This window comes from Engystomops pustulosus, chromosome 2 (genome assembly GCF_040894005.1).
Source record: "Engystomops pustulosus chromosome 2, aEngPut4.maternal, whole genome shotgun sequence".
Taxonomy (NCBI): Eukaryota; Metazoa; Chordata; class Amphibia; order Anura; family Leptodactylidae; genus Engystomops; species Engystomops pustulosus.
Window position 1 is genome coordinate 176667631 of NC_092412.1, and position 121896 is coordinate 176789526.

General features: G+C 43.1%; 1 protein-coding gene across 6 annotated transcripts; it reads left to right on the plus strand.

Annotated features, from left to right (window-relative positions):
* The first annotated feature begins 4139 nt into the window (after positions 1 to 4139).
* AMPD2 (adenosine monophosphate deaminase 2) lies at positions 4140 to 119390 on the plus strand. Of its 6 annotated transcripts, none has more exons than XM_072137387.1 (18): positions 4140 to 4279; positions 41745 to 41872; positions 51542 to 51672; positions 52692 to 52760; positions 52936 to 53041; positions 62111 to 62297; positions 65485 to 65626; positions 72834 to 72923; positions 76352 to 76481; positions 76565 to 76759; positions 77273 to 77404; positions 98277 to 98440; positions 104084 to 104210; positions 107568 to 107731; positions 110682 to 110802; positions 113271 to 113444; positions 113546 to 113656; positions 114797 to 119390. In XM_072137387.1, exons 1-18 carry the CDS (start codon positions 4252 to 4254, stop codon positions 115052 to 115054), a joined length of 2457 nt encoding a protein of 818 aa, XP_071993488.1. In that variant the 5' UTR covers positions 4140 to 4251; the 3' UTR covers positions 115055 to 119390. The 6 variants fall into 6 exon arrangements, with proteins under 6 accessions (XP_071993488.1, XP_071993487.1, XP_071993490.1 ...); XM_072137386.1 differs by lacking the exon at positions 4140 to 4279 and adding an exon at positions 20016 to 20228; XM_072137389.1 differs by lacking the exon at positions 4140 to 4279 and adding an exon at positions 38924 to 39027.
* The last annotated feature ends 2506 nt before the right edge of the window (positions 119391 to 121896 follow it).

Sequence of the window (121896 nt, forward strand, 5' to 3'; positions counted from 1 at the left end):
CGTTGGGACTCTGGCGCATATGGCAGATTTCATGCTAGGCTGCCTATCCCGTGACCCTCGCGTTCAAAGAATTTATTCTAGCACCGATTACTGGGTATTCACTCTCCTGGACCCACGGTACAAGCAAAATCTTTCCACTCTCATCCCTGGAGAGGAAAGGAGTGTGAGAATGCATGAATACCAGCAGGCCCTGGTGCACAAGCTGAAACAGTATTTCCCTTCTGACATCGCTAGCGGCAGAGTGCGTAGTTCTGCGGGACAAGTAGCGAGGGAGAGTAGGCGAGCAGGCAGCTTGTCCAGCACTGGCAAGGGTACGCTTTACAAGGCTTTTGCCAGCTTTATGTCACCCCAGCAAGACACTGTCACCTGTCCCCAGTCTCGGCAGAGTAGGGCTCATCTTTACAGAAAGATGGTGAGGGAGTACGTAGCTGACCATACCATCGTCCTAAATGATCACACAGCTCCCTACAACTACTGGGTTTCAAAGCTGGACATGTGGCACGAACTGGCGCTGTACGCCTTTGAGGTTCTTGCCTGCCCTGCCGCTAGCGTGTTGTCCGAGCGGGTTTTCAGTGCAGCTGGTGGCATCATCACCGATAAGCGTACACGCCTGTCGACTGACAGCGCTGACAGGCTGACGCTTATTAAGATGAATAAAGCCTGGATTTCTCATAATTTCCAATCTCCACCAGGTGAAGGAAGCTCAACCTGAATAACTTATGCACTCCTCCTCCTCATTTTCCTCCTTCTCCTCCTCTTTGTACACTAAAGCAGAGGAAACTGGCTATTTTTTGACAGGGCCCACTGGCTCTAACTATAGTACTTTATGCATTTAATTTTTCTGGAGGGCCACCTACCCGGTCCTCTGTTTTAAACAATTTTGGGAGTGCCACATACAGGCACTCAATCTATTCAATTTTTCTGGAGGGCCACCTACCTGCTCCTCTGGTTTGAAAACTTTTTTGGACTGCCACATACAGGCACTCAATCTATTTCATTTTTCTGGAGGGCCACCTACCTGCTCCTCTGGTTTGAAAACTTTTTTGGACTGCCACATACAGGCACTATCCAAATTAAATTGTCTCCATAGCAGCCTCCACACGTTGTCTCCATTGCTACCTCCAAAAGTCGTCCATATAGCTGCCTCCATACATCGTCCCCTTATCAAACGAGGTGTGTCAGGCAGAAATTTGGGTTGTTTTCATGGATTCCACATCAAAGTTGTTAACTTTGTCGCCACCCTGCTGTGTTATCCACAAAATATACTGGCAAACTTTTACCATTTACGGATATTATTTCAGCGCTTCTTGCGCATCTGTTTACATTCCCCTCACCCGCCATATCCCAAACTTATAAGAACGCTACTACACTTAACTTGGTGGAGGCTGGGACCGAGTCTGACCCTGGGGCTGGTCATATACTGCCGACGCCGAGGATTGCGGGGCCTACCTCGGTCCAGGTCTCAAAGGCCTACTATACCTCCTCCTCCTCCCACCCCTCCTCCACCTCCTCCTCCTCCGAATTACCATCCGTGGGCATGGCGCCATCAGTCGGTAGCTCTAGGCACAGCAGCAGTGCCGTCGCTAAGCGACAGCAGGCGGTGCTCAAACTGCTGAGCCTAGGCGATAAAAGGCACACCGCCCAAGAGCTATTACAGGGCATTCCACATCAAACTTGTTAACTTTGTCGCCACCCTGCTGTGTAATCCACAAAATATACTGGCAAACTTTTATCATTTACCTATATTATTTCAGCGCTTCTTGCGCATCTGTTTACATTCCCCTCACCCGCCATATCCTAAACTTATAAGAACGCTACTACACTTGATCTTATACAAAAGGTTCTTAGAAGTGCTGTTTGGGGAGTAGCCTAGAGACAGGGGCTTGGATTGGCGAAAGCTCGCCTGGCAGCAGAGCGCCAGCTCCATCCCAAGATCCAACTAACATAGTTTTAACTGCAGCACCTTTAATCTACTACTAGTTCACTGCCTCCATACATGGTCCCCTTATCAAACGAGCTGTGTCAGGCAGAATTTTGGGTTGTTTTCATGGCTTCCACATCAAACTTATTAACTTTGTCGCCACCCTGCTGTGTAATCCACAAAATATACTGGCAAACTTTTATCATTTACCGATATTATTTCAGCGCTTCTTGCTCACCTCCTTTGGTTCCTCTCTGCCACCCATTGGTTTTAAGCCTGAGTCCATTTGGGGTATGTTGCCAAGACACTCTCTAGCCTGCCGCTGCTGCCGCTGCCTCTGCATGCCGTCCCCTATAGTGTCAGGGTCAATTATTGGATGTTTTAGATGCTATCTAGCTTCATTCTGTCACTCTGTCATGGCCATGCTGTTGCCCATAATTTTGGCATAATGGTGCGATTAAGCAGCCTCAGAGGCATCCATGCATGCTGCCCCTGCTGTTTCCTGTCCATTTCTGTGATGTTTTTATCCTTTTCTGAGGTTTCCAGGTGTTTGGCCAAGCTTCCCTGTGCAGAGCCTTGGTCCCCTTGAAAAATGCTCGAGTCTCCCATTGACTTCAATGGGGCTCGTTATTCGAGACGAGCACTCGAGCATCGGGAAAAGTTTGTCTCGAATAACGAGTACCCGAGCATTTTAGTGCTCGCTCATCTCTAGTTATAACTTATATTTCACCCTGACAGTATCATCTGCTAAGTCCCAGGGGATGACTTAGGTTTGGTTTGCATTTTGATATTACTACTGTTACTTGTGTTACTACTGTTACTTGTGTGTGCTGCAAACTCCTGAACTCTTAGCGCCCACCTTTGTGCTCCTCCCTTAGCTATTAACCCCACACCTCTGAGCTCCTACAGGAGCTGTACAGGAGCACAAAAGGTGGGGGTTGAGAGCTGAGGAGTGAGCAGCACATACAAATAATGTGTTGTTTTTTTAAATGCATCCAAACCAGAGCCTACCCCGGACTAAACAGAGGATTCTGTCAGGGTGCAATTAAGTAAAAACACACAATCATATTGTATTGCAAATGCTAAGAGAAAGCAGAAAGCCTTTAATAGATTGAGAGAAACACAACAAAAATATTGTTCTCAAAAAGGGTACCATTTTTGTCACCACATGCGGTAGATAGTTCAATAAAATAAGCAAGATAGTTTATATGACCTTTCAACAACCCTGAACATCCTTTAACCCCTTAACAACATTTAATGGAATAGTAGATCACAGTGTTGTTAAGGTTATTTGGAGAAGGCGCATGGGCTGAGCCCTCCCCATATGTGGTGTATGTCTGCTGTATATACATGGAACAGCATACACCGCATGTCAGTTCAATTGCAGTTACTGAGCGTTCGGGCTGGACATTCCAGCAAGAACTCAATGCTAGTTTAATGCAAGTTGTACGCATCAAACTAGTCCTCTGGAAATAGGCTAAGACTGTAATTTGTTGCTATGACAACCAAGAGCCTTACTGAAACTACCATGGCTGTCATAATAGGATACATAATAGACTCTGCAGGAGACCAGAGATCCACTGAATTGCCAATATACTGCAATGGGCAAGGTAAGGCCTCTCAGAAAATCAGGATCCTCCCCCAGCCATCATGAGGTGACGACCTCACCTATGGAGTTCGGAATTACCAATGTGGGTGAGGGTTGGTATCTGTCCTTGGCCAATTTAGCCAGCAATCTTCCCAACTGCCATTTATCCAACAATCAGTCAAAGCTTCTGAAATGCAATAGGTCAGATTCAAAGGTGTGATGATGAAAATCCTCCCTCCCAGCCCACCCATCCCTATATCTCAGAGCCTGATACAGCGCGGGAAATAGGGGCCACCTCTGCCAGTCAGAAGTCAAACTCAGCAGAGTTTGTTTACAGGGGCACGGACTGGAGAGACAGCAGCACGGGATGCAGGGAAGGACTGCAAAGGTAAGTAAATGTTTACTTTTTTATGCAGCCCCCTCCCGGCCACAAATAATGTTTTTAACGTCTCAGACAATAATTGCTTTTGTATCATGCATATGACATACTTAGCAATATGACTGCAGAACTATAATGAACGATGATACAGGTATGTGGGCGGAATCTTATTGCTTCGTACTTGTCCTTGGAACACTATTGGAAGATGATTAACAGACTCCATTTGCTCTTTGGCCAGGTGTGCCGCTACCTGCTCTGCTTAATCATATAGGAACAAAGGCTTTATGTGTACAACACTACAAGTACAGACACACAATCTGTTTAAAGAATTCTGTTTCTGGGAGTAATCCTTTTTAAGAAGTGATGGATTCATCTGTAACGGTACAGAGAGGTAGGTAGTGACAATTATACAATATTTACTTTGAAGGGTTTTCCCATGAACTAAAGTTAGGCCCAATCCACGGGATAGGGCCTAACTTGCGGTTCAGTGGGGGTCTCAGTGCTAAGAGCCTAACTTTAGTTGGAGGGAAAACCCCTTTAAGGCAAAGGTGTAACCAGAAAATAACCTATTTTAACCAGTTTTTTTTTATGTCAAACATACTTGTAAGAGATATTTATGGGTTTTTTTTCCATGTCACCATCTATTTTTTTTTTTTAAGTAATATATTCTACAATTTTCACTCCGACAACTATGCTTAATAAAAGACGGCACTTGCTATTTCTGTAGGTTTTTCTATGCAGCAGTTGCATCATTTACAGCTCATCACACACAGGGGTGTACATAGAAATAATGTGGCCCCCTCCACCATATATTGTAACTCTTCTTTGTAAGATGAGATGCATTTTTTGGTATGCAAGGTTAATGTTCTCTATGTTCAGGATGTATTCACACGTGGCGTTGACGCATGTGTTTTCAAAAGCAACACAATACCTGAGAAGAACATGCATTTACAAAACACATGCATTAACGCGATGTTAACGCATATGTTAACATAACGCTGAAAACACACATGTTAACAGAATGTGTGTTAACATTGCATTAACATGCATGTGTTTTGTAAATGCAATGTTGACGGCAATGTAACTAGCCAAATCTCCTTTTCTCCTGGCTGTGATGCGTTTGAAAACACATGCATTAATGCCACGGGTGAACGCACCCTCAGTCTTATATTCTAGCAACATACAGTATCACTATCAGTATATATTTACAAACTGATACTGATCCATATTAAGACCATTACCAATAATATCACAGGACCGCATATTAGCAGCTTACAGTGATTTATATTACTGCCCCACTGTTACTATTACTACTAGTATTATTACCACTACACCATAACCACTATCATTACCAACATATGACTGAACAATTCTACCACATTATGACCACTACCATTACCTCTACATAGTGATAGATTGAATAATTCCAACAAATCATAACAATACCATCACCTCTACACAGTGACTGAATAATACCACCACCCTATGACCACTAGCAATACCCCTATATAATATTGAAATTTAAAAAAAAAATCTATACAAATTTTTAAAGATTAATTCTGGACTCACTCTGCAGACCATACAAATGATCACTGTATAATTATATGTGATGATTTACTATTTACTGTATTTTTAATTTGTGCCCACACAATAATGTAGTCTGTATAGTGTCCCCTGTAGTATGGTATCTCTTGAAGTGTTGTGATGATTCTTCTCCATCAGCAGAGAACTTCATACAACTCCTACGCTGCAGAATATGCCCCCAGAAGTCTTCTATTTTTACAGCGATTCTCCGCACTGTGCCTCTAGAGACACCATAGTTACTTATAGCATAATGATATAATTAACTTCCGGATGTATTCGTTTATTTTTGCGTTTATTAAAATACTGACAGATGGTATCATGCAGTGGTATATAATGTGCAATGTATGTTTCATAATGCAAACTGCATACATTAAAATATATGTTTGATGATTTTAAATACACATGACCAAACAGTTAAAAGTATTGTGTTCTTACGGCGCCCGTTTAAGTGTTTAACCCCTTAGACATTGTGGTAAAAAATGGATCCATTGGCACCAAGTGCGGGGTGCCAATGACATCACAGACAACCCAGAGTTCCCTGAGGGACCCCCTGGGCTGCCTGTAGTAGTTTTCTGTTACGCCATGCCTGACGCCTAAAACTCACAATATAATGCAGATTTTGGTAGTGCAGTGTATAATAAAAGAGATCTACTATGAGTGCCACCTTGTGGGGAAAAGTAGTTTTTTAAAAAAACTGACGGAATGAAAAATAGCCTGGGCATTGATGTGGAAAACAGGTGCAGAGCCAAGGGGGTAAATATGATCAGTCCAATCTTCTCCTAATCCAGAGGAGAGTTCAAATAGTTCAAAAATTGTTCTTTGTTGCCACAGGCATCACCAATGCAGTACTGTTCATTCCAACTAACCTAAATCTAATAAATATATCATCAGAGGGTCATCAGAGGATAACAGAAGTACAAGTATTTTCAGCTTACCGTATATACTCGTGTATAAGCCGAGTTTTTCAGCACCAAAAATGTGCTGAAAAACGTGCCTTCGGCTTATACACGAGTCTATTACAGAAAAAAATTACCCACTTAAAAAAAATTAACTTAAATACTCACCCTCCGATGTCAGCGCGGCTTACCGATGTCCCTGATGTCGGCGTGTTCCATCTTCTTTCTTCTCCGCGGCTCTTCTTCTTTCTTCCGGCATGGACGCGGCCATTTTTTCATCGTGGCCGCGCATACTATGACGTCAGCAGCGGCCGCGTCATAGTATGCGCATGCTAGAAGAAAACATGGCCGCGTCCATGCCAGAAGAAAGAAGAGAGAAGAGGAGCCGCGGAGAAGAAAGAAGACGGAACACGCTGACATCGGGGACATCGGTAAACCGCGCTGACATCGGGGAGCCGCGCTGACATCGGAGGGTGAGTATTTAAGTTTATTTTTTTAAGGGCTGTGGGGGCAGGCTTCTGTATACTACTAGGGGCTGCTGTATACTACTAGGTGCTTGCTGTATACTACTAGGGGCTTGCTGTATACTACTAGGGGCTTGCTGTATTCCCACCCTCGGCTTATACTCGAGTCAGTAGTTTTTCCCAGTTTTTGCTGGTAAAATTAGGGGTCTCGGCTTATACTCGGGTCGGCTTATACTCGAGTATATACGGTAATTCATAAATTGTATATACAAGTGGTCCCCTACACCTGACTTACAGACGACCCCTAGTTACAAACGGACCTCTGGATGGTGGTAATTTACTGTACTTTAGCCTTAGGCTACAATAATCAGCTATAACAGTTATCTAAGGTGTCTGTAATTAAGCTTTATTGTTATTATTGGTTCTTATGACAACCAAACATTTTTAAAATACAATTGTGACAGAGACCCAAAAAATTTTGTCTGGGTTTACAATTATAAAGTATACAGTTACGAAATTCCAAATTCAACTTAAGAACAAACCTTCTTCCTTAAGTTGAATTTAAGGAATTTGGATGTAAGTCAGAACTGTATATTTTATAATTGTAACCCCAAACTAAAATTTTTTTGTCTTTGTGACAATTGGATTTTTAAAAATGTTGTTCATTCATTTAAGCAGCATCACTGTCTTTTCATATGCATAACTTTTTTATTTTTCGGCTGATCAATCTGATTAAATAAGGGCTTATTTTTTGCGAGAAATGTTTTTTCTGAGCGTTTTTTAAAGGGTTCAGTTTACGGGTCCAGTAACGATTCTGTTTTATTATGTAGATTGTCACTGATGCAGTGATGCAGATATGTGGGGGGTTTTGTGTAATTTATTTATGCAGAAGAGATCTGGCACTCAGCAGACCTCGGGGCTGCCAGAAGAGGATCGAATCCCCCAGTAAGCAAACACTCAGAAGACCTTGGGCTGCCCAGAAGAGGATCGGATCCATAGGGGAAAGACCCTCACATGCCACAGCCATGCTTGACTGCGGCGTGTAAAGTGTTAACACTCCCGCTAAAAGCCGGCTCCGGTGTTGGAGCGCAATGTCAGCTGTAATTGTGACTTTTTATTGCACCAAATGAACATAGTGCAAATACATACTAAATTCAAAATTTGCAATTTGATGCAAATTTTCCCCAGTCCTCACTGTGGTCTGCAACGTTGCAATTTTTCATGTGACTCTCGCAAAGAACCCACACAGCAAAAAACACTGCCAGCAGATTTATCAAGGGCCAAAGCCACTTTAATTAATCTGACTGCAGCGGAACTGTCGGTAGGTGCCGCTCTAATAATAAATTACCCCCATTGACTTTCTGAATTTGGCTATTGTATACATGGAGTTGTTTATATACAATGGGGGTATTAACACCTTGCCGACCGCAAGGGGTGTATAGAAAGAGCACACCGGGTAATGGCTGTATAAAAAAACAGCCAACACCCGCCTGTCACTGCCGCGGCACCTAACTTACTGTTAAACGCCGGCCGCCATCTTGGATGGCCGATCACCGCCCCCTGGAACGTCATCGGAGGGCGACGATCGGTTGCTATGGCAGCCTCATTGAGACTCGTAGGCTTGCCAGGTGCAATGATTTCCAATGGCCAGCAGAGGACAGGCTATTAAAAATCATAGTAAGGCTACATTCACACAAATGTATGGAGGATGTATATACGGCCGACGTATATACGGCCGATATACGTCGCTCACCTCCTCCTCCTCTCCCCGTGCACTGCCGTTGCCCGCTACGGTACGGTACGGGCAGGCAACGGCAGTGTGAATGTAGCCTAAAATAGGTATATACTGCAATACAGTAGTATTGCAGTATATAGTAATAGCAATCGGACCCTGCAGGCTTAAATTACCCTGGAGGATCTAAAATAATGGTAAAAATTAAAAAAAAAATTAAAAAAAATGAAAAAATAGTAAAAAAAAGTAAAAGTTTAAATCACCCCCCTTTCCCTAGAACTGATATAAATATAAATAAACAATAAAAATCATAAACACATTAGGTATCATCGCGTCCCAAAATGTCCGATCTATCAAAATATATTAGCGATTTTTCCCAGCGTTTAACCCCGTAACGGAAATTGGCGCCCAAAGCGAAAATGCCACTTTTTTGCCATTTTGAAAAATATAAAAAATTCGATAAAAAGTGATCAAAAGCCCATACAGTCCTCAAAATGAAAGCATTAAAAACGTCATCAAAAGTCACAAAAAATGACACCACCCACAGCTCCATGCACGGAAGTATGAAAAAGTTATTAGTGCCAGAACATGGAAAAATGAAGAATTTTTTTTTGTACAGAAGGTTATAATAATAATATAATAATCTTTATTTATATAGCGCCATCAAATTACGTAGCGCTTTACAAATCATAGGGGACATATACAACTATATTACATTACAAAGAACAAACAGTCATATAGAACAATAGGAGTGATGGCCCTGCTCACAAGAGCTTACAGACTATGAGGATGAGGGGGTGACACAAGAGGTTGTATAATGGTCCAGCCATTCTTTATAAGGGAACAATATAAAATAATTTAATAAATAATTTACTAAACAACGATGTTGCTGCTTGAACCAGCCATCAGCCGCCATCTTATTTACAGGGTCCTAGGTGAAAAAGACTGCAGAGAAGCCTGGAGCTTGGTATATATCAGCTGTTTGCCAGATAACAGATAGGATAGTACATAGGATGGATTAGTAAAGGGAGAGTTGACATTTCATGCGGTTAGCGAGTGTGATAGGCTTGCCTAAAGAGATGGGTTTTAAGAGCACGTTTGAAGCTTTGGAGAGTGGGTATTAGTCTGAGAGTCTGGGGAAGGGCATTCCAGAGAATTGGTGCAACTCGGGAGAAGTCCTGGAGATGTGCATGAGAGGTTCGAATTAAGGTAGAGATTAATCTAATGTCACTGGCAGATCGAAGAGCACGGGAAGGGCAATAGACTGAGATGAGAGAAGAGAGATAGGGAGGTGCAGCATTATTCAGAGCTTTGTGGATGAGGGTTATTATTTTAAAGTGAATACGGAAGGAGACAGGTAGCCAGTGCAGTGATTGGCACAAACTGGAGGCATCCGTGTAGCGTTTGGCCTGAAAGACGAGCCTCGCTGCTGCATTAAGAATAGATTGTAGAGGAGAGAGTTTAGAGAGTGGAAGACCAATTAGTAGGGAGTTACAGTAGTCTAGTCGAGAGTGAATAAGTGCAACAATTAGCATTTTAGACGTTTCAAATGTCAGAAACGGCCGGATTCTGGAGATGTTTCTGAGATGCATCCGGCAAGAGCGAGCAATAGATTGAATATATGGTGAAAAAGAGAGGTCAGAGTCCAGCACAAGCCCAAGACAGCGGGCCTGCTGCCTCGGTGCTATAGTGATCCCACAGACCGAGATGGAGAGGTCAGGGGTGGTTTGGTTAGTAGATGGTGGAAAGACAAGAAGTTCAGTCTTAGAAAGATTAAGTTTCAAGAAGAGAGAGGACATGATGTTAGAGACAGCAGAGAGACAGTCTCTGTTCTGGATTAAGGCAGGGGTGATCAGCATAAAGATGATACTGGAAACCAAATCTGCTGATGGTTTGTCCAATGGGGGCAGTATAGAGAGAGAAGAGAAGAGGACCTAGGACTGAGCCCTGAGGAACCCCGACACTGAGAGGAAGATGAGAAGAGAAAGATCCAGAAAAGGAGACACTGAAAGTGCGGTCAGAGAGATAGGAAGAAAACCAAGAGAGTGCAGAGTCCTTTAGGCCAATGGAGTGAAGCATCCCGAGGAGGAGCTGGTGGTCCACAGTATCGAACGCTGCCGATAGATCCAGGAGAATGAGGAGAGAATAGTCACCTTTGGATTTTGCAGTGAGGAGATCATTGGAGACTTTAGAAAGAGCAGTTTCAGTGGAATACATAGAGCAGAAACCAGATTGTAGGGGGTCAAGGAGGGAGTTAGCTGAGAGATAGCGGGTTAGTCGAGAATAGACCAAGCGTTCCAGGAGTTTGGAGATGAAAGGGAGGTTAGAAACTGGTCGGTAGTTGGTAGCATTGGATGGGTCCAGGGAAGGTTTCTTTAGTAAAGGGGTAACAATAGCATGCTTGAAAGAAGAGGGGACGAACCCAGAAGAGAGAGAGAGAGATTGAAAATTTTAGTTAGGTGAGAAGTGACTGCTGGGGAGAGAGACTGTACCAGATGTGAGGGGATGGGGTCACTGATGCAGGTAGTGGGGCGAGCAGAGGAAAGGAGCCTAGACACTTCTTCCTCTGTGACTGGCTCAAAGGAAGAGAGTGAACAAGATAAGGTATGGGAGGGAAGGGAAGGGGATTGGAGGGGTGAGTAGATTGAGCAATTATTTCCTGGCGGATACAATCAATTTTATCCTTAAAATAGGCGGCCAGATCTTCAGCCCCAAGGTCTGTGACAGGTGGCTGCACCTTTGGTGTTAGTAAGGAGTGAAGGGTATCAAAGAGCCTTTTGGAGTTGTTAGAGAGAGAGGATATGAGATTAGTAAAATAGACCTGTTTAGCAAGGTGAAGGGCAGAGTTATAAGTTTTTAGCATAAATTTGAAGTGTAGAAAGTCTGCAGATGTGCGCAATTTTCTCCACAGACGTTCAGCAATCCTGAAGCACTGCCGAAGGAAACGAGTTTGTTCAGTGTGCCAAGGTTGCCTGCGTGCGTGTTGAAAATTTCGGATAGTGAGTGGTGCCATCTCATCTAGGGCGCTTCTGACAGTGTGATTATAGTGGTTAGTAGCCAGGTTTGGACAGGTGAAAGAGGAGATGGGGGACAGTGCAGACTGTAAGTTTTCTGTGAGTTTATGAGCATCTATTGCACGTGGGTTCCGGTATGAGTGATGGGTGGAAGGATTCTGAGAATGTGAAGGATTATTGAAAGTAAAAGAAAGGAGGTTATGGTCTGAAAGTGGAAAGGAGGAATTGGTAAAATCAGATATTGAAGATGGTCGAGAGAAGACCAAATCGAGGATGTTTCCCTCACTATGAGTGGGGGAAACGCAGAGTTGTGAAAGACCTAGAGAAGAAGTTAGTGCTAAGAGCTGAGAGGCAGGAGGGGAAACGGGAGTGTTAACAGGGATGTTGAAGTCTCCCATGATGATGGTTGGAATGTCACAGGATAAAAAGTGAGAGAGCCAAGAGGCAAAGTGGTCAAGAAACTGATAGGGTGAGCCAGGAGGACGGTATACTACAGCCACACGAAGAGAGAATGGGCGGAAAAGTCTAAGGGTGTGGACCTCAAAAGATGGGAAAGTAAGAGAAGATACAGGAGGAATGACCTGGAAAGTGCATTGTGGAGATAGGTGTATGCCTACCCCACCTCCCTGCCTATTCTCAGGTCTGGAACAGTGCGAAAAATGTAAACCGCCATAAGACAATGCTGCAACAGAGGCAGAGTCATCCTGCTGGATCCATGTTTCCGTAATGGCAAGCATGTCAAAAGACTTAGAAAGAAAGAGGTCATGAACTGATTCTAGTTTATTACACACAGAGCGGGCGTTCCATAGGGCACATTTAAAAGGGGTTACGGGTGGAGAAAGAGAATAGGGGATACACTGAATCTTTATAGGGTTAGCAGGGTTTCTGTGTGAAGTGTTAAAATAAGCAGAAGGTGGGCCTGGGTTAGGAGAGACGTCACCTGCAGCAAGCAGAAGGAGAAAGAAAAGAGACAAAAGATGCTGCAGATATTTATAAGAAGTTATTTCTTGTTTCACAGCAGAAGACTGTGATAAGTTAGTCTGGTTAAATAACGTATAGAGCAGGGGTCCCCAAACTTTTTACATAGGGGGCCGCTCACTGTCCCCCTCAGACCGTTGGAGGGCCGGACTAAAGTCTAAAAATAAATAGCGGTACATGTGACCGCATCCATAATACACTGGCACCCCCCTCAATTAATTATTTAATATACCGGTACTGCACCCCCTTGTGAACTATTTTATATATTGGCCCAATTAATTAATTAATATACTGGGACCTCTCTCCATTAATTATTGAATATGCCTCCCCCCCCCATTAATTACTAAACTGCCCCTCATAATTAATTATTTCCTATACCCGGACCATTAATTATTTCCTATGCTGCTCCTCATAATTAATTATTTACTAATCTGCCCCTTATAATTAATTATTTCCTATGCTGCCCCTTATAATTAATTATTTCCTATACTGCCCCTCATAATTAATTATTTCCTATGCTGCCCCTCATAATTAATTATTTCCTATACTGCCCCTCATAATTAATTATTTCCTATGCTGCCCCTTATAATTAATTATTTCCTATGCTGCCCCTCATAATTAATTATTTCCTATGCTGCCCCTTATAATTAATTATTTCCTATGCTGCCCCTTATAGTTAATTATTTCCTATGCTACCCCTCCTAATTAATTATTTACTAATCTGCCCCTCATAATTAATTATTTCCTATGCTGCCCCTTATAATTAATTATTTCCTATGCTACCCCTCATAATTAATTATTTACTAATCTGCCCCTTATGATTATTTCCTATACTGCCCCTCATAAATTATTTACTAATCTGCCCCTTATAATTAATTATTTCCTAAACTGCCCCTCATAATTAATTATTTCTTATTCTGCCCCTCATAACTAACTATACTAGCCCCCAGTCGCCACAATCTTTTTACTGCCCTGTAATAAAAAAATAAAAACCCTGTACTCACCTAAGTCTTCTATCTTCTTGCCGCGTCCAGGCAGGAAGGGGTGCGCGGCCGCGTGATGACGTCATCGCGCGGCCACGCAGCCTAGTTCATGGAGCGATGTGCGCCGGGGTTGTATTCCGGCCACATCGCTCCAGTTATAGTGCTCGAGCGGCCGTTTCCGGCCGCACCAAGCACTATACAGTGACGGGCAGGAGCTTCCTGTCCGGACGGACGGAGGCTCCTGCCCGACTGTTGCAGGCCGCGAGGGCCCGGCGCTGGCGCGCAAAGTGTCGGGGGCCGGATCGAAACGGTCCACGGGCCGCATGTGGCCCGCGGGCCGTAGTTTGGGGAACCCTGGTATAGAGTGTGTGAGTGGTAAAGAAAGGTGAGTGAAGAAGGGAGGCATTGATATGGATAGTTGGTACTGGTGGAATAGATGGACGGTGGGCAAGTAAAACAACCATAGCAAACAGAGAGAAAATGGAAAACATTTTGAGACAAACATAATTGTTAATTTTTCTCTGCCATCTTACCTGTCTCCTGCCCTGTCTAACTGCAATGTCAAACTGCAGTTTCATACTTCTCAGAATATAATGTGGTTTTAATAAAAACATTATAAAACCTGTACAAATTTGGTATCCTCGTGATCGTACTGAACCAAGCCCACAAGAAAACGGCGCAAATGCCTTTTTTCATCAATTTTTATTGCATTCACAGCATGGAATAATAAATACCAAAGTTCAATTTGTTACGCAGAAAACAAGCCCAAACAGAGCTCTTTACATGACAAAATAAAAAAGTTACAGATTATTGAAGGTGGGGGAGTGAAAAATGAAAATGCAAAAATGAAAAAGGCCCACGTCCCTAAGGGGTTAAACGAGCTCAGTGATCACATGCTGTAATATGTTGTTGGCTTATATTGTTATATGATTCACAGAGTTCATGTTTCTTCCGCTAAAAATCAGCTCAACTCTGCTGCATATCAGGGAAGCAGGAACTCTGTGTATCAATAGAGTGCTCAGAGTCCGATTCCCTATAGCAGTGATGGCAAACCTTTTAGAGACCGTGTGCCCAAACTACAACCAAAACCCACTTATTTACCCTGATGTGCCAATGTGCCATATTAAGCATCTTTTAATTGTATCGCCCCCCTGAGGCCACCAATACAGTTGAAAGAATGTGGGCAAATTCAGACTATCATTGTAGCTTCTCTCCAGGTTCTCTCTGTTTAGGAAGAATGGTGGGTCCAGCAGGAGGCCCACAAAGATAATGCAGTTCTTTTAACACCTTCTCACTTTTCAAGCAGTTCCAAACAGTCAATGAAGTGTCGTTGTAAAATAGTGCCGAGCGCAGCATCTCATAAGTTGCCTGGGACTGCAGGAAGATTTAATGGATCTGGTCCTGTTTGGTGAACTCTGTCCTAGGTTGATGGCCTGAGTGCCCACAGAAAGGGCTCTGAGTGCCACCTCTGGCACCAGTGCCATAGGTTCGCCATCACTGCATAGTGTCTTTGGTACGTGAAGCAGGGCACTGCACAGGCGGAACTTGGCAAGTGTGAAGCCGCACTAACTACAATCAATCAATTGCCGTCACAACTACATAGATCAGAGGCTGGCACTAACACATGATAAGAGAGCTTGCGATTCCAGAGAGGGAGAAAGTGTTGCCCATTACCTGATGCACCAGGTACATAAAAAATTGGAGGTTGAAAATCTCTAAAGCCATTTCACATTAGGAAACAACAATTATACAAATTGAGCAGTGGGTAGTGGATCCAATGGGCCGCTTTACCGGTTTGGCTTAGTGGCTGCTCCCAAGTGACCTGTTGGTTTTCACTCTTTAATCTCTTTTCTGAGAACTGTACTGCCACAAGAAACAGCAGCAACAATATATATATATATATATATATATATATATATATATATACACTCACCGGCCACTTTATTAGGTACACCTGTCCAACTGCTCGTTAACACTTAATTTCTAATCAGCCAATCACATGGCAGCAACTCAGTGCATTTAGGCATGTGGACATGGTCAAGACAATCTCCTGCAGTTCAAACCGAGCATCAGTATGGGGAAGAAAGGTGATTTGAGTGCCTTTGAACGTGGCATGGTTGTTGGTGCCAGAAGGGCTGGTCTGAGTATTTCAGAAACTGCTGATCTACTGGGATTTTCACGCACAACCATCTCTAGGGTTTACAGAGAATGGTCCGAAAAAGAAAAAACATCCAGTGAGCGGCAGTTCTGTGGGCAGAAATGCCTTGTTGATGCTCAGAGGAGAATGGGCAGACTGGTTCGAGCTGATAGAAAGGCAACAGTGACTCAAATCGCCACCCGTTACAACCAAGGTAGGCAGAAGAGCATCTCTGAACGCACAGTACGTCGAACTTTGAGGCAGATGGGCTACAGCAGCAGAAGACCACACCGGGTGCCACTCCTTTCAGCTAAGAACAGGAAACTGAGGCTACAATTTGCACAAGCTCATCGAAATTGGACAGTAGAAGATTGGAAAAACGTTGCCTGGTCTGATGAGTCTCGATTTCTGCTGCGACATTCGGATGGTAGGGTCAGAATTTGGCGTCAACAACATGAAAGCATGGATCCATCCTGCCTTGTATCAACGGTTCAGGCTGGTGGTGTCATGGTGTGGGGAATATTTTCTTGGCACTCTTTGGGCCCCTTGGTACCAATTGAGCATCGTTGCAACGCCACAACCTACCTGAGTATCGTTGTTGACCATGTCCATCTCTTTATGACCACAATTTACCCAACATCTGATGGCTACTTTCAGCAGGATAATGCGCCTTGTCAGAAAGCTGGAATCATCTCAGACTGGTTTCTTGAACATGACAATGAGTTCACTGTACTCAAATGGCCTCCACAGTCACCATATGTCAATCCAATAGAGCATCTTTGGGATGTGGTGGAACGGGAGATTCGCATCATGGATGTGCAGCCGACAAATCTGCGGCAACTGTGTGATGCCACCATGTCAATATGGACCAAAATCTCTGAGGAATGCTTCCAGCACCTTGTTGAATCTATGCCACAAAGAATTAAGGCAAAAGGGGGTCCAACCCGTTACTAGCATGGTGTACCTACTAAAGTGGCCAGTGAGTGTATGTATGTAAATATATATATATATATATATATATATATATAACATTTGACTGATATAAGGTGAAAAAACGAGTTATTTTGTAATGGAAAACATACAAAATGTTATGTCCTGTAGTGAGTTTCAAGGTTAAGAAATAATCTTGTAAGAGACACCATGAAATAAGATAAGGATTTTCATAGTTGTAATCAGAACATGACATGCAAGAAAATGAGCAAGGGACTTCACTGATAGGGAATTCCCACTTCAGAGACACAACAGTCATCACTGTAAAAATAAAGTTTTGTCACATGTAATGCAAATAAGTTCATGTTAAGGGAACCTCTCACCAGCATGTTCACCAGTAAAACAACAGCAAACGCAGGCAGGTAGGATTTTCACAATACCTTGCAATGCCCCTGATGTTCACTAATATGGATCAGCTCTGAGAAGTGTACAGCCTTCAAATAGATCTGTAAAAAACAAAGTTTTTTGCATGATTCTATTGAAATGAATGTGTCAGTGTACCATCCACAAAAAAACCCTGATACACAGACGAAAACAATGTTCATGTGCTGGTAGCCTAAGGCTGCATTCATTTTTGGCTTTACCTTGTATGGATAAGTAGGAAGACCCAACATCCCCTTATAACGGAAGACCAAGATGTCACCCTGAAGCAGCGAACAGGGATGTTCAGGTGTTACTCCCAGTGATGTCACTATCCTTACATGGACTGTCACATCATTCCCTCCTGATGGGAATACTTGCATCTGTGTTCCATAGGCTCCAATTGCTTCCGCTGAGTGTATACGTTGCTCAACACGCAGGTGCAGAATGGAATAATGTAACTTGCTGTGTCTTTGCATCTTGTATTTTTCCACAGTATGCAATGTATACTGTGCAGACGGAGGCAAAAAGAATGAAAAAGAATTTTCTCAGCTTTTACTGGAGTATGTAAAAAAAAACTTAGTACTTTTCTCGGGTACTCCCTGCAGCTTCTCTTCTCCCATTGCTCTGGCAACTTCTTCTCGTGGTTCTCTCTGCAATGTCTATGCGCTCTGTCCGCACATACACTATGAGGTGCACTGCCAGGAAGGCGCAGGAAGAAGAGGTGAGAACAGAGTTTAATATTTTTTTAAGAGGGCTCTGCTGGGAATTTCATCATTAAAGGGGTTGTCCGAGAGTTCTAAAAAATTAGGAGCCAGGCTAGGGTGGGCTTTATAAAAAAAATAAACCTGTACTCACCTCCTCTGTCACTCTTGATGTCCCGCACCACGGTCTGTGTGATCCATGCCCCTGTTTTTTACAGGGGCACAGAAGCTGTGCTTGTGGAGCTTCCGCCCTCCCGTCACCATATCCCGGCGCCTGATACAGTGCAGAGAGATAGGGAATGGTGGGAGTGGCCAGCCACCTTGGCCTGAGCACAACTTCCGTGCCCCTGTAAACAAACTTGGGCACGGATCAAACGGTGGAGCAGGTGAGTACATGTTTATTTTTTTTAAAAAGCCCGCCCCAGCCTGGCTCCTAAGTTTTACGAACTCTTGGTCAAACCCTTGAGAGGGGCTTCTGCTGGATATTGTATTAATAAGGGAGCCTGCTGGCAGGTCCGATTCTAGCCTTTTTGCCGCCAGAGGCGAAAATTGAAATGCGGCCCACCCCCGCATAATAGGTATAAAAAAGTGCTCATTTGTCATTAACAATTAAATTAACCGGTGACTTTGCTAAACAATGAACATATACGTTTGGACAGTCTACCTACCATCAGTAAATCTGGTAGATGTCCCTTATAGTAAAAATGCCGCTAGGTCATGTAAATAGAAAAGCAGCCAAGAGAGCAGAGACTCCATTATAACTTTCCATGCAGGAAGGTAGCACTGTAAGTATTGGAGGACAAATAGGTACTATAGTAGATGGTCTGTTCCTGTGGGTACCCGGCTCTTCCCCCTGCCCCTGGTGGGTGCCGGGGTAATTGTTTGGGACTTAGTAATGGTCGCCGTCTATAAGATAGCGAATATTACTGAGTCTTCAATGTTGTAAAATTAAATAAAACTCACACACAAATTAATTTTTTTAAAATTGAAATAAAAACTCCCCCAGACCCCTGATTGACCATTTTATTAGATGTTATAAAATCCTCTTCTTGAAAAATAATCCAGAGGGTCCTGAAACCTGTGAAAAAAAATAGAAAACATTAATGTGTGACCTGCCACTGAAACGCATGCAATCGGTAAGGCACCTGGTGCAGTCGTGCACCCGGGAAACATAGGACATGTCCTATCTTTTCCCTGTGTACGGAGCGGTACGCCCCCCCCCCATACATTTATGTAAATGCAGTCTTAGAGCATGCCAGTCATGCATGCTTAACCCTTAGAGCACCAGTGATGCTCTTAGGCTTAAGAAGGGCAGGCTGCTCCTCTTCCTTCTCTGCAGCAAGTGTGTATTGGCGCAGCCCGAGGTCAGGGGGATGTTACCCTGATGAGGAGAGCTGGAGCACCAGACGCATCCATTTAACTGCCAGCGCTGCAGGGTGACCGCGGCGTGAAGCACCGCTTGGGCCACGGACTCGCAGAATTAAGTATAGTAGAGGATGCTGATTTGCCTGTGTGGCGCCCCTTTAAGGGACCCGGCATCTTCCACCTGAGGCGAGAATCTCATCTCGCCTTATTGCAGATTCGGCCCTGGCTGCTGGACATTTTATTAATGAGGAGAGGCTACTACCCTAGCTTTAGGGTGCATTCAAGTTTGAGTTTTCAAACGCATTAAAGCTGAGATGAAGAGATTCGCCTGTCATCATTGCATGTGTTAATGCAAAGTAAACGCATGTGTTAGCATCACATTTGTAAACACAATGTTAATGTGTGTTAAAATGTCGTTAACATGTGCGTTTTGTAAATGCAATGTTGCAATGTAAATATCCAAATCTCCTCTTCTGTTGTGATGCCGTGAATGCACCCTTGTACAACATATACAGTTAAATTAGGGGTTTCAGCTTACGCTTGGGTTGACTTATACTTGAGTATGACAGGAAGCAGGAGAACTGCATTTTGCATTGATACTGTAAGCAATACATTAAAGTAATACACATTGCATATGTTATATTCAGTTAGAAAAGCTGATAAAATGCAATCATGGTTACAGAAGGTAGGACTGGGCATCATTTACTTTTGTTAACATGTTTGTTAAAGGAAAAGATTTGTACAGTGAAGCAGCCATTTTGTAAAGCCTGTGTTAGGAGCATGATGTGCTAATGTGTTATGACATTGTGCTGGGCTCCTGTCCCTCTGCTCAGAGCATTCCACACGACGTGCTGAGCTCCAGGACTCCATGTCTGGCTGCATCCCCTCACACTGTTGCTTGCAGAGGGGGAGGAGTCTACACTCCCAACAGTAGCAATACTTCCCAATCCACATCCATCACTGTATACAGCATGCTCTGCATGGGCACACAGTCATAGTTACTATCATACCACACACAGACCCTCAAACTGTCCATTCACTGCTGCAGACACAGCACCGATTTTCTGTCACGATGTCCGCAAGCAAATCACCTTTCAAAAAGAGATGCAGCTTACAAGCGCCCAGCGCAGCAGGTGAGTTGTGAGGAGGTGTCGGGGCATGGGCTCAGCGCAACAGGAGAAGAGACTATGGGCGAGTGGGGGCTCGGAAATCATTGCACACACTCATATTACTTGTCTGAGGTGAAAATAGAAGAAAGCAAAATATGGCGCAGCCGCCAAGTAATCGTGTGGTGAGGAGGAATTCCTGTCACACGGGGCTTCGTGTCATCCTCTATCACCTCAGGGCATAACCTGAGAAAAGGGAAGACAGAGAAAGGGAAGACGTGTCGTGGGGCGCTGGGATGAGGGCTGCGATGATGTGACAGACTGGCAGATGACATAGCTGTGCACACGGGCATCTTCCATCGCCGTGGCATGCTGCAGGGCACTGCTCAGATTGAGCTCATTCTGTACCATGATATATAATTGATACAGCTATATTACCAGGATTAACCCCTTAATGACGAGGCCTCTAAAGACTTAAATGGCTGTGACTTTTTAACAAATACTTCTATGCAGTGGTTTAACCCCTTAAAGGGAAACTGTCAGCGTGATTGGGACACTAAACCACCCACTGGACCATATTAACCAGTGGTTTAGTATCCCAAATCGCCCCCTACATGGTCAGGGGTAAAAAACATTTACACTTACCTTCCTCCTGAACCCCTTAGGCGCTTGTGAGTTGTGGCTAGTGAAGTCAGCGTAGTGCACTCCGGATTCACTGCACAAGTGCCATAGGTACGGCGCATGCGCAGTGATGTCAGGGTGCTGCGGGATCTGCTGATGTGAGTCTCATGTGCCTCACTGAACTCACATCCAGGTAAGTATAAATGTTTAATGTGTATAAATGTGTAGGGTGTTTGCAATCAGAAAATGTTAGGGGATTTAGTATAATTCTTTATGTTGTCATTTTGTTCGAAAATCCATAAAGTGTTACAGGGTATTCATCAATCCGTCACATCCGCTTCATGCCCATATTTGCATCTTCTCCATCTTGGTAAGGACACAAAGGCTTCAGAAGGTGAGAGAAGCAGAAGTGAAAAAAAAAAGTCAAAAAATTGTGCTGACAGTAGTAAGACTACTTACTATATGCTAGGCCAGTGATGGCCAACCTATGACACGCGTGTCAGTGCTGACACGCATAGCCATTTTCAGTGACACGTGGCCGCCGGAGAGTTGAGTTTCATCTTTGGCTCCTACACGGCCAGGTGCAGTAGCCGGGAGGCTGAGAGATTGTCCAGCACATTGTAATAAATAGATGATGTGGAAAATCCCCATATACTGCCATACTGTAGTACATGGTAGGATCAATCACACAACCTAGGATTAAAGTACCCTAGAAGTTAAATAATTATACATATTTGTTATTTAAACTTTAAATATCACAAAATTATGTTTTTTTTGTCAAGGTGACACACCACCCGAGTTATGCTCGTTTTTTTGGCGAATTTTGACACACCAAGCTCAAAAGGTTGCCCATCACTGTGCTAGGCCCTGAAGAGAGCATATTCTGTCTATCACAGGGGGGAAGGTAGCTGTAATGTTTTCCTGCCTGCCTTATCTCCTTTTGCTTTAGATGTCTTCTTGTACTGTGTTTATTTCTTCCAGTCTTCTCCTTGCATCATACATCTGATAATATTAAAGCAGGACACCCACTCTTCATCTGTTAATAGTGTGTGCATCAAGAACAGCATTTGTCTTAGACTCTGTTCTATCTCAGGTTGTAAAGTACTGTATATACTCGTGTATAAGCCGGGTTTTTCAGCACAAAAAAATGTGCTGAAAAACGTCCCCTCGGCTTATACACCAGTCAATACTACCAAAAATTCAGCGTGCTGGGCGCTGCCATGTTCTTCTCGCGGGCGGCGACTAGTATGACGTCAGCCGCGGCGCGTCATACTAGGCGCCGCCCGGGAGAGAACAATGGCGGCGCCCAGCACGCTGAAGCAAGAAGAGGAGCCGGGAAGCCACAAGAGGAGCCGCAATGACATCGGGGGAGCACCGCTGCGCAACGGGGCCACCGGAGGGTGAGTATATAAGTTTATTTTTTTATTCTGGGCTGTGCTGTATACTACTGGGGGCACGGCTGTATACTACTGGGGGCACGGCTGTATACTACTGGGGGCAGGCTGTATACTACTGGGGCAGTGCTGTATACTTCTGGGGGCAGTGCTGTATACTTCTGGGGGCAGTTCTGTATACTACTGGGGGCAGTGCTGTATACTTCTGGGGGCAGTGCTGTATACTTCTGGGGGCAGTGCTGTATATTACTGGGGGCAGTGCTGTATACTACTGGGGGCAGTGCTGGCTATATACTGGGGGGGGGGGTCTGTGACCAATGCATTTCCCACCCTCGGCTTATACAGGCAGTCCCCGGGTTACGTACAAGATAGGGTCTGGAGGTTTGTTCTTAAGTTGAATTTGTATGTAAGTCGGAACTGTATATTTTATCATTGTAGATCCAGACAAAAGATTTTTTTAGTCCCAGTGACAATTGGAGTTTGAACATTTTTTGCTGTAATGGGACCAAGGATTATCAATAAAGCTTCATTACAGACACCTTACAGCTGATTATTGCAGTCTGGGACTTTAGTAAAGCATTCAGAGAGCTTCACCAGAGGTCAGAGGGGTTTGTCTGTAACTATGGGTTGTCTGTAAGTCGGATGTCCTTAAGTAGGGGACCGCCTGTACTCGAGTCAATAGGTTTTCCCAGTTTTTGGTGGTAAAATTAGGGGTCTCGGCTTATACTCGGGTCGGCTTATACTCAAGTATATACGGTATCTGTAAAGTGCATCTAATGTTGCAAATAATCAGCCCTTATTTGTCCAAATTTCCAAAAAAATAAAGATTGTATAGCCAGTAAAATGGAACAATGCATTATCTGAATGGCGCAGCTTCCTTTAACCCCTTAAGGACCCATGGTGATTGCACCTTGCAAGATTTTGAAAATCTGGAGTATGTGGATACTTTATGGAATAACTCTGCAACAGTTTAACATATCCAAGTCATTCTGGTGGGGTCATTTTTGGAACATGTTGATTTATCATTTGGTGATAAAATTAAATACATATGATTTATTCTTACTTTTTAAAACTTGCCAAAATTGGCAATTTTTGGTTAAAAATGCAATTTTCTCCTATAATCAATCACAATATGTCACATGGAGTAAAGGAAACTGAGAAAATGGTCTTCAAATTGTATTTCACTGTTCCTTCTGTGACAAAATGCCCCCAACATGGCCATTATCTGCTTTTTGGACAATTGGCAGGGCCTACAATGGAAGGAGCGCATTTTAGCTTTTCTGGCTACAATTCAGGCTGCAACCAATTCTAGACCCTATCCACCATTAGAAGAGAAATTTGGCAATGAAGATCACAGAAATCCCCCAGAAGTGATCCCATTTTGGATACTGCACCCTTTTTGGTCCATATATATGGGATTATATGTATTTAGAGCTTACCACTTTTTTTCAGAATTAATGCAAAGCAAATATGAAAATTAAAAATTTTCATTATTTTCAGCGATATCTCACATTTGTGACAGTTTTTTTTGGCACAAAATAAAGAGAATGACCAAAATGGATCCCAGATTTAATATTTTAGTGTTTTCCATGATGAAATATGCAGCCAACATGGCCATTATCTGCTTTTTGAACAATTGGCAGGGCCTCCAATGGAGGGAGCGCATTTTAGCTTTTCTGGCCACAATTCAGGCTGCAATGAATTACAGGTCTCATCTTCCTGGCAGAGGAAGTGAGCAAGTGAATTATAGAATCCCTTCAGAAGTCACATCAGTGTGGAAACCTTATATTCCCAACCTAGTTACTTTTGTGAGTTTTGAGTAAGGAAATGGAACCCAATTTTTACAATCCGCATAATATTCATCTAGAGGTATAATGAGAATTTTAATTTTGAAGTGGCCAATAAATGTGAAGTGGGGGCCACGGCATAAATATGTGGACATTTCTGAATGACTAATTTAAAAAAATTAATATTGTAGTGAGGTATAGTATTTGCGGAAACATTCATGAATGCATAGCCCTGGTTGGTCATGGCATGTCATGCACTGATAACCAGTGTCCTTCCTAATCCCATTTTTATAGCAGACACAGCATCTTTTTTGAGGATGGGCCTTTTTTGCAGTTGGTGGGACTTGGGATGGGAAGTGCTGTCCTGCAACTATCCTGCTGGCATCACTTGATGTTGTAGCCCTTGCTTCGCTACCCTGGTCTCCAAAAATTTTATTTTTTATTACTTTTTCCTGATAGTCCAGGTAAGATCCCTGGTGACTGGTCTTTTTGTAAATGACGAATGACCAGTGCCTTTGGAAGGCCTTATTGCGTTCTTCTGATGGTGCCACAAGCCACAGGTTTTTTTTTGGAAAAGGGCTCTAAACAGGGGCACACTTCTATAAAAATTAGCAACAAACAAGTGATACCCCATGTCCAACAGTGGGTGAATTAGGTCCCAAACTATTCGGCCGCTAACATTAAGGTTGGGGGGGACATTCAGGAGGGTTAATTTTTGAAACTTTTCCCTCGTATACCCGAAAATGGTGGGTAAAGCCACTGTTGCTTTCGCAGACTTTATAAACTTTCATGCCATATTTGGCTCTCTTGCTTGGGATATATTGTCTGAATTTTAATCTCCCCTTGAACAACACCAGGGATTCGTCAATTGGCAAATTTTTTTCAGGCATGTAAACCTTTGCAAATTTTAAATTGCAATGCTTCACGAGAGGCCTAATTTTAAATAGCCAATCATAGCTGGGGTCACTTGCTGGGGGACATAATGAGTTGTCACTGTAATGAATGAAGCGCATTATAGCCTTGATACATAGGGGTGTCGTACAATACATCGGTTGACCAGTATGATCTGATTGTTGGCTTTTTTACAAGGCCCATATTCAAAAGAAATATCAGTATTTCTGCCTGGTCAACTGGCTTCCACATGTTATCACGAACATAAAGTGATTCAGGGTGTGTTGTCAAAAATTGAGCGGCGTACACATTTGTTTGTTGGAGTATTAGATTTATTAAATCTTCTGAAAAGAAGAACTTAAAAAAATCTGCCTCACAATAACCTGTGGAGTCTATCTTAACGCCGGGCACAGAAACAAAATCTGGAATTTGTGGGTCATATGATTCTGCGGACAGCCAGTCTGGGTCATTACTGCTAGTACTTGGCTGACTTTCGCTCAGCCTGGAGCGCCATGCTACAGGCTCATCGCTGTCACTAGATGATGATGAAGGAACGAAAAGTTCATCATCGATTTCACTTGCGGTATCTGTGCGGTATCTGTGTACTGTGTCCTCTGCAGTAAACATCCGCTGAGCCATTGTCTGAGACATATTCACAAAGTGTATCATCTATACCTAGAACTACAACTGTATAGCTGTAAAAAAAAATATTATATTTTATTCTTTTTTTTTTTTTTAGATTTTTTTTCTTATTTTTTTGAAACCCCAAATCCCAACTAAGACTACCTAAGTTCTAATGCTAAATCCTTTTTTTTTGTAAAAATTTTTTTTTTTGGTAGCTTTTTTTTCTTTTAGGTAACAAACAACAACTAGTAACTAATATTCACTGACAAAAGCAATCACGGTATTACAGGATGTTATTTGGTGACACCAATCACTATTACTGGATGTTATTCAGTGACAGAAGCAATCACGGTATCACTGGATACTATATGGACGCTGATCAGTGACAGGAGCAATCATGGTATTACTGGACACTATATGGACGCTGGTCAGTGACAGGAAAATCACGGTATCACTGGACACTATATGGACGCTGGTCACTGACAGGAGCAATCACGGTATCACTGTATGTTATTCAGTGACAGGAGCAATCACGGTATTACTGGACAGTATATGGACACTGGTCAGTGACAGGAGCAATCACAGTATTACTGGACAGTATATGGACACTGGTCAGTGACAGGAGCAATCACAGTATTACTGGACACTATATGGACGCAGGTCACTGACAGGAGCAATCACAGTATCACTGGACAGTAATGTAATCACTGACAGGAGAAATCAAAATGATAGTCAGTGACAGGATCAGTCTGATAATGTAACTGGAAGAGTCTGATCTCATCCACAACTCTGACTGAAATGACGAGATCGGAGCTGTATTCCAGCCTCCTCTCCAGGATACAGCTATGATTAGTCGGTGTGATGTCTCCGACCAATCATAGCGATCGCCGGACAGGGAGCGCTGTGATTGGTCCCTGCACCGATGCCTGTAACACTCGGCTGTCTATGATTTAAATGGATGACGTGCACCCGACTTGGACGTGCATTTTCGTCATAGGTCCTGAAACGGTTAAGTGCCCTGGCGTGTGCCTATACAGCAGTTTACCAACACATATGGGGGATTGTTATACTCAGGAGGGATTGGGTATCGAGCTTTGTGGAGGGTTTTGGTATTTTATCCACTGAGAATTTGTACATTTTTTGAAAAATACATTCATTTAGCCAAAATTTCAAAATTGCATCCGATTTAATTTAATTCCCTGTAAAACAATTAAAGGGTTAACAAACTTCATGAAAGTTGTTTTACATACATTAAGGGTTGTAGTTTCTATATTGGGGTAATTTATGGGGTTTTACTTTTATTTAAGTCTCTCGATTGACTTTGAAACCATAGTAGGTCCAGCAAAAGCCTGATTTTGTGTTTTTTTATGAAAATTTTAGACATCGCACCTAAAGTTCAAAGCCCCAGAACATCTTACAAAAATGAGAGAATGCATAAAATAATCATGGAGAAATAAAGTAGACATTCGGTTAATGTTAATGTTTTTGCTGTTATGACTACGTATGGAAAAAGTAGAACATTTTCGATTTCAAAAATCGAGGCTTTTTCCAAATTTTCACCAAATATCATTTTTTTTAAATAAATAAATAAGCGCAACACATACCAACAAAAGTTTTCAATTAACATGAAGTACTAGAAAAAAAATTCAAAATCACTTGGATATGTTAAAGTGTTCCGAAGTTATAACCACTTACAGTGACATATGTCAGATTTGAAAAAATGGGCCGTGTCAGGAAGGTGAAAAGTGTCTTTGGCGTTAAGGGGTTCAAATAAGTTGGTGTTCCCAGAAAAGGATCATACAAATTCTTTTTGGCAACCTTTACATCAACATACTTCTTTGAAGAGGAAAAGACAAGGGCTTAGCCGCAGGAATTTTTTACACATCCAAAGCCTCCAGGAAGTGTGTAGGGTGTATAGGGCTAGACGTCAGCAGGCCACACAGGAGAAGGACTGGTTGCTAACATTGATGAATAGGCATCCATTACATAAATAATTCTTGTCGGCCTGTTATGACCGAAAAATCTCATTATATATCTCAATGGGAAAAGGACCTCCAGACTGATTTCACCGAAGGGGAAGCAGAGGCACTCTTACACAAAGGCAATGGCTTCTCGAGATGCACCCGGGATAAAGAAAGTCACTACAAAATAGTGACAAGATGGTATAAAGCCCCTTCTTGTTAAATAAGATCAACAGGGATATTCCCAAAGCTTGTTGGAGATGTGGGGAAGACACTGGGGACATGATCCATATTTGGTGGTCATGCCGGTCTTTCAGGATTTCTGGGATGCAGTGCTGGAAGCGACGGTGAAAATGTGCTCTATGGTAATCCTGAGCTCTCCTAAGGCCATACTATTAGGTATCACAGAGTCAAGTTTCTCTAGAAATCAGAATAGCTTGCACACATTCTTGATAACAGCAGACACACTGATTATCCCTATGCAATGGCAGTCCTCATCCCCACCATCTTTAGTACAGTGGAAAGAGAAAGTTCAGGAAATATATAGGTTCAAAGAAATGGCACACTGGGCAACAGGCCCTCGCACTAAGAATCTATATTTGATTACCATGGATAGATCAGAAATAGATGATTTCATTGTGGCTCGTCCCTAAGACCCACCCTTCTCTCCTTCCCCCTTCCTTTCTTTTTATATGTAAGCGAATTGCAATATTCAGCATATTTTTGTATCTATTTTACTTTATGTACTGTGATTTAACCCCTTTAGCACCCAAATGAATTCATAACTTACATTTCCCAAATGTCTGCTTTATGTTGGCATGTTTTTTTAAGATTCCATGTATTTTAATAGAATGTTATGAGGCTTAGAATTTGGGCCTATATTTACAGGGACCTGCTCATCTTTCAATTGACTGTGAGAGACCTAAATAATAGCAAGATTAGTAAATTACCCCATTATGGAAACTACACCCCTCACTGTATAAAATAACACTTTTAAAAAATGTGTTAACCCTTTAGGTGTTTTATAGGGGTTAAAACAAAATGGAGTTGCGGTCTACAAATAGTAATATTTTTGGACAATACATTTATTTTGTGTGAAAAATTAAACATTTGCAATTAAATGAATAAAGGCTCCACAAAATTTTATACCCAATTCCTCCTGAGTGAATTGTGTTCAGCAAATTTCCTTCAGCTCCATTGAGATGTATGGAGCAGAATGGTAATTCGCAGCCTTCAGCTCCATTATTCTCAGGGAGCGACGACGGGTCCGACTGAGATACCTGGGACCCCTTGTGATCTGTGGGGGTCTCATCACTGAGACCCCACGATCAGCAAGTTAGGCCCTGTCCTACCTTGGTTCGTGGGACAACCCCTTTAAGTGTTTGTGTCGGAAAGTGACATTTTAAGGGGCCTATATTTTATTTATTTTTTATTTAAACTTTTAAATAGAGATGAGCGAACATGCTCGTCCGAGCTTGATGCTCGGTCGAGCATTAGGGTACTCGAAACTGCTCGTTGCTCGGACGAATACTTCGCCCGCTCGAGAAAATGGCAGCTCCCGCCGTTTTGCTTTTTGGCGGCCAGAAACAGAGCCAATCACAAGCCAGGAGACTCTGCACTCCACCCAGCATGACGTGGTACCCTTACACGTCGATAGCAGTGGTTGGCTGGCCAGATCAGGTGACCCTGGGATAGACTAGCCGCTGCCCGCGCTGCTCGGATCATTCTGTGTCTGGATGCCGCTAGGGAGAGAGCTGCTGCTGGTCAGGGAAAGCGTTAGGGTGTTCTATTAGCTTACTGTTAGGCAGGAGTGATTCTCAAAGAACCCAACAGCCCTTCTTAGGGCTACAATAACGTTCTACTTTTTTTATTTTAATTTGCATCTAGTACCATTTTGTGAGGAATTAGCAGGGGGACTTGCTACCGTTGTGTTTAGCTCTTAGTGGCACACATATCCATAGCAAAGACCGAAGTGGGAAAATTTAGTAGGGGTTGGATTTCAATTAGGCACTAACTCAGTGTCATCTCATCTGGCATAGTAGTGTGCTTTGATACTTGGCTAGAAAATAGCCATAGGAGAATACAAAGAGCTTACTTACGCATACAGTAGCGTTCTATATATTTGATTTCTGGTTGATCTGCTGGTGGCTGTACTTTCTGCAGTGCATGTACTAGCCAATTCTGAGCAATTTGTAGTGAGACTTGCGACCGCTGTGTTCTGCGCTTAGTGACGCACATATCCATAGCAAAGACCGAAGTGGGAAAATTTAGTAGGGGTTGGATTTCAATTAGGCACTAACTCAGTGTCATCTCATCTGGCATAGTAGTGTGCTTTGATACTTGGCTAGAAAATAGCCATAGGAGAATACAAAGAGCTTACTTACGCATACAGTAGCGTTCTATATATTTGATTTCTGGTTGATCTGCTGGTGGCTGTACTTTCTGCAGTGCATGTACTAGCCAATTCTGAGCAATTTGTAGTGAGACTTGCGACCGCTGTGTTCTGCGCTTAGTGACGCACATATCCATAGCAAAGACCGAAGTGGGAAAATTTAGTAGGGGTTGGATTTCAATTAGGCACTAACTCAGTGTCATCTCATCTGGCATAGTAGTGTGCTTTGATACTTGGCTAGAAAATAGCCATAGCAATAGGATAGCATTGTTTGGTTTTAAAAAAAAAAAAAAAAACACAAAAAAAAACAAAAAAAAGTAAAAAAAAAAATAAAGTTATAACTCTCATTTTAAAAATGTTTAACCCGAGGGCTAGGGGTAGAGGACGAGGGCGGGGACGTGGGCGTCCAACTACTGCAGGGGTCAGAGGCCGTGGTCCTGGGCGGGGTGAGACACCACCTGCTGATGAGGGAGCAGGGGAACGCCGCAGAGCTACACTCCCTAGGTTCATGTCTGAAGTTACTGGGACTCGTGGTAGAGCACTGTTGAGGCCAGAACAGTGCGAACAGGTGATGTCGTGGATTGCTGACAATGCTTCGAGCAATTTGTCCACCACCAGTCAGTCTTCCACGCAGTCCACCCATGTCACCGAAATCGCCACTCCTCCAGCTCCTGCACCTCAGCCTCCTCCCCCCCAGTCTGCCCCCTCCCAGGAAAATTTGGCATTTGAACCGGCATACTCTGAGGAACTGTTTTCTGGACCCTTCCCACAGTCACAAACCACTTGTCCGGTTGCTGCTGAGCAATTTTCCGATGCCCAGGTTTTCCAACAGTCACAGTCTGTGGGTGATGATGACCTTCTTGACGTAGTGGAAGTGTGTAAAGAGGTGTCCGACGATGAGGAGACACGGTTGTCAGACAGTGGGGAAGTTGTTGTCAGGGCAGGAAGTCCGAGGGGGGAGCAGACTGAGGGATCGGAGGATGATGAGGTGACAGACCCAAGCTGGGTTGAGAGGCCGGGTGAACACAGTGCTTCTGAGACGGAGGAGAGTCCTCGACCAGAACAGGTTGGAAGAGGCAGTGGTGGGGCCAGACGGAGAGGCAGGGCCAGAGCTGGTGCATCAGCGCCAAATGTGTCAACTAGTGAAGCTCCCGTGGCGAGGGCTCCTGCGGCGAGGGCTAGATCTTCAGAAGTCTGGAGGTTCTTTAAGGAAACACCGGATGACCGACGGACTGTGGTGTGCAACATTTGCCAAACCAGGCTCAGCAGGGGTTCCACCACTACTAGCTTAACTACCACCAGTATGCGCAGGCATATGAATGCTAAACACCCCACTCAGTGGCAACAAGCCCGTTCACCTCCGGCCGTGCACACCACTGCTCCTTCCCCTGTGTCAGCTGCTAGTCAGCCCCCTGCCCAGGACCCTGCCACAAAAACCCCATCGTCGCCTCCACGATCCTCCACAGCATCCACCAGCGTTCAGCTCTCCATACCCCAGACGCTGGAGCGGAAACGCAAATATAGTGCAACCCACCCGCACGCCCAAGCCCTTAATGTGCACATCTCCAGATTGCTTAGCCTGGAGATGCTGCCCTATAGGCTAGTAGAGACCGAGGCCTTTCGCAACCTCATGGCGGCGGCCGCCCCTCGGTATTCGGTCCCCAGCCGCCACTACTTTTCCCGATGTGCCGTCCCAGCCCTGCACCAGCACGTGTCAGACAACATCATCCGTGCCCTGACCAACGCCGTTTCTGACAAGGTCCACCTGACCACGGACACGTGGACGAGTGCTGCCGGGCAGGGCCACTATATATCGCTGACGGCACATTGGGTTAACTTGGTGGAGGCTGGGACCGAGTCTGACACTGGGGCTGCTCATATACTGCCGACGCCGAGGATTGCGGGGCCTACCTCGGTCCAGGTGTTTCAGGCCTACTATGCCTCCTCCTCCTCCCACCCCTCCTCCACCTCCTCCTCCGAACTACCATCCGTGGGCACGGCGCCATCAGTCGGTAGCTCTAGGCACAGCAGCAGTGCCGTCGCTAAGCGACAGCAGGCGGTGCTCAAACTGCTGAGCCTAGGCGACAAAAGGCACACCGCCCAAGAGCTATTACAGGGCATCACGGCGCAGACTGATCTGTGGCTGGCACCGCTGAACCTCAAGCCGGGAATGGTTGTGTGTGACAACGGCCGTAACCTGGTGGCGGCTCTGCAACTCGGCAGACTGACACATGTGCCATGCCTGGCCCATGTGTTAAATCTGATAGTTCAGCGTTTCCTCAAGACATACCCCAATCTGTCTGATTTGCTCACGAAGGTGCGCCGCATCTGTGCGCATTTCAGGAAGTCCAGCCCAGATGCTGCCACTCTCAGGGCAGCGCAGCGCCGCCTCCAACTGCCCGCTCACCGACTGTTGTGCGACGTGCCCACGAGGTGGAATTCAACACTGACCATGTTATCCAGAGTTTACCAGCAGCGCAGAGCGATTGTAGACTGCCAGATGTCAACTTCCACCAGAACTGGTAGTCAGGTCAGTCAGCTTCCTCAAGTCTACAATGAGGAGTGGACGTGGATGTCTGATATCTGTCAGGTGCTGAGTAACTTTGAGGAGTCAACACAGATGGTCAGTGGCGATGCCGCCATCATCAGCCTCACCATCCCGCTGCTTGGCCTGTTGAAAAACTCTCTGGTCAGCATGAAGTCGGAAGCTTTGCGCTCGTCACAAGAGACAGGGGAAGAATATTCCCTTGTTGATAGCCAAAGCACCCTCAGGTCTGTTTCTCAGCGCATATCGGAGGAGGTGGAGGTGGAGGAGGATGAGGAGGAAGAGGAGGAGAATGTTGGTGAGACACAAGAGGGGACCATTGTTGAGTCCTTTACTGTTCAGCGTGTATGGGCAGAAGAAGAGGAGTTGGAGGAGGAGGAAATGGACAGTCAGGCCAGTGAGGGGAGTGAATTCTTACGCGTTGGTACTCTGGCGCATATGGCAGATTTCATGCTAGGCTGCCTATCCCGTGACCCTCGCGTTCAAAGAATTTATTCCAGCACCGATTACTGGGTGTTCACTCTCCTGGACCCACGGTACAAGCAAAATCTTTCCACTCTCATCCCTGCAGAGGAAAGGAGTGTGAGAATGCATGAATACCAGCAGGCCCTGGTGCACAAGCTGAAACAGTATTTCCCTTCTGACAGCGCTAGCGGCAGAGTGCGTAGTTCTGCGGGACAAGTAGCGAGGGAGAGTAGGCGAGCAGGCAGCTTGTCCAGCACTGGCAAGGGTACGCTTTACAAGGCTTTTGCCAGCTTTATGTCACCCCAGCAAGACACTGTCACCTGTCCCCAGTCTCGGCAGAGTAGGGCTGATCTTTACAGAAAGATGGTGAGGGAGTACGTAGCTGACCATACCATCGTCCTAAATGATCACACAGCTCCCTACAACTACTGGGTTTCAAAGCTGGACATGTGGCACGAACTGGCGCTGTACGCCTTGGAGGTTCTTGCCTGCCCTGCCGCTAGCGTCTTGTCCGAGCGGGTTTTCAGTGCAGCTGGTGGCATCATCACCGATAAGCGTACACGCCTGTCAACTGACAGCGCTGACAGGCTGACGCTTATTAAAATGAATAAAGGCTGGATTTCTCAGAATTTCCAATCTCCACCAGGTGAAGGAAGCTCAACCTGAATAATTGATCCACTCCTCCTCCTCCTCATTTTCCTCCTTCTCCTCCTCTTTGTACAGTAAAGCAGAGGAAAATGGCTATTTTTTGACAGGGCCCACTGGCTCTTGCTATAGTACTTCATGCATTTAATTTTTCTGGAGGGCCACCTACCCGGTCCTCTGTTTGAAACAATTTTTGTGAGTGCCACATACAGGCACTCAATCTATTCCATTTTACTGCAGGGCCACCTACCTGCTCCTCTGGTTTGAAACATTTTTGGGACTGCCACATACAGGCACTCAATCTATTCCATTTTACTGGAGGGCCACCTACCTGCTCCTCTGGTTTGAAAAATTTTTGGGACTGCCACATACAGGCACTCAATCTATTCCATTTTACTGCAGGGCCACCTACCTGCTCCTCTGGTTTGAAACATTTTTGGGACTGCCACATACAGGCACTCAATCTATTCCATTTTACTGGAGGGCCACCTACCTGCTCCTCTGGTTTGAAAAATGTTTGGGACTGCCACATACAGGCACTATCCAAATTAAATTGTCTCCATAGCAGCCTCCACACGTTGTCTCCATTGCTACCTCCAAAAGTCGTCCATATAGCTGCCTCCATACATCGTCCCTTTATCAAACGAGGTGTGTCAGGCAGAAATTTGGGTTGTTTTCATGGATTCCACATCAAAGTTGTTAACTTTGTCGCCACCCTGCTGTGTTATCCACAAAATATACTGGCAAACTTTTACCATTTAGGGATATTATTTCAGCGCTTCTTGCGCATCTGTTTACATTCCCCTCACCCGGCATATCCTAAACTTATAAGAACGCTACTACACTTGATCTTATACAAAAGGTTCTTAGAAGTGCTGTTTGGGGAGTAGCCTAGAGACAGGGGCTTGAATTGGCGAAAGCTCGCCTGGCAGCGGAGCGCCAGCTCCATGCCCATCATGCGCTTCTTGCGCATCTGTTTACATTCCCCTCACCCGGCATATCCTAAACTTATAAGAACGCTACTACACTTGATCTTATACAAAAGGTTCTTAGAAGTGCTGTTTGGGGAGTAGCCTAGAGACAGGGGCTTGAATTGGCGAAAGCTCGCCTGGCAGCGGAGCGCCAGCTCCATGCGCATCATGCGCTTCTTGCGCATCTGTTTACATTCCCCTCACCCGGCATATCCTAAACTTATAAGAACGCTACTACACTTGATCTTATACAAAAGGTTCTTAGAAGTGCTGTTTGGGGAGTAGCCTAGAGACAGGGGCTTGAATTGGCGAAAGCTCGCCTGGCAGCGGAGCGCCAGCTCCATGCGCATCATGCGCTTCTTGCGCATCTGTTTACATTCCCCTCACCCGCCATATCCCAAACTTATAAGAACGCTACTACACTTAACTTGGTGCAGGCTGGGACCGAGTCTGACCCTGGGGCTGGTCATATACTGCCGACGCAGAGAATTGCGGGGCCTACCTCGGTCCAGGTCTCAAAGGCCTACTATACCTCCTCCCACCCCTCCTCCACCTCCTCCTCCTCCGAATTACCATCCGTGGGCATGGCGCCATCAGTCGGTAGCTCTAGGCACAGCAGCAGTGCCGTCGCTAAGCGACAGCAGGCGGTGCTGAAACTGCTGAGCCTAGGCGATAAAAGGCACACCGCCCAAGAGCTATTACAGGGCATTCCACATCAAAGTTGTTAACTTTGTCGCCACCCTGCTGTGTAATCCACAAAATATACTTGCAAACTTTTACCATTTAGGGATATTATTTCAGCGCTTCTTGCGCATCTGTTTACATTCCCCTCACCCGCCATATCCTAAACTTATAAGAACGCTACTACACTTGATCTTATACAAAAGGTTCTTAGAAGTGCTGTTTGGGGAGTAGCCTAGAGACAGGGGCTTGGATTGGCAAAAGCTCGCCTGGCTGCAGAGCGCCAGCTCCATCCCAAGATCCAACTAACATAGTTGCAGCACCTTTAATCTACTACTAGTTCACTGCCTCCATAATAATAATAATAATAATCTTTATTTATATAGCGTCATCATATTCTGTAGCGCTTTACAAATCATAGGAAACAAATACAAATGTAATGTAACAGAGCACAACATTTGTATGGAACAACAGGAGTGAGGTCCCTGCTCGCCAGAGCTTACGGTTTATGAAGATGATGGGGTAACACGAGGTAAAAGAATATTTAATGGTCAAGCCATTCTTCTTAGGGAATAGAAAAAAATATAATAAATGGAATTGCTGTCGCTTGAACCACTCAGCCGTCATCTTATATACCAGGTCCAGGGTGAATGGGACTGCAGAGAAGTCTGGTGCCTGTTGGTTGCTGGATAACAGATGGGAGGACGACACAGGACGGGTTAGTAGAAGAGTTAAAACTTCATGCAGTTAATGAGTGTTATAGGCTTGCCTAAAGAAATGGGTTTTAAGAGCACGTTTGAAACTTTGGAGGTTAGGTATTAGTCTGATAGTCCAGGGCAGAGCATTCCATAGAATTGGTGCAGCTCTAGAGAAGTCTTGGAGACGCGAGTGGGAGGTCCGCACTAGGGTAGAGGTTAATCTAAGATCACTGGCGGATCTGAGAGCACGGGTTGGGCGATAGACTGAGATAAGAGAGGAGAGGTAGGGGGGTGCAGCATTATACAGAGCTTTATGGATGAGGGTTATTATTATTTTAAACTGTATTCGAAAGGAGACTGGCAGCCAGTGCAGCGACTGGCATGAACTGTAAGCATACATGGTCCCCTTATCAAACGAGCTGTGTCAGGCAGAATTTTGGGTTGTTTTCATGGCTTCCATGTTAACTTTGTCGCCACCCTGCTGTGTAATCCACAAAATATACTGGCAAACTTTTATCATGTACCGATATTATTTGAGCGCTTCTTGCTCACCTCCTTTGGTTCCTCTCTGACACCCATTGGTTTGAAGCCTGAGTCCAATTAGGGTATGTCGCCATGCCACTCTCTAGCCTGCTGCCGCTGCCTCTGCCTCTGCATGCCGTCCCCTATAGTGTCAGGGTCAATTATTGGATGTTTTACATGCTATCTAGCTTCATTCTGTCACTCTGTCATGGCCATGCTGTTGCCCATAATTTCGGCATAATGGTGCGATTAAGCAGCCTCAGAGGCATCCATGCATGCTGCCCCTGCTGTTTCCTGTCCATTTCCGTGGTGTTTCCATCCTTTTCTGAGGTTCCCAGGTGTTTGGCCAAGCTTCCCTGTGCAGAGCCTTGGTCCCCTTGAAAAATGCTCGAGTCTCCCATTGACTTCAATGGGGTTCGTTATTCGAGACGAGCACTCGAGCATCGGGAAAAGTTTGTCTCGAATAACGAGTACCCGAGCATTTTAGTGTTCGCTCATCTCTACTTTTAAACTTTTTTTTTTAATTTTATACAAACTTGAACCAGCAATGCTCTGATTCAAGTACAATACACTGCTCTACAATACTAAAGCATTGTAGAGCAGTGTAAGCTCAGACAGTTTAAAGTCAGAGCCGGAAGGGATTTGGCTGTAGGACTGCTGGGGCAGCCTAGGGCAGTGATGGCGAACCTTTTCGGGACCGAGTGCCCAAACTGCAACCCCAAAGCCCCTCGTTTATCGCGAGGTGCCATCCAAAAATAAAGCAGTAACTTATTGTTCCCTGTTCTTCAACAACGTTCAATCATATTAGCCTCCTGCAGACACCAACATAGAAGAAAAAAGATGGAAAATTTGCATCATTTTAGCTTCTTTCCAGTGTCCCTCTGTACACAGAGAATCATAGGGCCAGCAGGAGGTCCTCCAAAGATAATCCGGCCCTTTCTACTTATTCTCCCTCTTCCTACAGTCCCATGAAGCCTATAAGTATCACTTTAAAATATCACTGAAAGCCGCATCTTTTAAGTTGTTTGGAATTGCAGGAAAATTCTTTGAGTCTTGTCTGGTGTGCTGGGGCGATGGCTCGAGTGCCAACAGAAAGAGCTTGGAGGGCCACCTCTGGCACATCTGGCCTAGGGGCACTCGCCAGACCTCGGGACGCCCAGAAGAGAATAGGATCCCCTGGTAAGCAGCATGGGGGGGTCCGATCCTTAGCGGAAGACCCTTACACTCCCCAGTCATGCGTGTAAGGGGTTAACATTTGCGATCGGAATTGGCGCCAATCGCGAGTGTCAGAGCACGGTGTCAGCTGTAATATACAGCTGACAGCCGCTGCTTCTGGTGCCACCTCCGTTTGTGAGAAAGTGCCAAAAGCTGTATCTTCCCGCAAGGACGTACTATTACGCTCTGGTGTGTGTAGGGGTTAATCATATTGTATCCAATAAAAACTGTTTGAAAACAAACATAAGATGGGTAACTAATGTGAGCGGGGACCCAAAATTTGCCAGTCACAGCCCTGTTGGGTACTGTGACAGGATTCTGTGGAACAGGCAATCTCCCTAAATGAATAATACTCTCTGCATCCCTTTCCCCATGAGAAAAAGAGCCTCTCTGAGGCAGCTGCACCTCAACTTGTCCAGGAAACAGTGAGTAGCCTGATACTTTTTAGGATACGTTTACTTGTATGAAAGTGAATGGTGCAAGATGTGAAGTTTGTGTTAACAAATTACCAACCACGAATCATAAATTGGTACAGTGGGCCTTCAAAATTATGGACCTGCCAAAAGCTATTGCCATAAAACACCCATGATATATCTTTGTCTTTAGGATGCATATACCATGGATTCTGACAGTGATGCAGCTCCATGTGTGCTCTTTTAATAGCAGAGGTGGCACAATTATGTTACTGCTCAATCCTGGGTAGAAACATAATTGTACAGGAGACCACAACACAGGAGGTACTGTATGGGGAGGATGTATTTGAGGCCTATAAAATAGTGGGCACTATATTTATTAGGAAAGTGCTGTATATAGGTAATTAGAGAGGTCCCAGTATGTTAAGATGTGAGAAGTGTATTTAGTATGATGGTATAATTCAGTTGCTGTGGGAAAATATAAACTGAGCGACTAGAATTGGGTTTGCACACATCTGATAAATCCCCCCATCATCCTGGTGGGTCCTGGGCACAACCCGTCCAACACTGCCCACATTCCTACCAGCCGGATAAAGAACCCCAGCTGTGCAGTGCATATCAGGAGTTCAGGGAAAAACTTTGTAAATGTATAGTGAATACAGTGAACAAAGCCTACGTACTGTGCCTTGTGCTTTTATCACTTGGTAGTAGCAATGCAGCGGTCCAGTAGGATACCTAATCCTTAGATAAAAGTGCCAGCTGCCCTCCTTACCCGATGGTTGCCTTATCCCATCCTCCCGGCTTCATTGGGTCCTCTCAGCTTACCTTTCATCCTGTCTTATCTAACCATCCTACCCCCCCCCCCCCTCCTCCTCCCTGACCAGCTCAGGGGTTGTTCTTCCACACACCAGTCTTCATTACAGCCTAGTCACCCTGTATGCACAGACAGTAGCCGCTTGTCATCCTCTCACTAACCCCCTGACTGCCACGTCTCCTCCCCGGTAAGCTTTCCTTCCACTTCCCTGTCGTGTTTTGCACTGCTCAGATGCCCATACCAAGCTCAGTCAGTCACGAACTTGTTTTTGTGGCTTTATCTGAGACAGCTCCCCCTTTCTCCCTCACACAGCAGCACGGCAGCTGATCTGCGGGTATGTAGGTACTCCCCCTATGACTCACCAATTGGTATGGTCGTAACTGCTTATTTCTCTTGCTTATTTGGGACTGCGGTTTGGACAGTTCCACAGACTTACAGAGCAAAGGGGGAGTCTGCCGGCTCTAGGCAGCAGTTCTGGAACAGCTGTACGGTTAGTTCTAAGCACGGGGGAAGACGGGGTTTAGGGGGATGTCCTGTACTGCAAGAACATGGGAGAGGCAGGGGGTAGAGCTATAAATGATGTGGGTAAAAAGTGTCTAGACTGAACAGGGACGCTTATGTAGTAAGGTTGGGGGTGCAGAACTAATACGCAGCTGCTTGTATTGGAGCTAGAGTAACGCAGGTAACGGAATTATGCCACTGCGGGGATACAGGGCCCATGTCATCAGTGGTGAGCGGCAGGATATCACCAGGAAACTGACGGGCAGAGGCATCTTCAGCGCTGGGACGTAGAGAGGTAACGTAGCTCAGCATGCACACAGTGCACAGATCAGGAAACGCAGGTCACTCACACTATATAGAGATCATGTACCGCACTTCAGACGAAGAGCAGGGCCGCATATGCCACTAGGCTAGGAGCCTGCTCCTAGCCTCTCCAGACCTCGCTGACAGCATGAAGAGGACAAGGACCTTAGTGATGTCAAAATCATGTAACTGATCACATGCTTCAGCCTCTTCAATCTCTTCATGCTGCCGGTTAGGAAGGAGGAAAGGTTTCTATGATAAGTGATGTAGCCAAGCTGTGTGTGCTTGGTGGAGTGGATGAAGATTACCACAGTCACAGTGTCTAGATCTATGAGTAAGTGTCCTTGGTTTATCATGCCTGGTTTTGATGGTTGATTTCCTTTTACCCCTTCACACACCACAACATTCTATAACGTTGTGGTGGTGCAGGGTTTCTATGGAGAGAGCTCACGACTGAGCCATGGCATCTGACCATGGCACCTTGGATGCTCAATCGGTGCCAATCACCTCCCTTTCCCTAAAACGCATAAAAATAAAGAAACAGTCAAAATCAAAAAACATGTTCGGTATCACCACATCCTAAAATTCCTGTTCTATTAAAATATAAAAAAGATTATTCCCGGCTGTGAATTACGACTTTTCACCACAACAGCACAACTTGAATGTATGTGGTATAGTTACATTAACACCTTAAGGACATGGCCTAAAATGGCCTTCAGGACACAGAACTTTTAAAGTTTTTTCCTGCTGTTGAGATTCCAAAAGATATACCGTAACTTTTTTATTTTTTATCTGACTTGGGTTTATAAGGGCTTGTTCTTTGCTGGGAGATTTGTATTTCCCAATGGGTTTATATTTATGGTAAAAATAGCACGAGGATTCAAATTTATTAATTCTTTCCTGATACCATACAGAATAAGGCTACATTCACACACATGTATGGGGGACGTACATATGGCTGATATACGTCCCCCATACACTTCTATGGGCTCAAGGCACCGTACGGGAGCAGTACGTTGCAGCGCACGTGCGGCACCATATTGCTCCGTAGCCCGGGAAAAGATAGGACATGTCAGCGCTAACCTCCTCCCCCTCTCCCCGCGCTGCCATCTGTCTGCCGTGCTACGATACGCCGGACAACGGCAGTGTGCATGTAGCCTAAAATAGCTTTTTTGCTGCTTGTTTTAATTTAAACATTTACTCAGTTCACCGCACAGTATAATAAACATGATAGAATTATTCTAAAGGTTAGTACGGTTAAGGAGATACCAATGTACAGGTTTTCTTAAATTTTACTACTTTAGCAAATAAAAACACAGTGCAGTTTGCCCTGTTTTTAATAAATGGTGGCCAATGAATGAAAAATACAACCACATTGGTAGCATTGATGTAACAAGACATAGTTACATATTGCAAAGCTTCACCTCCACAGAGGATGCGGTTTTTGTCCCCTATTTTTAATGACATTGCAGTGGCAACCTAGGAAATGTCCAGTGGCAACCCAGGTCCCACTAAATGCAGTTTGTAGCTGAGACTGTGCTGAGCTGCCATTTAAAATACTTCAATAGCTCAATGTCTAATACCATGCTGAATTTCACCTTTTGGGGTGTAAGCCTCCTGCAGAGCTGTCTGACAGCACTTTGTTATCTTACAAACTTCAGAAAATGTTGGAAAGAATCAGCTTTGATGTGAGGACTTGGTCAGTAGTTAGGGACAATTTGTGGATTATTGCCTATGAATGTGAAGGAGGTTTAGCTATTAAAATGTAGGTTAAATGGCCCATCCAGCTGTGTACCTATTACAAAGTTGCTGCCACTGCCTAGTCCCATAACAGTTTACACTTCCTGGTCCAGCGATGCCATTCTGACGAATAAACATATCACCGATGCAGCCAATCAATACCTGTACTGTTGATCAGCCACAATCAGAGGTTGTCTGAAGCCAGGGGAGGAGGAGTATCTTTTTTTTTCTTCTATAAATAACCACCCAGAGATTTTACTCTAAAACCTCATCTTTTAAGTCATATTAATTTATTTACACTGTTTATCTGATTTGAAACAAATAAATTCATTATTACAATTTTTTACTCTTCTCTTTCAGAATTTCGTGGGTCTCCAATTCACCTACTTCAGTCAGCCAAATCTTTCTCTGGTACCCCACACAGTTTAAAGCAGCTGAGTCGAGAATTAAGAACATCCATGGAGGGAAAATACAAAGAAATAGCTGAGGTAAAGATGTAAAAAGAGTCATGGAGACCTGGGCTCTATGATGCCCCCTCCAGAGCACTTGATTTAAATGAAGATTAAAGTTTATTTTTAACCAAACTACAGGTGCACAGGTCCTAATAAACATATAACTGCATTTACCCTGCCGGGACCTATAGACTTACTACCTACAGACTGTAGTAAAGAAGCAGTATATCTACAATATACTGCACTACTACAGTTACTATATATATATATATATATATATATATATATATATATATATATATATATATATATATCTGGAGTATAAGCCGACCTGAGTATAAGCCGAGCCGACCTATCATTTTAACACAAAAAAACTGGAAAAACCTATTGACTCGAGTATAAGCCGAGGGTGGGAAATTCATTGTTCACAGCCTCCCCAGTATATAGCCTGCCAGCCCCCTGTAGTATACAGCCGGCCCCCAGTAGTATATAGCCTGACAGGGCCCTGTAGTATATAGCTTGCTAGCCCCCTTTAGTATATAGCCTGCCAGCCCCTCTAGTATGTAGCCTGCCAGCCCTTCTAGTATATAGCCTGCCAACCCCCTGTAGTATATAGCCTGCCAGCCTTCAGTAGTATATAGCCTGCCAACCCCCTGTAGTGTATAGCCTGCCAGCCTTCAGTAGTATATAGCCTGCCAGCCCCCTGTAGCATATAGCCTGCCAAACCCCTGTAGCATATAGCCTGCTAGCCCCTGTAGTATATAGCCTTCTAGCCCCTGTAGTATATAGCCTTCTAGCCCCTGTAGTATATAGCCTGCTAACCCCCTTTAGTATACAGCCAGCCCCCTGTAGTATATAGCCAACCCGTAAAAAAAAATAAACTCAGTACTCAGCATTCCGACGACCCGGGCAGCTCCTTTCCATCTTCATGTTCGTGACAAGTCCGCGATAGCTCCGTTAGCAGCGCCTCTTTTTTCTTCCTGCCGGCTGCAGGTCTGCGACATCTCCATGCACACGGCCCGTGCAGCAAGAACGTTTATAAACGTCTTGACAGTGACCACTTTCAAACGACCATATCTCCTGAACCCCGATACATAGAAACATATTTTATATGTTATTTTAACCAGAAGAATCTCTCATTTAATATGTATGGATTGTGTATGTATGATTAACAGAACTGGAGATTCCACCCTTAAATATGAACAAAACATACCTTGAGAATGCTGCAGCTATACTGATGCAGAAGCATATCTTGTTTAATTCCTAAGCTGAGTGGTTTTGCTGAAAAAACAATTATAACATTCAACCTCCCACATTACACAGAGTTTCCTGGACTGTCCAGACAGGACTAATCAACCTGAACTGGATCACTTATACACAGCAGCTAGGGGATAATGCAGCAATTGACTACTTCTACCTGTCAGGCACAAGACCATGATTACATCTTTCTCTGAAGCAGTGCATACTCAATGTGAGAGAAGAAGCACTGAGCCCCAGCATAGAAAGCAACAGAATTTCATTATCATAATTTTATAATTTTGTATTTTCAGACAAAACCACTCCGCTCATGGTATAAAGGGGTTATCCGGGTATAAAAATTTACTTAGAGCCGAGCTGGGACTGGGTATTTAATCTGCCGGCTGGAAGCTCCCATCCGACACAGTCTCCCAGCGCTTACCAAGCTGAAAGATTGGGACGGATGGGAGGAGCCGGCCACATCGCGGACCGGAAGTTCCCTGTGCGCGGATTCTGTGCCCCTGTAAACAAACATCAACGGCGCCGGTGGAGGTAAGTACACATTTATTATTTTTAAATAGCCCGCCCCAGCCCGTCCTAAGTACATTTTTATACCTGGATAACCCCTTTAAACAAGATATGTTTCTGCATCAGTAGCTACAGCATTCTCAAGGTATGTTTAGTTCACAGTGCATGAAATCAAATGGTAGATTTTGGTAGAAGTTGTACTAAAAAATGATTTTGATGTTCAGCTTTCTACTTCCAATTGTAAATTTAAGAATGTATATCTCTGGTTCTCTTAGGCATCCGTGCACCATACTCCTGTTTAATATGACACTAGAATTGTGTTTCTACGTGCAAGGGTTCAGAAGATATAGACATTTTAACTGTATCCCCCTCCAGCATGGATAGGCAGAATATATAAGCCAGAATATAGAAGAAGCTGCTGGAGGCTTTCACTTTGCAGAAGTACATGCACCCTCTGCATCAGTAGCTGAACCTGGGAAAGGGCGATGGAATAATCTGTACATATTTATAACATACTTTGGAAAAGTTACTACTTATTTCAAAAACTTTAATTGGAAAAATGACAAAAAAAAGCTTATTTTTTCACATTTGTAGTCAATTATTGGCAAATTTTATAAAGAAAAAAATATGTAATTAATAAAACTATGCTATCAAATTAACCCCTTCCCGACATTTAATAGTACTGCATGGCCGGAGCAGTGTTCCCACATTTTGCAGTACTATTACTGGCCAGAAGCTTCTGGAGTTGACTGCATATTATCGCTGACACCAGCCTCTAACACCGGCGATTGGAGTTTCATCCCCTTACTCGCCGCGGTTGCGCTTGAAATACGGGGTATTTCTTGTGAATCTATATGGGGTCTGGCTGTATACTACTGGGGGCTGGCTGGCTGTATACTACTGGGGGCTGGCTGGCTGTATACTACTGGGGGCAGGCTGGCTTTATACTACTAGGGGCAGGCTGGCTGTATACTACATGGGGGCTGGCTGGCTGTATACTAATGGGGGCAGGCTGGCTGTATACTGCTGGGGGCAGTCTGGCTGTATACTACATGGAGGCAGGCTGGCTGTGTACGGCTGGGGGGCTGGCAGGCTGTATACTACTGGGGGCAGGCAGGCTGTATACTACTGGGGGCAGGCTGGCTGCATACTACTGGGGGCAGGCTGGCTGTATACTACTAGGGGCAGGCTGGCTGTATACTACATAGGGGCTAGCAGGCTGTATACTACTGGGGGCTGGCTGTATACTACTGGGGGCAGTCTGGCTGTATACTACATGGGGGCATGCTGGCTGTATACTACAGGGGGCAGGCTGGGCTGGCTGTATACTACAGGGGCAGGCTGGGCTGGCTATATACTACTGGGGGCAGGCTGGCTGTATACTACATGGGGGCAGGCTGGATGTATACTGCTGGGGGGCTGGCAGGCTGTATACTACATGGGGGCAGGCTGGCTGTATACTACATGGGGGCAGGCTGGCTGTATACTACTGGGGGCAGGCTGGCTGTATACTACATGGGGGCTGGCTGTATACTACATGGGGGCTGGCTGGCTGTATACTACTGGGGGCAGGCTGGCTGTATACTACTGGGGGCAGTCTGGCTGTATACTACATGGAGGCAGGCTGGCTGTATACTGCTGGGGGGCTGGCAGGCTGTATACTACTGGGGGCTGGCAGGCTGTATACTACTGGGGGCAGGCAGGCTGTATACTACTGGGGGCAGGCTGGCTGTATACTACTAGGGGCAGGCTGGCTGTATACTACATGGGGGCTAGCTGGCTGTATACTACTGGGGGCTGGCTGTATACTACTGGGGACAGGCTGGCTGTATACTACTGGGGGCAGTCTGGCTGTATACTACATGGGGGCATGCTGGCTGTATACTACTGGGGGCTGGCTGTATACTACTGGGGACAGGCTGGCTGTATACTACTGGGGGCAGTCTGGCTGTATACTACATGGGGGCATGCTGGCTGTATACTACAGGGGGCAGGCTGGGCTGGCTGTATATTACAGGGGCAGGCTGGGCTGGCTATATACTACTAGGGGAAGGCTGGATGTATACTGCTGGGGGGCTGGCAGGCTGTATACTACATGGGGGCAGGCTGGCTGTATACTACATGGGAGCAGGCTGGCTGTATACTACCTGGGAGCAGGCTGGCTGTATACTACTGGGGGCAGGCTGGCTGTATACTACTGGGGGCTGGCAGGCTGTATACTACATGGGGGCAGTCTGGCTGCATACTACATGGGGCAGGCTGGCTGTTTACTACGGGGGCAGGCTGGCTGTATACTACTAGGGGCTGGCTGGCTGTATGCTACTGGGAGCTGGCTGACTATGTGTGCCTATACAGCAGTTTACCACCACATATGGGGTATTGTTATACTGGGGAGAGATTGGGTCCATCAATTGTGGACCGTTTTGGTATTTTATCAACTGAGAATTTGTACATTTTATGAAAAACACATTAATTTAGCCAAAAAAATGTTAATTTCAAAATTGCATCCGATTTTGTTTTAACCCCTGTAAAACAATTAAAGGGTTAACAAACTTCATAAAAGTTGTTTTATGTACGTTGTGGGGTGTACCGTATATACTCGAGTATAAGCCGAGGCACCTAGTTTTACCACCAAAAACTGGAAAAATCCTTTCTGTATATAGCCTGCCAGCCCCTTTCTGTATATAGACTGCCAGCCCCTTTCTGTATATAGCCTGCCAGCCCCTTTCTGTATATAGACTGCCAGCCCCTTTCTGTATATAGCCTGCCAGCCCCTTTCTGTATATAGACTGGCAGCCCCTTTCTGTATATAGCCTGCCAGCCCCTTTCTGTATATAGCCTGCCAGCCCCTTTCTGTATATTTGCTGCAATCCCCTTTCTGTATATAGCCTGCCACCCCCCTGTTGCCGGTAAAAAAATAATAAACTTACTACTCACCATTTCGACGGCCCGGACAGCTCCTCTTCATCTTCATGCCGCAGGTCCGCGGTAGCTCCGTGGCCGCGCCTCTTATGTCTTCATGCTGGCTCGGGGCCGCGACAGCTCCGTGCGCACGGCCCGCCCGGGACTCAGCTCTGATGTCACCCACAGAGTGCCGGGCCCTGAGCCGGCATGAAGACAGAAGAGGCGAGGCCACGGAGCTCCCGTGGAACTGCGGCATGAAGATGAAGAGGAGCTGTCGGGGCCATCGGAATGGTGAGTAGTAAGTTTATTATTTTTGTATACCCGAGTATAAGCCAAGTGTTGAATTTTTAGCACAAAAGTTGTGCTAAAAAAAACTCGGCTTTTACTCAAGTATATACGGTAGTTTCTATAATGGGGTAATTTATGGGGTTTTACTTTTATTTAGGCCGCTTCAAGTGACTTGAAACCATAGCAGGTCCCACAATAGCAGGATTTAGAGTTTTTTAACCCCTTAACTCTGAAGCCACTTTTCACCTTCCTGACACGGCCCATTTTTTCAAATCTGCCCTGTGTCACTATAAATGGTTATAACTTTGAAACGCTTTAACATATCCAAGTGATTTTAAAAATTGTTTTCTCGTGACACTTTGTACTTCATGTTAGTTGAAAAATTTTGGTGGTATGTTTTGCATTTATTTATGAGAAAATCAGATATTTGGTGAAAATTTGGAAAAATTCTTGATTTTCGAACTTCAAAATGTTCTACTTTTTCCATGCATAGTCATAACCGCAAAAAACGTAATAACTAACATTCACTAAATGTCTAATTTATGTGGACATGGTTTCTTATGCATACTCCTATTTTTGTAGGATGTTATGGGCCTTTGAGCGTCAGGTGCGATTTTTCACATTTTCATAAAAAACGCAAAATCCTGCTATTGAGGGACCTGCTCAGGTTTCAAATCACTTTGAGAGACCTAAATAAAAGTAAAAGCCCATAAATTACCCCATTATAGAAACTACACCCCTCAACGTACGTAAAACAACTTTTATGAAGTTTGTTAACCCTTTAATTGTTTTACAGGGGTTAAAACAAAATCGAATACAATTTTGAAAGTAAACTTTTTTGGCTAAATGAATGTGTTTTTCAAAAAATGTACAAATTGGATAAAATACCAAAACGCTCCACAAAATTTGATACCCAATCCCTCCCGCGTATAACAATACCCCATATGTGGTGGTAACCCGCCGTATGGGCACACGCCAGGGCATCGAAGGGAGCTGCGCCATTCAGAACAGATTATGCATTGTCACTTTTTATTGGCTATACAATGTTTATTTTTTTGGCAATTTGGACATATAAGGGCTTATTTTTTGCGACATGAGATGCACCTTACAAATAATTCATTTTCGTGGGTCATTAGCTTATTGATGAGATTTTATTAACTCTTGAATGTATGGGTGAAAAGAAAATTGTCAATTTTGGTTTACTTTTTTTTTGTGTGTTTTGGGGGTCGTACACCGTTCACTAAAAATACTATATTATCTTTATTCTATAGGTGATTACGATTACGGTGATACCTCATTTATACAGTTTTTCATTTATTTTTACAATTTTTTTGGATAAATACTAATATAGAGGAAATCTCATTTGTTTTTGCATCGCCATCTTTTCGGAGACGTAACTTTAATATTTTTTGGTTGACACAGCTAGTTTTGGGCTTATTTTTTACGAGTTGAGTTGTTCTTTTCAGTGGTAACATTTTGGCGCACATAACTTTTTTTGATCACTTTTTAGAACATTTTTGTGTAGAGATTTTATGAAAAATGTACATTTTTGGCGTGTTTTACGGGTTTTGTTTTTACGGCGTTCACCAAGCGGGTCCAATAATGTTTCTGAGTTATTGTACGGATTGTTACGGACGCGGCTATACCAAATATGTGGGGGGGTTTTGGCGATTTTGTGTTTTTTTCACTTTATTGCATGTATATAGGGAATATTTGTGTTTGGGGGACTTTAACTTTATTTAATTAATTCTTTTTATTAAAAAATGATTTTATGTAGTGTTTGTAACATTTTTTATTAACTTTTACAGGTTAGCTTGAACAAGTGATCCACTGATCACTTGTTCAAGCTCTTCTTCACATTACACAGTGTAATACAGTGCTGCGCATGCTCAGTGTGTTACAGCCGGGTCCTGCCAGAAGGCACGGACCCGGCTCACAGAAGAGGATCGCGCAGCCCCGGGCACGGGCACCGGCGGGGCTGCGATCGGAGCAGCGGACCACCCCCCCACCCACCTCCCGCCATGCAGTAATAGTACGTCAAATGTCGGGAAGGGGTTAATTGCACCTGACGTTCAAAGCCCTATAAGATCTTACAAAAATGAGAGGTTGCTTAAAAACCCATGTCCACATAAAGTAGACATTCGGTGAATGCTAGTTATTAAGTTTTTATTTGCGGTTGTGACTATGTATGGAAAAAGTAGAAGACGTTGAATTTCGAAAATCGAGACTTTTCCCAAATTTTTCCCAAATATCCGTTTTTTTAATTAAAAAACGCAAAACATACCACTAAAATTTTTCAACTAACATGAATACAAAGTGTCACTAGAAAACAATTTCAAAATCACTTGGATATGTTAAAGCGTTCCGAAGTTTTAACCACTTATACTGACATACACTCACCGGCCACTTTATTAGGTACACCATGCTAGTAACGGGTTGGACCCCCTTTTGCCTTCAGAACTGCCTCAATTCTTCGTGGCATAGATTCAACAAGGTGCTGGAAGCATTCCTCAGATATTTTGGTCCATATTTACATGATGGCATCACATAGTTGTTGCAGATTTGTCGGCTGCACATCCATGATGCGAATCTCCCGTTCCACCACATCCCAAAGATGCTCTATTGGATTGAGATCTGGTGACTGTGGAGGCCATTTGAGTACAGTGAACTCATTGGGGGTAATTTACTAAGGGCCCGATTCGCGTTTTCCCGACGTGTTACCCGAATATTTCCGGTTTGCGCCGATTGTACCTGAATTGCCCCGGGATTGTGGCGCACGTGATCGGTTTGTGGCGCATCGGCGCCGGCATGCGCGCGACGGAAATCGGGGGGCGTGGCCAAACTAAAACCCGACGTATTCGGAAAAACCGCCGCATTTAAAAACCGAAAAAGTGTCGCTTGGGAAGCGCTTACCTTCACCTGGTCCGAGGTGGTGCATTCCGGCGCGATGAGATGACTTTCAGCGCAGCAGCGCCACCTGGTGGACGGCGGAAGAACTACATTCATAAATCCCGGCCGGACCCGAATCCAGAGCAGAGAACGCGCCGCTGGATCGCGACTGGACCGGGTAAGTAAATGTGCCCCATTGTCATGTTCAAGAAACCAGTCTGAGATGATTCCAGCTTTATGACATGGTGCATTATCCTGCTGAAAGTAGCCATCAGATGTTGGATACATTGTGGTCATAAAGGGATGGACATGGTCAGCAACAATACTCAGGTTGGCTGTGGCATTGCAACGATGCTCAATTGGTACCAAGGGGCCCAAAGAGTGCCAAGAAAATATTCCCCACACCATGACACCACCACCACCACCAGCCAGAACCGTTGATACAAGGCAGGATGGATCCATGCTTTCATGTTGTTGACGACAAATTCTGACCCTACCATCCGAATGTCGCAGCAGAAATCGAGACTCATCAGACCAGGCAACGGTTTTCCAATCTTCTACTGTCCAATTTCGATGAGCTTGTGCAAATTGTAGCCTCAGTTTCCTGTTCTTAGCTGAAAGGAGTGGCACCCGGTGTGGTCTTCTGCTGCTGTAGCCCATCTGCCTCAAAGTTCGACGCACTGTGCGTTCAGAGATGCTCTTCTGCCTACCTTGGTTGTAACGGGTGGGGATTTGAGTCACTGTTGCCTTTCTATCAGCTCGACCTAGTCTGCCCATTCTCCTCTGACCTCTGGCATCAACAAGGCATTTCCGCCCACAGAACTGCCGCTCACTGGATGTTTTTTTCTTTTTCGGAACATTCTCTGTAAACCCTAGAGATGGTTGTGCGTGAAAATCCCAGTAGATCAGCAGTTTCTGAAATACTCAGACCAGCCCTTTTGGCACCAACAACCATGCCACGTTCAAAGGCACTCAAATCACCTTTCTTCCCCATACTGATGCTCGGTTTGAACTGCAGGAGATTGTCTTGACCATGTCTACATGCCTAAATGCACTGAGTTGCCGCCATGTGATTGGCTGATTAGAAATTAAGTTTTAACAAGCAGTTGGACAGGTATACCTAATAAAGTGGCCGGTGAGTGTATGTCAAATTTGAAAAAATGGGCCGTGTCAGGAAGGTGAAAAGTGGCTTCGGTGTTAAGGGGTTCAAGTCTCACAAGTCATGAAAAAAATTTAGTATGTCAAAAATTGACCTGGACATTCAGGCAGCATTCAGTCATGAAGGGATTAAACTATTAAAATTAACCTTAGGTGTCTTGCATATAACAAGCCCTTGTATAGCTGTGTTACTGAAAAAATTGTACTTGTATAAGGAACAGAGTGAAAAAATGGAAACGCAAAAAAGCGAAAAAAAAAAAAGATAACTCTTACATTCAGCTTAGGGCAGGTTCATATTGGCGTCTTTTTTTCCACATCGGTGGTTTCTTACTGATGCCATTTTGCCTTATGTACACATTGATTTTCTCTTCCTCGCTTGAGTGATTTTTAACTGATGCCTTTCTGACCCATTTGTTTCAATAATTTTTTCGACTGATCCAATCTTGTCCGTGAACACACAGATCAGTGAATACAGAAGTGTGAAAAAGCCCATTGAAAAGAATGGTTCAGTAAGGCATCGGTGAAAAATAACTGAAGCCAGGAAGAGAAAACCATAAGTCATAAGCAATCTTAAGCCAAAATCACTCATGTGAAAAAAAAGTCCTATGTGAATCTGCCCTTATTTAGGCCCTTCATGCAGGTGACTCTTTAATATACTAATTTATTTCCAATATATAAGCTGTTTTTTACTTTCTCCTTCAGGAACTGTTCAGCCGTTCCCTTGCTGACAGTGAAATGCGTTCTGCTCCTTATGAATTCCCAGAAGAAAGTCCCATTGAGAAGCTTGAAGAAAGAAGGCAGCGTCTAGAACGCCAAATAAGTCAAGATATCAAGTAAGAAAACAAAAAATTAGCAAATAATGTAATGCAAATAAACTATAACTATTTGGAAAGAGAATCTGCCAAATAATGGGCAACTAAGGAAGTAGAAGAATAAAATTGTAGGGTGTCCCGTATATATAGGCTGTATTAGACGGCAGAGACGCGTCCACGTGTGGACACTTCTCTGCCGGATACTACAGCATATAGAAAATAGAAGAGGAGCTGCGCTCCTCTACATGTGGCTAGCTGGATGTATACTACATGGGGCTGGCTGGATGTATACTACATGGGGCTGGCTGGCTGTATACTACAGGGGACAGGCTGGCTGTATACTACATGGGGCTGGCTGCATACTACATGGGACAGGCTGGATGTATACTACAGGGGGCAGGCTGGCTGTATACTACATGTGGCAGGCTGGTGGTATACTACATGTGGCAGGCTGGTGGTATACTACTGGGGGCTGGCAGGCTGTATACTACTGGGGGCTGGCTGGCTGTATACTACAGGGGGCTGGCAGGCTGTATACTACTGAGGGCTGGCAGGCTGTATACTACTGGGGGCAGGCTGGCTGTATACTACTGGGGGCAGGCTAGCTGTATACTACAGGGGGCTGGCTGTATACTAATGGGGGCTGGCAGGCTATATACTACTGGGGACTGGCAGGCTATATACTACTGGGGACTGGCAGGCTATATACTACTGGGGGCTGGCTGTATACTACAGGGGCTGGCAGGCTATATACTGGAGGCAGTGACCAATGCATTTCCCACCCTTATACTCGAGTCAATAGGTTTTCCCAGTTTTTGGTGGTAAAATTAGGGGTTAGGGGCTTATATTCAAGTATATACAGCAAATCATAAACTCTATGGTACGAATAAGTTACAATAATAGAATTAATAAACATGATTTAATAGTATTAATTAATTAATAAATTAATTAATCTCCATTGTATTTTATTTCACCTTCTTTCTACTTGCTTTATGTTATTTTTCCCTATCTCTAAATTCAATATGTCAATTTCTTCCTAGACTCGAGCCTGACATTTTACTAAGAGCAAAACAAGATTTTCTGAAAATTGACAGCAGCTCAGACTTACAGTGAGTCACTCCTTTAATCTTTCCAGTATTGTACTCGTATCTTATGCTTGATCTGTATGTACCACTTACCATCTCCATTATTTGACTTGATTGCTGCTTTTTCCCTCCGTACCCTCCTTCTTGCCTCATTATATTTTCTTGTGCTCTATTTTCCTGTCCTTTTCATGTTTCTAAGGTTATACAAAGAAGAACATGAAGATTTAGTTGATCATTTCTCTAAGGAGGCTTTTCTTGAAAGAGAATATCTAAGAGTCTCCATATCAGGTGATGAAAAGTGTGGGGTAAGTTATGCATTATTTTTTGTTTTTTTTAGGTTTACTAATACCCTGATGTGTATATACTATGGATGTAGTTACATATACACTTTGGTTAAAAAGTATTTAGTCATCCACCAATTGTGCAAGATCTCCCACTTAAAAACATGATAGAGGCCTCAATTGACATCATAGGTACACCTCAACTATGAGAGACAAAATGAGAAAACAAATCCTTTGCAAACCAATTTATTTGCAAATTATGGTGGAAAAAAAAGTATTTGGTCACCTAAACAAGCAAGATTTCTAGCTCTTACAGACCTGTAAGCTGGGACCAACGTAACAAAGGCTGCTGTCAGTAACACACTATGCCTCAGATCCTGAAGTGCCAGACATGCCCTCCTGCTTAAGCCATTACGTATCCGGACCCATCTGAGGTTTGGATGATCCAGAAGACTATTTGGAGAATGTCATATGGTCAGATGAAACCAAAGTAGAACTGTTTGTTGGAAGCACAACTCTTTGTTTTTGGAGGAGAATGAATCCTGAGTTTCATTTAAAGAACCCCAGACCTACTTTAAAGCATGCTGGTGGGAACATCATGAGGAGTGGCTGTTACGCTGCTAAGGGACCAGTACGACTGACCTGTGTACATGAATGAATGAGGCCATGTACTGTGAGATTTTGAGTGCAAACCTCCTTCTGTTAGCAAGAGCATTGAAAATAAAACCTGACTGGGTCTTTCACAGAGATCCCAACAACACCACCAGTGCAACGAGCGAGTGGCTTGAATTTCTAGGCCCTGGAGTGGCATCCAGATCTCAAACCCATAGAAAACCTTTGGAGGAAGTTGAAAGTCCTTGTTGCCCACCGACAGCCCAAAAACATGACTACTGTAGGTGAGATCTGCATGGAGACAGTGCCAACCTTGTGATGGTAAAGGATATATATCATAATATTGAGATTAACCAAATACTTATTTTCCACCATAATTTGCAAATAAATTCTTTAAAAATCAGACAATGGGGGCGCGGCCTGACGGAGCATGCAGTAACACGCGCATAGGGAGAGCTCCCACCAGTTATCCTGCTTTTATCCGGTGGTTGCCCAAGATTTGGCTCTAGAACCACAGCGCTAAAACTTCCCGCGGCCCTGATTTTCAAGATGGCACTGGCGCCTCCGCGTCTACTCCCGCATCTTCTCGCCGGCAGAAGAACATCGCGAACCGGCTGGGTTGCTTTGCCAGGCAGACGGGAGGGAGCCGATCGGGTCCTCCTGATGACTCATGGCAGCGGACGGCTGGCTCGGTTGGAGTTGACCCGGAATTGTCAGAGAATGAGCTCTCTGATATGGAGGTGGGTGACCGGACACTTACTCAGACACCCAGGCCGGCTAAAGTCTCCTCACAGGAAGCCGAGCCCACTATTGCTGATGTTCTGAAGGCGGTGGCCCGCTATAATACAGGCATTAGCTCTCTCACACAACAAGTGGGGGGCATGCGGGAAGACCTCTCCATTTTGCGCCATGAGGTGCATAGAATATCTGAACGCACTACTGAGGTAGAGCAGAGTACCTCAGATCTTGAGGATGATATAGCGAAATGCAAAAAAGCTTCCAGAAAGGCACAGGATGAGATTGGCGCTCTTTGGGATAAGACTGATGACCTAGAGAATAGGCCACGCAGAAATAATGTACGGCTGGTGGGGATACCCGAGAAAGAAGAGGGCCAAGATCCCACAACATTTATTGAGCAGTGGCTGCTTCAGAAATTTGGGAAAGAGACACTATCTCCATTGTTTGCCAACAAAAGGGCCCACAGGGTCCCCACAAGACCACTACCACCAGGTCGCCCACCTAGACCAATGTTGGCAAAGATTTTACACTTCAGAGACAGGGATACTATTCTGCGTAAGTCCCGGGATAATCCTGACCTCACCATCAACGGGGCTAAAATTTCTCTGTTTCCGGACTACTCTCAAGATGTGCAGCGCAGAAGAGCCAAGTTCTTGGACATAAAGCGCAGGTTACGAGCCGTGAATGTCCCCTACTCTATGATATTCCCAGCCAAGTTGCGAGTGGTGGCATTGGGGACTACCCACTTTTTTGAGGATCCTAAAACAGCCCTGCAATGGCTAGACCAACATGAAGGTGAATCGTGTACCGGAGGAGGGGGACTGATCGACCTCTGTTATAAAGACCTTTAAGATAAGAGTTTCTGATGTGTTGCCCTAATGCACCTGTGGCGATGAATGTGAAAATAGTTAGTTGGAATGTGAGAGGTCTGTCTGATGCAACCAAGCGTATGGGGGTCTTTCAGTACCTGCTTAGACAACAGCCTGCCATATATTGTCTTCAGGAGACACATTTGTCTGAGGATCATATCCATTTGATGAATAAGCCCTGGATAGGGAATGCCTACCATGCTGTCTATTCCACATACGCAAGGGGGGTGAGCATTCTGGTGCATAAGAATATACCTTTGGAATGTGTAGATAAAGAAGTGGATACGGAGGGGAGGTATATCTGTCTGAAATGTAACGTTGGTACATACTCCTTTCTGCTTATTACAGTATACATCCCCCCTCCATACTCGAATGTGGTATGTACTTTGGTGTTGGCATATATTGCAAAGCATCCAGGGATACCCTATTTGGTGGTGGGAGATTTCAACAATGTCCCTCATGAAGGCCTGGACAGACATAGGCTGCTGACAGATGGTAGGGCGGTAGGGGGGACTCCCTTTGGTACTCTGATCTCGGAGGTGGGTATGATAGACCTATGGCGGGTCCGATACCCGTGCTCTAGACAATACTCCTGCTGTTCCTCTACCTATGCTACTCTCTCTCAGATTGACCTGGCGCTGGGGGAATTCCGAAATGTTACTTCGAGTGACGGATGTCCAGTACCTCCAGAGGACATTGTCTGATCACTCGCCTATGTTAATCTCCTTTACCACACTCGGGGAACCTCATACCTCTATGAGATTGTGGAGGATTAATCCCTTTTGGTTGACTCAACCGCTGGTGATTAGTAATGTTCCGGGCAACCTCACTCAGTTCTTTGAAGCGCATGTAGATTGTGACTCGCTGCAATGGACATGGGAGACTATGAAAATCTTTTTGAGGGGGGTTCTTATGAAATATGTGTTACCAAATCTTGGACTCGGGCATTAGATGAGGCTATGCACTTGGAAATGTGTAGGGCAGAAGCGGACTTTATTGAAAACCCTACTGACCTGACCAAAGACAGACTGTGACAAGCTCAGGAAGTACTTAAAGGGCACCTACCACCACAAATCTACCTATAAAGGTAGATCGGGTGGTAGGTGGATCAATAGGACGTGAGGATAGCCCTTTTAAGGGCTAATCCTCACGTCCCCGCAATGATTTGAAAACTTTTATTGCCCCAATATTAAAATTTTCTTATGCGGCTACTGGGGCGTGGAGTTACATCTGAGGTTCCACGCCCCGGTAGCCTCTTTTCTCCTCCTACCAAAAATCTTCGGCGCGCAGCTACAAGGAGCTGCGCGCCCTCGTCCGGCACATCTGCTGTCTGCGCATGCGCAGAACAGCAGGCCCGCACCTGTGCAGCTCAGACTCCGTAGCAGTGACCGCGCAGGCGCGGGCCTGCTGTTCTGCGCATGCGTAGACAGCAGATGTGCCGGACGAGGGCGCGCAGCTCCTCGTAGCTGCGCGCCGAAGATTTTTGGTAGGAGGAGAAAAGAGGCTACCGGGGCGTGGAGTAGCCGCCTCGTGTAACCTCAGAAAATTTTAATATTGGGGCAACAAAAGTTTTCAAATCATTGCGGGGACGTGAGGATTAGCCCTTAAAAGGGCTATCCTCACCTCCTATTGATCCACCTACCACCCTATCTACCTTTATAGGTAGTTTCGTGGTGGTAGGTTCCCTTTAATACACACTTGTTAGAGGTGGTGGCTCGGAAGCGTATGTTTATGAAACAAAGATTTTTTGAGGAAGGGGAGAAAGTAGGCCACTTGCTATCTGTCATCTCGAAGGCGCAGCAAGGGGCAACCCATATTGGTTCTCTCAAGGCGCCAAACGGGGTCGTGTGCACTGATGTTAAAAGTATTCTAGATGTCTTGCAGACCTTTTACGCAGACCTGTACACAACAAGAACGCAGGCGTCAGATAGAGATATTGAGAATTTTTTGACTAAACTCTCCTTATGCTGGAGGGCCCTCTGACTTTGGAGGAGATAGAAGAGGCAACGCAGGCGATGGCCAATGACAAGGCCCCAGGGGTGGACGGGATGCCAACTGAGCTATACAAAAAATTTGGGGGAATCTTGTTGCCTAAGCTACTAAAGGTTTTTTAGGAATCCTTTGAGAAAGGGGACTTACCCCGGTCGATGCAGGAAGCCATTATCCTGGTAATACCTAAGGAAGGGAAGGACCCTCAGGTACCGGAGTCATATAGGCCCATTTCCTTGTTATCCACTGATGTGAAGATACTAGCCAAGACCTTATCCAATTGATAATATTGCTACTCAGCCTACAGATCCCCACAGATAACATGGGTCAGAGAGCAGTTTTAACACTAGATGCCGCTAAGGCCTTTGATAGCGTGGAATGGCAATATCTTTGGGAGGTCATGCGGGTGATGGGTTTTGGACCTAATTTTATATCTTGGGTCAAAGTGTTATATTCTGCACCCAGGGCGAGGATACGGGCAAATGGAGAATTGTCTGAGTGGTTTCCCCTTACTAGGGGTACACGACAAGGTTGCCCTTTGTCACCCATTCTGTTCTCCATCGCCATAGAGCCATTAGCAGCGGCAGTGAGGCTGTCTCCGGATATTGAGGGGTTTCGATATGGCCAGTTACACAATAAAATAGCGCTGTACACGGATGATGCTTTATTGTTTCTGGGAGACACCGGGCCCTCTTTTGCGGCGGCAATGGGCCTGTTGGAGGAATTTGGATCCCTATCAGGCCTTACTGTTAATTGGCATAAGTCGGCCTTGATGGCAGTGGATCGTTTGGATGGTGCCTTGGCGGGATTGGGGACTCCCATACCAGTGGTTTCTAGATTTAGATATTTGGGGATTGAGGTCTCTCCATGGGAATTTGAAGAACTTAACTTGACGCCACTTCTTACTAAAATAAGAACCAAGATAGCAGTTTGGTGTAAGCTTCCCTTGACGGTAATAGGCCGCCTGAACCTTGTAAAGATGGTGGTGATGCCCCAGCTGCTGTACGCCCTGCATAATGCCCCGATATGGCTACTCCTTAATATGTTTCACAGGATAAATGCCCTAATAAGAGACTTGGTGTGGGGGCGGAAACACCCTTGCATCAGGTTGGAAACTTTGCAGCACTCAAAGACGAACGGGGGATTAGCCCTCCCCAATCCATGGCTTTACTATTTGGCAGCGCAGCTCCAACACCTATGGGGGTGGGGGGCTGACAGAATGGTAGGGGTCTCAGTAGGGATGGTTAGCTACTATTTAGGTACTACGAGGCTACTCATGACCTTGGATGGGGGGGGCTTCAGCCAGGAAACTGATTGGCTTCCGACAATGAAGCTTATTCACACCCTATGGGGGAAAGTGAAGCAGATTAGAGGGGTTACAGGTCTCGGTGGGCCTGGTTAAACTGTCCCAACTATGCGAGGAAGGTAGCATTAAATCATTTCAGCAACTGCAGGAGGAGCTAACCTTACCGCACAGCAGCTTCTACAGGTATCTGCAGGTCCGCCATGCATTTGACGCACAAAAGCGACTAACTCCCTTAGAAATCAGGAAGGATCCAATTATTCGATGTGTAGCCAATGCTGATTATCTAGCAGGATTGATATCCTTGGTGTACCGTCTCTTATTGGATACATTTTTGGACAGCTACCCCCTTAGGGTCAGGCAGAAGTGGGAAAGGGATGTAGGTAATATCACAGATGACCAATGGGAGGGGATACTGGAGGAGATCCTGTCTATGTCCATCAGTGAATCGGGTAGATTATCTCAAATCTATATTTTACACAGCGCTTATCGTACGCCTAAACTATTGCATGATATAGGTATCCGTCCTGATGATAACTGTCCAAAGTGTGGGAAGCTCCCGCAGATATGGCTCACATGTTGTGGACCTGCACACATCTGTCATCCTTTTGGTCAGGAGTGCTGGATCTTCTTGATAAGGTTTTCTCTACACATTTGCCTAGGAACATACTGCTGTGTGTGTTGGGATGCATGGAGGAGGTGCAGTTGACTAAGAGATGTAAAACGGCGGTTGGCCGCATACTCTTGGTTGCGCGGAAGACTATTGCTGCCCACTGGATACAGCCTGTTTCTTTTGTTTTCCCCCAATTGGGGTATTGTTGGCGCTGTATTGTTTGCCTTAAAATGTAAAAATAAATAAAGATCAATCTGATTTTAAAAAAAAAATCAGACAATGTAATTTTCAGGATTTGTTTCCACATTTTGTCTCTCTAAGTTGAGGTCTATGATGCCAATTACAGGCCACTCTCATCAAGTTGGAGAATTTGCACAACTGGTGGTTGTGTGTTATGTACATACATCTAAACAGGAATCCATAAGTTAGGAAATGAATGTAAGCCATTTCCTCCTGCAATCTTGCTGGGGTTGCAGTTATGGAAGGGGATGGTGGAATGTTATTAAAGAAAATCTACCACTGGTAATTTATTAATTTACACAAAATATCTATATATCATATTGAAAGGGAGAATCTCCTGCTTAATATGAAACAATAATTGTGTTTCTAGGTGCCAGGGTTCAGGAAATACAGGCGGTCCCCTACTTAAGAACACCCGACAGATGACCCCTAGTTGCAAACAGACCCCTGGATGTTAGTAATTTACTGTACTTTAGCCCTAGGCTACAGTAAACAGCTATAACAGTTATCAGAGCTGTCTGCAATGAAGCTTTATTGTGATTCCCTTTCTTATGACAATCCAACATTTTAAAAATCCAATGGTCACAGAGACCAAAAAATTTTTGTCTGGGGTTACAATTATAAAATGTACAGTTCTGACTTGCATACACCTTGTACGTAACCTGGGGACTGCCTGTATAGCTGAAGTTGGTCACTGTCATGACGTTTATAGATGTCCTTTCTGCAAAGTATGTGCAAATAGGATGTATATAGCTGTTGTGAAGGGGTTAATGAAAACATGTACTGGGTTCACTGAGAAGATGCCGGCAGGTACATATATATTTAGTGTAAATTAATAAATTACAAGTGGCAGATTTCCTTTAAAGACACTTTTACTTCCAAGGTGCTAAAATACTCCTCAAAAATGTTGGAAGAGTATTTTTATGTAAATGTAGTGACTGATGCTCCTAGGATTAACCTGGTAGATGACGCCACACTGAGCCATGAAAGAACCAAGATCTAGAAGGTGTTTAGCTGATTGAAAGCAATCTGACAGATAAGTTCTGACAGACAAATTCCCTTTGTTAGTATTGATGAGTCCATTGTAGAAAAAAACTTAATTTCCATATCCAGTGTGTACTTTGTATATGCTTATGTGCCAGAACAGAGAGCTACTTTTGCTTGTGTGGTACTTTCCTATAATCCCTAGCTGGCTATTCCTTTTAAGTGAGTGACATGTGGTCCTGCAGCTTATCCCATGCCATCATGTTGTTGTAAAGCTGAGCTTATATAGGTATGTGAAAACTTATAGTTTTTAAGGTTTTTTTAACTAAAGAACTAATGTTAGGCCCTATCCACGGGATATATCCTAGCTTGCTGATCTGTGGGGGTCTCAGCATTGATTTACTTGGTTTACTTCTACCACCTGAATGAAGGTTTATAAAACACGCATAGTTACATGCTGTTGTGTGCACCCTCTGACAGGATCTGCTCTTCTTTTAGCTTCTTATGGCCCGTTTTTTTTAAAAATGCTTTAACAATTCTGCAAATGAACCTGAGGGGCTCTGAGCTTAATAGTTGTTTATAGAACCTGGAGCCTCTCAGACTTATTTGTATAATTTTACTAACAAAGGCATAAGAAGAAGATCCTGCCAGAGGGGGAGCACACCAGTATGGTTTACAATCATTCATCCTGGTGGTAGATGTCCTTTAAGAAACTAAACTAAAAATGTGGTGGATAAATTATTGATTTGTAAAGCAATACGGAATATGATGGCGCTATATAAATAAAAATTCTTATTATTACTGCTGATGAAGGTGAAGCAGCCTATTACAGATGTTGTAATGATCACAAGCTGTACTTACTCAGGTCCTGGTGCCTTCAAGTTGTTAAATGTCAGAAATCACGGAGATATGTAGTGCTGTGTCTTTTGCAGAATTATACCTCTATATCTTTAGTACTACTGTAGTCTTTGTCATGCTAAGATTCTAGGTTTGCACCACAGGTATATCTGCTTTGCCACCTCAATAATAATTTCAGATTTCCAAGGGGTTTCCCTCATTTTCTTTTAATAGCGAGAGCAGAGTGAACCTGTTGTTGCATATCAACTTGACAATAAGTATGTTAGGTATTGTGGGTTTTATTCTGCCACAGTGCTCCCATATATAACTATATATTTTGTTAGATTCCATGTGGTGTAAAAAAACAATAATAATTGCAGAAAAATGATTTTTTTTCTTCCTTAACCCCTTAACGCTCTGCGCCGTAGCTCTACGGCGCAGAGGTATATGGAATGTATAAAGAGGGCTCACGGGCTCACGAGTCCTCTTCATACAGGGGTGGGGGTTTCTCAGTCTCACCCTCCACTGCACTTCCTTTAAGTGGCTCTGATAACACACCAATAGCCTTTCCGGCTGACTATCATAATGTTAAAAGTTGATGTGGAAGCCTTTACAATGTAGTTTAAAAGTAGATTTTAGAAAGAAGGAGGCCATGTATAACAAATACTGCATAAGAAGATTACCATAATGCCTGCATCTATGAGTAAGTGTCCCTGGTTTATCATGCTTGGTTTTGATGGTAGATTTTCTTTAAGATGGTCCTTAAGATTTCATAATGCGATTAATAAATTATAATACTAGAAATAGGGTGGCTGTGGATCAAACAATAAATCTTCAAATAATTGTATGTACTTCAGCAAGATATTTCTAGTTTAGCAGTAAAGTCGCAATCTTGGCTTTTTTCTTAGGTACCTTTCACAGACCTTCTGGATGCAGCTAAGAGTGTGGTACGGGCTTTATTCATACGTCAAAAATATATGAATCTGTCGATGCAGACATTTTGTTGGACTACTGCTCAGCACCTAAAGAAACTTAGTGATGAGACTTTAGACAGCCCACTTCAGGAGGAGAGCGCTGATACCCCCGTTGCTGCAGGTATGTTTTATAAAGAGTCTTATTTTTCGCTTAAGTAACTATCAGCCAATCCTACCCTGAGGCCACAGTCACAGATAGCGCTTGCATTCAGATAACTAAAAATAATGACAAATTGGAATTTCTACCACCTAGAGATTTGTTTATGTGGTACAACGTCAAGGGGCACTGAAAATCCTTTAAACTTTCAAAAATGTGTAAAAATGTGAAGTATCTAAATCATTTGCTCACCCAACTGTGCTATGGCAAAGCCACAGAGACATGCTGCCTTCAGTAAATCATCCAATTCCAGCATTTACTTTCTCAGTAAAGGTTAGAACATCATCTTTGTTACGTGTCAAACATATAACCTTTATTAAATCAGTCGTAGGGGGATTTATAAAGGACTCTTTGCCACCTCAGCTTATTGATAGCACTTGTGATTATTGTCCCCAATCGTTAGTGGGGTGTGAAGGGGGGCGTGGCCGGCCAGGAGTGAGCTGATGCGGGTCGTTACTGTCCCCACGCCTCTCGCGGCAGTCGATGAATTTTTCACTTTTAAAGCGTCTATTTCTACGCCAAAAGGAAAAGATTGTCCATAAGGACACATAAACCCATTGGTCACTAAAAAATAACTTTTATTGGTATTCATTAAAAGATGGGACTAGCATCATCCAATATTATATGTTAAAATTGCCAGAGTACAGAGGGCGGCAGTTCTTACTATGTCAGAGCGGTAAGTACTTTACAAGTTAGAGCACGTAGGTCAGTGGTTAGATCTCGGGTGCTGATGGTACGTGCAAACACTGCGTTAGATATACCGCAGGTCGTAGTCTATCTTGTATTGCCGGGGGACCCGTTATTGGGTTCAATCAAATGGCCATTTCGGCATCGTATTATCCCTATGATGCACAGGTCAGACTCCCCAGTGTGAGTAGTGCTGCGCTCACACAGTGCAATATGTTACTTTATGAGCATAGACTAACCAAGGACTCAGATTTATAACTAATGCCGCTAACTAGCTGTATAGTATTGCTCCCTAAATAAGCTGCCCGTCCGCTGCCTCTGTATTAAAATTTAACAAAATAGCCCCCCCATTGTTAAATTTGTTAAATTGTTAAATTTTAATACAGAGGCAGCGGACGGGCAGCTTATTTAGGGAGCAATACTATACAGCTAGCTAGCGGCATTAGTTATAAATCTGAGTCCTTGGTTAGTCTATGCTCATAAAGTAACATATTGCACTGTGTGAGCGCAGCACTACTCACACTGGGGAGTCCGACCTGTACATCATAGGGATAATATGAATGCCGAAATGGCCATTTGATTGAACCCAATAAAAATACACGGGTCCCCCGGCAATACAAGATAGACTACGACCTGCGGTATATCTAACGCAGTGTTTGCACGTACCATCAGCACCCGAGATCTAACCACTGACCTACGTGCTCTAACTTGTAAGCTTGGGAGTTTGTTCTATAACCACAGTGTTCTACCAGTGGCCTAAATGCCCAGGGCAAATACACTCACCGGCCACTTTATTAGGTACACCTGTCCAACTGCTTGTTAACACTTAATTTCTAATCAGCCAATCACATGGCGGCAACTCAGTGCATTTAGGCATGTAGACATGGTCAAGACAATCTCCTGCAGTTCAAACCAAGCATCAGTATGGGGAAGAAAGGTGATTTTAGTGCCTTTGAACATGGCATGGTTGTTGGTGCCAGAAGGGCTAGTCCTAGTATTTCAGAAACTGCTGATCTACTAGGATTTTCACGCACAACCATCTCTAGGGTTTACAGAGAATGGTCCGAAAAAGAAAAAACATCCAGTGAGCGGCAGTTCTTGTTGATGCCAGAGGTCAGAGGAGAATGGGCAGACTGGTTTGAGCTGATAGAAAGGCAACAGTGACTCAAATCGCCACCCGTTACAACCAAGGTAGGCAGAAGAGCATCTCTGAACGCACAGTGCGTCGAACTTTGAGGCAGATGGGCTACAGCAGCAGAAGACCACACCGGGTGCCACTCCTTTCAGCTAAGAACAGTAAACTGAGGCTACAATTTGCACAAGCTCATTGAAATTGGACAGTAGAAGATTGGAAAACCGTTTCTTGGTCTGATGAGTCTCGATTTCTGCTGCAACATTCGGATGGTAGGGTCAGAATTTGTCGTCAACAACATGAAAGCATGGATCCATCCTGCCTTGAATCAACGGTTCAGGCTGGTGGGGGTGGTGTCATGGTGTGGGGAATATTTTCTTGGCACTCTTTGGGCCCCTTGGTACCAATTGAGCATCGCTGCAACGCCACAGCCAACCTGAGTATTGTTGCTGACCATGTCCATCCCTTTATGACCACAATGTACCCAACATCTGATGGCTACTTTCAGCAGGATAATGCGCCATGTCATAAAGCTGGAATCATCTCAGACTGGTTTCTTGAACATGACAATGAGTTCACTGTACTCAAATGGCCTCCACAGTCCCCAGATCTCAATCCAATAGAGCATCTTTGGGATGTGGTGGAACGGGAGATTCGCATCATGGATGTGCGGCAACTGTGTGATGCCATCATGTCAATATGGACCAAAATCTCTGAGGAATGCTTCCAGCACCTTGTTGGATCTATGCCACGAAGAATTGAGGCAGTTCTGAAGGCAAAAGGGGGTCCAACCCGTTGCTAGCATGGTGTACCTAATAAAGTAGCCGGTGAGTGTAGATGTTTTGCTATAATTAAAAAGCAAGTGATGTTGACGACTGAAATTTACACTTAAAGCACTCAAAAAACAATATTGAAACAGGAAGAGCGGGATCATCACATTTCTATTATCAATTCGTATGGATCCCTGGATAGTGCACCCTAGATTATGGCTGATAGCTATACATCAGACCTATTGTACCCTCAGGGGAACCCCTTGAAGGAGAAAGCCAAACTAGAAGATTACATACACATATAGTAGAATTGAAAAAGCTTTATTTAACATGGTACATTAAAACATTTAAAAAATCCAGGTGGTGGCAGAGGAAAAAGAGGGCATCACCGGACACAATATGGAGAATCATATATACATGTATAAAGGAATAAGGGATAGACGGGGCACTTCATATAGGTCTGATAATTTACACTTAAAGCATACTACCCTCCACAGCCGAACATCATCTTCATTTATTTATCACATTTCATAGGAAAATAAGGTACTCTTTTCTTTCACAGATGCTCCTGTGCACCCTCCCTTTTCTGACCAGCATCCATATGAAGTGTGTGACCCCAGTACTATGCCTCCTGATTTGGGTTTCGGGCTTAAAATGGTAGATGGCTTGGTACATGTGTTTACAAAGCGTGATATCATGGACACGTAAGCATTCCTGTTTATGTTAGTATTATATTATGTTAGAATTAGTTATGTCTGCAGTTAATAACCTTTTCTTATAATCTCAAAATGTCATATATCTCATAATTTTACATTTTGGTTTAGTGACTCTGTGTGAACTGTACACCTATTTGCTTATGTATCAAAGTGACCTCACGCTTTAAAAAAGGGCATCTATACAACTCCAAATACCAAAAAAAGAACCAGAGCGGCAAAAGACTTCAATATAAACAAATATGTAATATTCTTTATTGAAAGTACATAAATAAAACATATATAACCCTCAAATGGGAAGAAAAGAAATTTGTAGATACAGTATATAGGGGACACAAGTAGCCCCTGATGGAAAAAGGGCAACACAGGAGACCAATGGCTACCCCTATTAGTCCAGAGTCCAAGTATAGTAAAAAATAGACATAATATGGTCAAGGTATTAGACTCAAATGCATTGGGCAAAAAGTGGCAGTAGTGCAGTAAAAAATATGTAAACCATACACAACACTGGAGGTACCGTCCAGTGTTCGTAGTAGATATATCAAAATACTATTGCACACTCACCCGACAACATAGTGGACAGACACTGGGCAGTTCAGGGGGAAGCCAAAGGATACACCCCAACGCGCGTTTCGCACGAATGCTTCGTCAGGAGGTGATGACATAATGCTGCATCTAACATTTTATAGTTTCCCACGGCATCCCTGCATGTAGACGCGCCCACCACGTGACGCGCGCGTAGCCCTGAGGTCGCGCACCGGAAATACGTCAACCGGAAACGCCAACCCGCATCACATGATCGGGGAGACGTTACCACGGAGATGCATCCCGTGACTGTGCACTTCCCCATGCCCGCGCATAGGCGCGTCAGCAGGATATGCTCATGAGGTAAGTATATAATAATGGTTAAATCATAATATACCAAACACAAATTGACAACACTTAACATACAATGTTAAAAATTAAAGATTAAAAACAGCGGACCGCACATAAGAAATATGTACATAACATATAACGTGATCGTAACCAGTGATAGTCATAGGCATAAAGAGATAACATAATCATAAACGATGATGATCATTTTAGTGCAGACATGATCTAAAGACATTGCTTAAGGTCCACCATACTCCATCTATATCCATGAGGTCTCCATGGGTCATAATCGATATCCAAACATGCTAATAAGACAAAAACCCCATGCTAAAACTTCACAGATCATGGGACAATGTATATGCATCTATATTGACAAACGTTTCTAAAATAGACCGATATCAAAATGGTATCAAAATAAATAAAGCATGTAATCATATATACCCATATATGCCTGGTAGGTTAACCCAGTGACAAAAATATAGGTGGTTACTCATACATAGAGTGTATGCTATGAAATGGATATAGGGATACAACCATGTGTACGTTAAAATAGGGCGCCCTGGTGAAAGTGTCTTAAGTGCATAAAGTGCTGCGTGCTAGAAAGTGAATAGTAACTATAACCGGACTGCGCCGGCAATAAAGTGTTCATATCAAGGATTTAAAAGTGTCATCTTGCCCTAAAAAAGTGTATGAGGGAGAAGGGGTGACGAGGCTAAGTGTAAAATACATATCCAAAACTACCCACTATTAGTCTGTACTAAAAGTACAGTGTATACATTCATAAAAAATCACATAATACTAATTCATGACACCAAAGTGTTTGGCAAAGCAAGACAAAACACAAAAACAAAAAGTGTACACAAGTGAAAAAATTAGAAATTTAAAAAAAATCACATGTAAAGGGACGTGAGGAAATACTGGACGCCTCCAATTTCGATCAGTTCGCATGGAGCTTCTTATTGCATGGGAAATGTGGTATCTTGAGACTTGATAGATTAAAAAGAATTCAGGCACTGAATGATTATCAAGGATGGATCGAAGATGTATCTGTCTGTCAGCATAGTTATTCTATGAGAGGTCCGAAGAAGAAAATAGTGAATTAGACACAACACCAAAAAAACCAATAATGCTAAAAATAGAATTCTATAAAAAAGGTTTGAAGCTAGTGGCCTCATTGAGGCCTTTAGGCTGTATAGTATCCAGGAGGGTGATCCACCTCAGTTCCTTTTGTAGTAACTTCTTCTTCCCGTCACTACCCCTAGAACCCAAAAGGACCCTATCTATTCCTCGTACTGTAAGTCCTTTGGGATTACAGCCATGTACGTCGCGAAAGTGCTTCGGAATAGGCTGTAGTTTTAGGTCGTTCAAAGGGCCCAAGGTCACATCATTTCTGGCCGCTCTTATGCTCCGAATATGTTCCAATACTCGTACCTTTAAAGGCCTGGTTGTCATGCCGATATAAATTTTGTTACATGGACAGCGTAGACAGTAGACCACCGACTCCGTGTTACAATTAATATGATGTACAATTTTGTAATCTTTTTTTGAATTGGAGTCGGTGAAATTCTGTGCACGCTCCATGTATTGGCATGCCTTACACCTGCCACAGCAAAAGGAGCCCCAAGGGGGGCCTCCCCTACCCACCCAACTCCTTTCTACATTAGGGACATAGTGGCTACGAACCAGCATGTCCCGTAAATTCCGTGACTTGCGCCATGTAATGGAAGGGTGGCCATTGAGACAGTGTACTAGGTCTTTGTCAGTCAACAAAATGGACCAATGTTTTTCTATTTCAATTCTCAATGGAGTTTCAATTCTCAATGGAGGGTGTTCAAGGAGATAATAGAAAAACATTGGTCCATTTTGTTGACTGACAAAGACCTAGTACACTGTCTCAATGGCCACCCTTCCATTACATGGCGCAAGTCACGGAATTTACGGGACATGCTGGTTCGTAGCCACTGTGTCCCTAATGTAGAAAGGAGTTGGGTGGGTAGGGGAGGCCCCCCTTGGGGCTCCTTTTGCTGTGGCAGGTGTAAGGCATGCCAATACATGGAGCGTGCACAGAATTTCACCGACTTCAATTCAGAAAAAGATTACAAAATTGTACATCATATTAATTGTAACACGGAGTCGGTGGTCTACTGTCTACGCTGTCCATGTAACAAAATTTATATCGGCATGACAACCAGGCCTTTAAAGGTACGAGTATTGGAACATATTCGGAGCATAAGAGCGGCCAGAAATGATGTGACCTTGGGCCCTTTGAACGACCTAAAACTACAGCCTATTCCGAAGCACTTTCGCGACGTACATGGCTGTAATCCCAAAGGACTTACAGTACGAGGAAAAGATAGGGTCCTTTTGGGTTCTAGGGGTGGTGACGGGTGGTGACGGGAAGAAAAAGTTACTACAAAAGGAACTGAGGTGGATCACCCTCCTGGATACTATACAGCCTAAAGGCCTCAACGAGGCCACTAGCTTCAAACCTTTTTTATAGAATTCTATTTTTAGCATTATTGGTTTTTTTGGTGTTGTGTCTAATTCACTATTTTCTTCTTCGGACCTCTCATAGAATAACTATGCTGACAGACAGATACATCTTCGATCCATCCTTGATAATCATTCAGTGCCTGAATTCTTTTTAATCTATCAAGTCTCAAGATACCACATTTCCCATGCAATAAGAAGCTCCATGCGAACTGATCGAAATTGGAGGCGTCCAGTATTTCCTCACGTCCCTTTACATGTGATTTTTTTTAAATTTCTAATTTTTTCACTTGTGTACACTTTTTGTTTTTGTGTTATGTCTTGCTTTGCCAAACACTTTGGTGTCATGAATTAGTATTATGTGATTTTTTATGAATGTATACACTGTACTTTTAGTACAGACTAATAGTGGGTAGTTTTGGATATGTATTTTACACTTAGCCTCGTCACCCCTTCTCCCTCATACACTTTTTTAGGACAAGATGACACTTTTAAATCCTTGATATGAACACTTTATTGCCGGCGCAGTCCGGTTATAGTTACTATTCACTTTCTAGCACGCAGCACTTTATGCACTTAAGACACTTTCACCAGGGCGCCCTATTTTAACGTACACATGGTTGTATCCCTTGTCAAGGAGATATTAATTGTGAATGTATAAGATTGGTTTAACTTTAGGGCAATTACAAACTTTGTTTAAATATTTGGCATCTATTGAAGCGTCCAGGCAGCTTTTATGACATCCTGGAGCTTTTACAGCCTGATAACCTCTGAACTGAAGACTGGTCTGTTCAGACCCCAAAGGACATTTGGTCTCCCTACCCCCCCTCTTCTGCATCAGGATTTGGAAACAAAAGACTGTTTAAATATTCCTGGACTCTCCCCCCTCATTAACACTTTGCCCAATCGTGAATGACCCTCTGGACTAATTAATGAATGGGAGGTTCTGAAATCTGAACCAAACTGAGAAGTTATAAAACAATATGAAATCCAAGAATTGGTGTTCACATTTTGGGGGCTGCTTGACAAGCTGAGTGTGTCCCTTATTTCTCCCACTTCCAGGGATCAGGATTTACTTTAAGTTGTAAGTTTCTGTTATTTTTCTCCCTTTTTATTTTATAACTGTTTTGCTTTGTTGTGTGTCATTTTATTCTGTAATTCTTTTGTTTTTAATATCTTTTTATGCACTGATCAACTTTTTGTAATTAAAGCTTTTCACTTTAATTTTGGTCCCTGTATGCTCTGCGAACTCATAGCCTTGTAAAGTGTGGTTAACTGTGTGACTGCTGGAGTGCTGAGTGTGACAAGGTGACTGCTTGAGAGCAAGAGTTGATGTAGAGTGGGATACTTATTGGTCCCGGTATAAATGCAATAAGTGGTGGCAGCGGGTCTGGTTCTGGTGCTGGAGCTGTATGAGGTGTGATTTAGGCTCAATTTGTGTCCTGAGTGAAAGGTGAGCGCAAGTTTGAGTAGGCTAAATTAACCCGTACAGTTGCACCCCACGTCACGTGACGAGGCGGCGGCGTCCTCTCCGTGACATCCCTATATCCATTTCATAGCATACACTCTATGTATGAGTAACCACCTATATTTTTGTCACTGGGTTAACCTACCAGGCATATATGGGTATATATGATTACATGCTTTATTTATTTTGATACCATTTTGACATATATGGATTAGGTGATATCGGTCTATTTTAGAAACGTTTGTCAATATAGATGCATATACATTGTCCCATGATCTGTGAAGTTTTAGCATGGGGTTTTTGTCTTATTAGCATGTTTGGATATCGATTATGACCCATGGAGACCTCATGGATATAGATGGAGTATGGTGGACCTTAAGCAATGTCTTTAGATCATGTCTGCACTAAAATGATCATCATCGTTTATGATTATGCTATCTCTTTATGCCTATGACTATCACTGGTTACGATCACGTTATATGTTATGTACATATTTCTTATGTGCGGTCCGCTGTTTTTAATCTTTAAAGAGAACCCGTCATGCAAAATAACCCCCCTAAACTAAATATATTTTCATAAACTGCCATTAGAGAGCATTGCCTCTATCCCTTCATTGTCCCTCTACATGCCTGTAAACCTAAGCAATGAGGTCCTAAAGCTGTATGCAAATGACCTGTGAAATGTCCAATGAAGCATTAGCATATTCAAGCTGTCCACTCTATTCATGAGTGGGAGGCACAGCCACACCCCCAGTGCTTGACTGACAGCTTGTATAATGATGTGAGGCTGTATAATGATGTGCTTCCTGGTGCTGGTGGCCACGCCCCCTGCAGCCTGTGTGTGTGTTTAGGAGAGATACAGCAGCTCCAGGCAGCCATGTTACATCAGAACATGTCAGATTCATGTGTAGCTGCTGTCTGTGTCTCTCACCTGTATATTAGGAGGATGCAGCATGTCAGCAGAAACAGCGCACACACTATCAATGCTTTACTATACATTACACACAGACATGAGCAGGGGGAGGAGAGGGGAGGGGAAACAGGGGTGACATCACTGCCTCTGACCATGTGACCAGCCTCATTTACATAATAAAGAATAGATGATTTTACAATGAATAATGTATGAATTGACTAGATAAAGGCTGGGATGGGATCCTTGTGAGCTGCTCCAACAGGTAGTAGTGACAGGATTAGTGACACAGACCTGATGACAGGTGTCCTTTAATTTTTATTTTTAACATTGTATGTTAAGTGTTGTCAATTTGTGTTTGGTATATTATGATTTAACCATTATTATATACTTACCTCATGAGCATATCCTGCTGACGCGCCTATGCGCGTGCGCCGCGCGCGGGCATGGGGAAGTGCACAGTCACGGGATGCGTCTCCGTGGTAACGTCTCCCCGATCATGTGATGCGGGTTGGCGTTTCCGGTTGACGTATTTCCGGTGCGCGACCTCAGGGCTACGCGCGCGTCACGTGGTGGGCGCGTCTACATGCAGGGATGCCGTGGGAAACTATAAAATGTTAGATGCAGCATTATGTCATCACCTCCTGACGAAGCATTCGTGCGAAACGCGCGTTGGGGTGTATCCTTTGGCTTCCCCCTGAACTGCCCAGTGTCTGTCCACTATGTTGTCGGGTGAGTGTGCAATAGTATTTTGATATATCTACTACTAACACTGGACGGTACCTCCAGTGTTGTGTATGGTTTACATATTTTTTACTGCACTACTGCCACTTTTTGCCCAATGCATTTGAGTCTAATACCTTGACCATATTATGTCTATTTTTTACTATACTTGGACTCTGGACTAATAGGGGTAGCCATTGGTCTCCTGTGTTGCCCTTTTTCCATCAGGGGCTACTTGTGTCCCCTATATACTGTATCTACAAATTTCTTTTCTTCCCATTTGAGGGTTATATATGTTTTATCTATGTACTTTCAATAAAGAATATTACATATTTGTTTATATTGAAGTCTTTTGCCGCTCTGGTTCTTTTTTTGGTATTTTGAGTATACTGTTGGAGAGGCTGAATATAGGGGTATTTTTTGGTTTTGTATTCATCTATACAGCTCCCTCTGAATTGTTCCTCTAATATGTTGCATGGTGTTCAAAATTGTTATCTGTGTAGTATAAATGGAGCCTTTTTTTGCGATTGGCCTAGAGAAATATGTGGTCACAAAAAGAGCACTAATGTGCTAGAATGGCTGAAGCCACAGGGGTGCCTCTTCTCCAAAAAGACTGCAAGGTGCTGATGCTTAAGATACTATGCAGTTTTTAATGACGCCAGTGCATTATAAAACCTCTTCCCCTAAAGAATGGAAAGTATGTCACATTTATTAACTATGTTTTTTTTCTTTTAGGAATACAGAGTTGGATCTTCCATATTTGGATCTTTCAGAATTTGTGGCTGACATGAATGTACTGATGGCTCTTATAATCAATGGCCCCATGTGAGTAGTGCAGAAAATGCATGTTGGAAGCATGTGGCTCACATTTGGGGACAGAATTACGGAACTGTCCAAAAAACAAAAAAATTTTTTGCTTTTGTTGCGCATATCAACCGTGCTTTACTTTTTTATTCCGCTCTTGTTGTGCTGCGCATGGTTTAGATTTTTGGGCTGTTTCATAATTGCCAAGTGAATTTATAACCTATCAAATTTATAGGTAGTAAATGAATGTTAAACGGGTTAGCCCAAGTTCCCAAGTTATAACTTGATCAAAAAAATAGTGATTACAATCTCGCAAATGTATAAGGTGACTTGTCAAACATGTGCACTGCCACTACATTCACTGCTGGAGATAGCCAAATACTGTACTCGGCTGTCTCTGTCTTTGCCATAGGCAATTAATGGAGCAACAGGGTAGATAATCATCCTGATTCTCCATTGTGATAGTTATACCGGGTCCCTGTTATTGTAACTTTGCAAACTGGGTTAACTCATTTGCACAACTGCTTTACCTTTTGTTGCATTAACCCCTTAATGACCGCCCTATCGGCTTTTTACGGCGGTCATTAAGGGTACTTCTTCTGACGCGTACGCCTTTCTACGGCGGCGCGTCAGAATAAGATTTCGGGAGACCGGGTCTCGCTGCTGCCGGTGTCGGGCTGTGATTTTACAGCCCAGACCCGGCACTAACACCCGGGATCGGAAAAACTCTGATCCCGGGTGTTTAACCCCTTACACGCCGCGGTCAAGCATGACCGCGGCGTGCAAGTGTGTCCCCCGTGGCCGCAGCCCTTGGTTCCGACGAGTGACCCGGGGCTTCCAGCTCCTCTACCCGCCGGGTTCTGCCTTCCTGGCAGGACCCGGCTGTAAGTAACTGAGCATGCTCAGTTACTTTCACTATACACTGCAATACAAGTGTATTGCAGTGTAAAGGCTTGAATAAGCGATCAGACGATCGCTTGTTCAAGCCAAGAAGTAGAAAATGTAAAAAAGTAAAAAAAAAAAAAAAAGATGAAATCATTTTATTATATAATTAAATAAATAAAATAAAAGTCCCATAATCTCCCCAGTTACACATAAAATGCTAATAAAGTATATAAAACACAAAAACACGTACATATTTGGTATCACCGCATCCGTATCAATCTGTACAATACATCTTAATCACTCTTGAACCTGCTCGGTGAACGACGTAAAAAAAAACCTCGAAAAACTTCCCGTAATATACAATTTTTCATCAAACACCATCACAAAAAATGTTCTAAAAAGTGATCAAAAAAAGTTATGTTCCCTAATGTGATACGACTGAAAAGAACAACTCTTTTCGCAAAAAATAAGCCCTCAACGAGGTCTGACAACAGAAAAATACAGAAGTTATGGCCCTAAAAAGTTGTCAATAGTAAAAACAATGCGATATTCTCCAATATTGGTTTTGCTCAGGAAAATTGAGCAAAGATAAGAAAAACTATATAAATGAGGTATAAACCGCAATCGTAGTGAATCAGAGAATAAAGATAAAATATTATTTTTATGTTACAGTGAGCGGGGGGAAAAAAAAATGCTAAAAATCCAAAATAAAAATTGATGATTTTGTTTGTGTCCCCCTTTAAATAGTTAATAAAATCTCATGAATAAGCTATAGACCCCCAAAATGAATTATCTATACATAGTATCTCATCCCGTAAAAAATAAGCCCTCATATATTTGCATTACCAAAAAAAATAAAAATTTATAGGTTGCTGCTTTGATCCTATGCTCGGCCGTGCGCCCATAAGCAGTCACCACCACATATGGGGGACCGGTACTCGGGAGGAATTGGGCATCAAACGTTGCAGTGTGTTTCATCATTTAATTTATTCTGAAACTGTCAGTTTTGGCCTAAATGAAAGTACTGTACTCTCCCAAAAAATTCCACAGTTTCTAAATCGCAGGTCCATATTGTTTTAACCCCTGTGAAACACTTAAAGGGTTAATGGACTTAATAGAAGTTGTTTTACATACGTTGAGGGGTGAAGTTTCTATAGTGGGGTCATTTATGTGGTTTTACTATTATTTAGGCCTTACAAAGTCACTTGGAAGCTGAGTTGTCCCTCAAAATGTGAGTTTTAGCAATTGAAAATGGCAATTGCAAATGAAAATTAGAAAAATCGCACCTAAAGTTCTGCGCCTCATAACATCCTAGAAAAGTGAGAGGATGCATAAAATATCATTTCAACATAAAGCAGACATTCCGTAAATGTTAATTATCAAGCTTTTTGGGTAGTTTTACTTCCTGTCTGGAAAGCAGAACATTTCAAACTTGGAAAATGAAGAATTTTTACAAACTTTTGCCAAATTTTCTTTTTCTCAGAACGAATCGCAAAACTTATCACTTAAATTTTATAACTAACATGAAGTACAATGTATCACGAGAAAACATTCTCAAAATCACCAGGATATGTTAAAGCGTTCCGAAGTTATAACCAATTATCGTAAGACATGTCAGATTTGAAAAATCGTGTCTGGTCATTGAGCTGAAAACTAGTGTCGGTGATAAGGGGTTAAAAGGAACCTGTCACCAGGGACCTCATTTTCACTAAAGGCAAGTTACAGAAGCTCATCAAACCTGCATTGCAAATGCATTAAAATATAATTTTTTGTTAAATCCTACCTTGCACCCTGATAAGATCCTCTGTGTCCCTCTGTGGGTTGGGCTTTGGTTTGGATGTATTTAAAAAAACAACATGTGACTTGTCTGTGCTGCAGACTCCTCAGCTCATGCCACCCACCTTTGTGCTCCTGTACAGCTCCTTCCTCTCCTACTGATGTCAGCTCGCCAGGCTGTGAGTTATGTGAAGGAGCAGAAGGGAGGATCTGCACAGGAGCACAAAGGTGTGGGCCATGAGCCGAGGCTCACATGTTCTTTTTTGAAATGCATCCAACCAAAGCCCAACCCCTGGGACTACACAGAGGATTTTATCAGGGTGCAAGGTTAGTTCTAATAAACAATTATATTGTAATGCAAATGCTCAGAAAAACAGAAATGCATATTTGCATTGCAGGTTTGATGGGCTTCTGTAACCTGTCTTTAGTGAAAATGAGGTCCCTGGTGACAGCTTCCCTTTAAGACTCAATTTAATATTTGCTGCAACAGTTTATTGAATGCACTTTGTGTCATGTCTCTGTACTGGATTCTTTACGTTGGCAGCCGTTAGACCACAACTAATAAGAGAAGTGAATGAAGCAGTTGTTAAACATCTGCCTTGCTGCTTTTTTGCAATTGTATACATGTGCCATCTTGCCATATCCAATAAATGTGTTATGTTTGCTTCTTTCCATAATGCCAAAAACTCCTTGATATAGAGTGTTTTGCTATTTTGCTCTCAATGTCATGTGATTTATTTCAGTCTTTATGTGTGCTTATAAACAAGCCCATGTTTATATCTTTCCAGTAAGTCTTTCTGCTACCGGCGGCTGCAGTATCTCAGCTCACGTTTCCAGATGCATGTTTTGTTGAATGAGATGAAAGAGCTAGCAGCTCAAAAAAAGGTGCCGCACAGAGACTTTTACAACATTCGTAAGGTTTGTGAGGTTTCAGTCTCTTTCCACATTCAATTGTGGAAGGTATATATTTAAGAAAACTTACACTGAGCTCTCCTTTAAAGGTTGACACACATATTCATGCCGCATCTTGCATGAATCAGAAGCATTTGCTCCGATTTATCAAACGAGCAATGAAAAAGAATTTGGAGGATATAGTTCATGAAGAGGGAGGTAAAGAACAGACATTGCGACAAGTTTTCCAGAACATGAACCTTACAGCATATGATCTCAGCGTGGACACCCTGGATGTACATGCGGTAAGAATTATATATATGCAGTAAAGCAGTAAATTTGAACTATTGCAATTAACACCAAAACATTTGCAATATTATACATTAACATGTGTCACTGTGATTTAAGTAACCTAAATAAATATAAGTGTCACAGAAAGTGAATTGTACACCTAACCCAACTTATTTAAGGTGAGCCAACTACGTGCTCTGACTGAATTACCCAGATTTTTAAGGTTGTTAAAATGCATTTCTGGTATCATACCCCCCTAGCAGAATAACAACCTGCATAGTATCTTCTCACCTTACTGTGACTACTGTGTAGCTTTTGATAAGTCAACAAAAGGTTTCGTAATTCTATTAAAATGTCATTCAAATCTGTGCTTTCAGCAAGTGGAAAATTTGATATTTCCATCTTTGTCCAGTACAGGAAGATCTCATTCTCACGTATCTGTGTAACACAACATGCTGACTTCTTTGGGTATTACAATTTATAGTAAGGAGAATAAGTTTTTCTTTTATTTTGTTTCATTCCCGCAGGACAGGAATACTTTCCATCGCTTTGATAAATTTAATGCCAAATACAATCCAATTGGCGAATCTGTTCTAAGAGAGATCTTCATCAAGACAGATAACAAGGTGTCAGGAAAATACTTTGCTCACATAATCAAGGTATTATTCTATAAGACTTGGGCTTTATCCTTGTACAGTATATTATATTCAAATTCGGTAATTTTTTCTTTTCTTCCGTATTTCGCTTGTAATCCCCATTAGAACAATGGACTCCATAAGTGGCATTGCTACACAGTGTACATCCTGTGCCATGTATGCTTTCCTTGAACAGCCGTTCGAGGGGGAATACTGCTGTGTGGGATGTGTGAAAATTGCTCAGTTGGAAATCCAGATTCTGGATCTAAATGAGCAAGTTTCAAGGCTGCGGGCAATTGACAATATGGAGCAAAGTTTGCTGCTCTTAGAGCACAGACTCTCTGGGGAAGATGGATGTGGGGACGAAAGTATGGACGTGCAGAATAAGGGGGCAGCTAGTTGGGTAACATGTAGAAGGCGAGGTAGAGGGAAGAGTTGCAGGGAGTCTAGTCCTGATCTGGTGCACCTCAATAAGTTTGCCAGGCTGGCGGATGAGGGGCTTATCAGCTCTGGGGTAGCAATGCTGCAGCAAGACGTGGCCTCTAGCAACCAGGGGACTGTCTGCTCCAGTACGAAGGGGAATGGCAGTACAGGCAAGGTCAGACAGGTGCTAGTAGTGGGAGATTCAACAGACAGGGCAATCCGTCACAAAGACCGTGTTGTTTGCCGGGTGCTCGGGTTCGGCATGTTGCGGATCGGGTTGACAGATTACTGGGAGGGGCTTGTGAGGAACCAATGGTCATGGTCCACATTGGCACTAATTACAAAGTAAGAGGTAGGTGGAAGGTCCTTAAAAATGATTTCAGGGATTTAGGCCATAAGCTCAGGGCAAGGACCTCAAAGGTAGTTTTCTCCGAAATACTGCCTGTACCACGTGCCACACCAGAAAGGCAGCGGGAGATGAAGGAGGTAAATAAGTGGCTCAAAAGTTGGTGTAAGAAGGAGGGCTTTGGGCTCATGGAGAACTGGGCTGACTTTTCTGTCGGCTACAGGCTCTACAGTAGGGATGGGCTGCACCTCAATGGGGAAGGGGCCGCTGTTTTAGGGGAAAAAATGGCTAGAAGGTTGGAGGAGTGTTTAAACTAGAGACCTGGGGGGAGGGCAACTACACTTGTGCAGGGCAAATAGACATTGTAGATAGAGAGCTGGGAAGAGTCATAGTCCATGGGGGAGGTATGGGGGCTGGATTAAGATTGGGGAATAAGAACAAAAGGAATAGGGATAGGGAAAACCATATAAAGTGTATGTACACAAATGCCAGAAGCCTCACAAATAAAATGGAGGAACTGGAACTCTTGATGTTGGAGCGGAAATATGATATAGTGGGTATCAGCGAGACATGGCTGGACAGTAGCTATGACTGGGCTGTTGCTATAGATGGTTATAGTCTTTTTAGAAAGGATCGTATAAATAAAAAAGGGGGAGGGGTTTGTTTATATGTGAATTCTTGCCTTAAGCCTGTCCTACGAGATGTCATCGGTGACGCAAATGCAAATGTGGAGTCCCTAAGGGAAGGGAAAAAGAATAATAAAATATTGCTAGGGGTTTGTTATAAGGCTCCAAATATAATGGAGGCAGGAGAGGAAATGCTGATAAGTGAAATGGATGCGGCTTCAAAGCAAGGTGAAGTACTTATCATGGGGGACTTCAGTTACCCAGACATTGACTGGGGGGCAGAAACCTGCAGGTCCTTCAAAGGTAGCAGGTACTTGTCAACAACAAAAGACAATTACCTGTCGCAACTAGTCCTAGAGCCAGCACTGCTGGACCTTATCCTAACCAACAGACCTGATGGGGTATCAAAACTACAGGTTGGGGGCAACCTGGGTAATAGTGATCATAATATCATTGATTTTGTATTACGCTTTACTAAAAGCGTTAGTGGAGGGGCAACGAACACTCCAAAAATGGGACTCTTTCTCATATATTCTAAAAAAGGCCTGTGAGAAACACATACCATATGGGAAAAAGCATAAGAGGAACAAGAAAAAGCCAATGTGGTTAACTAGTCTTGTAAGGAAAGCAAGAAAGATAAGGGGTTTAAGGTGCTTAAACTAGAAGGTAGCTATGAGGCATTATAGGATTATAGAGAGAAAAATAAATCCTGTAAAAAGCAGATAAAGGCCGCAAAAATAGAGACTGAGAGAAATATTGCCAGAGAGAGCAAAAATACCGTAATTTCAAATTATTTTTCAAGTATATTAATGATAAGAAACTAGAAACGGAGAGCGTGGGCCCTCTTAGGAATAACATGGGGGTCATGGTGGAAGGAGATGAAGAAAGGGCCAATCTGCTGAATGTCGCCTTCTCGACTGTCTTTACCCAGGAAAATCCCCTGGTGGAAGACACAATGAGGAATAATGTAAATTCTCTTTGGAGTGTCAACAGTTTAACCCAGTAAGAGGTAAGGCGCCGCCTCACAACCACTAAGATAAATAAATCACCGGGTTGGGGGGGGGCGTGGCTTGCACATGGAGGAGTGAAGACGTGCCGAGACTGAGCTCACGGGCCTGACCGCTACTGCTGTCCTCCATACCTTAGTAAACCCGGAATTTCTCGCCATATGGGAAACAGGAGAAGTCACACAGGCGATCGCGGCTCAATTACCTCATATTTTGACTCGGCCGAATCCTCCAGCGGCGCGGTGTGCAGATCCAAGATGGCGACGGCACATGGTTCTCTGGCCTGCTCGGAAGCCGCGCACATATCAGCACCGCCCTCTCCTACAAGCACCTCCATGTCAGCTCACAGCATAGACTGGGACCTGAGTGCTCATCTAGAGTCTCTGCCCACCAAGACAGACCTAGAGGGCCTGGTAAGCCGCCTTGAGGCCTCATACAAGAAGGAGGTGGATTCAGTGAAACAGGAGGTGAGGCAATTGGGCCATAGAATTGCAGATGCTGAGACTGGGCAAGATAACATTTGGGACACTATATCAGAACACCACAAGATATTACAGGCCCATTCCTTAGCCATGAGGTAGATCTTCTCAGCTCAAGAAGATTTAGAAAACCGTCATCGACGGAATAACATTCGCATAAGAGGTTTATCCAAATCCATTGAGGCCAAAGAATTGGACTTGGAGGCTCAATTGTTGTTTACTGATTTGCTGGATGACCCAGCACTTCCTCCAGTGGAACTGGATAGGATTCACCGCACATTAGGCCCTAAACCTGCAGACAATCAACGTCCCAGAGATGTAGTATGCAGAGTGCATTTCTTCAAGATGAAAGAGCAATTAATGAGGGCTGCCAGAACCAAATAACATGTGCTATATCTGGATAACGAAATTACCTTTTTACCTGATCTGGCACGCCGCACTCTACAACTTAGAAAAGCCTTACGTCCCCTTCTAGGAGAGCTAATCTCCCGCAAAATTCAATATCACTGGGGATATCTTTTTCAACTAATTGCAAAGCACCAAGGCAAGACGGCGATATTTCGTGATTTAGGGGACTTACCTAAGTTCCTAGGCGTATTGGAACTTCCGATGATCGCTATCCCGGACTGGCCAGTGTTACCACAACCTATGGAGCCACCTCATCGTAAAAAGTGGTCACCCTCACAGAAACCACCTAAGAAACGGCCTTCTAATGGGAACTCACCTGGTACCAACCGTTCTCCGGGTTCGCTAGCATAAGCTAACATGTTGGGAAGTTACAGTAGTTGGGAAGGATGATCCTTTTTGCCACGCATGGCAAGAAGGGGATTCTTCCTTATTTATTATGACCTATACCCCTTTCTGGTTATATGAGGCATCTAATGCCATGCTCTACCGGTGTTGGCTTTACTGTTTTATAATTGTTTTTTTAAGGGAAGGGTTTATTCTCTTTGGAGGCTGGGAGCAGGTTTCAGTCCCGGGACGCAGGGAAGCTATCGCTCACCATATGTTTCTACGTCCCCAGACTGACACACAAGCGTTGGCAGGTTCTGACGCTGGTTTATTGGAAACGTATTGTTCAGACTGGAGTTTCATTACTAATAATACAAATCTAATCCTTTCTATCTATGTCTGGCTTGTCTTGTCTTCCCCCATCTTTCCTTCCCTTCTCTCCCACCCTAATACCCACCTCTCATCTAGTTTAGGGCTAGTTGTAATGCTTAACATATTTTGCTCCTCTTCTTTGATTATTTCTAAGATGACTGATTTGACAATTTGTACATTTAATGTGAACAGAGGTCGCACTAACATTTTTCCAGAAGGGTAAAAATACTGCTCTCACCATTTTTGAGGAGTATTTTTACCCGAGGAGGAGTATGAAAATTTTGGTAATACGCCGCGCACACTACGCTCACACAGCACACACTCCACTACACTACGCTCACACAGCACACACTACACTACACTACGCTCACACAGCACACACTCTACACTACGCTCACACAGCACACACTCTACACTACGCTCACACAGCACACACTACACTACGCTCACACAGCACACACTACACTACGCTCACACAGCACACACTACACTACACTACGCTCACACAGCACACACTCCACTACGCTCACACAGCACACACTACACTACGCTCACACAGCACACACCACACTACACTACGCTCACACAGCACACACTCTACACTACGCTCACACAGCACACACTACACTACGCTCACACAGCACACACTACACTACGCTCACACAGCACACACTCCACTACGCTCACACAGCACACACTACACTACGCTCACACAGCACACACTACACTACACTACACTACGCTCACACAGCACACACTCCACTACACTACGCTCACACAGCACACACTACACTACACTACGCTCACACAGCACACACTCCACTACACTATGCTCACACAGCACACACTACACTACGCTCACACAGCACACACTACACTACACTACGCTCACACAGCACACACTCCACTACACTACGCTCACACAGCACACACTCCACTCCACTACGCTCACACAGCACACACTACACTACGCTCACACAGCACACTGCTGACACGGATCACTGTGTCATCGCGCTACTGACATTTACCTCTTTTGCAGCCTGCGCGCTACAGGGAATAATTGCCAAGCGTAACTTTACGCATGGCAATTATTTTGGGGGGCAATGGCGCCTCATCACGCGTCTATGACGCGTGGTGAGGCGTTAATGCGACCTCTGAATGTGAAGGGTTTTAACGTCCCCAAGAAACGTGGTGAAATACTCCATTCTATGCACAAAAATCGTGCTAAGATAGTAATGCTACAGGAGGCCCACTCTGAGCGAAACAAAACGCCACATTTCAGAGACCATTACTATAATATGTGGCTACATGCCCCAGGTCTGGATGGCCGTTCTAGGGGGGTCTCCATTGGATTTCACTATTCCTTCCCCCCAACAGTGTTGGAATCATACAGGGATACTGAGGGTCGATATTTATTTGTTAAAATTTTATATGCAGCTAAGTGTTATACCCTGGCTAACATGTACTTTCCTAATTCAGGTCAGGTAGCCTTCGCATTAGAGGCGCTGACGTCTCTGGACTCGTTTGCTGAATCCTCCCAGATAATCCTGGCCGGAGATTTCAATTGGGCATGGGATTGTTTAGTTGATACTTCCTCTTGTAAGTCATCCCTTTCTTTTGCAGCAGTGCGTAGACTCAGGAAAGAATTACAAAAACAACTCTTAATAGACTCCTGGAGAACTCTAAACCCACACACTAGAAACTACTCCTTCTATTCTGCAGCTCACAAGTCATATAGTGGAATAGACATGATATTTGTTAGTCACCCACTTTTAGAACTAGCTACTTTAGCATATATAGGACAGATCATTTGGTCTGATCATGTCCCAGTGTTCCTTGCTCTCTCAGTATTTCCCATCCCCCGTAAGCCGTTCACATGGTGACTTAATGAAAATCTAAAAAAAAAAAAATTTAAACGATCTTTTAAACGATGCTCTATGTTTAGAGGCGGTTAAGCAGCGCCTGTCTAGATTTTCACAAGACTACATAGAAGTCCTCCTCAATCTCACCCACATTATGGAAGGGATTAAAATGCGAAATCAGAATGGTCTTTATGTCTCATGGCTCGCGTTTGAAAAAAGCGAACACAGCTAAAATATCTGCTCCATTAACTCACCTATCTGAGCTCAAAACGCGCAATAAAAAGTCATGCTCTGCCTTTATCCAAGTAGAAAACTCTAACACACGCCAGGAGCTGCTTAGCCTCCTAGATCAGAGATCTTTTTGTGCAAGAGAAAAGCTATATAGAGGTTACTATGAACATGCTGATAAGTGTGGTTAGTGGTTGTCCCGGGCATTACATCCCAGAACTAGGGCTTCGTATATCACGTCCCTTAACACTAAAAATGGCACTAAACTACATACGACTCAACAAATTCTAAGAGAGTTTCAGAATTATTATTCTGCACTGTATAATATTCATCCCAAATTTGAGGGCTCTGCAGCAAGTGATAAGTGGGCAAAAATTAAGACATATATTACAGCTCATTGCCTGCCTTCCTTACCTGAAGAAGATATCAAACAGTTAGTCAGTTCTCTCCTCAGGAGCTGGATTTTGTCATAAAAGAACTTAAAAATGGCAAAAGCCCAGGCCCGGACGGGTTTACCTCTAGATTCTTTAAAAGATTCTCAGAGTCCCTATCACCTACCATGCTGAGAGTCTTCAATGACATTGCAAAAGGAGGATCATTTCCACCTCAGGCCCTGCAGGCTCATATCTTCGTTCTGCCTAAATCTGGAAAGGATCCAACTGTCTGCGGCAACTTCCGGCCAATTTCCTTGATCAACATTGATCTAAAATTATATGCTAAAATAATAGCCACTAGGCTGAAATTCTTGCTACCCAAAATAATACATTTTGATCAGGTCAGATTCGTAGCTGGCAGAGAGGCTAGGGATAATACCCTTAAAACCATCGCCTTAACCAGCTTTGCCAAATCTAGGGGAGTCACGCTGTGCCTTCTATCGGTCGATGCTGAGAAAGCGTTTGATAGGGTCAGCTGGGACTTCCTTAGAGCTACTCTGGAGGGAATTGGTATGGAGCCAATTATGCTCAAACGTATCATGGCGCTTTATAGTCAGCCCTCTGCTTGGGTCAGGGTGAATAGGACCTTATCTGACTCGTTCCACATGTCTAACGGCACGCGTCAGGGCTGCCCCCTTTCGCCCTTACTATATGTTCTTACAATAGAACATCTAGCAGTGGCCCTATGTGGAAATCCAGATATAGTAGGCATTAAGGTAGGTCAGCGGCACTGTAAATTATCTTTATATGCCGGTGATTTACTACTGTATATCTCTAGCCCTCACATTTCTATCCCTAACATATTAATGGAATTTGAAGCCTTTGGATCCCTAAGTAACTTTAAAGTTAATATAAATAAGTTGGAGAATATGAACATCTCCATCCCCAAGACAGTTTGGGATTCCATAAGAGCAAACTTTTCTTTTAAGGATAGTGGCGGTTCCGTGAAATATCTAGGAATAAATCTGACGGCAGATACTGAGGATTTGTATTTCTCCATTTATGATAATCTCTAGTCGGATAACTATCTGGCTGGAACCCTCTCTTTTTATCATGGTTTGGGTGATCAAAACGGATACCCTCCCTGAGATTCTATATATTTTCCAAGCGTTACCAATACCATTACCAAGATCCTTTTTTAGTAAGCTCAGATCCCAGATCATCAGATTTGTATGGAAAGGGCAACAACCCTTAGTTACTCTCTATTAACACGCCACAAACTTAGAGGAGGAATTGGTTTACCGGACTTTGAAATATACCATAAAGCAGAGATTAGCACTTGTGTCTTAGATTTTCACCACAATTCTAGCACAAAGTTATGGGTGCAATTACTAGCTTCTATGTCACCGATACCACCATCCTCACATGTCTGGTTACCCTCTAAAACACGCCCTAAGTTGCCACAAAAACACTGGACGGAGGTTTGGGACCACATGTTATCGGCCTTTATCCTCCCCTATTGGCCCATTGACACCCATATTGTATAACCACACTTTCAACATCTCACAATCTAGACTCTCTTCACTATTTCCCACAGCCCCGACTATATTGCGAATAAGGGACGTGGTTACAGTACAAGGTATACAACCACTGACAACCTTATCAGGGGACGCTGACTCTATTCAGCATGGGTTTATCAGGGGACGCTGACTCTGTCAGCATGGGTTTATGAGAGATCGGTCTTGTCAGACTAATCTGATTGGATTCTGTGAGGAGGTAAGTTCCAGACTGGATCTGGGGGACGCTGTGGATGTTGTATACCTGGACTTTTCAAAGGCATTTGACACCATGCCGCATAAAAGGTTGGTATATAAAATGAGACTGCTGGGACTAGGGGAAAATCTGTGTATTTTTTGCTTAGTAATAGAAAACAGTAGCTGCGCGCCCTCGTCTGGCGATCCTGCCGTCTGCGCATGCGCAGAAGAGCAGGCCTGCGCCTGCGCGGTCACTGCTCCGAAACAGGTGCGGGCCTGCTCTTCTGCGCATGCGCAGACGGCAGGATCGCCGGACGAGGGCGCGCAGCTACACGGAGCTGCGCGCCAAAGATGGGTGAGTAGGAGGGGTAAAGTGGCTACCGGGGCGTGGAGTAGCTGCCTCGTGTAACCTCAGATGCGGCTACTCCACGCCCCAGTAGCCGCATAAGTAAATTTGAATATATGTGTAATAAAAGTTATCAAAAAAGTGTGGGGACGTGAGGATTAGCCCTTAAAAGGGCTATCCTCACGTCCCATTGATCCACCTACCACCCAATCTACCTTTATAGGTAGATTTGTGGTGGTAGGTGCCCTTTAATCGCTTCCAAAAATAAAAATATGGAGGGCAAAACAAGGTTTTTTGGGGAAAAAAATTATTAATTCTAGCCAATGCTAATACTCTCTATGCAACATCTGTGGTGGTAAAATAACCATTATACTTTATACCTTGATAAACTCTGATTTGATTACCTCAATTGATGTTCATTTTTTTCTGTGGTGGGCCCATAAAAGTGGTTTACATCCACATGTGAGATACTGCCATATTCAAGAGGAATTGATCTATAAAATCTGGGCTGTGTTTCCTCCTTCCATTTTGTTTGAATTTATTTGAGATGCCTAACTGGTTAACCAGCTTACCAAAGGCTGTTTTGAATTTTAAAAAATCACATGGTAGAGGTTAATTAACCCCTTAAGGATGCAGGGTTTTTCGGCTCATTTCTCGCTTCCCAACTTCAAAAATCCATAACTTTTTCATTTTTACGTGTACAGACCTGTGTTATTTATTTTAACATGCCGTGTACTGCGAAGCTGAAAAAAAATTCCAAATGTGGAAAAATTGAAAAAAAAATGCACGTGCGTCACGTTCTTGTGGGCTCAGTTTTTACGACTTTCACTCTTCGCTCCAAATAACACGCCTACTTTATTCTTTGGTTCGGTGTGATCGCGGTGATACCAAATTTATATAGGTTTTATTGTGTTTTAATACATTTTCAAAAATTAAACAAATGTGTACATGTGCCATCTTCTGACGCTAATAACTTTTTCATACTTTGGCGCACAGAGATGTGTGAGGGGTCATTTTTTCCGAAATGAGGCGACGTTTTCATTGCTACCATTTTGAGGTCTGTGCGACATTTTGATCATTTTTTATTTCATTTTTTATGTTATGTAAAAAGGTGTAAAAGTCGCATTTCGGACATTTGGGCGCCATTTCCCACCTCAGAGGTCACCGCCGCCCGTAACCGTTTTTATATTTTGATAGATCGGGCATTTTGGGACGCGGCGATACCTAATATGTTTGTGATTTTTACTGTTTATTATGTTTTATATCCGTTCTAGGGAAAGGGGGGTGATTTGAACTTTTAATATTTTATTAATTTTTTTTATTTTTTAAACTTTTTTTTTAATTTTTTTTTTTCACTATTTTTTAGACCATCTAGGGTACATTAACCCTAGATGGTCAGATCGCTCCTACCATATACTGCAATACTACAGTATTGCAATATATGGCATTTTTGCAGGTCATACTTTACAATGAGCCACTGGCTCATTGTAACGAACCTGCATAAGCCATGTAGCCTCGTGTCAAAAGAAGACCCGAGGCTACCATGGTAACCGATCGCCGCCCCCCCCCCCCCCCCCGATGACGTGACTTTCCCGGCGGCGTTGAGATGGTTAATAGCCGCGATCGGTGCAAGCACCGACCGCGGTTATTAGCGGTGGGGGTTTTGTGCAAAATGCAAAAAACCCCACCTCTGTATGAAGAGGACTCAGCCCGTGAGCCCTCTTCATACATCCCTTATACCTCTGCGCCGTAGAGCTACGGCGCAGAGCGTTAAGGGGTTAATAACCAATTCCGGAGGCTAGGCTAACCGTGTCATGCACAGAAAACCTAAGTTTTCTAAATTTTCACCAAATTTTAATTTTTTTTTATAAATAAGTGCACAACAACCAAAATGTACCACTAGGTGAAGTACACCATGTCACAAAAAACTGTCTGCAAAAACACATTGGTGAGTCAAAACATTTTTAAGTTTTAATCGCATATAGTGACACATGGCAGATTTGGAAAATAAGGCTGTGTTCTAAAGGTGAATATGAGCTCAGTCCGTAAAGGGGTTATTCCCACAAAGACAAGATTCTTGTGAACTGTAAAGCGTAACTGTAATGCTATAGTTATTTTACCAAATTATTATATGGAATTGCCCCTTTGAAAAGAAACAGAACGATGCCTACGTTGTGCTGCTCATCCTTTTCTTTCCAAAGTTAAGGCATTTTCTGTTCCGAAAGTGTTAGACAAAAATCTTTCTTACTAGAGGTGAAGTGGGCGGTGACTAATTTCTGTCAGTCTATGCCCTCAGACTGAGGCCAGCTAGCTTGCCCACAGATCCTGTGATGCCTTGTCTTCTCTCTCAAATTAATTTATCATTATATCCATTTAATTTCCTACAAGTAAATCCGTTGAATACGGCACAGTGCACATACAGGATGTATATGGTGAACAGCTTGGCAACTTCCAGCACGTGGAGGAGCAGGGAACATGCAATAAGTGGTAGAAATCATTAGTACACCAGTAACATGAAGTCTATAGCCTGTGCCGTGTGAGGAGCGAGAAGAGCGGAGACGGGCAGAGAAACTTCTGTAGAATCACAGACTGGGATGGAGGGACTGATAGGGAACAGGTAGATCTTGTATACACATCCAGCTCTGCTGCATTCATTGTTCAGAACACTTCCAGCCCTGCTAAGTTCATTGAAACAGGGCCTCCTGTTGTTTACACTGACGGATTCCAGAGCTTATCAGCACATGGAGAGGAGGCAGCTGTTGCAGCACTAAGGTAATCTGAGGTCTATAGCAAGGAAACTAATGAATGTAGGTAATAAAGATAATAGGCAAAGTTGTTTTACATCCCAAGAGCTATTGATTAGTGAAAAATAAAAAAAAGTTATGATGATTTCATAAAATTTTCAAATGGGATTCCTCCATTAAAAACAAATAGAACGATGCCCATATTCTGCTGCTCGCCCTTTTCTTTCCACAGTTTTGGCATTTTCTGTTCTGAAAGTGTTTGACAAAAATATTTCTCACCAGTGGTGAAGTGGCCAGAGGCTAACGTCTTCCTGTACTTGCCCTGAAATTAAGTCCAATTCAAACTGCACAGAGAGCTCATGATGTTTTGTGTTCTCTTTTAACATTAAATCCATTTAGTTTCCTACAAGTAAATCCACTGAACACTGCAAAGTGTACATACAAGATGTATATGGGGACTAGCCTAGCCTAGACTAGCCATCACACGAAGGAGCAGGGAACATGTAATAAGTGGAAGAAATCATAATTAAAACAGTTACATGAAATATATAGTCTGTGCTGTGTGAGGACTAAGGGTTAATAGCTTCTCTGCATTGTGTATAAAATGTGGAGTGCAAAGTGAGGGAAGGGCTGCAGCATGAGGAGAGTTTAGAGACACAGAGAGAGTTCTGTAGAATCACAGACTGGGATGGAGAAACTGATAGGGAACAGGGGAGATCTTGTACCTTGTATTTTGGTCAAAATACTGAATTGCAGAGTATTATAGTATACTCACCTCGTTCTGATCGCCGCCTGTGTGTTTTGGCAAGTGAAGTCAGCGTAGTACACTGACTTCACTGCGCAAGTGCTGTTGGTACACATGTTCAATTAAGTTAGTGTATCATTTTGGCTTCACTTGTTGCATTGGGATAGAAGGCGCCAGCACAGGATCTGCAGATGTGTATCCGATGTACCTCATTGGACTCACATCTATGTACATCTATATAATTGGATCAGCGTCCCAAATGAATCCCAAATTAATATGCTGCTGAAAATGAATGATTTGGTAGCTGCTAAGCCTCCTCAAACCAATGTGTTCTTTCATCTCTGGATCCAAAATACTCCCCCATTCCACAATATATAACCAGAAGCCCACAATAAGAGGGGCTGCATTATGAGAGGGAACCACTGCAGCTGGGGGTTACAATTATAGGGGGAGCTGCTGGGGGTGGGCACAATAAAGGGGGCAAAAGAAGAGTGGAAGCTGCTGGGGGGGGCACAATGTGAGGGAGACCTGCTGGGGAGCACAATAAGAGGGGCAACAACGTTAGAGGGAGATGGGAGGAACTAATGGGGAAATAATACTGTGTGGGGGTGGAGCAGGGGCGGAGCAAAAGGCATGGTTTGCTGCATCTTTTGTCCCTCTTTCTCTCTGAATAAAGTTAAGAGGTATGCAGTCATATGAAATAACATGAAGTGATAGGAGGTGAATGTGAAATGTACAAACTGGTCCTGGCGCAGTGTCTGGTATATTAAATATGAACACACTTTGGTTGCATTGCGTCTTAGAGGCATTAAACTATAATATTCGTCAAAACAGCCTCAGTGACTGAGCCTTTCTGTTGCTGCTTTGTTACCACTCTAATGTAATAATATGTCAAGGCCCTTAGGCAGTGAACACACTTTGATGTACTATTATATCACGTGGACCTATGCAATTAGGGTTGGGCAGCAGTAATATACTGCCAGAACAGAATAAACTTCTTGTTGGCATAATTAAGCCTATCATGTCACTTTACAAGGGAGTTGATCCCCATGTAGCCCTTATCGCTGGCTAAGGAGACTGCATCACCTTTTGATAACTCTTTGTAAAATTTTTATACGTATGTTTCAAAATGGCGAAAAAGCAGTGCTGCAGACATTTGGGTGCTATTTTCAATGACAGGGTTTACCATGAGCGGCAATATCTAACATGTTTAGGGTTTTATTTGTTTATGTTTTTTTCAGTTTAACCCCTGCCATGTCTCACTATATGTGATTACAACTTTAGAACACTAACAATAGCCAATACAATTTGCAGTTTGTTATTTTGTGAAATGTTGTACTTCACCTTAGTGGTATATTTCGGTTGAAATGTTTTGCATTTATTTATGAAAAAATGTAAAATATGTTGAAAATTTTGAAAAATTTGGAACATTCTGATTTCTAAATGTTATACTTATTTTCACAAAAAATTAAGATTTTGATTGAGCTCTTTCAGGGCTTATTTTTGTGGAATGAATTAGGCTCTTTATTGGTATCAGTGTGGTGTAAATGTGACATTTGGATCACTTTTTATTGCTTTTTTGTTTAGTTGGATGCGCAAAAATACAAATGGGCATGGTTTTTACATTTTTTTTATGGTATTCACCATACAGGTTCAGTACTAATTTTATGTTATTGTATGGGTTTTTAGGGCACACGACAATACCATATATGTGCGGATTGTGTGGTGATTTTCATTTTTTTATTATACAGGCACTCCCCGGGTTTTGTGGAAGATAGGTTCTTTAGGCTTGTATTTAAGAAGAATTTGTATGTAAGTTAGAACTGGAATATTTTACAATTGTAATTCCAGAGAAAAATAATTCTTGACAATTGGATTTTCTCATCGCTTGTTCCAAGTAATACACTACCATACTAATGTATGACGGTGTATTAGAGTACATGACACTACAAACATGACTGTAGTGCCTAAAGAGTTACCGAGACAATTGTCATCGGTGACAGCAGTGTAAGACTTGGACCTGGACATGTACTTTACTCCCAGAGACCTTAATGGATTCCCCTATGATGTCACAATGACCCGCACGGACATCTGGGGAGCAGCGCTGCGCTCCGGGGCTACCGGAGGGTGAGTATATAAGTTTTTTGTTTTTCTTTTCTTTTTAATGCTGGGCTGGCTGTATACTACTGGGGGCAGGCTGGGGTGGCTGTATACTACTGGGGGCAGGCTGTATACTACTGGGGGCAGGCTGGGCTGGCTGTATACTACTGGGGGCAGGCTGGGCTGGCTGTATACTAATGGGGGCAAGCTGGGCTGGCTGTATACTACTGGGGGCAGGCTGTATACTATAGGGGGCTGGCTGGCTATATACTGGGGGGGGGCGTGACCAATGCATTTCCTACCCTCAGCTTATACTCGAGTCAATAGGTTTTCCCAGTTTTTGGTGGTAAAATTAGGGGTCACGGCTTATATTCGGGACGCTTATACTAGGGAATATATACGGTAATTCATGATTTTGTAATTTAAAAAACATCTACCTTCAGATTTACTGACAGTAGATGTTCCAAACTTGCTTGCTCAACCTTTTGTCTAGGGGACAGATTATCGTAAAAAAAAAAACTTTCAATGAGGATCAGCAGGCGGGGTCCGGCTGCAATGAACACAGAGGGGACGTGCATGCATTATCAAGCGGTGGAGTCAAGAGGTGCTAATGGCGTAGACAGGAGTGCCACCGGCTCATTTAAATATTTTTTTACGATAATCTGTTCGTTCTCCATACAAAAATGAGGACATCCCCTAGACAAAAGGAGGAGCAAGTAAGTTTAGGAAATCTACCATCAGTTAAGCTGAGGGTAAATGTCCTTTAGAACATTAGAAAAAAAATGTCCTTTAGAATTTCCAGAAGAAAATATAATGTTTAGTTCTTTTATTATAATCCAAGTGCTGGGATTCTGAATGTGGAATTGTTCCTTTGATATATTTATGACATATTCGTCCTGCGGAGAGGTGGAGCAGATGAGTTTACTAAGTCTGTCCAGTCACTTAACCATAACCATCTAGGGTTGCGATTAACGTCAGAGATCCATCATAACAATCTTCCATTCCTAGAGGTGTTAATTACTGAATCGCAAGATGGCTCACTGCATTCATCCATATACCGCAAGCCCACAGCAACGAATTCTCTGCTGAGGTGGGATAGCCATGACCCAGAGTTGGAGAGCAGCTGGGTGATGTAACGCACAAAAGGGATAAACCTATACCCAATGGATACATCATAAAGGGGACGCTACAGTTTTGCGCTTTATGGGGATCGATATAGTCCCTTATCCAGCACGTGGGGGTAATTGGGACAAGATGATCCTCCAGAGTGAGGTGAAACAGATCTACATATTGGATACTGTCATTCCAAAAGGTTTGAATGACCAACTATTATTTACGTCATTTCTATAAATACTGTGTGGCTTGTTGTTTTCCACTCTTCTACATTATTTATTCCCATACTTGTGACTATACTTTCCCTGCATTGTGAGGTCCCTAGTAGGAACATATTAGGGTTTTTACTTGGGTGATATGCATCTGCTTGTTCCAACCAGCATTCACTACCATTTAACACTGTACAATATGACATATGGAGTGCTACATAATTTCATACCATAATTCCTGCTTGCGCGACATGAAGCTGTTAATTCCAACGAATTCCGCATGGTTTAATACACGGATTGTTACATGATCCCATACTATGTTTTTTTATTTGGGTGACTTGTATTGGTCCATTTCTACTAGCACTGCATATTGGAATACACAAAGCGTCACGTTTATTATCTAACAATTACCGGCATTGGACATTCGCTGTATGATCCTATCTTGGAAGGGGTGACCTCAATACTGCTGGATAATTTCTCTCTTTCCATGAGTGCCTCTTTGCTTGTTAATTTGTCCTGCCACTGGCACTGGATGGAATACTATACAGCGTCATCTGGAGCCCTCTAGCCTATTGCTTACCCGCCAAGGCATTCTGTGTTAACATTAAGTGGTTACCGTGCCCTCTAGGGGAATGGTTTACAAGCGTCTCTATGGAGACGCGTCTACATTCCTTCCCTGCCAAACCGACGCATGCGCACCACCCCTCTTTCACCGGGTCCCTGCCTGCTTACATTGCGGTCCGCCGCATGGAGTTTTGCGCACTGCGAGCGACCAATAGGATCATCAACCAGATGGGAGGTGTGACCATTCAGTGTCCACAGGAGGTGGGGCTTTAGGTTTAAAAGGCGGAAGTGCCGTCTATCTGGCGCAGTCAGCCTGCACATGATTAGCAGGATCTATTTTTCCAAAGTTTTAGCTTGCAGCTAAGTGTTCCTAATTGCATGCCACTTTATGCTGGACTCACCTTAAGCAAAACGGACAGCGACGTCCTACAAAATCCCTCTGAAGAGTCAGAAGACGAAATGCGTCATGGAAGGTGACGCTATACAGGGGGCATGCGTTTCTAGGGATAAGGACAGTTGTGGACTGGCCTTGTTAGGGCAGGAGTTTGAGGAGTTACCATAGGGACACCACAGCTCCATATGCCAATTTTATCCAGCTAATCACCTTTAAAGACGTCTGAATCACAATAGGAGATGGTCACCTTTAATTGCAGGTGGTGACATTTTCTTTTCCAGTAGACGACTATTATTTTTGACTGTACACTTTCGCAATATGAATTATTCCTTGTAGGTGTCTGTTGGTTTATAATTCTTGTGCATCAATTTTTGAGGCGGTTTTATGTAACTAGAAATTAAATGTTATGTTTTATATCCTCTAAAACCCCTAAGTGCTGGTTTGTTATAATCCAAGTGATATAAAACACGTTATGTAAATGCTACATGACACAAAACCTTAGGTTAATGTAGTTATAACAAGAATCTGGCACCACTTTGTAGTGATAAATAATTAACTGACACACGTGACTGTATATTGCTCTGATTTTGGAAACAACATCAGTTGGTTGGAGGTAACATTGAACATTTGGACCTATGCCATGGTCTGGTGGACATTTTGCAAATATATTACTAGGTCATCTTTCATTATCATACATTTCTGATTTAGTTGTGTGTTTGCTGCTTTTATGTCTTCATTTTTATAGGTTTTTTGGGAGAGATTTATCAGGGCTTGTACCCCAATTATCTGAAGTACAAGCCCTGAAATAATCTTAATGCCTTGCAAGCCACCAGGCAATGTGGTTATTTCTCACTTCCATGCTAAGGTGGTGTTGAGGGGTTTGAACGGAATTTGTCTGGCAAGTGGTAGTTTTGTATGATGTTCTGAGCCTTCTGATGTACCTTCATCATACACCGCCGCATCAAGTGTCACCATATTATAAATGCCCCCCATACTTAGCAAGTTTACATGTATTATTATTAATCATATTAATTGAATAAAAATGAACATTTTAAGTTGTGAGAGTAAGATTATTGTATATATTTTTATGTTGTATTTAATGTTAGTATCTATTACTTTAGAACTATTGGAAAGCAGGCTAGCAGAGAACTCATGGTTCAGATAGGATAATCCCCCTCGAGATCCTTGCAAACAGATCATTCTGCACCACATCTTCAGGTAAATCTATCCCAAAGTCTTGGTGAAATCACCAGGTATTACCATGGGTAGATTGGGGTTCAAGGTGGTTTATTATTGGACTTTTGGCGTATGTTTTATTTTTTGTTGCTGGGCCATAAATTATTATGTGTTGGCGCCACAAATTATTTTCTTTTCTGACACTCACGCCGTTTGCCACTTAGTTTGGGGGCAATTTGTAAATCTGGACACTTTTCCTGCTCTGCTACTTTTTTCGGACACTTTTTTGCGAAATTTGTGGCATAAAATAAGACCAACCAAAAGCAAATCTACCAAATTACTATTTCACTTTCTTGAATGTTGAGAAATTTCTGACGTTTTTGGCTGTTCAACATTCATTGAGCCCTTGTGACACAATAAAAAAAAAAATCACAGTGTAATAAATCACATATTTCCTATACTAAAAAACAAACCTTGCGACAAAAAAATTATAAGTGCCTCCCATTGTGTAGCACCTTCTCAGAAGATTTCTTCTCTCCCATACAAAGATAAGAGGCCTTCTGAAAATCTGCAGTAGTGCACAATTTGGAAAAGTGTCTAGTAAGTCGCGACCAGCTCTTTTTGGCATAGTTTGATCATTTTGGCATAGTCTATCTAATGTGCTGTGCGTCATTCTTTCTGGCACACAAAGAGCCTAGAAAGTGCAATATGAACATTGCTTAATCTGTCCTGTAAACTTTGAAATCACATACATTACAGATTTAATATGCAGAGGATTTTCCCCACAGAATTACAAACTCACCCCTGAACCATGATGATGTACATTTAGAACTAGCTCACACAGAATTTTTCCATTGGGAAAATTGGTGCAAGGCTAAGTGCACATCTATATTGTGATTTTAGTTCTTTTGTTCTGTCCATCAGTTATGTTTTTTTATGAATGAAAAAGCAGTGTCTGCTTGAGTTATTCTTCTGTACAAAAATACCTGAAGCTTGACTGATGGGGAAAGGATGTTTTTTTCTTACATTGTAATGAATGGGGAAATTGGAAAAAAAAAACTGATGACAAACTGATGACACCCAAAGGCCTGTTTTTTCAACGGATAGCACACGTCTGCACTAAATGCAATACCAGTGATGGCGAACCTTTTAGAGACAGAGTGCCCAAAGTACAACCAAAATCCACTTATTTACCGTGAAGTGCCAACATGGCATTTTAAGCAGTAACTTATTGCTACCTGTTCTTCCACATCTTTCAATTGTATCAGCTGCCTACGGCCACCAATACAGTTGAAAGAAGGGGGGCAAATTCAGATTATCATTGTAGCTTCTCTCCAGGGTCTCTCTGTACAGGAAGAATGCACTTCTTTCAACACCTTCTTACTTTTCAAGCAGTTCCAAACAGTGAATGAAGTGTCGCTGTAAAATACCACTGAGAGCAACATCTCTTAAGTTGCCTGGGACTGCAGGAAGATTTGATGGATTTGGTCCTGTTTGGTAAACTCTGTACTGGGGTGATGGCCTGAGTGCCCACAGAAAGGCCATAGGTTTCCCATCACTGCCTTATAGGGATCACTGCCCACGGTTGTTTTTAATTGTAACATTTCTAGACTGTGAGAAAGTAGATCATATCCTATACAGAACGATTTTAACAGATCTCTTATAAACTAAAATCACTAAAATATTTCAAAAAGAGCAAAATGTGCCTTGAGGGGGCATTCTCATCTGGACATTCACGTTTAACCTCTTTGCGCTCCATAACATACTATTATGGCTAGGAGCGCTGTTAGTATTGCAGGGTATATTATAATGAACAAGCAATTGAATGATTGCTTGCTCATGTCCCATAGTGAGACAAATAAAAAAGTTTTTTAAAAAAGTTAAAAAAAAGCTATTAAATAAAAAATAGAGTAATAAATTATTAAAAAGCCCCAAATACATATACAATTTTCATATAACATAAAAAAAGTGAAAATTAACATACAAACTCAACATATATGGTATCACTGTGTCCATAATGACCTGTACAATAAAACAAAATCATTATTGAACCTGTACGATGAACAGTGTAAAAGAAAATTTCTTAAAGTACAACTTGCCCCAAGCTCTCAACCAGCTCTATAGACCAAATATTTATAGCGTTTTGATGGTGCAAAAATGATAGATTTTTTTTCCCCCACAATAGGTTTTATTCTACAAAACTACTGTAGTAAAATGTAAGTAAAAATATATGTATTTGGCATTGCCGCAATCGCACTGACCCATAGAATAAATATAACATGTTACTTTGGGTATTTGGTAAAAACCAAAAAAAGTACAGAATTGATGTTTTTTTTCAACAACCCCACTGCAAAAAAGGTAAGTAATTTTCAATAGGGCATAGCCACATATCTCACCTCACATGGCAACATTGATAGAAAAATAAATATTTTATTGCTCACAAAATTTTATTGCCCATGAACTAATTGAAAGCCATGACATCCTAGAGGGCACGAATGTCTTATGCGTTGCCCTCCTTCCCTTCTGCGCCTCACTGTGCACCCATACAACAAGTAATGTTCACATTTAGGGTGTGTCTGTACTCAGGAGAAATTCTATAACAAATTTTAAGATGCATTTTCTTTTTTTATCATCCATTTTAAATTTCACCTCTATTCTGTTTATATGGCTATGAAGATTTCAAAGGGTTAACAATCTTCTTAAAAAGCTGTTTCTGATAGTTTGAAGGCTGCAGCTTTGATGATGCCCAAAAATGAAATTCTAAAATCTTGAAAAAACGGTGAGCCGATGTTCAATTTGTAAGCCTTGTGACATCAAAATAAAATATCCATCCATTTTAAAACCTATGAAAACATAAAGCAGACAGACATATGGGAAATGTTTGTTAGTAACTAATTTGAACTATGACCACCACTGCTGGAGTGATTTCACAAAGAAACAAATACATATTTTTTTTGCATCTGAAATGGCTGGTATTTAATGCATGTCCTGCAGCCGTTCTGAGGTATCAAAAGCTGTACCCAGGTGGTCGGTCATGCCTCAATAGTGCATATCTGGCCACTGCTGGAAGAGTAGAGGTGGTCGTTTCCAAGGGACAAGATGGCAACATATAATGGGAATTATCTTCACACAGGTAATTTTTTTGTAAAACCATGCATTGAAGAAATGGATATTTCTGTCAGATATATTAAATGAAATGTGAATGCAAAGGTGACAACCCTTTAAAGTGTGGCACAACATTAAAATACTGCATATTCATTCAGTTCCTAATCAGTTATTTTTCTTATTTTACTTCTTTGCAGGAAGTGATGTCAGATTTGGAAGAAAGTAAATATCAGAATGCAGAGCTACGTCTTTCAATATATGGTCGTTCTCGCATGGAATGGGACAGTTTGGCGCTTTGGGCTGTTAGTCATAAAGTACATTCCAACAATGTCCGATGGCTGGTGCAGATTCCACGACTCTAGTAATTATGATGTCTTTTTTATTTTCTTATAAAAAAATCTTCTGTTTTCCTTTCATAACATGTTATCTATTTATTTATTTATGCATTTTTTGAGTTGACGTTTTCATTGATATCGATTTAGGAACTGTACGACCCTTTCATTAAAATTTTTATCATTGTGAATATACTACTTATCTATAACAGACTAGGGTCCCGGTGCATAGCCGGTATGTCTTTGCTGCATATCGCTTACCGGTAACACCCGCGATCGGTGCTAGCACAGATTGCGGGTGTCTTCACATCGATCGCCTGGGCGCCGCCATCTTGCTGCGGATCGTCGCTCCCCGATGACGTCACGGGGATCGCGATCCGTTTCCATGACAGCTTCGGGTCTCACGAAGGCCCGAAGCTGTCTCGTTTTAACCCATTCATTGCAATGTGCTAATTGCAATGAAGAATAATTTTAAAGAACTAGGTTCAAAGCTTAAGGAAAGGACCTCCAAGGTAGTATTCTCCGGAATTCTACCTGTGCCATGCGCTACACAGAGCAGACAGCGGGAGCTCAGGGAGTTAAATGCATGGCTCAGATCCTGGTGTAGAGCAGAGGGATTTGGGTTCCTAGAGCATTGGGCTGACTTTTCACTGGGGTACAAGCTGTTTTCTGCAGATAACTTGCACCTAAGTGGAAGGGGGGCTGGTGTGCTGGGGGAGAAGATCCTAGCAGGGGTGGCGGAGTATTTAAACTAGGCTCGGGGGAGGAGGAAAAGGAAGACACTGAAGGGGTAGACAGGTCAGAGAGGGGGCAGGTTATGTTGGTGGGTGGTGAGGTGGGCGGTGTATGGGGGCCTAAGGCAGTGGATAAGGAGATCCACAAGTTGCAGAACAGTGGTGAGGATATATGTGCCAGTAAAATTACTTTAAATCAGATAAATAACTGTGGAAAATTAAATTGTATGTTCACAAATGCCAGAAGTATCTCAGGCAAAATGGGCGAGCTTGAGGCTCTGATATTAGAGGAACAGTTAGATGTTGTTGGTGTAGCAGAGACATGGCTCGATGCATCGCATGATTGGGTTGTTAATATTCAAGGTTTTACACTCTTTCGGAAAGACAGGGCAAATAGGAGGGGAGGTGGTGTATGTCTGTATGTCAGAAGAGACTTAAAAGCGATTGTGAATGAGTCAGTGGTCTCAGAGTGTGAGGAGGCTGAAACTTTGTGGGTTGAAATTCAAAGCCAAGAGAGCTTTGAAAAAATTATTTTTGGTGTAATTTATAAACCCCCTAACATCTCTGAGGAAATAGAGGGTCACCTATATAAACAGATGGAGCGGGCTGCACAGGAGGGGACCGTAGTGATAATGGGAGACTTTAACTTTCCAAATATAAATTGGGGTCAGGGCTCGTCTTCATCTATGAAGGGGAGACATTTTATCAACTTTCTGCAGGATAATTTTATGGTGCAGATTGTAGAAGATCCCACAAGAGGTGACGCATTGTTGGACCTTGTGATTTCGAACAATGAGGAGATTGTCCAAAATGTCAGTATCAGGGAACCCCTTGGGAACAGCGATCATAATATAATTATTTTCCTCTTAAACTTTAAAAAGCAGAAACAGGTGGGAAAATCGAAAACTTTGAATTTTAAGAGGGCTAATTTCCAAAAATTCAGGGCTGCAATACAGGATATAGACTGGGATCAGATACTGTCACATGGTGATACTAATGTTAAATGGGAGAAATTCAAATCTATCCTGGGTTTTTATACTTCTAAATTTATTCCAATAGGTAACAAGTATAGACGGGCTATATTACACCCCTCGTGGCTTAGAGCTACAGTTAAAAGGGCAATTAATGAGAAAAAGAGGGCATTTAAAAAATATAAATCTGACGGGTCACCTGAGGCTTTCAATACTTACAAAAAACTTACCAAAATCTGTAAAAAAGAAATCAAATCAGCCAAAATACAAAATGAAAGACAGGTAGCTAAAGATAGCAAAACAAATCCCAAGAAATTTTTTAGGTATATCAATGCAAAAAAAAATGGGTCACAACAGGTTGGACCCCTTTATTCTGAAAATGGGGCATCGGTGACTGGAGACCAAGAGAAGGCAGAGATACTTAATAGGTTTTTTAGCTCCGTTTATACAATAGAAGAGAGAACTTCTGACTTGGGTGGTGCCAGTGCGGGTAATGCACCCTGTAATATACTAGACTGGCTAAATGTAGACATTATCCAATCTAAGCTCAATAAAATCAATGTGTACAAAGCTCCTGGACCAGATGGGTTACACTCCAGAGTTCTTAAAGAACTCAGTTCTGTTATTGCTGTACCGCTGGCTAAAATCTTCAGGGATTCTGTAATGTCTGGTGTGGTGCCAAGTGACTGGCGCAAGGCAAATGTGGTGCCAATATATAAAAAGGGCTCTAGAACTTCACCTGGCAATTACAGGCCTGTAAGCTTAACTTCCATTGTGGGGAAAGTATTGGAAGGGTTAGTAAAAGACTACATACTGGAGTATGTGACATCAAATAGTATAATAAGTGACAGCCAGCATGGGTTTACTAAGAATAGAAGTTGTCAAACTAACCTTATCTGCTTCTATGAAGAGGTGAGCAGGTGCCTGGATGGAGGAGCAGCTGTGGATATTGTGTTCTTGGACTTTGCAAAGGCATTTGACACTGTCCCTCATAGACGCCTGATGGGTAAAATTAGGGCTATTGGTTTGGCAGAAATCATTTGCAATTGGATTGAAAACTGGCTGAAGGATCGTATCCAGAGAGTTGTGGTCAATGATTCATACTCTGAATGGTCACCAGTTATGAGTGGTGTACCCCAGGGTTCTGTGCTTGGCCCACTACTATTTAATATATTTATTAATGATATAGAGGTAGGAATTAATAGCACTGTGTCTATTTTTGCAGATGACACCAAACTGTGTAGTGTAATACAGTCTATGGAGGATGTTCATAGGCTGCAGGGTGACTTGGACAAACTGAATGTTTGGTCATCCACTTGGCAAATGAGGTTTAATGTGGATAAATGTAAGGTTATGCACCTGGGGGCCAATAATCCAAAGGCAAAATATGTCCTTGGGGGAGTAAATCTGGGAGAGTCCCTTGTTGAGAAGGACCTGGGGGTACTAGTAGATCATAAATTGAATAACAGCATGCAATGTCAATCAGCTGCCTCTAAAGCCAGTAGGATCTTGTCATGTATCAAAAGTGGTATGGACTCTCGTGATAGGGATGTAATATTACCACTATACAAGGCACTGGTTCGGCCACACCTGGAATATGCTGCCCAGTTCTGGGCACCGGTCCATTAAAAGGATGCCCTGGAGCTGGAGAGGGTTCAACGTAGAGCCACAAAAATGATAAGGGGTATGGAGGGTCTCAGTTATGAGGAAAGATTAAAACAACTAGATTTATTTAGTCTGGAAAAGAGACAACTACGAGGGGACATGATTAATTTATTTAAATATATGAATGGTCCATACAAAAAATATGGTGGTAAGTTGTTTCAGATTAGATCAAATCAAAAGACGAGGGGGCACTGTCTCCGTTTGGAGAAATCAAGGTTTAATCACCAGAGGCGACAGGGCTTTTTTACTATGAGAACGGTCAATCTGTGGAATAGCCTGCCTCAGGCGCTGGTCACAGCAGGGACAGCGGATGGCTTCAAGAAGGGTCTAGATGCCTTTTTACACCTAAATAACATTGATGGTTATGTTATATAGGATTGTTTCCCCTAAATCCCTTCCTCATCCAATCCCTTCCCTTCCTTGGTTGAACTTGATGGACAAGTGTCTTTTTTCAACCGTAGAAACTATGAAACTATGAAACTGTAATGAATGAGATGGAAAATCCCCATATACTGCCATACTCCCAAATCCCCCCCTAGCACTCATATAAATATTAATAAACAGTAAAAATCATAAACACATTAGGTATTGCCGCATCCAAAAATGCCCGATCTATCAAAATATAATAAGGGTTTTTCCACTGCGTTTAACCCCATAACGGAAAATCGCGCCCAAAGTCGTAAATGGCATTTTTTTTTGCCATTTTGAAAAATCTAAAAAAAAATTATAAAAAATTATCAAAAGGTCGCGCAGTCCTAAAAATTATAGCAATGAAAACGCCATCAAAAGTCGCAAAAAAATTACACCATCCACAGCTCCGTACACCAAAGTATGAAAATGTTATTGGCGCTGTCAGGTTCGCTAGGGAGAATGCTGGGACTTCTGGTTCTTCTGCTGGTGCCAGCAGCGTTCTCCGACCCCCGGCGCCTATCCGCGCAAACTCCACCTCTCGTCCCGGGCAGCGGCTGCTAAGATCTCGCGCTGTCTAGGAGTTGTGTTCGGAACTGCTGGGACTTGTGGTACCTCTGCATGGGACCTGGTTGTTCTGCACCCTGAGGGGTTAATTCCCAGAAGCTTCCAGCTCCTATCAGGTTCTGGAGGTGGAGTTCTGGCTGCATAAATTGCAGCTTCACTAGTCACCTGTGCCAGTGTTTGATATCCCTTCATCACTCGCTCGCTGCATTAGGTTGACTTGCTCTGTATCTGTGTTGTTGTGACCTCGGCTAGTTTTTGACATTGACTCTTTGCTTACTGATTTTGCTCTTGACGTACTCTCTCGTTGTGACTCCGGTTAGTTTACCATTCTTTTGTGTTTTATGTTTGTCACTCTTTTTGTGTTTCCCTTCCCACAAATGTATTTCGAGTCTTCAAGTATTCGCCCCACGGTGGGGGGGCTATAGGAAGGGACAGAGGTTGGGACAAGCTCAGGGCACACTATCCCCTGTCTTCTGTGTTACCCAACCATAACAGGCGCCAGAAGATGACAAAATCCCCCAAAAAAATTTGTACAGGAGGTTTTAATTTTTGTAAATGTATGAAAACATTATAAAACCTATACAAATTTGGTATCCCCTTAATTGTACCGACCCAAAGAATAAAGTAGACATGTCATATGGGGCACTCAGTGAAATCTGTAAAATCCAAGCCCACAAGAAAACGTCGCAAATGTGTTTTTTCACCATTTTCACTGCATTTAGAATTTTTTTCCTGTTTCCCAGTACACGGCATGGAATATTAAATACTGTCACTATAAAGTGCAATTTGTTACGCAAAAAATAAGCCGTCACACAGCTCTTTATGTGGAAAAATAAAAAAAGTTAGAGATTTTTGAAGGTGGTGAGTGAAAAATGGAAGTGAAAAAACTTAAAAAGGCCAAGTCGTTAAGGGGTTAAAAATAAAAGAATAATACCTCAGTCTTCTGGTCAGGTCCGGAGCTTCCCCTTCGCTGTCTTCCTCCTCCTGCCGGCGGCCGCACAGTGCTTCACGCGCAGCGTCCTGCAGCACACGGAGCACCACTTTACGGCGCTAGGACCCGGCACCGCACTGCTGCTTAGGACAGGGTTTTTGCTGCACGGCAGCGTCTTGCAGCAAATGAAGCATCACTTTACGGTGCCAGCACCCAGCTGTGGGCCCCGCCACTTGCCCGGGTCTGCCGGGTGCTGGTGCCGGCCCTGTCTATTATTGCAACTAATTACTTGCAATCTTGGGATAATCTTGGGATAGACTTGCGTTTAGATTAATTGTTGAAGCATGCATTCTCTTTTTGTATCTTTTTTCATATTGTTTTTTTTTTACTTTTTAGTGATGTATTTCGAAGTAAGAATCAGGTTAATAACTTTCAAGCAATACTGGAGAACATTTTCTTGCCTTTGTTTGAAGTCACTGTAAATCCGGCCAGTCATCCAGAGTTGCACCTGTTTCTGGAGCATGTAAGTAACCTCATTGCATTCAGTGAGATTGCAATACAGAATCTCACTCTAGTCCAATCTTGTATAAGAACACATACGAACCCACTCAGTTCCAGGTGCGCAATTCTCCAGGCACACCTTTCTTTCCCCATATACAAGAACTTGAAAATGGATGAGGTCGACACTCGCTTGTTTCTTCAAATCAATATGAATTCTTTATTGGTCCATGATAAAAAGCTAACGCTTACATTCATAAAGAAATAGAGGCTTACTGACGCTTTTCCGACCCTAATTATGTCTTTAGTCATAGATTACATACAAAACAATAGTGTGGGCAAATATTCACCGAAAGTAAACTTACTAGGCACCTCGGATGCGTTCTTTTATCATCTGGCTCGTGCACCCTACGTAATCTTGGTTACAAATCACACATGCAATACAATACACCACATTTCTAGTGTCAACATCAACCTCCTAACACACTAAAAGGCAGACCCACATTTGTTACAACATTTAGTGAAGAATTTAAATGCATACAAAGCATTGTTAGTGCATATTTACTAGAGGGACTTAATGTGTCTACCAGGAGGGAGACCACAACAGGGAATGTGTTGTCCCCTAGCTGTGTTGGTAAAGCCAATCCAAAACACTCTTGGTTAAAGAGAACCCGTCATGCAAAATAACTCCCCTAAACTAAATATATTTTCATAAACTGCCATTAGAGAGCATTGCCTCTATCCCTTCATTGTCCCTCTACATGCCTGTAATCCTAAGCAATGAGGTCCTAAAGCTGTATGCAAATGACCTGTGAAATGTCCAATGAAGCATTAGCATATTCAAGCTGTCCACCTTATTCATGAGTGGGAGGCACAGCCACACCCCCGGTGCAGGACTGACAGCCTGTATAATGATGTGAGGCTGTATAATGATGTGCTTCCTGGTGCTGGTGGGCACACCCCCTGCAGCCTGTGTGTGCATGTGTGTGTGTATAGGAGAGATACAACAGCTCCAGGCAGCCATGTTACAGCAGAACATGTCAGATTCATGTGTAGCTGATGTCTGTGTCTCTCACATGTGTATTAGGAGGATGCAGCATGTCAGCAGATGCAGCACACACACTAGCAATGCTTTACTATACATTACACACAGACATGAGCAGGGGGAGGAGAGGGGAGGGGTAACAGGGGTGACATCACTGCCTCTGACCATGTGACCAGCCTCATTTACATGATAAAAAATAGATGATTTTACAATGAGTAATGTATGAAATAACTAGATAAAGGCTGGGATGGGATCCTTGTGAGCTGCTCCAACAGGTAGTAGTGACAGGACTAGTGACACAGACCTGATGACAGGTGTCCTTTAAGTACTGAAGGGTTTTTAAAATGTGAAGCTAATATATGTCTCATTTTGCCAGACACAATAAATACACCAATAGTAAAATAGATGACACAGAACTAGCCATACAAAATGTGTGATTTGTAACCAAGATTACGTAGGGTGCACGAGTCGGATGCTAAAAGAACGCAACCAAGAACACATTAATGGAGTCACAAACCCAGAACACAAAAATCCATCCAATGCAACGAAACATTTAATAGCCCGACATAACAGAGACTGGCTTGCTTTTGTTTTAGCAGTCTAGAAAGAGTTAAACTAAATAATAGGGAAAGTGATCTAAGGAGAAAACTCCTGTGAGGGATTTTGGATCTTCACTAAAGATTGCATTTTTCCAAAAGGTCTCAATGTCAGGAATGACTTGCTTTTAAACTATTGATGTTTTTCCTTATATTTTTTTAAATGCAATGTTTTGTAATGTGATTTTTGTACACTGTAGTGGTGCAATAGAAACTGTTTTAAAAATACTGATACCTGCACTAATTAGGGCCAATCAGATTACTTCTGGTGAATAGAGTATATTTGCCCACATTATTGTTCTCTTTGTTATCTATGACAAAAGACTGAATTAGAGTCTGAAATGTGTCAGGTAAGCCTCTATTTTCTCATGAATGTAAGCATGTAGCTTTTTATCATGATCCAATAAAGAATTCACGTTGATTTGAATGAACAAGTGAGTGTCGACCTAATCCATTTTCAGACACCCACTCTAAAAGGGAACAAATTGTCAATAAATATTACTTGTGTGAAAAGGATCTCAGAGGCTACCAGTGCACGGAGTAGCCTCTGCTTCTACTGCCCGAAGAGGCTACTCCACGCCCCAGTAGTCTCTCTGGAAAATTTGCATATAAGGTAGATAAAGGTTAGCTTAGCTTTAGAAAGCATTATAGAATTAGGTAAAGACAGACTTAGTAGGTTAATAGGAACCTATCTTAACCCCTTTCTGCCACAGCCCTTCAAAAATCTATAACTTTTTTATTTTTCCATGTACAGAGCTGTAATATGGCTTAATTTATGCGTAACAAATTACACTTCAAAATGGTGTTATTTAATATTCCATGCCGTGTACTGGGAAGCGGGAAAAATGCAGTGAAATTGGTAAAAACCGCATATGTGCCGTATTCTTGTGGGCTGGATTTTACGGCTTTCACTGTGCGCCCCAAATGACATGTCTACTTTATTTTTTGGGTCGGTGGAATTTACGGGGATACCAAATTTGTATAGGTTTTATAATGTTTTCATACATTTACAAAAATTAAAACCTCCTGTACAAAAACTTTTGGGGGGATCTTGCCATCTTCTCGTGCCAATAACCTTTTCATACTTTTATACGGAGCTTTGGGAGGTGTCGTTTTTTGCAGCTTTTGATGGCGTTTACAATGTTATCATTTTTAGGACTGTACGATACCCAATGTGTTTATGATTTTTACTGTTCATTAATATTTATATCAGTTCTAGGGAAAGGAGGGTGATTTGAGTTTTTAGTTCTTTTAATTATATAATTTTTTTTAATTTTTATTTTTACTATTTTTTAGACTCCCTAGGGTACTTTAACCCTAGGTTGTCTATACGATCTTATCATATACTACCATACTACAGTATGGCAGTATATGGGGATTTTACTCCTCATTCATTACAATGTGCTATTCATGAGAATGTGTTATTTTGAGTACATATAAGAAACTTGTCTTCGTGGGAATACCCCTTTAATAGGTTGAACTCTGATGTTAGGTTTCCATTAAAATCTCTCTTTGCACTACTTTGTGAACAATGTTAGGAATTTTAAAGGATATATGGCACTATCTTTTATAAATTACATTCTAGAGAGCAGGGCAAATGACGGTAAGGGTAGGAAGCTTGTGGGATAATTGACTCGTGTCACTATCCTGTTGCCTCATATGTTTACTGTAGCATTCTCGATGAAGAAACAAGTACATCCATTCTGTTTGATTGTTGTGTTCATTTTCTTTCTTTATTTAGGTGGATGGTTTTGACAGTGTGGATGATGAATCAAAGCCAGAACACCATATCTTTAATATGGAGAGTCCACTACCAGAGAACTGGAAAGAGGATGAAAACCCTCCATATTCCTACTATTTATACTACATGTTTGCCAATATGACTGTCCTTAATCACCTTCGCAGGTATAGTCGTAGTACTTGTATTACTAGTGCAAGTATTATTTCACTAGTAAGAAAAATGTTTCTTCCTTTATATGTGGAAAATAGAAGGTGGCTTCAACTTTCTCCTACAGTATGTGGAAGAGTCTGGAACTTTTTATTAATTATCACAACAAAATTTTTGTTAATAGACTGTACCAGGCAGTAAGAGTTGTTAGCAACTTAGTTCTGCTTTCCAACCTACGTTCCACGACCAATGAACACCATCTTTTTCACTAAATACATAGAATTTTTACATAGGGTATTTACCCTTAATTGATTGGAAATCGAGGGGAAAAAAGCAAATGTGACACTTATGTTTTTAATTTACATTGTAGTACAAAATAACATATTTTTTTGCTTTTGAAATGAAGAAAAAACTATGCTTTATGGGGTATAACCTTGGTGATGGGTTCCACACCTTGACGCGTACCACAAGGTTACTTACAGCTGCCTTGCTCAGCTACATCCCCACAAGCCCCTGCCCTATACTCTTATACACTCCTTTGTGTCTGCAGTCAGGCTCCCTGGTTTGACCTTTTTAAAAAATTTCACCAAATGTAAGTTTTTTTCTATAAATAAATGCAAAATATATCAACCAAAATTAACTACTAAAATAAAGTGCAACATGTTATAAAAAAAACTTACTCAAAATCACTTTGGCAAGTTATAGTTTCCAAAAGATATAACCATATAAAGTGAACCATGTCAGATTTCAAAAAATGTGTCTGAGCCTTAATCTACAAAATGGCTGCATCCTTAAGGGGTTAACCCATAATAAAATACTATATATACTCGAGTATAAAAAATGTGCTGAAAAACCTCACCTCGGCTTATACAAACAGTGTACTCACCTTCCGAATCCCCCCCAAGCAGCTCCTCTTCTATGAAGCGATGCTCTATCATCGGCTCCGTGTCCCCGCCTGGTGTGCTTCGCACAGATCATGACGTCAGCCGCTCCCTGAAATTCTACTACGGTATGTGCGCCAGCATCGGCACACACTATAATGTCAGCATGCGGGGCATGGAGCAGATGGCGGAGCATCGCTGTATAAAAAAATGAGCCTGCTGGGGGGATGTACTGCGGAAGGTGAATGCACTGTTTTTTTTCTTACAGGCATTAAATTGGGGGCAGGGGTGCAAGCTATATACTAGGGGGCTGGCAGGCTATATACTACAGATGGTGGCAGTCTAAATACTACAGGGGCTGGCAGGCTATATACCACAGGGGGGTGGCAGTCTATATACTACAGGGGGGTGGCAGTCTATATACTACATGGGGTTGGCAGGCTATATACTACAGGGGTGCAAGCTATATACCGTATTTTCCGGACTATAAGGCGCACTTAAAAGCCTTGGATTTCCTTGGAAATCCAAAGTGCGCCTTATAGTCCGGTGCACCCTATGTATGGCGCTGGGCAGCGGACCATACTTACATAGGTCCCCGCTACCGGAGACAGCAGATCTCCAGCGGGAACTGCAGACCACGCGGCACGAACAACTTCTGCCGCGTGGTCTGCAGTTCCCGCTGGAGATCTGCTGTCTCCGGTAGCGGGGACCTATGTAAGTATGGTCTGCTGCCCTCCTCCACCTCCCCCTCACCTTCCCTGCTCACCTTTCCCGCGTTCCCCGTCGCGTCTCGTCCCGTCGGGTCTCCGCTCCGCCCCCGGACCTCCGCCACGCCCCCGGACCCTGCACCTTATAGTCCGATGCGCCTTATATATGGAATTATTACATATATAAGGCGCATCGGACTAATGCGCCTTATATTCCGGTGCGCCTAATGGCCCGGAAAATATGGTACTACAGGTGGCTGGCAGGCTATATACTACAAGGGGCTGGCAGTCTATACTACAGGGTCTGGAAGGCTATATACCACAGGGGGGTGGCAGTCTATATACTACAGGGGGGTGGCAGTCTATATACTACAAGGGGTTGGCAGGCTATATACTACAGGGGCTGGCAGACTATATACTACAGGGGTTGGCAGGCTATATACTACTAGAGGCTGGTGGCTATGGGGCTGCCAGGCTATATTCTACAGGGGGCTGGCGGGTTATATACTGCAGGGGCTGGCAGGCTTGCTGTATACTACAGGGGGCAGGCTGGGTCTATACTACAGGGGTTGGCAGGCTATATACTACAAGGGGCTGGCAGTCTATACTACAGGGGCTGGAAGGCTATATACCACAGGGGGGTGGCAGTCTATATACTACAGGGGGGTGGCAGTCTATATACTACAGGGGGGTGGCAGTCTATATACTACAAGGGGTTGGCAGGCTATATACTACAGGGGCTGGCAGACTATATACTACAGGGGTTGGCAGGCTATATACTACTAGAGGCTGGTGGCTATGGGGCTGCCAGGCTATATTCTACTGGGGGCTGGCGGGTTATATACTGCAGGGGCTGGCAGGCTTGCTGTATACTACAGGGGGCAGGCTGGGTCTATACTACAGGGGTTGGCAGGCTATATACTACAGGCGCTGGTTGTCTGGCTATATATTACAGGGGGATGGCTGTCTGGCTATATATTACAGGGGGCTGGCAGGCTATATACTACAGGGGGCTGGCAGGCTATATACTACAGGTGCTGGCAGGCTTTATACTAAAGGGGTCTGGCAGGCTATATACTACAGCGGGCTGGCAGGCTATATAGTACAGCTGCTGGCAGGCTTTGGATTACAGGGGGCTTGCTGGCTACATACTGGGGAGGCTGTGACCAATGCATTTCCCAACTTCAGCTTATAATCGAGTCAATAGGTTTTTCCAGGTTTCAAAATTAGGAGTCTCGGCTTATATTCGGATCGGCTTATACTTGAGTATATACGGTACTATATTAATTTGGTATGTGTCTTTTGGACTGCACAGTCAAAGCAGTTAAAATAATTCCACCCTATAATATTGTATTATCTATTTTTGTTTCTGGTAACAGGCAGCGTGGATTTCATACTTTTGTTTTACGACCACACTGTGGAGAAGCTGGGCCTATTCACCATCTTGTTTCTGGATTCATGCTGTCTCAGAACATCTCTCATGGGCTCCTGCTACGCAAGGTGAGGCTTACATAGCAACTTTTTACCTGAGTGAAGTTGGCCCCCCCACCTTGTTCAAATCAAACAAAATTGGTGTCAAACTTTGTGCTACGTTTGTGCTGGTTTGTGCAGCAGAAATTTTTGTTTGTGCCGCCATCGTTTTCGAGATTTTAATGAAAGTTTCCAGAGGTCAACCAACCCCCCCACATTGCCCAAATCAAACAAAACTGGTGCCGAACAATTCTGCTACATTTGTGCTGCGCACATTTTTGTTTGTGCTGCTTTTGTTTTGAATATATGAACAAAAAAATAAAGTTCAAAAGTTCAAGCAGCCTCCCCCCCCCACATTAACCGAATCAACAAAACTGGTGTCAAACGTTAGTGCTACGTTTGTGCTGGTTTGTGCAGAAAAATTTTTTGTTTGTGCCGCTATAATTTTTAAGTTATGTTCAGGTGTTTGAGGTGTTTAGGATGAACTGGTAAAAAACAAACCTAGTGACACTTCCCTGGTTTGATCACCTGGGGGAGCTAGCAAAGACATTGTACTTTGGAAGAAATAAACTCTGATGACCTCTGCAAAAAAGTATGAATATATAAAAAATGATAGCGGCACAAACGAAAATTTTTGCTGCACAAACCAGCACAAATGTAGCACAAACGTTTGACACCAATTTTGTTTGATTCGGTTAATGTGGGGGGGCTGCTTGAACTTTTGATTAACTTTAATTTTTTGTTCATATATTCAAAACAAAAGCAGCACAAACAAAAATTTGCGCAGCACAAACGTAGCAGAATTGTTCGGCACCTGTTTTGTTTGATTTGGGCAATGTGGGGGGGCTGGTTGACCTTTGATGACCTCTGGAAACTTTCATTTCTTAAAAATGATAGCGGCACAAACAAAAAATTCTGCTGCACAAACCAGCACAAACGTAGACAAACGTTTGACACCAATTTTGTTTGATTTGAACAAGGTGGGGGGCCGACTTCACTCAGGTCAACTTTTTTTGTTTTTAATATACGCTGAATTCTGAAATAGATATCATAATGGAAGCAATCTGTTCCTTTTACCATCAGCGTATGGGTAACTAATATGCTAATAAATTATATGTTGTAATTACAAAACAAACAGGAGGCAGGCACCCAAAAAAGCACAACAGATCATGGGGCGCATTTACAAACAGAATAAGATATTACAGGGTAATTACATGTTCACATACAACATAGGAATGGGGACCCTGCTTGCAAAATCTAGCAAGCTGTGAAGATGTGTCCAGCCCTTCTTTATAAGGTATCAGAATAAATAATGCTGTTTGAGCCAATCATCAGCTGCTATCTATATTTATAGAATCCATTTTATTCACTACAGGATTTATCAGTGAAGTAAGGTTCAGTTCAAGTGGAAGAGACATTTTTATCATATTTGACAGTAGGAACACTTCAGCTTTTAGGGCATTTGTTTCCTAATCAAAAGTATACATAAAACAAAGAATATGTATGGTATCTACTCCTTGAAATCCAGAAAGTGTAATTACAAAAAATAATAAAACCCTTTTTCAAATGAAAAAAAAATATCTATATTCGGTAGAGGTTAACAGATGTCAATATCAGATTGGCAGAGATTCAACACTCATTATTGAGAGCAGCTGAAAATGAAACCGGAAACAAATTCTCTATGTAGTGGTCAGTCCAGGTTATTGCTATTACTTCTTGTTTAGGCACTAGCTGGTGGCATGACTGGTGCGGGCGCTTACTGCAAACCTGATAGCAGCCGTACGCTGTCACCAGGAAAGCAGTGCCACCCCGCCAGGCCAGCTTGCAGCTCTGAAGGTCATGTGACCAGAGCTCAGGTCACATGACGTTTTACATCGGCCATGGGCTGGAGCAGTGAGTAGCTCTGTCCCGTCCAATGGCTGTGTGCACTCGTGCGCACACTGCCATCAGAAGGATCAAGTTAGTCCCCTGTATACAGTGAGAAGCTGCAGGGAGAATCTATGTGCATCCTCTCTGCATGTTTCTGTATATAGATCACTGATAAGTGATCCAACAGGCTGTTACCATTAGACCACTGTCATCTGTGATCTATATAAAAGAAAAGCCCTGTGTTTGTCCCTGTATAAAAAATGTAATTAAAAAATAAACAAAAAAATGAATTAAAAAAGCCCCAGGGAGGTCTGGGGGCCAGCACCAGCCCCAGTCTTGCCAGGCGGTTCTGAGGCCCTCGCCAGGGAGTTCTGAAGCCAGCGGCAACCCCAATATCAGCAGGGAAGTTTGGGGCCGGCATCAACCCCAGCCTGCTCTTTGGGAGGGGGGTTGGCCAAGGTCATTCCTATTACTATAATAGTCTCAACTGGCTACTTATGCACAGGAAACAGGGGCTGTAAGACTATGAGTTATATATTTTAGGTTTGTTATGAGTGTTACAAACTAAAGGCTAAACACTAATATTTATTGTCTTGTCTTCATTATTGTTTGTCCTTTTCTTTGTGTAGGCCCCTGTGTTGCAGTATCTGTACTATCTTGCACAGATTGGCATTGCCATGTCTCCCCTGAGTAATAACAGCCTTTTTTTGAGCTATCACCGGAATCCACTCCCTGATTTTCTGTCACGTGGCCTCATGGTATCACTGTCCACAGATGACCCTCTACAGTTTCATTTCACCAAGGTATCTAGAAGATAAGATTTGTAACAAAATGATTTGGCTTCTATGATGGGGTCACTTTATTTTGTACGGTGAATACTATCTTACACACAGTCTTTTTTCAGGAGCCTCTAATGGAAGAATACAGCATTGCTACTCAAGTGTGGAAACTTAGCTCATGTGATATGTGTGAACTTGCCAGAAACAGTGTTTTGATGAGTGGCTTTCCTCACAAGGTAACAAAACCTTACATCTGCAATATCATTACAACATGCAATACTACAGGCCATTTAATGGCATTTTAGCTAAGACTCTTAGAGAATTGCAGTACTTTTCTATTATGATATATACGTATATAATATTACAGCTTTAATTATACAGAATAGAATTATAGAATGTTTTACCACAACTAATGTGTTAGATGATATCCATGGCTAAATGCACATTAAAATCCTCATTTAATACATGGTTGTGATCTCTATAGATAATATATGGTAGATTAAGAATCTGTTTACATAGGAGATAAAGAAAAGCCATTATGTAGTACTGGTCATGCCTATACAGGCAGTCCCCGGGTTACATACAAGATAGGGACTGTAGGTTTGTTCTTAAGTTGAATTTGTATGTAAGTCGAAACTGTATATTTTATCATTGTAGTTCCCGACAATTTTTTTTTTTTTGCCCCAGTGACAATTGGAGTTTCAAATTTTTTTGCTGTAATAGGACCAAGAATTATCAATAAAGCTTCATTGCAGACAATTTTAAGCTGATTATTGCAATCTGGGACTATTTTAAAGCATCCAGAGAGCTTCACCAGAGGTCACAGTGGGCAGAGGGGTCCGTCTGTAACTATGGGTTGTCTGTAAGTCGGGTGTCCTTAAGTAGGGGACCGCCTGTATCTGTACACTCTTGATCCAAATGGATTAATAGCCACTCTTTCCTAACTTGAAATATAACATTCACATTAAATCTCCATTTCAACAGCCAATTTAATGAATCATACTGTGTAATCATAACTTTGTGCGTGTTAGTAGCAGAAAGATTGTGAAAATGAGTTTTAACTGGCCTTGGGGCACTGGGCGAGTCTTCTCTGTTGCAATATCTAATCAGAAGCCTGCTCAGCGCAGATTAATGTAGAGATCTCACATAGCAAACTAACTAGTGTACCAACTGTACTTACGCTTACTGAACACACAATGGTATGGTTACAGGGATGCTACATAACACTTGAATGTCCTTGGTCCTTGGATATTGGTGACTAATGTTGGCTATAGTTTTATTAAGAACTTTCTGTATTTACTTAATACTTATCAGGCGATAGTTGTTACTGTCTTGCTTATAAAGCTATGACATTTTTTCTTTTTATATTACTACAGGTGAAAAGTTATTGGCTGGGGCCTAATTATCTGCGAGAAGGTCCAGAGGGAAATGATATTCGCAGAACTAATGTGCCTGATATAAGGGTCGGGTATCGCTATGAGACACTCTGCGAGGAGCTGATGCTAATCACTCAGGCTCTGCAGTGTGATGAGCTGGAAACTATTCCTGAGGAAATGCTGTGTATGGGAGGACTGGATGGGAATTCCAAACGAACAGACACGGGGAGTATGGAAGATGAGAGAAAGAAACCCTAGTAAGATCTAGGTGATGGGAGGGGGGATTAGACATGTAGATGACAGCATGGGGTTCACTGTAAGAAAGAACAAGAAATAACTTTTAAGTTTGGGTTCACACTTGAAGAATGTGGAAAAAAAGCTGCAGCATGGAAAGCAAAGCATGACTGGTAATGTCTCTAAAATGCACACTATTTGGTTAAGCGAACTTCAACAGGGAAAGAAGACTTAAACATTACCAATAAGATATACGTGGCTCTTTCTAGATAGAAACATACATTAAGTCAAGAAGTTTGTTGGAATAGAAAACACAAGTTACATTTCATGCTGTGACCAAAGCTGTCACCATGAGACATGAGATTGTGCAGTAAATGTGAAAGATCAAATGACTCCTGAATCTAAGGCAGAACACTGAATATCACAATAGTGAGAGGACGTACAATAAATATGTACATGAGGTGCAAGAGGTGAAGTGTAGATGTAAGGCAAGATGTCATATACAAAAGCTGTGAAGAAGAAGGCATGCCTTATATATACTACTTGGTCACAATAAATTGCCATAAACATTTTATATACCGTGTGTACACAATTTTCAAAGGCAGTATGAGCACTTTATACTAAAGGTATATTTTTCTTACAGATGAGAGTGCTGGAAGATGTAATGATAATGAAGTAAGAGAATGTGTGTATGCTGGCAGGCATTAAGAGGTTCTTTGTTCTAGAATTTATCACAGTTTTGATTCTTTTATTGTGTTTTGTGTACTTACTACTGAACCAGTGAAACTGGATAGGGAATAAAATCATACACTGCATTCAAAGCCTACAGACCCTACATCACATTTTGTTATGTTGCATTCTGACATTCATTCAAGTTTACCCCTATTTTTCTGTGCTCAATATCACATAATGACTAAGATAAAGCAGAATGATAAAAGTCTTTTAAAATTTTTGTTTAAGTAAAAATATAAATATTGCCAAGGGTGTTCAGACCCTTGGTGCTTATTTAAAGCGAAGTTAACAGCCTTCCATCTTCTTGGGTATTACCCTTATACATTTTCACAGCTGGATTTGGAAATATTCTGCCATCCTACTCTGCATATCCTTTCAAGGTCAATCAAGTTGTATGTGGACTATCATTTTCAGGTCTTTGCAGAGATTTTTGTCAAGTCAGGGCTCTGGCTGTGCCACCCAAGGACAGAATTGCCCTCAAGCCACGCCTATATTGGCTTGACTGTGTAATAAGGGTTATTGTTGTGCAGAGCACTGCGGATCAGGTATACATTATAAGAAATCTACCATCAGAAATCTACCTATCAAGGTAGTTCAGTTGGTAGGTTCCCACTGGCTTAGAAAATCCTAGAATAATTTCCACAATAAACTACAGTTTATCTAACTAATAGGCTAATTTCTGGCAGAGGCTACTGGGGTGTGGAGTATTCATTTGGGGCAGCAGGAGCAAAGGCTTTTCTACTCTACACCCAAGTAGCCCCTGTTGTTCCTGCCTACCTTCTCGTCCCCATCGTGTTCATGTCCTGCTTCCACGTTCTCCCCTCCACTGTGCGTGTGCGCTCTGCATAGACTCAGATCTATGCAGAGCGCAAGCGCAGTAGTTCTGACTCCTGAGCCAACTGGGTGCGACTATACATGTGCGCTCTGTATAGATATGAGTTTGCGCATAGTGTCGCCTGAAGGAGCTGAGAATGCAGAAGCAGGACAGCAGAGACTACTGAGACATTGTGTAGCCTTTGGTCGCTCTGCCGGAAAGGCTACTCCACGCCTCAGTAGCCCCTGCCTTAAATTACCATATTAGTTAGATAAACTAACTAGAGACTATTCAAGGATTAGCTAAAGTTAGATTAGGGTTAAGAAGGTCAGTGGGAACCTACCATCAGATCTATCTTAATAGGTAGATTTTCTGATGCTAGGTTTCCTTTATGTACACTCACCGGCCACTTTATTAGGTACACCATGCTAGTAACGGGTTGGACCCCCTTTTGCCTTCAGAACTGCCTGAATTCTTCGTGGCATAGATTCAACAAGGTGCTGGAAGCATTCCTCATAGATTTTGTTCCATATTGACATGATGGCATCACACAGTTGCCGCAGATTTGTCGGCTGCACATCCATGATGCGAATCTCCCGTTCCACCACATCCCAAAGATGCTCTATTGGATTGAGATCTGGTGACTGTGGAGGCCATTTGAGTACAGTGAACTCATTGTCATGTTCAAGAAACCAGTCTGAGATGATTCCAGCTTTATGACATGGCGCATTATCCTCCTGAAAGTAGCCATCAGATGTTGGGTACATTGTGGTCATAAAGGGATGGACATGGTCAGCAACAATACTCAGGTAGGCTGTGGCGTTGCAACGATCCTCAATTGGTACCAAGGGGCCCAAAGAGTGCCAAGAAAATATTCCCCACACCATGACACCACCAGCCTGAACCGTTGATACAAGGCAGGATGGATCCATGCTTTCATGTTGTTGACGCCAAATTCTGACCCTACCATCCGAATGTTGCAGCAGAAATCGAGACTCATCAGCAGGCAATGTTTTTCCAATCTTCTACTGTCCAATTTCGATGAGCTTGTGCAAATTGTAGCCTCAGTTTCCTGTTCTTAGCTGAAAGGATTGGCACCCGGTGTGGTCTTCTGCTGCTGTAGCCCATCTGCCTCAAAGTTCGACGTACTGTGCGTTCAGAGATGCTCTTCTGCCTACCTTGGTTGTAACGGGTGGCGATTTGAGTCACTGTTGCCTTTCTATCAGCTCGAACCAGTCTGCCCATTCTCCTCTGACCTCTGGCATCAACAAGGTATTTCCGCCCACAGAACTGCCGCTCACTGGATGTTTTTTCTTTTTCGGACCATTCTCTGTAAACCCTAGAGATGGTTGTGCGTGAAAATCCCAGTAGATCAGCAGTTTCTGAAATACTCAGACCAGCCCTTCTGGCACCAACAACCATGCCACGTTCAAAGGCACTCAAATCACCTTTCTTCCCCATACTGATGCTCGGTTTGAACTGCAGGAGATTGTCTTGACCATGTCTACATGCCTAAATGCACTGAGTTGCCGCCATGTGATTGGCTGATTAGAAATTAAGTGTTAAAGAGCAGTTGGACAGGTGTACCTAATAAAGTGGCCGGTGAGTGTATATGTCTGTATGTTCCATTCAGCTTTCCTTCATCTGTAATCAGTCTTGCTGCCATGGCATGATGTGGTCACCACCTTGCTTTTCTGTAGGGATGACACATGCAGGTTTCACATTCTCACTATGGGATATTGAGTGCAGATTTGTGGGGGACTTTTGATTTTAGCACAAGGCAAAAGTAAAAGGATCTAAAGACTTTTAAAATGCAGAGTATATTACTATGGAAATTATTGTGAAGAAATAGACTAGACTTGCGTCTTATGTTAGTCTTTTTTGCCGTGTTCACATTTAAATGATGTTTTGGAACCAGCAACACATGGTTTGTCTAATCAACCAGAAAAATATGCGTCACTAGTTCCGAACGCAAACTTTTAGGAATAAACACATCTGGGTTTCTCTTTGCCAATTTAAAAATGGAGCATAATGTGGCAGATTTACTAAGAATGGTTCAAACAGCACAAAGTGTGGCTTGCTTGTATATAATCCAGTTTGCGCCAGATTCAGGATTTCTGGCACCGGTTCTTCATGAACTGGCCCGACAGAGTGCACCACTTTTTTCTGGTCTATCTTTAACATGGGGGCGTGCAACACACTTCTGTCGCTCTTGCATGTTAAATCTGGCGCATGGTCGGACTGAGCACCGTAACCCCCCTAATTTGTGTTGCCTGAAGCCTAGTGCAGCTGAGACGCAAAACGGTCATGTGCAACACATTTCTGGTGCAGACACTTTTTAAATACCTGCGCAAGCAGTTTGCCCTACAAAGAAAGTGCAAAATCTGACAGAAAACTGGCATAAAGTCCTTAGTAAATGTGCCCTTATGTGTGAAAACAACCTTTCAGGTGTCACCTCGTAGCTTTTATTTCATTAACCAAGAAAAATACACCAGCAATTGTATCTAGTATCAAGCTAGTCTAGCCTTCCAACATATCCGCTCCAATAATGAGAGGTTTCTGTATTTTACGATATCCTAACTTATGGGACCAATATCAAAACTTTATTTGATGCGTATGATTAGAGAAAAAAAATTATAAAATCTATGTATTGCATTTGTGGTTTTGTCACTGTGTTATGTTACTGTTCATCCTGCATGCCCAGGAGCTAATATTTGCCTTTTATCTTCTATGAAAACTTATGAAACTTCTATGCTAATAATAATTAGCATTAGGTAAATGATGGAATATGCATGAAATAAATATTTCAATCAATAGATGGATTAGGTGTCTTCCTTTACCATCCATATACAGAACCGTAATTGTATTGTTTGCTTTATGAGACCTAGCAAAAAGATGCAACCCTGATAGCCACATGTGTTTTATAGCAGATTAAGGGTATGAGTAGAATAGTTACGATAATTCATAACAAAATTATTGTTTAGTGACAGTTTCATGTACTATTAACATGAAACTGTCACTAAATAATAATTTTGTTATGAATTATCATCACAAATACTTAATCGATGAGGCCGGCCAAAGGGTATAGGAATGCCACCCTGTAAATCTAGAAGCTTATAACCCTGGAATCAGACAAAACTAAACTTACTGTTGCGGGTAGGTCTGAGTACTTGTAGGAAATCCTCCTAATTTGGCTTTCATTCATCTCTGCAACAGGAGATGCGGGGATGTCCTATACCTGGCCCAATGGAGGATCCCCATTAGAGTGTTATAAGTGGGTGCCCAGGGCCATCTAAGTCGCTGACCTAGTGAGCTGATTATGAAAATGCCTTTGTCAGCATTCTGAAGTTTATATATGGGCCATTTCAAATTTACCCAGCAGCATGTGGTGGACGCCAGGGACAACATTGGGAGGAAGCCCCGGGGAATTCTACCATCTGCTCATTTCCGCATTACTACTGTTGCCCCCTGCTACCACTGGGATAGAGGTGCGGTCGAACCAACATAGACTCTGTCTGGCCACTTTATAATAAATCTTTTCCATTAAACATGTCTTTGCATGTACCTGTGTCTTTGCCTACTTTGATTGCTTCAGCCTTTCTCAGTTCTCACCATGCTGCCCTCTGCATATGTACAGAACATCATGTTTCTGACTCCTTCAGTTCGTCCTAAGGGCCTCACCCACGGAGTCTCTTTCTCTCTCTCTGTCACATACAGACACGGAGGGGGGAGAGCTGGATGAGCCATTACTCTCCTGCTGCAGGCCCCTCCTATTCCTTACTCTTTTTTTTTCACAGTAAAAAAAAAAAGATCGACGGAGAGTTTGCAGGTAGCACTGAAGTAAGGGGCAGGAATGAACATTCAGGAATTATTATTAAGGCAGTAAATGCACATGGGAAATTTATCTAAAAGATTTGCCAACCCATTTAATCCCTTGGCTCCTGGCTGCCTCTGCCCTGACAACTGAATCTAGTGACTGCATTGTGTCCGGTCCTTCTCCAGGATTGTTGTTATATCTAGCACAACAAACAGGAGCATATATTATGTGCAGGTATAGACCAAAAGACAAAGAATCAGGCATGGGTTCAAACACCTTCGCAGGAGAAACCTTATTTCAAATTCCTGTAGGAAGGTGCCCTATATACTCAGAGGTCTCTGCAGATTGGTTGGGGACTTAACGCCTTAGCGCTCTGCGCGAATAGCGCTCAGCGCAGTACAGCTACTGCGCAGAGACGATGCCCGTTCAGCGGTGCACAGCAGCCGAACCGGCATCGTTAGCCGCGGGATTTCAACGGTAATCTACCGCTGACATCCCCGGCTAGCACCCGCGGTCGGAGTGGGCTCCGATTGTGGGCGTTTAACCCGTTAAATGCCGCGGTCAACGCGACCGCGGGATTTAACATGCCTTCCGGAGGTCTTTATCCCACGATCGCCCCCCTTCCCCGCGCCGTTTTCGGGGGGGACTATCACTGCTATGACACCTCTGGGGTCCGATCGGGACCTCAGAGAAGCCTGAAGGCAGTGCCTTTAAGATGGCGTCTGTGACGTCATCTTAAAGGCAAAGTGTCAGCCTATGCATCTGCATTGCTGTAGAGTGCCTAATTTAATATACCTATGCCAAACAGACCAGCCGCAAATTACAACATAACACTTCGCCGCTCACCATGACATCACACTACTATATGCCTCCGATTGACAGACCCGTTCCAAGATACAATGTCCTGCAATGTAAAAAAACTTATGCACTCCAACCACCAGTACATTTATCCCATCCAATAACTTCCCTATAACCTCGCTTAGTATTTCTTTCTAAAATATGTAAATCAATCGATGCCACATACCTCTCGGAGGTGCTATAACAGACCCGACAGATAATCTCTTCTTGACTCTCTTGAGCCACCACAGTTGTAGTATTCCCGGCTCACTAGAGCCATTTTGGTAGTTCCCCGTTGCTTTTTGGTTTACACAGGCCTCCGTACTTGTAGTACCAAACATCCGAGTTCAGCCATCTTAGTAGTTTTTTTTTCCTCCCGTTCAATCACAATACCGGTAAGACTTGTTGGAATTTGTCCCAGGACACGGCCAGAACTGTTTAGACCAACAAGTCTTGGGGCAGACTGCTCAACAGGCACAAGGACATATCGTTGGTGGCCATTCAAGGGGGGCTGCTCCTGCGGGCCTTCATCTATGCCCGAGGACTGAGCAACACTCCCTACTACCCCAGGTGCACCCATGCCATAGAGGACATCCAAGACGCCTGGCTCCTTATAAATTGCTATAAAGACGCCATCTGGTACACCAGGAGACTGCTCACTTGGCA

What these genes read in the sequence shown, in the direction of transcription:
- AMPD2 (XM_072137386.1), top strand. Translation starts at nt 20,168, where the DNA reads ATGTCCGCAAGCAAATCACCTTTCAAAAAGAGATGCAGCTTACAAGCG. An exon ending in GACAGCAGCTCAGACTTACA is followed by an intron (nt 52,761 to 52,935) that starts GTGAGTCACTCC and finishes CATGTTTCTAAG; the next exon opens with GTTATACAAAGAAGAACATG. An exon ending in GTGCAGATTCCACGACTCTA is followed by an intron (nt 98,441 to 104,083) that starts GTAATTATGATG and finishes TTTACTTTTTAG; the next exon opens with TGATGTATTTCGAAGTAAGA.